At 38.2% G+C, this 121,896-nt stretch overlaps 1 protein-coding gene across 3 annotated transcripts; it reads right to left on the bottom strand.

Annotated features, from left to right (window-relative positions):
* Positions 1-1,857: 1,857 nt before the first annotated feature.
* Tnfrsf19 (TNF receptor superfamily member 19) lies at positions 1,858-93,362 on the bottom strand. Of its 3 annotated transcripts, none has more exons than XM_076872305.2 (10): positions 92,880-93,362; positions 76,012-76,114; positions 73,697-73,807; positions 58,197-58,375; positions 47,518-47,603; positions 14,681-14,845; positions 13,728-13,853; positions 9,099-9,201; positions 8,141-8,546; positions 1,858-4,115 (listed from the first exon to the last, which is right to left on the bottom strand). In XM_076872305.2, exons 2-10 carry the CDS (start codon positions 76,078-76,080, stop codon positions 4,107-4,109), a joined length of 1,254 nt encoding a protein of 417 aa, XP_076728420.1. In that variant the 5' UTR covers positions 76,081-76,114; positions 92,880-93,362; the 3' UTR covers positions 1,858-4,106. The 3 variants fall into 3 exon arrangements, with proteins under 3 accessions (XP_076728420.1, XP_076728422.1, XP_076728421.1); XM_076872307.2 differs by having other exon boundaries at positions 8,141-8,492; XM_076872306.2 differs by lacking the exon at positions 92,880-93,362 and adding an exon at positions 85,273-85,345.
* Between the last annotated feature and the right edge of the window lie 28,534 nt (positions 93,363-121,896).

Below are 121,896 nucleotides of genomic sequence, written 5' to 3'. Positions count from 1 at the left end.
AGATAAAGAAAGAGAAAGAACCCTTTGTCTTTATTGACTTAGAATTGAAACCTCAGAAGACCACCCATGGATCTAGAGAAAGTGTTTTTGCTGCAAAGTTTTTAAAATTCCAGATTTCTGGAAAGACTAATTTGAAAGCAGGTATAAATCACTCCGACTTAAATGCTACTGGTAGTTCACAAAATGACCCAAACTGGGTCTGCTCCATCTTTGGAGTAAAAGGCTTGTGATCCTCCTTTGGCTGAACTGTGAGAGAATGAAAATTACTGTGAACCATCTCCTTTATTCAACATAATTATATCTATATACTCACATAGCAAGTTTTATTGATATTTGTTAGATAGGATAGAAGGTTTTGGAAATTCTCAAGACACCACTTAGTTTGAAAATGATTGACTTGATAAATTTAAACTTTACTTTCATAACTTTACTGGTTATGATACTTGATTTAAATTTTTTATTTGTGCCATTTTGATTCTTTACTACCTTCTCAAGTTATAATGGAACAAACTCATAATAGCAAGTAGCCAACAGCAAAGACCTTAATAATGGGAAACAAATGTCCTTTCCACATGGAACCCAGTACCACTTAACACAAGAGACTTGCCAATTGGGACATCAGGGTATCACTTTAAAATAAGAACATAACACTTTTTTTCAGGAAGTGTAAACTCTTCTCTCAAAATTTAGTAACGGTCTTACGAGCTCTGCTGAGGGGAAGGAAGAGATCGAGAAAGAAGGAAAGTCGAGCCATGAAGGAAAAAGAGTCTCCTGCAGTGACCACTGTGGCTCTGTGGACATTCTTTCCTTCCTTCAGTTTACTCTTTGGCTGGTAGACACCCAACTGACCTACAAAATGAAGGACCACAAAACTTTTTAAAAAGTTTTTCTCCCGCTGTTTTGTGTCATAAAATGAAGAGAAAAAAATAAGATCATGGGCTGGGGATGTGGCTCAAGCGGTAGCGCGCTCGCCTGGCATGCGTGCGGCCCGGGTTCGATCCTCAGCACCACATACTAACAAAGATGTTATGTCCACCGAAAACTAAGAAAAATAAATATTAAAATTCTCTCTCTCCCTCTCTCTCTCTCTCTTTAAAAAAAAAAAAAAAGATCATGATAAAATAAAATCTTGGAAAAAAACTTCTCAAAGTAATTCTGGGAATCTTTCAGTAGCTTGACATACCTGAGAAATATAACAAGGTAACTTACTAAGGATTTTGTGACATCCACCCTCTTAAAGTTTGGGGGACCAAAGAGGGTTTTCTCTGAAGGAACAGGACTTTGCACAACCCTCAAGTGGACTTCTGGTAAGAAATTTTAAAATATACCTGTATCCAAAAAACCAATAATTTTCTTACTGGACACATACATAAGAACAACAAGTATTGATTTTATTCACAAATAAAAAAGTCTTACAAAACTATTTGTATAGGAAAATGATAATTTACAAATTTATAAATTCTAGTTTGCAAAACAGTAATGCAATCTAAATTTATTCAAACTATCTTAAAGCAATGATGGTTTTTTCTTTTTCTTAGGTTATAGCAACACCTGATCTAAAGTAGAATATTTAAAAAATATATTCCATATACACAAAACTAGAAAACCCATGACTTGACTTGGTTGTGCTTGAAACCCTTGTCTCATTCTTGTCATGAGCTTCCACAGCATGGAAAACAGCGATGATGCCTGCTGGATCATATTTCTCCACGTAGATTTCCTGACTCCAGCAGCTGAGCTTATTGAAAGTTGTAGGATATTCCAACACTGTCAGATACAAATAGAATTTTTTCCTCAATTGTTTACAAAGAGTGTAAAATATAACATAATATGTTTCTAGAGTAAGTGGTGTCAGATGTCCTCATCTTGATAAAAATAACCCAGGACTTTTCAAATGTAGAATCAAATGAAATCCATTTTCAGCCCTAAGCATCTCTCTCTACTGATCAAAAGTGATGTTTTGGGATTTGGGGCCAAAGTCTCTTTCTCATCCGTCTGGCTTTCTTCAGCAAGCATCTGTCTTTAAAGTTAATCAGGACTCTCCATATGGAAAATATATTCAGGTTACACAAAGGAACACAACCCTGCCTACTTTGATCATCCATGTCATAACAGAGATGATCGGATTGCAAACAATGGCATACTTGTGTGAAATACATGAAGCCACTCAAGGAAAACTGGACTTGCATTTTCGTAGATGTCTTGTGGCCAAATCCTAAATATTTTATTAGAATTTCCTAAGGGCAATTTTCATAAGAGTTGGTGATTACCAAAGTTTAAGAATGACTAGCTTACACTAAAACAGGAAACAAAAAAAGAAAGTCCATTGGTTATGACCAGGCACTACGTAAACATGAATAAATCTGAGTTATCATGAGACATTGTGATTTTCTATTTCGGAGAAAAGAACTGAAGTCATGAGCAGAAACAGACACAGACAGCTAATATACCCATGTCAGAACGTAAAACTATGAATACAGAAATGGCCACAAGGAAGAGGGCTTGTTAAATTTTACTAATGTCTTACAAAGAAAGAAAATGTTGGGGTAATAAAAATGACCTAGAAAAGACAGATTAATTTTAATGTTCAATTTAAATGTTAGGTAAACGACACTTAATATGAGCCCAAACAAATATTTTAACGCCCTCTAACACACTGATGTTCAAAAGTCTATTTATTGTTTAAGTGTAAATGTGACAGCTAATAGGAAGGAGCAGTTAAAAGACAAAGGCCAGATCTGATCATGAATCTTTCAAGAGGGGGAAAAAAAAATCCTGCTCAATTAAATCCCTTTCTACTTAAGATTAAGAGCAAATGAGCTATCCCCTGCTTCATGACTGAACTGGTTTCATTTCTTTCTTAGTCCTGGAGACAATGATCGTTTGTAAATACTAAGGTGATAGAAGATGGAGCACCTTGACAGAAGCACCAGACTTCTAAATTCCATATCATCTGGCTAAAACAGGAGATTATGTGCTGTGTAATTCATAAGTAATATTAGAGGGACAACCGCAGAGTTCTGGTCAAACCACACTGGGCCTCTTACAGACTTTTCTACTTTTTCTTCTACTATGTAGTGTAGCATATTCTCATGGAAGATTACTTCAGTAGCAGGGGGAACCTGATATGCTGAGATCCCCAAAACCTTTAGTATAAGATACAATACAAATAAGAGATCACCATGTTTATAAATATCTCCTTTTTATAAAAGAAATCCTGTACCGTCTCAGCTCAGGCATAGAGACAGATGTGACAAGTGCTTCCATATCAACTAATTGAACATGAACATTAATGAATTTAACTTGCGCATCCAAGTATCTAGGATATGCACGTCAAGTGGTTTTGATGCCAGGGTGATGGGCCACCCTCTGCTGCCCACAGTAACTCAGGTTCCATCTCCTACCAGCACCAGAAGGTGTCGATGTGATAGAGGCTGAGGTTAGAAGTGAGATTCTGGAAAAGGGGTGTTCTCCGATTCCTGGTCAGTTAACTGCCTTTAATAAAACCAAGATTCAGACAGGTGGGACAAAGTCGATTTAACCACCTAAGCCAGTCAGTTTGGGATGATGAAAAAGTTACCTTATTCAACAGAAACACTAAATTTCAAACCCATTCTACATAAAAACTAATATTAAGAATCTGACATGTACTTTTAGCAGTACTTTTAGACTAAATGAGACTATTCCTGGAAAGAAAATGTCAGTGACAATGGATACTCCGGGTCTCCAGCCTTGTTAGACCACATTCACCATGAAAATGAGCATGAACACCTGGCTGTATCTTGCTATGTGTCCATCATCTCATAGGCTACCCTCAACCCACCAGTCTTTGAAGTTGTTCTTGAAGACTCGAAACTTCTGGTTTCGGAAATATGCAAATAGTCTGCCTAGAGTATCTCCTTGCTTCTCACTGAGCTTTCGGCTTACAGCTGGTCTGGCTCAGAAGCAACTAGTTGAAAGGCTTAAAATGCCATCAGTTTGGTTCAGATTTATTTTTTCTCCAGAAGCTGTGCAGGGTCCAGACTGCTCAGTCCATGAGCCTAACAGAGCGGTGCCCTTTGGGTTCCAGACACACACTTCCACTGCAGGAAGAAGAACAACGGCCTTTAGGCTTCCTAAAACAGTGAGAGAAGAAGAGCTTTAAAAACAATCCCTTCAAGCTGCTAAACTATAATAAAAGATGACTATGCATGGTTTTTACTAGTATTACCATGAATTTAATAATGCATGGACAAGAAATTCATTCAATCGTATTGTAATATCCAGGAACCCATATACTCCTGATAATAAAATTGAGGTTTCCATAACAACTCACAGTCACTCAATCTTTGCCAAGATTACTTAAAAGATGTTAATGTGACCCACAGTGATCACAGTGAATAAACAAAGTTTTTGCTGATTTCCAACCTCATCCAATCATTGAAATTATGTTTCTTCAGTGCTGGCTCCTTAAGAGCATTTATAGGTAAAGATTTTAGGTTCTTCATGCCTTTGTTTCAAAGAACAAAAATGATCAATGAATAGTACCATTCTTTATCTGTCAACTTAGTCTTTGAGTTCAAGACTTCCACCCCACTTTAGGAGAATGCACAGAAATAGGGAATGAAATTTTTCTTATCACGATCTTCCTGGAATGTCACAATCATCATAGGACAAACATCCTCAGTGAAGGGGAGCCATTTAATTTGTCCTTATCAGGAAAGGCACTGACCTCACTTCTGGAAGGGAGGAGGCCTCAGCCATCTGAAGGAGACCAAAAGGGAGTGGAACCCTCATCTCGCTTATTGACCCTTCACTGACTTATTTACCAGTAATTAGCATCAGTGACCTACATAAGTTTGTAGAAAAGTTTTTTTAGATCTTAAGAGATACAACTAGAATAAAAGCTCCAGATGTTCTTTTGAATACTAAGAGGTCATTTAATCAAATGTGTTGGTTAACAGACCTCATCATAATAACCACATTAACTCTATTGCAAAAGGCAAATTATCCTCAGTTTGCCTATGTGGAAAAAGTAGATTTCAGTAGACTGAAGGACTAGAATCCTAGTGTTCTCAAATCTTTTCTAAACTTCTTTTTGTTCCTTTAGGCTCACATTTAAAATGAAGTTTAAAAATTAACATCAAGAAAAGCTTTGCCTGTAAGTTAACAGACTGGCTTCATTCTCCCAAATATCTCAGCAAATAATGTGCTATATGCCTCAGTTCTGTTCCCCTCTGGGGGAGAAATTTATAAGGAAACTTGATTAAAATTGAGTCATATAGACTAAAGAAGGCTCTCACACCTATTTGCTTTATCCTGAACCATAACTATCATAATCAAATTCTGAGTGGTCTTAAACCACCCACAAGAAAATTACCCTGTAAAAATACAGTTTTTGGAAACAAACCTATCTTGCACTAGAAATCACAGACTCACACACAGAAATACATTGCCTTCCAGAATTCTGAATGAGCCCATATTATAAATATGACCTAACTTAAAATGAACCAAGGAATGGGTAGAATTAACTAGAAACCCTGTGTGTTCCTAGTAATAAGCTGCTGAAATTAAATACTTTATGAAATGTGTCCTCTGTCTTGGAAAATTGAACCTATTAGGAGAAATGTGATTGCTTTTTAAAATTTTGTATTTTAGAAAACAAAACAACAACAAGAAAAACTAATTGAGTTAAACACCTTACTGACCCCTAAAGTAAAGAGGCCTAGCTTCTGAAGGTTTACAGCTGTTGCTGCCTCTATTTTCCTTGGAAGATTAGGGTTCGTTCAGTATACTTCATGGATTCAGTAAATGCAACTAAATGGAAAATGCTTTTTAGAATCTGGAAAAGATTATCTCTTAAAACGGGCTCAGGGCTGGAGGTATAGCTCAGTGGGTTTCATTCCCAGAATCCCCTTACACACATAAATAAAGTGGACTTGAACTATTATTTACTGTTTTTTATTGTAGGGGGGAAATCAAAAAGGTTTACATTTTAATAATTCTTTTCTAAATTCAGAATGTCAAACTTAGGTTTACCTATGTGATCTAATAATTGTAAGGTAACACATCTTGAAAAATTATTAACAGCTTTTAAAATAAATCATGTTATGCAATAGAATAGTAACATTTTCTCAGCAGGTTCATTTTAGATGTGATTACAGCTTTCTTTTCAATTCATAATAATTGGAGTTGAAAGTATCTTTACTGACAATTTCTTGGACTTTTCTGAAAGGGAATTAATGTCACCTGTGCCAATCTTATGTATTAAAATGTGTTTCTCAAATTCACATTCATAAAGCTGTGGTAGCAGTGCTTACAAGCCATAGCCCCAATCCTCCAACACCACAAACAGAAGAAGGTGGACAATGAGTTGGTTCAGATAAGACTTAGGGTTTGTTTTATTCCCCCCCTTAGCAATTTACATCATGAACCAGGGGACAAACTACAAGATTGACGATGATGCTAACTAATTCTCTTTACTGACAAGACTCTGCAAAACCCTGGTTAGTCAGTTGGGAGCTGATAATCCTCCTTACTCAGACTTTTTCCATGACAATGGACACACAGAGGGTGCAACAGGCCTGGGGGAAGGTAACTCACTGGGGTAGCTGGCAGGGCAGCCAGGGCCTTGTTGCTCAAGGGTGGGACTCGCCTCCACCTGTTTTGCTGCACCCTCCCTTCCCTTACACGAGGCCTGGGTGGTAGGACTTGTTACCTGCTGGAGGCTGCTGGGCCTTCTCAGCCCCTAAGTTTTGTGGGGCACAATCCATTCTAAATTCTTCACCCTTTTCTTATTTATCATCATGAAAGCTATATGAATTATGGGGTGACTCAAAAAAACAGGATCAGTAAGTAACCTTCCCTAGCTACAAGTAGAGTTCAGATGAATGTAGTTTACATTTTTAAATTGGCCAATCTGTTTTTTCTTTGTTTATTTACCTCTTCTCCATTTTCCACGTTTTGAGACTAAGAACAACAGTGTTTTCTCTTCAAAGCTAAAAAATGTTTGCTGCATAGAATTCTCTAGCAAATTTCCTTGTAGTTTAAAAAAAAAAGAAAAGTTGTTATCTATGTAGTGATCATAAAAAGGAACACATCTACATCACGTTGCCTTTGGGCTAAGTTTTTGATATAAGTGGACAAGGATATGAAGTCTCCCGGAAGTGGAGGCCACACTCCGCAGCATGTGCAGCATGTTTTTTATTGCTTGCTCAGGCCTGAAGCCCTGGACTTGGTGCAGCAAGGACCAAACAGTGAGAGCAACAAGGCTGCGGTGCAGGGCAAGGTATTTTAGGCCCTGAGAGCTGATGGCACAGCTGTGACTAGCTCTTTCTACTCAAGGCTGACCTCATTCCAAAACTTATGCTGATAATGCAGGCACTTCCATTTAAGGAAACATACAGAAGCATCAAGTCAAATTCAGCAAAGTCCCTATCACCTGGAGGAGAAAGCAGAGGTGGTGCCAGTTCTACCAGAATCCTTCCTGCTCCAGCACTGCAGGGTACCAATCCCCATCTATCTGCACTGGCCACCACCACCCCTCTTGCCCCTAAATCTGATTTTAAAATGTTCTACATGGAAGAATCTTATGATGCATTTGCCTCTAGATCACAACCACCAATCAATATTCAACCAAATCGATAAATTGGCCAAAGTTGAACAATCCAGTAAACGATAGGAAAGAAGGGAAGAGGGGAGGAGTAGTTTTAGAACTAAATTTTTATCACCCTGACAATGAGTGAAGTGCACTGAAGATTGGGCACAATATATTTAGAAAATGAAGGTCAGGAATTGTTTGCGAGCTGCTCTGGTAACTAACCTGTCTCTTCAGTCAGTAAAGGAGACTGTACTAAGTAATCAGATTTATAAAGAAGAATTAAAAAAAAAATGCAGCTGCCCTTTATGGTCTTATAGAATAGCTCTATTAGTTAAAAAAAAAAAAAAAGACTATTGAAATTTATTTTAAAACATATCTACAATGTACATGAAATTATGAAAAATGGAGAAACCTTATCAGGATTCCCCCTGGGAATGGAGGCAAGTGTCCTTCCATTGAGCTATAGGCTAGCCCACGTTCACTGCAGGGAGTTCGGTTCCCCTCCCTCTGGTCTGCCCCAAGTCAACACTGCACTCATGCTGACTTTGGACACTGCCTTACCTGGAGGGATGTGGGAGTGGTGGGGTGCACAGTATCTCCACCCTCCGGATCTAGCTGGCTTTCAGTACTTAGTGCTTCCTGAGTTAGTGTTGATTCTGCCACTGTCTCCTTATATCTAGAAAAATCAGCAGTTTCTGTGAAGTTTCCAGAATGAGCTTGAATTGAAACAGCTCCACCAACCAGATCTTGACAACTGTTTGAATCCAAAGATGTTGAGCTTTTGTTTTCTGGATTGAGAGAATCAATTTCTTCTCCATTGAGTTCAGGATAGGAATCACAAAAAGAGATGTTGTCGCCACCCATGGGATTCTGCATCAGAGGCCAGGCATCGGAAAACTCGCCACACATGGACCTTGAAAGGGACCCGAAGAAAGTTGGCATGGTCTCCCCCACTGGAACTGCGTTTCTGAACACATGTTCAAAGGATCTTTAAATTTCATGGTGAGAAAGAACACTACTACAAAGCAGCATTTCAGCTACGATTTTAAGTCTTCTAAATGAAATAGCAGTTTCTTAAGTCAGGATTCTACTGCTTCTTATTGTTATAAAGTTGCATCGATACAGGGACCCAAAGTACTCCATTTACTTTAAGCCTGATTTCCTATACATATTTTTAATTAATATTCTTAAGCTAATATATGAGATATGCCATTTCCTATAGGAAATGAATATGCTAAACGAATATATAGTAAGTACATGGAAGTTACAGATGACAGAGGTGTCATAATATAGGACAAAAATAAACTTTGTGGAGAGAAAAGTACAAAGAATATTACATTGTCTATTAGCACCTTGAGAGACCTCCTTAATTTTTGCCAAAGAACTATCTCCCTCCAATATCCAGAATGTCATTAATAATATTTAAAAAGCAATGTTTCTATAGTTCCACATGAAAATTAGTAAGTTAAAAGAATGTATTATGTACAAGGGAATGTGAAAACATTGAAATGACTGTTACCTCTCTGGAAGGGTGGCCCTGGAATGCACCCCACAACCAAGCGCTGGCCGGTCAGTGCCGCAGGCCTCATCACAGCACAAGGACGGGATCAAGTGGACAGGCCCTGGGGAAGCCAGCAGAGGCATGAGGCATAGTGCTTTTCTCTGGAACTTTCTCTTTAATACCAATTCAGCATGGTTCTAGGAAATTTAGCTATTCCCCTTCGTTAACTTGAAGTTAACTTTTTCCTTATCTTAAAAAAAAATGATGAACCACTTCTATGAGATACCTAGAATAGTCAAACCCACAGGGACATAGGTAGACATGGGGCTTCCAGGAGCTGTGGGGATGGAATTGTACAGTAGGTTTTTTGTTTTTTTTTTTAATTAAAAAATTTTTTTTTTTTTTAGTTGTTGATAGTCCTTTATTTATTTTATGTGGTGCTGAGAATTGAACCCAATGCCTCACACATGCCAGGCAAGTGCGCTACGGCTGAGCCCCAGCCCCAGCCCTGTACACTAGGTTTTTTTTTTTCGATGTGGAATAAGCTTGTAATGCTGCTCATTTCCTTAGAATATTTTGAATTGTTCTTTCTTTGACTTGAAAATTTTTTAAATATTTATTTATTTATTACTAGGCTTCATTTTTTTCCCTACATTATTTTACTGGTGCATTGTAGTTGTACAGAATGCTGGGTTTGGTTCCTACATTACACTAGTGTTTAATGGAGACAGCTTCAGCTTGGGAAGTTCTGAGAGTTCTGGAGGTGGTTGGTGCTGATGGTTGCACAGCAATGTGAATGTACTTATGCCACTGAACTGTTCACTTAGAAATGGTTAAGATGGTCAGTGTTGTGTTCTGTGTATTTACCACAATAAAAAAATGATAAAAGGCTATGGGAAAGCATGTGAAATGAGACTCTCACACACTGCTGATGACAGGAGAAACAGTATAACTCCTCTGCTGAATGTGTAGTAATACAGACAAGAACCTAAAAATGTTCCAAGTCCTTAACTCAATGAACACATATGCCTATTTTTAATTGCTGACAATGTAAGTTAAAGCATAAGCAGATGTGTGCCCTCAGCTTCACAAACCATATGTTCACTGAAGAAGGAAAAAATTAAAAAATATATAGATTTTTTTTTTAGATAAGCATAATCTTTCCCAATCCTATAAAATGGAAATATTAATTTGGCCAACATTTTAGTGAGTGGCCTTCTAGACTTCTTGCTCTCTATGCACATTTAAGTATAATTTTGATTTTTATGAAACTATTAAGTTACCAAAGCACACAAGTACAAAGACATGTGTACATAGTTAAAAAAACTTGAAGAAATTATATATATTTACACATATTTATATTTGTTTTTGTGTGTTCCAAATTTTTCCATGGGGAATATCTATTTTTATAAATGGGAAATATTATGAAATTGATATTTATTTCCCTCTCAAAAAATTACTTTCATATATTGAGATACAACTGCAAACCATTGTTGACGGGAAGGACATCCAGGTAGACTTTATCTAAATCTCTCTCAAAGCAAGACCTCTGTATGGTACATTGGAACATACCATGGTGACTGGGAACTGTGACTGCCGGGACCTGCTCTGGTTCTACCACTAAGTAACCCAACAAATGTGTCATGCTCACTATGGGACATAATTTCAAATTATTTAAAAGCAAAAGGCACTACCATTCCTGGTAGAAATGGCTGATTTCAGAGAAAGTACAAGACGAACCTGGAATTCTTTTTGTGCCAGAAAGTAATAATGTGCTAGAAATATAAAGGGGACATGTCACAATAGCATATGAGCCAGTCTGAGGGAACGTCTACTGACCACATCTAGAAGAATTTGAACATCAAAATTACAAATGATTCCAAAGAATTTGTAACCACTGATTAAGGTTCACAAGTCTGGAGTCTAGACTAACTGAAGTAAATAAATAAGTGGGGAAGAAGGGAAAGTTCCTTCTTTTCATAGGAAGCCAAGTTGTAAATGTAGAAAGAATGATGGAATTAGAAGCCATTAGTAATACAAGTGTAATTCCACATCATGTACAACCACAAAATGGGAAGTTACACTCCATATATGTATGACATGTCGAAGTACATTCTACTGACATGTAAAACTAAAAAGAACAAATACAAAATTTAAAAAAAGAAACTATTATTAATGACTGGCTTAGGTAAAAATCATCAGGGATGCTAATCTCCTGGGTCAAAGTCGGAGTAGGAACAGGATAATTTACAAGTCTCAAAGTATCTTTCCCTATACTAATTAAAGATAGCAATAACTTTACAGTGGAGAAACCTGGCAGATACCCTTTAACTAAGTGGCCAAAGTCAACCTGCCAAGACATGTGACAGAGGGACACTGGTGCCTCCTGATCCAGTGTACTGAGAAGGATGTGGTGTGTTCCCTCTGCAATATTTCTGAATCTAATCCTGAGAAGAGTAGACAAACCCAAACTGAAGGTCACCCTGCAAAACTACTGACTGGCCTGTACTTTTCAAAAACATCAATGCCATGAAACACAAAGAAAGACTCAGGAAAAACTTCAGCTTAAAAGAGACCAAAGAAATTTGACAACTGAATGCAGCAGTGGTATCTGGTTTTCTTTGCCATGAAGGACATTATTGGATAGATAAGAAAACCGAATATGCTCTGTAGATTGTGAAACAGCATCGCATTAGTGCTAATTTCCTGATTTTAATACTTGTGCTATTCCATAAGAGAATGGTCTTGTTCATAGGAAATAAACACTGAAATATTAAGGGGAAAATGCACACATCTACACAATTGATATTTAAATGGCAAATAAAAATATGTACATATATACATGTATATATGAGGGGATGAAGCAAATCAGATAAAATATTAATATTTTTGAAATATGGGTAAAAGATAAGTAGAAATTCTTTGTCCTATCCTTTCTTTCTTTTTTTTTTTTTTAAAGAGAGAGAGAGAGAGGGAATTTTAATATTTATTTTTTAGTTTTCGGGGGACACAACATCTTTGTTTTATGTGGTGCTGAGGATCGAACCCGGGACGCACACATGCCAGGCGATCGCGCTACCGCTTGAGCCACATCCCCAGCCCTGTCCTATCCTTTCAATGTTTATATGTCAGAACTTAAGTCAGAATAAAATGTTAAAAGAAAAAAGGGTGCTGTCATGAGGAGGAAATGCTTATAATGACAAGCTACACTGAACTTGGACATTGGTATAAGGAATCTTCTGTGTTCTGTTTAGAGTTTGTATAAACCAGGCCACCTGTAGGTTTAATCTTTTGTATTACAGATTAATCTTTTGAATTAAAATTAGAGTTCATCTCTTAAGAAATTATTCCTACTTACTCTGATTCTAGTAGCAGTGTCCATGAAATATTGAAGAGGACACAATGATTGGGTGTGCTTGGGGATCACAAAGTTACTGTCAATAGCTAAGAGCCCGTTATCTATAGGCAAAGGCAAAACTGGATCCACACCCATCACAGAAAGTCTTATATTTTGCTTTTTAACCCATTTCTAAAATAAAAGATAGTAATGATCAGTAGAAAAAAAAAATCAGTTATGAGATTGAAACACTTCAGTCTGCAACTTTTTGAAAAGCAAGATTGGATAGTATCAGGAGGACAAGTCAACCTCACGGGGATATATTTAACTTAAAGCAAATAAAATGTGCTTAGGAGAGACTCGACATGGTGTAATTTAGCCTGGCATTTGTGGGTGCTAACAGAAATGCAGTTAGGGAGAGAAGGGAAGCTAGGATAAACTCAGGGAGGGCTGTTGGTCACATGCAATTTTAATTTGTAGAGTAGTGAGATCATTTAGTGGGGACTGGAATGGGACATGTAAGGTGCAAAAACCTCGTGCTGATGAAGACATGTAAACAGCAAAGGAAGTCAGTTTCACCTTTGCTCCCATTTGCCCAAGTGAGAAACCAATTTCCATTTAAATCACTTTCCTAAACTGTCATGTCTGTCAATAATCTGAGAAGCATTTATGGTTTGAGGAAAACTCTGACATGGACCTCTTTGCTCCTTTTAAGACATCACAAAAGACATTAAAATGGAAACATTAGGGTTGGGCATGGAGTTCAGTGGTTTGACTTGAAGGTTTCGTTTGAATTCACAAGATAAAGGATTAAAAACTTCTACTCTACATCAGGTCAACATGATTTCAAGTCAACCTGACTCAAAAAAGGAAAGGCAAACTTGCCTAGAAAGTTGCTGAAAAATGTTAGGTTTGAATGAGACGCTGTCTTTCTTGGCTTGCTTATGTACTCAGGGAGATTAAACCCATAGGCATTCTATCACTGAGAACACCCCCAGCCTTTTTTAATTTCATAGGCTCTTGTTAAATTGCTGACTCTGGCCTCAAAATTACAATCTTCCTGCCTCAGCCTCTGGAGTCTCTGAGATTACAGGTATCTGCCACTGTCCCCGGCTTTATTTTCTTTTTAATTGTGAAGAGATCTGACACTCCAACCAACAAAAGACAGTGGAGAATGATTTAACAAGATTAACTATAACTAGAAAACTGAGCCCAGCCACCTCACGGTGAGACCCATATGGACAATTCTTTGCAGTTTCAAACTCTGCCTTCCATTGGCTGTCTGACAGGCCCTTTGTGGTTGAACTTACCGTAGGTCTGGGCAGAATCCTGGTGGCACTGGCAACATGCTCTGTGAGCATATTCGCTGAGCTGAGGTCTGTCAAAGCACGACAGTTCAGAGCCATTGTACTGAATATCCTGTGATCTCAGAGACCCTAAAAACAGGAATGACAATTCTATCAGTGAATAGTATTTCCTCTATAAGGGAGTTCCATTAACACCATAATGCAGACTGGAACCATTCTAGCTTTTGTATTTTTAGAGAAAAAGTCTGCTATCACTGCAATTTTTGATTACAGATCCTGCTCGACTTTGCATGGGACCTGTAGTGATAGAAACATTTTGCTGATGAATTCAAGTGACAGAGAAAGTTGGTATCACCTTTGCCCACATTTGCCCAAGTAAGAAACCAATTTTCACCTGAAAACCCCATTGCAAGTTGAAGATGTTTAAATGCATTTAATACAACTAACTTACTAAACATTACAGCATGCCTAGCCTACTTGAAATGTGCTCAGAACACTTCCAGCAGCCTACAGTTTGACAGAATCATCTAGCACAAAGCGTATGGATAGTAAAGTGTTGAATATCCCATATAATTTAGAATGCTGTGCTGAACGTAGCTCTTGTGTGGGCATGCTTTCATGACACTGTACAGTCAAAAATCTGTTAAGTTGAATCAGGTAAGTCGAGGACTATTTCTTCTTATACACAAATATGAACTAATTGATTAAGAAAGCTCAGAATTTAGGGTATTTATGTTGCCAAATCTCAGGACAATTTTAATATTTGCCTTGTGGCACAGGGACATCCCAGCCTTGTCAGTGTTGTTATAAAGTCGTGTCATCCCTGGTGAGGTCCATTTTCATGTGCTCACTATCCTTCAGCAACTACTGATGCTTGCCTTTGCCACTGCTCTTGTCACACACTTGGATGACAATGATAATTAATAATAAGGAAATATAAAGAGTTAGAAACTTACAACTGGGTTTCTTCTCCATGAACTGTCTCTTACAGTAGATGACACACAGAATGAGGAGGGCCAGCAGCACAGTGGCCAGAGCACTACAGATGACCGCAGCCAGGGCTGTGTCCCGAGGGCTGGAAGCCGTGGACGCGATCTTCACAAGGTTGACCTTGCTGGTACCTAAAAATCACAGGAATGGGTTAGCGTGTTCTCAGCAAAGTACTGACACCATAGTTGGTGGGCACCTTTAGCAATGGCCTTCATACGGCAAAAGTAAGAGCTAAGAAAATCAGTGTGAGAGATTTTAAGATGAATCAAGTGCTCTCCTCTTGGAAAATTTTTTTAAAATTCTACATCTCCACCTTTTACCCCTAAATTTGTTGGATGTGCCTCCTCTTTGTTCCTTCACCACTGCAGACCCACAGTCCTAATACACCGTCTTTGGTCCACTAGAACAGAAAGCTGGCATCTGTAATCTGTCATCTTGACCTCTGGATCTCCACTACTTGGCACACAGCAGTGGTGGGGTAAAGGGAAATTTCCTCTCCTTGCTCTGAAGGTTCACTGATGTGAATGTTAATAGGCAGGTGAAACGGAGAAAAAGCAACACACGTTTCCATTTCCAGGCACATGGGCTCTCTAGGAGGGTAAATGCCAATAACACAAGGGGTTCAGAAGCCCTTCTTCACAGGGCAGAGGAGATAGAAATGTACACCATTTTTGAGGGGTAGTAAATGACTGTTGGGAAGAAGGAATGGGCCCTGAGACCAGACAGGGATTTGTGAACGATGCTTTGCAAACTGAATGAGATCAAAGAGCAGACAATAGCTTGCAAGAAGTCTGCCCAGGTGTGATGACCTTCCTCGCCTCCTTTCCTGCAACATGAATTTAACTTTCTCTGTTTGATGAAATTTCAGGGAGTGGACCTAACTCAATTGTGTTCACCTTAGGCAGCTCAGGTCTCTAGGTAGAAAAGGGAGTATCCGAGAAAAGCATTTTTCCAGCATCTGCTGATTCCCAAGTGTCTTTAATTCAAAATAATCCACATGCTAGTGTCTTATATTTGGAGGGAATATTCTCTGGACTCCTTCATTAGGTAATTAATTGGAATTAGGCCATTTATATTTTCAGGAATACTGGCCTAAAATATACTTTTTTGAGCAACTATAAGGTAAAACAAAGAGTTGGATCATCCACAAACTAATTGTAGGCCTCCCATTTCTGATAGAGTAAACATTTTGAGTTCTTTTAGATTTAAATTATCAATTATTATAATTAATATACTTATATAATATAATATAACTACTTTTATTAAATTAAAACCTCTATGTTTAGCAGAAAGGACTCATGCTATTGTATACAGAGGCAGGTATAGTAATGCACTATGAAAGCCAAGACAAGATGTTGTGTACTGCTTCATGGTCAAGGGTAGATTTGGGGACCGATGGTCTAAGTCAGTGTTTACTTGTATCACCTTGAGCCACTGACTTGGTCTCTCTGAGTCCAAGTTGACATCTGTTCAAATGGAATAAGTCATCCAGCTATTGACTTTTTAAAGGATTAAATGAAGTATTATGGAAAGTACTTTGGAGGGGCCTAAGTGCACCTAGTGCTACAGAATCATAAGCTATTGTGGTGATGATGATCATAGCTAGCATTTCTATTATCCTTAAGTTACCCAGCTGAGCACACACACACATAAATCAGAAATCTATATACAATGGGATCACATAAGATGATATTTAACTCAGCCCAAATGAATCAGAGAAAAATGAATTTGAGAGAGGAATAGCATCTACATGGAGGGGAAATTACAATTTTTCTACCCTTGAATAAATAGATCTCAAGTGAGCTCACTGGGGTGGGCCTCATTCTGCTTCTGCTTTGGGTCCTCAGTGCTCCATGTTGTTCCCCGGTGCTGTCCAAAGAAGCACAATGCATGCCTCACATGTAACTTTAATTGTCTAGAGGCCACATTTTTAAAAAGTCAAAAAACAAAACAAAACAAAACTTTAATCTACTTTACTTAACCAGAAGCTCTTAAAATATTTTAACATGTATTCAATATAAAAATTTTGCATTTTTTATTTTGTACAAAAATCTCAAAATTCACTGTGATTTTACAGAGACAGCTCATCTCAGTTCAGACTGTCCACATTTCAAGTGCTCAGTAGCTACATGTAGCCAATAGCTGATGACCATCCTAAAGGACATAAAAACTCCAGAGAATGAAGGTTTTTATCTATATTTGTATTTTACGGCACCTAAATGCAGGACAACTTGTCTTCTGGTGTCTTGGTGTCTTTCTTTTCAGCTCTGGCTACACATTCCCCAACCCCAATAAGATTGTTCTCCATAGTATGGCACTTGAGCCTGGAGCCAGAGAGAAACATTTGGGTTAATATTACTAAATCATGAAAACAGGATACCAGGAACAATTATATTGGAGCATGAGTCCTAGTATTTCTTGTCTCAATGATTTGGACCACAAAGATCAAAGTTTCTTCACCATCCATCTGTACCTTGGGCTTGGATGAATAGGGGCCCAAATTGTGTGTTTTAAAGGCCATTTATTTGTAAATATGTTTAATATTCACAAAATATTTAAATCACATAACTATATGGAAATGCTATAATAATCAAATAGAACATATTAAATGTTGACTATACAGTGATTTAAACAAATTACATTCATAGCCTGATAGAGATTAAATCTAAATCTGAAACAGCCTCAATCAGTGGACAGAATCACAAAAGGATGTATGAACACAGGCCCAGCTGTACAAACACAGGCAGATAAATAACTGAGTAGGAGCTTATGTTCCCGGCAAGTTAAAATAGCAGTCCACACGGAAGGGGAAGTGTCTTAGAAGCATAAGCATTATCTATTTGTGCCAAAGGGTAAAGCTGTGGGAAACTGTCATCCCACTTATATTTGTTCACTTCAGAGTGAAAACAGTTTCCTTAGCTAAACTCTGGATCACATAATCCAGCCCTGCTTAATACCCGGCTTTAGCAAAAGATGTCATCCAAAATAAGGCATAATACATTGATGTAAGCTGAAGATCTCAAAGTTTCCATGTTGTAACTTTTAAGTTAAGGTCATCAATTTATATAGAACTGGATATTCAGGAAAACTGTCATAAGAATAGGAATTTCAGGTTAAAGTAGAATTGCTGTAGAGTTCTCTAAATTGTCAATGTTTAAAATCCTTTCAAATTGTATTGGTCAACTTATTTGCCTTAAAATAAAAGGAACTGTCTCTAACTTATAAATGGATTTATAAGTTATACATGGAGTGAGGATTTATTTTTAACTTGGTATTTTGTAACCTTGGAATTATTTTCTCTAAACATAACAGTCTCGATAATATACACATTTCTAAGACAGAAAACTAACACTGTAATTTCTTTTTTTCTTGAATTGTTCTTTTTAGTTATATATGACAATAGAACGTATTATGATACACATACACATGGAGTGTAACTTCCCGTTATTGTGGTTGTACATGATGTGGAGTTATACTGATCATGTATTCATAATGAACATAAGAAAGTTATATAATTTCATTCTCCTGTCTTTCCCATTCCATCCCTTCTTATTTGACCCTACAGCCCCAACCAATCCTGTGAACCTCCCCTCCTCTCCCTCCCTTGCCTACTAATATGGTAATTTCAATGACATCAAGTTGCCATAATAATATCAGTTTTGAAGACAAGTACACCCATTGTGTCCATTCTCTATTCACTTTCCTATGCAATAACACGTAATGACAAACAAGAAAAATCCACAAGTTTTATCTCCCAATTTTTGACATTTATATAAGAAAAGCCATCCTGTTAATTCTTAAACCCTTAGTTCTCAAAGTAAATAGGTAAGAAGTAAGTAGAACTGCCTTCTTGCTTACATGTGCAAGTTTGTGACAACACTTAAGCAAACCATGATATTTACAGAAAATGGGATCATCATTTCTGGTTCATCATCTTTAGTTCTGTCACATCCAGCAAGGTCGATATAAATAAGGTAGCTGTGGAGATCGGAATGAATATCATCTGAGCTCCAAAAACTCATTCACATTGTGCTTTGTTTTAAAAGGCCTACTTTTGTATAATTTTTTTTTTATTTGAACAGTAAAAACAAATTGTTGAGGGGAAAAAGGGAGTTTTGTACTAGCTATAAAATGACTTCTATTAAGTTGTGGTTAATTGAGATGCTACTGAGAATTTCCCAGAAAACAACTTATCTACTCCAAACTAAAAAGTATTGTTTTGTTGATCTGTGGATACTTCAATGATGCTAACATTAAAGATTAATTCCACCCACATGCCTGGACCAAATACTTTGTCCATAGTTCACTAAGCATATTAAATGTCTGCAAGGAATTTTTCCTATACCTTATTAGGATTCTGACAATACTTCTGAAGAACTGGGAATAGGAACAGCCACATTGTTTTGGAAACAACTTTATCTAGAAAACAAAGGCATGCTTACCCTAACCAATTAAATTATTAAATTACTTTGCGTTTTTTTATAGCCACGTGCCTTGCTCACACCCCTAGAGGGATTTCATGGTTGTACTTAGGTAGAGTGGGGAAAGTTCACTGAGACCCCTTTGCCCTCCAGGTGGGGAAGACCTTGTGCTCCCTGCTCAGGGTTCAGAGCAAAGGGACCTTGGGCTGGAATCCGGGTCTTCTGATCCCATCCGGGAGATTGTACTGCTCCATGGATGTAGTGCCTAGTCCCTTCTTCCATGGCAAGAAGGAGAGGATGTTTTATGGGGGTGATGGAGTCTGGAAAGGCCACACGCAGAGAGAGAAATGGAACAAGGACATGCAAAGACAGACCCTGGAAGCACCGGACATTAAAGCATCTGGACCTGCCTGCGCTTTCCAGAGCCACAGCTTTGCTTTCTATTGATTGTCCTCCTTGTGTACCTTGGACTTCCTAGTACCTGATGTTTAGAAATCTGCTAAACAAAAGATCCTTTTTTTTTTTTTTTTCAGAGAACATTCCTGACAAAGGGCCCTGTTCAGGCAGGGCTGGCTGGAGAAGAACTGAGGTTCAAAATCCGGCTCTTGCCACTTCCCACCAGGACTGTGGACAAGAGTTTTCACTGGAGTCTTAGTTTCCTCCCAGGGAAGATGAGACAGTTCCACGATCCTTTGTGAGGCTGAGGCACTGAGCACTCCTCTTAGGACGGAGGAGCTGGTGCAGAATCAGTTGCAATGCGCTCCTGGAAACGCTGGCTGTCAGGGAAGTGCAGCCTCCACCCTGTGGCCTGGTGGCTTCTCTCTGTAGAAAGGAGTGTGGCCCTTACATCAAAGATTGAGATCAAGTAGGAGACTTTCACTGCTCTGCAATTTACACAGTAATATTCCACTGTGTATATATACCACAGTTTCTTTATCCATTCATCTATTGAAGGGCATCTAGGTTGGGTCTACAGTTTAGCTATTGTGAATTATGCTGCTATAACCATTGATGTGGCTGTGTCACTGTAGTATGCTGTTCTTAAGTCCTTTGGGTATAGACCGAGAAGTGGGATAGCTGGGTCAAATGGTGGCTACATTCCAAGTTTGAAATAGCTTTTGTTGGAAGAAGTGACTGAAAACTGCAGAAAGGAGTATGGCCCTTATATCAGAGATTGAGATCAAGTAGGAGACTTTCACTGCTCTGCAATTTACACTCCCTGTCTCAGCTGCTGTCCTGAGCTCCAGATTCATGCCTCCAATAAACTACTGACCATCTCCACTCAGATGAGGGAGCACTCTAAACTCAACAGCCAAAGAATGAGTTCGTCATTACAACCATGACCACCTCCCCTGATAAAACTCCCTGTTCCTCTCCCAAATCGTTCTCACCTGTCATTGCCGCTTTCTGTAATGCTCTCCCTCAGTGTGTGGGTCCTTCCTCAAATTCACCTACTCGGTGAGGTTTCCCCACCAAACTAAAATTGCAATCTCACCCCACTGCTTCCTACCAGCTTGCCTGCTTTCTTTCCTTCTATAGCACTTACTGCCACCTGACATTTTATATATTTGACCTGTTTGGTTCATTGTCATTTCCCCCGAGGTGGGAGTTATGGAACCCATCTGGCTTGTGCAAACACCCAGCTGTCTGTGGCTAGGCTGGCCCAGCATGCGGCCAAGCTTTCCAGCCTCTTTCACAGCCACGGGAGATAATGACCAAGGTAGAGTCACTGGGAAGGTGGGGTGGGCAGAAGAGGTGTGTGCGGCCTGTGGATCATTTCAACTTAGGGACAAATTGCTTGCCCTGGTATTTCTCTTCACAGAGAGCTGGAAGCTGAGTACAGCAACAACCTAGCTGTGATTGGAGGGATGAGGCAGGTAGATAGATATATAGAGGTTACACAGCAGCAGGGTGGGCAGCTGGCCTCTGAATTCATCCAGCACAGCTGTCTGCCTGGTGGGACTGGCTGGACTGTTACATAAGAGAGAGAGAAACTTCCATCACACTTAGGCCAAAATCCTTTTAGGCCTCTTCATTACCACAGCTTAGCCTTTAGCCTAACCAAGTATTTACTCCATACAGTTTCCCAAGGTCAGGGGTTTTTGTCAGTTTTGTTCACTACTGCATTTACAATATTTCTAAGGGATCTTGGCACATAGCTGGTTCCGGATAAATATTTGTTAAATAACAGAATGAATGAATGTTTATAAAAGAAATGAAACACTCTGAGAATTCCAAAAAGTTTATTTAATGGGGACTTGCCCCATCAATAAAATGAGATTATGGCAATGACATGTTTATTGGGTATCTCCTATCCTTGGCAATGTAGCTGGTGACAATGCAGATGGAAACAGCCTGGAGCAAAGACAGTTGTGTTTGCATGGACTGACTTGATGGAATATTAGTTTGACTGTGGATGAAAAAGCAAGGGCTATTCAGACTGATCAATACACAAACCTGAAGGTTAGGAGCTGTCTCTTCAGAATGAATACCAAACAAAAACAGCCTTCGCTAGACAATTTTGATTAGCACTCTAGGGAGACATCACAAAAGGGACCTTACTTTAGTTACTAGATGCCAAATATAATTTTAATTAATAATACATTTTAAATGATGCTGATTTATAATGGATGCCCAAAAGAAGTCAGAAAATTCAAAAGACCTTTTGGGAGAGGAACAGGGAGTTTTATTAGGGGAGATGGTCATGGTTGTAATGAGGAACTCATTCTTTGGCTGTTGAGTTTAGAGTGCTCCCCCATCTGAGTGGAGATGGTCAGTAGTTTATTGGAGGCATGAATCTGGAGCTCAGGACAGCAGCTGAGACAGGGAGCGTAAATTGCAGAGCAGTGAAAGTCTCCTACTTGATCTCAATCTCTGATATAAGGGCCATACTCCTTTCTGCAGTTTTCAGTCACTTCTTCCAACAAAAGCTATTTCAAACTTGGAATGCAGCCACCATTTGACCCAGCTATCCCACTTCTCGGTCTATACCCAAAGGACTTAAGAACAGCATACTACAGTGACACAGCCACATCAATGGTTATAGCAGCATAATTCACAATAGCTAAACTGTAGACCCAACCTAGATGCCCTTCAATAGATGAATGGATAAAGAAACTGTGGTATATATACACAGTGGAATATTACTCAGCATTAAAAGAGAATAAAATCATGGCATTTGCAGGTAAATGGATGGAGTTGGAGAATATCATGCTAAGTGAAGTAAGCCAATCCCAAAAAACTAAAGGCTTATTTTTTTCTCTCTCTCTGATAAGTAGATGCTGATCCATAATGGGTGAGGGTGATGGGGGGGACATGGGAGGAATGGAGGAACTTTGGATAGGGCAAAGGAGAGGGAAGATAAGGAGGGAGCATGGGGGTAGGAAAGATGGTGGAATGAGATGGATATCATTACCCTAGGTACATGTATGATTGCACGAATGGTGTGGCCCTACTTTGTGTATAACCAGAGAAGTGAAAATTGTGCTCCATTTGTATACAATGAATCAAAGAGCATTCTGCTGTCATGTATAACTGATTAGAATAAATAAATAAATAAATAAATAAAAATTTTTAAAAAGCTATTTCAAGCCAATTTAGAAACTACTAGGAGGATAGGATAAAGGAAACAATGGAATCTTCACATCATTTTTATCAAATTCTGCATATGAATCTTACACTTCTACTTACTCCCAACCTTCAAAACTATGCAGAGGCAGCATAAGATTGCCTGGAGCTGCTAACAAGAGCATCATTTCTCTTTTGTAGACAGTTCTCTAAGTCATTACCCACCCTATCATAGCTCCCACGTGCCCAACATCCCAGGGCCAGCCCTTTGCTTACTAACTTCCTAGGAATCATAATGATGCTTTACAGTAAGGGCTTTATACTTGAAAAAAGCCATACATATCCAGGAATATTTTTTTTTCATGTCAAACCACTAGTAAGTGGTTGGATCTAAATTTGAGCTTAGGTTTGTCTGACTCTAAAACTTATGCTCTCTCTCTCTCTTTTTAAAGTTATACTATATTCTTTACAACCATCTGGAGTAAAGAAAAATATTGTCATATGAAGGATTATTGCCTTCATATTATTTGTATAGGGGAATAAATTCTAGTTAATCAGTTAATACATACAATATGGTTTGACCTAATTAGAAACACAAATATGGCCTCACAAATTCAACCTGTTTTATCCCTAAGATTAAAGAGGCTACTGCATTTTATTAAAGGGAAAAGCAACATATGACCTTTAAACTTTATTTTTTCAACATTATTTTTATAGTCTATATGGTATAATTAGGTGAATACTGAATAAATATAGTAGGGAAGAACAAGTTGTAAATGAACTAATTATGTTTTCTGTCTGGGCTAATATCTTGTGTTTTCATCAAAGAGTTTAGCATATGAAATGACACATCTGGTTTCCTGCTCTATGATATATCTCTGGAAACTCCAACATAATCAGAAATGTGAGCATTTTTATTTGTTGATGACTACATTTTGGCACACGCAGTTCAATTAACAGCTAATTCTGGAATATAAACATACAAGTTAGACTTTTTAAAAATATTTCTCACTAAAATATTTTCTCTTGGACTTTTATATTTGTTTCAAGTAAACTACAATTCAATCTATTGCTTTCTGTGCTGTTCCACTGTTACCAGCAAAACTCTCAAACCAAATAAAGGTGTAACAAACTAAAACCTGAAGATGAATCTATTTCTAGCCTTGCCCTTTAATTAAAAAAAAAAAAAGATTTTTAACAATAAACTCTTTGCAATCTTAACTGAGGCAAGCTTTATCTTGTTAATCTAAACTGGTCAGACAAAAATATATATGGTAACATTTAACATATGAATTCCAGATGTAATATAAAAGTTGGCCAATAAACAAAATGGTTGAATTTTTTATCCATTTTATACCAAGCCCTCTGATAACTGGATAAATATAAAAGTGAAACTTCATCATTTATGTTTCCTTCATTGTAGATTTTAATTTTTTCAATAATTGATAAAATATCATTCCAAAAAGAGATTTTTCTATTTGTTTTTTCATCCATATCCATACCTATTTCTTAAAAATGTGACTGATTTTTCTTATCAGGGTAAAATATCCATAGGATTTACCTTAATGTTGTGCAACTATACCAATATCAACCACTCATTTCAGAACACTTTCAACATCCCCAAAGAAAACCTAGAAACCAAGTAGTCACTCCATTTCCCTCATGTCTCAGCCCCTGGCAAGCATTAATCTGCTTTCTGTCTATGTATTTGCCTATTCTGCATCTTTCATGTCATATAATATTATATATACTTTTGTATCTGGCTTCTATCATTTAGCATAATGTTTCCAAGGCTCATCCAAAGTTTAGAATGTATCAGAATTTCATTTCTGTTTATGGTAGAATGATATTCCATTGCATGAATATGCCATGTATTTGTTTATCCATTGGTCAGATTATAGATTTTTTTTAACACCTTTTGGCTTTTGTGAATAATGCTGTATGATTGTACAAGCTTTTCCTATATATGTTAAAACTTTATACAAAGACATTATAATTGTTCTACATACTATCAAAAGATTATTTATATGACATTAATGCTTAAGTTAATTTATAAGTCAGTTAAAAATATTTCCTGAGAAAGAACTAGAAGAGTTGAAAGAGATGATACCAGATGAGCTGAGTAGGGGCAGTTAAAATAGGAATTTGCAAACTACAATGAGGAGTTGAATTCTATTATAATAAAAATAGGAAGTACTCAATAACATCAGAATAAACATCTTCTGAAATGTATAGGGAACATTCTCCAGAATAGATTATATGTAAGGTAATAAAACAAGATTCAACAAGTCTGAAAAGATTGAAATTATACAAAATATTTTTTTGAATCACAATGGAATAAAACTAGAAATCAATAAAGGAAAGAAAATTCACAAATTTTCACAAATATTTGGAAATTAAACAACACACTCTTTAATAACCACTGAGTCAAAGAAGAAAGCACAAAGAAAATTAGAAAATATTTTCATATGAATGAAAACGTAACATGCCAAAACTTTTGGGATATATAGCAGTGCCTAAAAGGAAATTTATAGCAGTAAATGTCTACATTAAAAAAAGAAAAATCTAAAGTCAATAACCTAACCTACTTTGAAACATTAGAAAGTAAAAAAAGAACCAAAAATATGAAATGGAATAATATAAAAAGGATCATAGCCAAGATCAATGAAATAAGAAGAGAAAAAAATAATAATCAATAAAATAAAAAATTGCTTATTTGAAAACATAAGAAAAACCAACAAAACTTTAGATTGACTAAAAAAGGAGAGAATACTCAAACTACTAAAATCAAAAAGAAAAAGAGAACATCACTATTGACTATGCAGAAATAAAGTAGATCATATGAGAATTTATAAGAGATTTTATGTCAACATATGAGACAACTTAGATGAAATGGACATATTCCTATAAACACATGAATGAACAAAAATGACAAGAAGAAATAGAAAATATGAATAGACATATAATAATTAAGGAGTCCAAATTGGTAACCAAATACCTCACAGTAAAGAAAAACTCAGGACCAGAGGCCTTTTGATGAATTTTACTCCATATTTAAAGAATTAAATCCAGTCCTTCCTAACTCTTTCCAAAAATCTAAAAAAGAAAAGAATACTACCTAACTCATTCTATAAGGTCCACATTACCCTGTACCAAAGCCAGATAAAAGCTCTACAAAGGAAGAAAACTGCAAATCAAGATTCCTTGTAAATATATAGGCATAAACTGTAAGCAAATCAAACTAAGAAGCATAATCAAGGACTGCACATCATGACCAAAAGGGATTTGTTCCAGACAACGATGACTAATCATATAAAAATCAATCAATTTCTTATGAAATAGTGAAATGAAAGGGGAAAAAAATCCACAGTATCATCTCAGTTATGCTAAAAAATCATTTGACAAAATCTGTTACTCTCTCATGATAAAAGCACTCAATTAGGAAGTAAAGAGAACTTCCTCAATATGATAGAGGTCAGATATGAAAAACATCATATTTAGCAGTGAAAGATGAATGCTTTTTCCTAAAATAAAGAAGATGAAGATGCCCACCTTCCATTTCTACCTAACTAATACTAGAACTCCTAAACTAGAGTAAGCAGCCAAAAAAAGGGGGGGGGGGAAGGTATCCAAACTGGAAAGGAAGTAAAACTATCTCTATTTGCAGATGACATGATCTTACAAATAGAAAATCCTAAGGAATTAAAAAAAAAAAAAAAAAGAAAGAACTATTGGAACTAACAAGGATTCAATGAAATTGAAGCATAGAAATCAATATCCAAAATCATTATATTTTTATATAATAGCAATGAATCAAAAATTAAGAAATTCTGTTTATAAAATCATCAAAAAGACTAAAATACTTGAGAATAAATTTTACTAAGAAGGTACCATGTTTATACAGTGAAAATTTAAAAAAACAGTGTTAAAAAAGCTAAAAGACTAAAATAAATAGAAAGACATCCAATGTTCATAAATTGGAAGACTTAATATTTTTCAGATGACAGTAGTCTACCCCAAAGTAATATGTAGATTTGAAGCAATGCCTATCAAAATTTAACAGAGCTCTTTGCAGAAATGAAAAAAAAAAAAAATCATCCTAAAATACAAATGGCATTTCAAGGAACCCTGAAATAGGAAAAAAAAAAAAAAAAAAAAAAAAAAAACCTTGAAGAAGAAAAAATTTAGAGGACCCCTTCTTCCTTTTGATGACAACAAATATAGTAACAAAAAAAGAAAAAAATTGTGGTACTGGGATAGACATAGAACAATGGAACAGAATGGATAGCCCAGAAATAAAGTCCTACATTCATGACCAAATGATTTTTGGCAACACCATTCAATGGGAAGAGAAAGAGTCTCGTTAAACATGGTGCTCAGAAAACGATCTTTTTGCAGCTGGAAAACCTACAAAAGAATGAAGTTGGGTACTACCTCATATCACATTTACAAGTTAACTAAAAATGGATCAAAGATCTAAATTGAAGAGCCAAAACTAAAATACTTAAAGACACAGGGGAAAATCTCCATGATTTGGGGTTTGGAATGGTTTCTTATATATACAATGGAAGTATAGGAAAGAAAAGAAAAATAAATACATAAGGCTTTCTAAAAATGAAAATTTTTGTGCTTCATAGGCCATCAACAACAACATGAAATTATAACCCACAGAATGGGAAAAATCATTTATGAATTACATACTTGTAAAGGTTTAATATTCAGAATATATAAAGAATTCTTACAACTTGACAAGAAAAAGATACAAATGACCCAATTAAAAAATGGGCAAACACTCCCGTAGACAGAGAATTGGGTTTCCTAGAACAAATTGCTTTAAGACAGAATTATAATCCATGAAAAAAATGGACAAAGTACTCAAAATAGACATTTCTTCAAAGAAGATACATAAATGATGAATATCTGCAGGGAAAGATGTTCAGTCAACACTCAGCTAACCAAGGTGTTAGTGATGTCTAGTGTTTCAACTTGAGCAATATTTGTTGTCTGAGCAATTGGTATATTGATCGATTATGAGTCAGGTAAAGGAATGATAGAGTCAAGAATGGTACTTAGGTTTTGGAGTAAACCACCAGGTAAATTATGGTGCCATCTATTAATTTACAGAGATGGTACAAGTTTTATTTGGAAATGTTAAGTTTGAGGTATCTATTATCTATCCATATAGATGTATGAACTGGAGCAGAAAAGAGATAGTAGCTGCAGATATAAATTTGAAAATCATAAATATATAAGCAAGTAACATCCATAGCCAGGGGACTGATAAAACACCAACATGTATAGTATAGATAAAAGAATCCAGGGCAGAACCAGGTATGTGGTGAAATCAGATAGAACAGGATCCAGCATCTGAGATAAGGAGAAAATAAACAGGTATACTTTCAAGGAAGCCTGAAGAAGGATAAATTTCCAGAAAGAAGTTAAATCAAGCTTAACTGGGTGAATTCTTCTGATTCTTAAATAACTGGGCTACATTAAAATATTTTATTTTGGGAATTAAGTAGAGAAAGCAAATTTCAACATTTTGGAGAACAGTCTGATAGTTTGTGATTTTACAAAAATTATTGACTCTGCCAATCTGGAAATAAATTGATTATTGAGTGAATATGAACTAAAATGAAACCAAAATGTGATTTGGAAATATAATGCCACGAAATAGAAGAAGAGAAGCACAGTTCAGTGCAAATTTATAATACATAGTAAGTAGAATCCTTTATATAAGCAAGATTATTTAAATTAATATCACTTAAGAAAATATCACTTTACAAATGAGTGATAATAGAAGGACTATACAAAAATTTGCATCTTTTTCTTAAGAAATTATAGGTCTCTTTTGAAGCTTCTCCTAAATGTGTGTGTGTGTGTGTGTGTGTGTGTGTGTGTATATATAAATAAATTTTTTATTTATTTTTTTTGCTTGATTTCTCTCCTTGCCAGCATCTGGAACTGGTAAGACCAGCCCAGCCATCTTCTAACATCTGTATCTAGGTTAGCCAGTGTGTGCATGAAGTGGAGGTAAAGTGTATTATGTTAGACCACAGCCTTTGACTTGTGGCTAAGTTTCTAACTCAGTGTCAGATACTGTTTTAATTGATTTTTGGTTTTGAACTAGGAGCACATCAAAAACAGTGCAGCTATGTAAGCTGCAAGCTGTGTTGAGCAATGTTGTAGCATTTGTTTATAGATACAGAACTGAGCTTGATACTCCTTTTAAGTTCCCTTGGTAGGCACTGCCCTAATTACCAGCCCTTTCATGCTTTAAAATGCAAGTGAATCAAGGCAGAACCCCATGGTGCCCCAAGCTGTCTTTGTTATAATACTCATTCTGATGATTCATCAGTATGCTCTTATTATGAGCAGAACCCACCCCTAAGAAGTACAGTTCTGTGTCTTTATTTCCCTCTTGGATTACTGTGTCTAAGTTGTATCTAAGAGCAGAGTACCTGGTAAAAGCTGCCAGGATATTGCTGGAACAGAAGGACTCCATCCTATATTGGGTTGGCACTGACCTGCCCTCGACTGTGCCATTATGGGATGTGGGTGATTTTATTTAATTTTATTATTAATTAATTAATTTATTTTAAACTAATAGATTAAAAACAAAAATTGTCCTTATTAACAGGGTGCCATGTGATGTTTGATACTTGTATACATTGTGTGATGTTTAATTCAGGTTAAACATGTATCTCCTCAAACATTTATCATTTATTTATGGTGAAAACTTTCAAAATCCATTCTTCTGGCTTTTTGAAATGTGTTGAGTAAATTACTGTTATCTGTGGTCATCCTACTGTGCACTCCATAGCAGAACTTCCTGCTCTTGTCTGACTAAAGCGCTGCACCATTGAACAGTCTTTCCTCACCCCTCTCTCCACTCTCCTCAGCCTCCAGTAGCCACCATTCTACTCTCTACTTACAGGAGAGCAACATTTTGAGATTCTACATGTAAGTGAGATCGTGTGATATTGTCTTTCTGTGCTTGGCTTATTATAATGATCCCCGGTTCCATCATGGTTGCCATAAATGATAGGACTTCATTCTTTTTATGGCTAAATAATATTCTATTATGCATATGTACCACTTATTTTATCTTTAATCGACAAAAAGTAGTGTACAGGTTTATGGGGTCCAAGTTGATGTTTTGATACATGTATATATTGTATAATGATGAAATTAACTAGCATATCTATCACCTCAAGCATTTATCATTTCTTTGTAGTAAGAACATTAAAAATCATCTCTTCTGTATAGTTTATAAACTAAAAATAGAATTACCACATGACCCGAACATTCCACTAGTGGGTACTTATTTATTTATCCAAAGGAAATGAAGTCAGTATATGGAAAAAATGCCTGTGCTCCCATGTTCATTGCAACATTATTGACAACAGCCAAGATATGGAATCACCCTAAGTATCCATTAAAATTTGAATGAATTAAAAAAATGTGGAATTATATGCACAATTGAATACGATTAGGCCTTATAGATAAGGAAATCCTGTCATTTGTGAAAACATGGATGAAACTTAGAAGACATTGTGGAAAGTGAAATAAGCCAGGCACAGAAAGGAAACACTGCATGATCTCATACACGGAATTTAAAAATATTGATCTCAAAGAAGTTGACAGTTGAATGGTGGTTACCAGAGGGAGGGGTGGAGAGGGAAAGGGGAGACCATCCATGGGTACAATGTTCAGCTAGGAGGAATAAGTTCTGGCATTCTGCTGCATAGTAGGGTAACTACAGCTATTACTAATATAGGTAGTTATTTAGAACTCTACAGAGCAGAGCACAGACCTGAGATGCCCTGGGAAGGATCTCTGGGCCTCTCTCTTTCCATTAATCCTAGTACATCCATTTCTGTTTTCCTCTGTCCATCACTGTTTTATCACCATCAATCAGTTGCCTTAAATGTTGAAAGGTTACTTTAAATGTTGAAATAAAACCCATTTTTTTTTTCTTAAAACTGGGGGGAAGAGGGTACTGATATCTGTTCTTAGGTTTAAAACACTTAATGATTCACATTTACTCTCAAATTCTTATGAGTCATTTAAAAAATAGTTTCCTTTAGATTATTAATAAAACATTACTTTCAGCCACAAGACACTTAAAAAGATAGCCAACGTTCTAAGATGGTTTCCATTATCACATTTTTAACTTTTGAATTATAGAAGGAGAGGTCCAAATCTTGCAGTTATATGAATCAAAGCCATCCGTTGTATTCTGGAAAGCTTTCATCAAAATATGTTACTGATTTTTTTTTAACAAAAGAGGTATGTTATTAGAAAAATAGAAACTTCTTTAAATAACAACTTCTTACTCTATCAGTTCTTAGCTGCTACTTTATCTCTGCTCTTGAAAAATCTTAACTAAAGGCAGAGGAGCAGCTTTAGATCACTTTTCAGAGAGAGAAATAAGGTATGTGATTGACTGCTCATCGTTTGGTGCAGACAGAACATTACTCCAAACCAAAGAGTTAACATAAGAATGCAATATTAAGAACAGTTGCTTTTAATTAGACCTACAGATGAAGCAGAAAATGAGAGAGATGATAGCCCAGATAAATTAATAAACATAATAGTAACAGACGGAAATAGTAGACTCAGTGCAATAAACAGTTCACATATTAAAGCTGTATGTGCACAAACCTGATTTTACTAAGTGAGAAGTAAACTAGCAAACACACACTCGGAAGAACTGACTTGAAGTTTTGGTGAGGCTTCTGGTGGAGGCAGATCCTGAAATGGTGCTTAATTGATCAATTTAAGCACTTTGTTTTTGAGGGATCACAGATGGAATTTTTGAAAGGATTCAGATGGCTCAAAGTACATGCAAATCAAATCACCACATCGTATCTCACAAATATGTACAATTAACAGCAATTTAAAAAAAATAACAAGCAGGATTTAGATGGAAGCCTCCCTCGCTGTGGGCTGCATGCAGATGAGCAGATCATCATTCCCTTCTCTCTTCTCCTGGCTTTAAAACTTATCAGAAGGTGCTGCACACTCTAATGTGTAAACAGTTTTGCAGTCAACAATCGGGGTTCAAATCCTGGGTTTGCCATTTACAAGCAAATGTTAACCTCTTGTCTCAGTTTCTTTATTTGTAAAACCAGAAGTGACAGTACCTGCCTTAATAGGATTTTTGTGAGAACAAATTGCATGGTATGTGGCACATAGTCAAACTTTCCTAAGAGTAGGCCATGCATCTCCTGTTATTATTTGGAATCAGATATTATGCTATGTCAGGATCTAGATTGTCTCTTAACTGAAGCCATTTATACAGTAGGTGGGTGGCTGAGCAAATTGATGGAATAAATTATTTACAACTGATTGTTCCTGCATGTGTCCTCACATCTCTAGAGCATGGGAAAGTTAAAAAGGAAAGATAATGATAAAAACAAACCCAAATAGTTTGCTCTGGAAGTTTACATTTGTTTTTTACAAAGACTTAGATGCTACTATTTTTACCTAAAAATCTCAAAGGGCATTACCACAATGATCTGTTAATTGGTAACATTTAGCAACAGTTAGCAAACACAAAACAATCCTCAAAGAATATTGTGAATAAAATGGTAAAGCCAGTACTAATAAAACCCTTTAGAAGAAAAAAATTGGGGGTAGGCAAGTAAGAGAATTTTAAATATTATTTATCAGTTACAGAGATAGCTCTTGCAATGCTGTGCTGAGGCAAACCCTGACAAATCCTTAAAGGAATGCGTATGGTTAAGGTTCTCACTCTAGAGTTGAAGAAGACCAGCTATATCACCTGCACCTACTTTTCCTTATACACTTCTTCAGAATCTGCATGATTGAGATGCACACTGATAGTATTTTGACTTAGTATTATGACTAAGTATTATGACTTATTATTATGACTTCTGTGGTAATTTCAAAATATATTCCAAAGGTTTTTATTGAGTATTGTTGGTGTAAGGATTTACACAGACTGATTCTTTCTTCCCTAGCTGCTTGAGCACTGAGACCATGGCTTTGTTAAGTCTGGTCTGAAGCTACCCATCTACATATCTTAAGTTTGGCCTAAAGGTCTCCTCATACACAGTGAATTGCTCCCTAACTTGAGATGTAAAAGACTGTAACCTACTCTTGTAACAGGTTAATCTCAGCTAATCAAAAGACACTAAGACAGACGTTTAGACAAGACAGGCAGGAGCTAAAACCTCTTTCATTTTCTGGACCTCATTTCCTTTTCTGTGGCTATAAATATAACTTGCCCATGTGGCTGGGCAGAGCCATCTAAACCATTTTTGGTAGTGACTGCTGTCAGATTCTCGAATCGCAAATAAAACCAATTAAGATCATAACAATTAAATTTGTTATAATTTTGTTTTTTAATGGTTTAGATTTAACTATAAAGGATAGAAACGAAAACCAACATTAAGCAAAAATATCACTACATATTTAAATCACACGACAAAAGGGGACATGGAAGGAAAAGGGATTGATAGAAATGAGCCTGAAAGGGAAAGAGAAAAAAAATCTACATTTTCTTCCATAGGTACATGTTTGTCCAGGTCTGCTGTCAGTATTCAAAGGGTCTCCTGTTACTAACAAGGGTGGCAGTAGAGAAGTTCCAGGAGCACATGCTGATTTTCTTTGAGGACAAGTCAGTTGGACTTAGTTCAGTCACAAGAGGGGATTGGTGACACTCAGATGAACATCGTGGCATTCTGAATGACCAACATGGAGAGAGAGATTCTTACACTAGAGAGGAAGAGGATGAAGGGGAGAAGGAAGACCAGAAGACCACCTGGCTCTCCATAGCATTTCTAGCCCCAGATATAAACCGACCCATGAAAAGCACATCCAATGTTGGTGATATTCCAGCCAATTCTACCTTCACTCCTTGCCTTTATCTTTTAATTTTATCCCTCAAAGCTGGATACACTTAGTAGTCAAGAAAGTTGGTGATAGCATTTATTTGTCAATAAGCTGGCAGTATGAGGTAGAAATGTGGGTTTCTAATTATTCTGATGAAAATAACTGGCTATGTTTTCTGACTTGTATTACTAATCTGCTTGGTTACTAATACTGGTGTGAAAACTAAGCCAGAAGGGTCCAGGGCTCTACTTGGTGTGGGCTTGGTTCCTTGTTCAATGGAGATGGTCTTTTCCATGCAAACCTCCTCCAACCACATAAACAGCCTCCATGTGTTTTAACAGTCCCTCGGGCAGCCAAACTCCTTTATTTTTTTGGTAGCATCACACAGAACTCTCCTCACTGCTCCATTCCTCAGCACCCAAGTGTGTTAGTCAAATGAAAACATCATCTAAAACTGTGAAGTAAATTGATGGTACTCAACAACATAAGCACAAATCACTGAGCTTGTGCCAATATAGTTTTTTTTTTTTTTTTGGCTGCTGTTGTTCCTAAGCTGAAAACCACACTATCATAATTCATTCTGACTGCAATAATAAGTCCTTTGTATTTTGATTTCTGAAAAACTAAGATGTTAGCATAACCACTAAACCCTGTAGTATATACTTCTTTAGAAATTGTTTTTCCAATCCCCTTCCTAGAGGTTGCTTCTCCTTCCTCCCACAGCTGCCTTAGTTCTCATTTCCCTTTTCCCCTCTCAAATGCACGGTCTCCTACCTGACCTGTGTCCTGCCAGCTCAGGGCACACAGATCACTTCCCTTCTAGCCAGACTGGCCACAGAAGCCTGCTTGGCTCACACCACACTTTCACGGCTGGGAAGCCACCTAAGAAACAAGCAGAAAGCAGGGATTCTGAGTTGTCATCCTTCATGGTTTCCTCCCAACACGGGTGGGAGACACCAGGACCAAAGGGGTGGCACCTGGGAGAAGAAGGAGTATGATCTGCGCAAGCGTCCCAGCAACACCTCTCATGACTAGTTACTGAGTCACTGTTTGCTTTATTATCAACAATAAGTGGTAAATATGTTTAAATTTTTCTTTAAATTTGACTGGATTTTATTTATTAGTATAAAATGTGAATGTTTCTGTCCAGAAAATGAAAAGCAATGGTCCTTGTAAGGGATTGAGCTGAACAGATCTGTTTTCTTCTTAACAAGAAAAAAGAACATTATAGATGGACGAGATAAAAATAGAGTTTTCCAGTCTTTGAGATGCAGACAGTATCTAACACTAGCAGAAATGCGGTCATGAGACTGCAATAAAACTAAAGGAAAATAGCATGAAGGGATCCTCAGCAGCCCAGGGACAGGAGAGGGCAAGTGTGAAGAAGGAAGGGCTGAGAGTGTGGCTCAGTGGCAGAGCACTTGCCTAGCGCACACATGGCCCTGGGTTCAATCCCTAGCATTGAAAAAAAAAAAAGTCAGAACGAGAGGTCCTTGGTGGATGCATGGAGGATGTGGCTGGCAAGTGGCAGCATTCTGAAGTTTAACCATGAAACAGAGATGCATTACCACAAGGGGAGAAAAATCTAAGGTAGGGACTTGGCTGCTGGAAGACTGAAGTTCGTAGTAATGGAGACCTAGTAAATAATTTAATAAAATTTAGTTCCTACAATTTTCAATCTTGCTTCCAGATTATTTAGCCTAGAGATCTGTTTCCCACTGGGGTTGTATAGGTCCAATATTATCATGCATGTCTTTGAAGTGGGAAAGGAAGAAAAAAGGAAAGATAGAAAAAGCAGTTACCACAGGAGAGTGGCTGGTCAGGCAGGGAAATGAACTGTGGGCCATTATCGCCCACAGTTCTGACTCCATGATTGATTGAAGACATTTACCACCATGCCCTGTTCAAAGAAAGTCTGTTATGCCAAGAGTGAGTTCATTACTTGAGATTCTTCTTTGGCACTTGGTGGATTCTAAGTATAACTGTTTTGTACTTTAATTACTATAAATGCCATAATTAACACTGAAAAAAAAAAGTATAAGCCACAAAATGGCAACAGATTGTCTACAGTCTTTCTCTGCAAAGACAATAAAGTTAAAAGAAATTTTCCTGCTTTCAAGAATGTTTTTCTTCTTTTTATTATCTCACCAACCTATAAGGTCTTGTTGTGTTTATCTGACTGATGAAACAATGAAGCTTTTAAACTTCTACACCAAGAAACAGAAAAGACACCATAAAAGAAACACATTATTATGGCCTTGAACATCTGTGCTGAGGGCTAGCAGGCTCAAAAATAGTTGTGCTTCAATTGGGACTAAGACAGGATTGCCATCTGGGAATTGGAACAAAGACACAAAACTTGGGTCTCTGCCCTCCCTGTTCAGAGCAAGGAATCTCCTTAACTCTTTGAGTGCCAGACTCCATATGAAACCCTGACTCCATGTCCCTATGAAAGTATGGCCTTGTCTATGTTACCTCATCTGTGGAGAAGGCCTGGTTGAGACGGGCATGCTGTAGCCTAAGGACCCTGCATCCTGCAATCTCAGGTTCCCTGTCATTAGTAAAGTGGATAATTCTTATTTACCTTACTGCAGTATTTAAAGAAGTAATCTCCTGTGAAATTATTCTCAAATGATGAAACTCAAATTATTTCTACTCATTAACTTCCAACTAAGAAAAACTGTGTATATGTGCACAATTTAACTGGACTGATTTGGTCTAGTTTGTGAAAAGAGAAATGTAGATTAGACAGTATTTCCTGCTAACTCCAATTCCAGCAAAATTGTTACTGCTTATTGATTGATAATTTTACAACTAACAGGACTTAAAGGAAAGAGCAAAAGACTCTGGGTTAGACCAGACAGACTACACTTAAGATTTGGAACGTGAAACTGATTTAGGAATTCAACCCATCTTTTGTTGCCTCTTACAATTATTAGAGTCTTCTGGTACATGAAGAAAGAGAGACACAAAAATTAAATTATTTATCTGAAAATTCAGTGTTAGGACCAGGGCTCAAAATCAAGTTTTCTTCACAGTGAAGATTAAATGAGCCAATCCATGAAAGACATCAAACACATACCAGTTTGCATTAGTCTTCAGATGATCAAATGTGGTCATTATGCAAAACTACCAATTTTAGTTCCAATTAGGGTTAGAGATTAGTGAGAACACCCCCTGATTTAATTTTAGATTTAGACCTTTATCTGCGTCCCTGGGGCCTAAAATAATAGATAGCACTTATGATGATGCAAAATCTTATGGTATGATGTAAAATCTTGTTAATCTCTTCCAAATGTGTTTCTTGCCTTGGTTTAGGAAAAAAAAAAAATCAACCAAATGTTATTCCATGATTTTCACTGACCTCACAAGAAGCCAAAAAACCCCACAATTGTCCCTTGGTATCTTTGGGGGATCGATCTCCGATATCCCCTCTTCACTTGGATTCCAGAGTCCAAGGATGCTCAAGTCCCTTATAAAGATGGTTTTCATATATAACCTGCACCCTTGTATACTGAAATCATTTTAGATATCTCAATATCTAATAAAATATAAATAGTTGAGTATTGTTTAGGGAATGATGACAAGAAAGATGTATTCAGTGCAGATGTATTTCTTCTAATATTTTCATCGTTTGTTGAATCTGCAAATGTGAACTCTTAGATATGGAAAGCCAACTGTATAACCAATATGTTATTTAAAAATAACGTAGTTAAAGCAATCAAATAGAATATATTTAAACTAAATTAAATAAATTGCAATGATTAAATTAATTAAACTAATAATCAACTCTTGAGAAAGGGGTGGAAAACCTGTTCCTCAAAGTGCATGCATTCATCATACCTGCTGTAAATATTCTGCTTAACTCGAATATTAAGTTTCTGCTTTCTCTCTCATTCCCTGGAAACCTATTCTCAATGGCAGCCATTCCTGTAGTGAACATCTCCCAGCTCACAAGAGTCTCTTGGAGGGTCTACCTGATCTACACCCGACTCCATCCACTACACACACTGGGCTCCAGCCTGTTGAGTGGGCCATTCCCCTGCCCCTCCTTTAGGCCCTGACCAAAGCCCACCTTAGTTAGGCCTTTCCTCAACACCTTATCATAAATCACATCTCTTCTCTGGATCCTTTCAACTCCCTGAGGACAAGAAATTTAGTGTGTGGTTTTCACCTGGGATTCCTAGTGCCTTCATCTGTGCTTGGGATATTATCACTGAAGGACAGGGCAGCTGAGCTACCCAACACAGGGGAGATGTCTTTACGAAGCACTTTGCATTCCTGCATTCAAAAGGTATTCCTTGACGTGCTTCCTGAGTTGAACAGTCAAATAGTAAGAATTTTAAAATAATTTTTTTCTCGTTTTAAGACAAGCAAGTCTTCTAGCAAGCTCTTCAGGAATTATTAATTTTCAATGATATTTTCAAAAGTTCAATACTGGAGATTTTGCAGAAAGTCATGTAAAGACAAAATGTTATACCATAACCCTTGGGTCTCTTGATGGAAACATGAGACATGGTTAGAACATGATAATACATACATGCATGAATTTTAAAATAATGTGAGAATAAAAAGATGTCTAAACAACATCCTGAAGATGGTTCATAAAGAAAACCTCTCTGAGGCCACTCCAGGAAAGATAATGCTTAAAAGGCATCACTTTCCTTTTGGAGTTGACAGAAGTATCCCGTGTCTTCATCAGGAACAATCATTAGCAAAATGTATAACACATCTGTCAAAACTCTATGTCTCAGAAAACTTACGTTGAAAGAGTTTTAAAAAAAAAATCACTTCCTCCCTTTTTAAATGATAATTGTATGAGCCCACAGGGGACAGAGTTGTCTCCTGCACATGCCACCTCACAGAATTAAGTGCCCCAGAACTGATCTCTGAGCTTAATCTTTGGAGTATTTCCACTGCAGGGTTGGCATCAAGTGTTAGACTGTTTTTCTCCATAATCTCACATTTATTTATTTTTAGCATTTACTGGGTACACACACAAGTCACTGGTCCATTTGTAAAAGTCCACAACTTAGTGAAAGAGGCCTGCTGGACTTTATATTTTTTTAGATAAACTGCACTTAATCTAAAATTCACTTAATTTAGCGATACCCTTTAACAAACCACAACCTGTTTCTTCATGTGTAAATATTTAAACCAGCTCACCAGCTTTAAATGCCTAAAAAAGACCGAGGATAAGAGCTAAAGAAGTTAGATTTATTGGAGACTGGGTAATAGGCAACTGGGACAATTCTCAGAGGGCCTGATCAAAGTCTTCTGTCTCCTGAGCCTTTGGGCCTCCCAGACAGACTCAGGCAAACAGGGACCCTCAGCACTAGCTCCTGCCAGGTTCAAGGGGTGCTGTGAATTTAGTCACATTATTTATTTTTTCTCTTTTTTTTTTTTTTTCCACTGATAACAGACAAAGTTAATGGCTTACGGATATTTGGCAGTTTTATACTGGAAGAAAAGAATAAATGCAGAGCACATAAGTTTAAGAAACTTTAAAAAAGAATTTTCTGTTTTGTTGTAACTTTAATGAAACTGGAGCTTGGGAAAGACATTTGGAAGATATGTGTTGGAAATAGCCAAATAATCATACAAAGCAATTATGTTGACGATGCACTTTTTCTCTGAAGAGGTCAGGATGTGTAAACTGCCCAGCCAGTGTTTTCAACATCCCAGAAAATGAGAAGCATACTTTAACAAATTTTCAGCATATTTTTAACAACAATTGTTTTCCATGACAAGCAGATAAACTTTAAAAAAAAAAGATTGATCATTTTCAAGAGATATCATTCTGAAATGAATTGCAACAGCCTTTAGCTGGGAGGGGGCAGATAGCTCAGTGGTGGAGCACTTTCCTAGGATCCCCAGCCCCCTAGAGGGAAAAAAAAATCTTCCACAAATGTAATATGATCATCCTCTCTGCCCTTTTTTGGGGTCCAGGATAATAATGAGAACTATAATTATCATACTGAGAGGCATTAGAGAGAAACCTCAGGGGTCAGTCATTAGGATAAGGAGGTCTGTTTGTTCTACACTAAATGTCACAAAATTACAGAGTGTTTTGGGTTCTTGTGGCTGCTTTTTTAGTAAAAACTGACTCCTCCCTACTTGACTGCAGGCTGCCCTTACATTTCCTCTTGCATCCATCTCTCTGCCTCTAGGAGTTTCTTCCCCTCTTACAGTTCCCTCCACCATGGCTGGTTTGGTACAGCAATGCTTGCAATAAACAAACAAACAAACAAATAAAATGGATTCTAAGGGAGGGCTTGCAAGGTGTGTTTTCTCAACACAGAGCCAAAGTGCTGGGACTTCACAGGGACAACTGGTTGATGTTTGTGTTGTCAGCTGGGTTTCCGCATAAGCAACCTTTACCAGTGTTTCAAACTGTTTTCAATAAAATAATGAAATCACACAATAACACCAAACAAGAAAGAGACATGTTAAAGAAAAGCACTTCACTACAGAAAGTGGAAAGAAAGGCAGAAACAGCAATCCTATTTAAAGCCACCAATGAACGGATGAGTACAGGAAGGAATCCCTGCTTCAAATGTCAGAGGGCATGGCTGGCTTTCTAATCTGTATTCCACATGCTAGGGGCTGTTTTGTCTGTGCTAAATTTCCTTTGATCTCATTGTTCTATCTTTCTTATCCTACACGTTCTGGTTAGCAGGATTGCAGTAGGTAGATATCTGTTTAAAATGGGCAGGAGCACTCATGGTTTCTGAAGCAACCCCCACAGCCAGGTACCACAAGCAGCATGCCTGCCAGCAATCCCCTGGCTGGACATTCAGGAGTCTTGGTCTGAGGACCATAAACTACTTCAAAACCCTCAGTAAACTGAGCCCTTCATTAGGACTCTGTGGACCCATAATGCAGAGACTCCAGTAAGCGCTCTGGAAAATTAGGCCATCAAGTATTAGCAAACTCATCAGAAAAACTGATGCAGAAACAAAAGTAAAATCATACCTACACATAATAAAAATCACATGCTGTTTCCAGAAAGTGATTTTTGGATCCTATATACTCCCTTCTGTATCCCATTATATAGTCATTTTCTCTGATCAGATTCAAGAGTTTTTAGTCCCCAGGGATGATGAGTACTAGGTGCTGGGAGGGTACCAGGAACTGGTTTCTTAACCTCAGGGTTAGGAAGTAAAATATTCAGGAGAAAGCTGAAGTCAGCTTGGAATTTGCCACAAGGAACTTGCTGCTTCTCCTCTTCCCATGCCTCTGCCTCCCCTCCCTTCTCAAGAAAACCTGAAACCCATATTGGCATTGATTTCAAAAGACTCACACTTCATGTCCTCTTAAATTTGTTTTTGTTTTCTTTAAAAGAGGTGTTTGCCAGGCATTCTTACTACAAATATCTAGGGATTGCATTTAAGAAATTAAAAATAGTAGTGTCTTTGGACATTAATAGACTTGTGGGCATCAATCTGTCAGTTCATAAATGACTGCCTCATCCTGCCTGCATCCTGCCCTCACTGCTGAATGGCAATGTGTGTACTGGAGACAGCCTTAAAAGTCAGCTCAGTGCAAATACCTCTATGACACATTATTCAATACAGCCTTTAAAATAATGCTTATGAGTAATACGTGAAAAACTATAACCAAAGTGGGAAAAAGGTAAAAATAGCATATTTATATTTATGCTAGGATTGAACCCAAGGCCTCACAAATGCTATGCAGGTGTTCTACCATTAAGCCCTTAAATCTACATTTAAAAAATTAATTTAGAAAGAAAAACCTCAAAATGGTGTATGTTTTTTTGCTGTATTTTGTTAACACTGAGAATGTTTAGTTTAGGGGAATATTGCTGTTCCCCACCCTTTTTTCTATTAAATAGGGCTGGGGTTGTAGCTCAGTAGTAGAGCGCTTGCCTAGCAAGGGTAAGGCCCTAGCTTTGATCTTCAGTACCACATAAAATCAAATAAATAAAATAAAGTTTAAATTTAAAAAAAAACTTTTAAAAAGTTATCTTTAATGAGCAAATATTTCTTTAGAAAGTTCATTTAAAAGTTCACTTTGAAATTACTTGTATTTGTTATATAAGAAGACACTTCAAATTTCCTTTGGAAAATAATCATCTTTTAATAATGTGATTTATTACCTAATGGTACAAGGAACTGTTTTCTGTGTACCGAGCCACGTAAAATTCCTAAACAGTTACAGGTCAACATAGCTCCTGCTTTTTTTTTTTTTTTTTTTCTCCCATGCAGTGATTTATCTGATCTCTATCTCTTTGGAATCACGTGGCTTGTTTTACAAAGCCCCTGAGAACAAAGCAAACATCTAGGTTAAATACACTTAAATAAAGTTGTCCTCTGGTGAAAACCACTTTGAATTTTTTTCAAAACCATTTGTTCCAACCACAGTATTTGCTCCAAATTAAGTAAACATTGCTCAAAGAAATCGAACAAAATCTGCATTTCTTCCTTATCAGACCCAAGGCAGGATATAGTTCTAAAATTTCACGTGTGTTTTTCTCTATTTCTCCTGAATGTTCCAAATGGGTGCACACTGTTAGGATCAGAAGATTCAGTAAGAGCAAAGCCTGCAGTTGTTATTTCTATATCCAGTGTGCCTTTCATTGATCTCCAAGTTACAGTAATGCCACACGAATCACCCCTGTGCTCCCTGCCCACAGTCATCATTACCAACTGATGCTATTAGTGACCTGATGAAGGGGTTATGGGTGGACTGACTGATTACCATCACTAATCCATCATTATTTCAGGAGCAGGGGCTTCGTGCTCATCGGTGAGTAGTGGGGCTTGGAGCCTCGGGAATGGGCTACAAAGGCAAGAAACCAGCTGAAGGTAGGTGTCCTCAGCCAGTCTAGCCATGAGAGCTTTCTAAATGCCAAACTCCATGGTGGCCCCTTTAAGTATCATTCCCTGGTTACCCACCAGCAGAGGTGAAGTACCAGCAAGGCAAACATCAAAGCCTATGCACCATGGGATCCTCGCAGGAGGGGACACCAACCAGGCACCCTCCAAACAGCACACCTGGTGGGGCAGGCTCCGGGGGAGGGAGGGCAGGTGAGTTCACTGTGGAACAAGGCAGGCCAGCATGTAGACAGGCCCAGCTGCTCTTCTGGCTGGTATTATGTTACTGGATACTAGTTCACCTAGTTCTATCCCAAATTTATAGACCTGGCATTATCATCTCCATTTTCTAGGGAGCAAACAGAAATTCCAAGAAGGGAGAGGGTCTGCCTGAGCCTATGCGACAGTACAATACAGAGCCAAGATGCGAATCTGAACCCTGGGCCTCAGCCTCCAGAGTAGCGGGGACTCCAGGAACCTGCCGTTGCTCCTGATTGTAGATATTCTCAATTGCACATTTAAGCTGTAGAGAACATATCTGTGATCTGACGGCTGAATTCTCCTCAACTTACCATCATACCATTTCCTCTTGAGTGGCGTTGTAGCCAGGCAATGCCAGTCTCGCTGCTTCTCTTTGAACCACTGCCTCTGCTAAACACCACATCTCCTGGACAGTCCCGGGCTTCTTCATCAAGATAGCAGCTTCTCCAAACACCAAGAGAGAAGAGCTAAGCAGTCATTAAGAGCCCAAAGGAACAAGCCATTTTTTGAAGTCAACCCTGCCAGAGCCAGACACTGTTCAAGGCAGTCACATGATCTCACTTAGCACTTACCTTAACAGGTATCACTCCATTTAACAGGGGAAGAAATCTACCCCTAGGGGAATTTTGTCATTTCCCCAAATTATACCAGCCATCAACAGGTATGGAATCAGGGAGGCCCTTGGACAGGTGACAGAAACTTGGGAAGTTTTCAGCCTTGCATTTTCTATTGTTACTTAGTTCGTCTCAGATATTGCATAAATATAAGAAAATGTACTTACGTTCATTTAAAGTTACATTCGTGTTATTAGATGGCCATCCTCTTTAAAGAGGCTTTGATGTCTTGGGGCAAATTCAGACAACCTCATGGCAGAGGCCCCTAGAAATGTCTTAGGAGAAGCAAACTAATGCCACACTTTAACCACAGTCTCTAGTGGGACTTTTGACACTCTATTGAGAAAACCACAATTTTACTGAGCCAACAACTCCTCCCTAACTCTGTGCTGAGAACCTCCACCACCTGTGCTCTTCCAGCTTCGGAGTTCCTTGGCTCCTGCCTCACTCCTGCCTCACAGAGACAGAACCCTCCACACTCCTGCCATGGAATGAAGAAGCCCATCATGGTGGCTTGGCCAACCCACCTTCTGTGCTTGGATCCTCCTCCATCCACCTGGTCACACTCTAATTGTCTCATAGGAAATCCTCAATTTCAAAAGAAAGAAAGAAATCCTCAATTGTCAAATAAAACTTTCCCTCCAATCTTCAAACACACAGATGTGTCTCTTGCCTAAAAACTGAGACAGTTGTGCACAACATAACAATATTTTGGTCAATGACATAATGTGATGGCAGTGATCTCACAAGATGATATCATCTACTGACAACACAGGGTCTGAGTTCGTGTAAGCATACCCTATGATATCCACACAGCAATGGAATCCCCTAATGATTTGTCTCTCGGAACAAGTCCCATTGTTAAGCGACATAAAACTGCGAAATTAAAAAGCCCGGCATCACCCACACAGCTCTTTCACCCATCACCCTGTTTGCTTCTTCACAGGCAAACATCTGGAATGGGTGGTCTACGGTGGCCAACTCCATTCCATTCCTGATGTTAGCTTCTAATTTCATCATGATATTGCTCTGTTTCCACAACTCACTGCAGGGCTCTTATTGATGACATCAAAGACCTCAGGGCTTCCAAGTCCAGAGGACATTTCTAGTGTCCACTGACTTCTCTATCCAAAGCGTCAGGGCATGCTCCACTCTTGCTTTTGGTCCTTCTGTTTAGTCTCCTATTGTGTTTCCTCTCCTCAGGATGATCCTTTCAATCATGACTCAAAGGCCACTGTTCAGGAAAGCCACGCCTACCGCATCACACCATTGCTCATTATCCAGACATTCTTAGAGCACTGTGCACGGTGCCAGGAAGGGGACCCATCATTGTCACGTTTCGCACCTGCATGTGGGGTTTGTGTATACTGTTTGATTCAGAGTCAGGATTTATTTAACTACTCCCCCACTAGACTGTAAGCTCTGCAAAGAGAAAGGGCTCCGCTCCGCCTGTTCCCTACGTGTGGCTGGAAGTCAGCAGCCATTCAAGTGCAGTCAGCTATTGCTTAATGACAGGGATATATTCTAAGAATGCTTTATTAGGGGCCAGGTGTGGTGGCACTGTTATCCCAGCAGCTCTGGAGGCTGAGGCAGGAGGATTGTGAGTTCAAAGCCAGCCTCAGCAACATATTGAGGTCCTGAGCAACTCAGTGAGACCTTGTCTCCAAATCAAATATAAAAAGGGCTGGGGGATGTGGCTCAGTGGGTAAGCACCCCAGATCAATCCTCAGTACCAAAAAAAAAAAAAAAAAGCTTTATTAGGCAATTGTGTCACTGTGTGAAAAACATAGAGTAAGTTATACACTTACACAAACCTAGAGTTACAGCCTTCTACACACCAGGGCTATATGGTGTAGCCTATTGCTTCTCGCCTACAACTGTACAGTGTGTTACTGTACTAAATACTGCAGGTGACTGTAACACATGGTATTTGTGTATCTAAACATAGAAAATGTACAGCAAAAATATGAGGCAACAGAAAATTTTCAGCTCTGCTATAATCCTCTAGGACCACTGCAGGGTCCATCACGGAGTCACGAGGTCCATCACTGAGTCCATCACTGAGTGTAACATTAGGTGGCGCATGACCATTCTACAGGTCACCAAGAAAGGTGCCTCACAGGATGATGAAACGTGAACAGGCAAGTACAGAGCAAAGTGGGCTGTTAGAAGCATGAGGAAGAACTAGAGGACATAAGTGGTTGTGCTGACGACAGGGCCCCACACAGCATGCAGAACCTCCAATTGTAGGGGAGCTATGACCCTCAGGCTCCAGGGCTGCCTGGGACTGACTCCTGGGTTCCAGGAAGGCCCAGCTTCTTCATTACCCCATGCATCCCTGAAAAAAATTCCCATTCCTTGGGAAAGCATGGGAATCATCCCTTTCCTACAGCCAGGAGTCTCAACGATACAGGAACTCCTCAGGGGAAATCACGAAGAAGCAGCCTTTGTGGATGAGTTGAAAAGCCCGAAGTAGAAGAAATAAAAACATAAGGCGCCTTGCACAATTTCCTCCAAAGACTTCAAGATGTCCTTTGAGGAGATTATTTGCATTCTGGAATCATTCCCAAGAACAGAGCCAAAGGCAGCAAGCTTTCTTTTCCAGAGATAAGAATTACCGTACTAAAGAGGACCAGACTGTCTTACTTTGTGGTTTGAAAGGTCCTTCGCTGTGCACACTATATTTTTTACTTTGACAAATGATTTATTTTTCTTTACTTTCTAAAGAATTTCACACAAGGAGAATATCTATCTATCTATCTATCTATCTATCTATCTATCTATCTTTCTATGTTAAACTAATTTTCTTTTCAGAATTATACCTTTTAAGGGCTTCATAAGACATGAAAAGATGCATGTGGCCCATGTTCAAAGGCTAATTTGTGACATCTAAGCTTAGCCAAAGCCTCAAAGGCAAAATGTTCCAAAGTTTCAAACTTTTTACTAGATTATATTACATTTAAACCAAATACCATAAAGGGGGGGGGTGTGAAAAAACCTTTAATACTAACTAACTCTAAGCTGGGCAATACTGATTACTTCTCTGAGTGTCTGCATGACGGTTTGGGTTGAACTTGCTTCTTAACTTAAATCACAGCTGATTGAGCCCTGGATATGGCCAACTTGCTGAGTTTTAACTGGCAAAAGGACATGTCCTTTATGGGCTGTGCAACTGCATAAAGAACATCTCTCAGGATCCCTATATAACGGATTTCTAGAGGTTTTGTTAACTGGCAAACATTAAAGCAAACAACATAAGAAAAGTCAACATGCAGGACAGGTCATATAGTTTGATGTTTTTTTTGTAGGGAGACACAGAGCCTGGTAGAAAGAGCCCAATATTTGGTGTTAAGCATAGTTGGGTTGGAATACTGTCTCTGCCATGTACCAGCCAACATGGAAAGGTATTAACATCTCTGGATCCATATTCTCACTGACAAATTGGGGCTGATGATAGAATTTATTGAGAAGAGTAAGTCAAACAAATAAGCAAAGCACCTGTACTGTGACTGACAACTAACAGGCATTCAGTACTGCATTTGTTCAACTGCAGTTGAACTAAGAGGAGTGACCTGTTACCCTTCTTCCTATTCCAAATCAATATGGTTGATAACTTGTAACAAATACTTTTTATAGCTAAGGAAATATAGGGCCAAAAAGATTAACTCGTGAAGAGGAAAATGTACCATTGTCTCATTAATGGTTATATCCCTGGCAGAGAGTAAGACCTCTCTTCTCATTTATTTGTTAAGTTAGGGAATAAACCAAGTGAACTAGGAGTCCACCTAATGATACGCTAATGAGGGCAGGGGATTCACAGACAGGACTGTCTTTGGAAAGGCAGACACCACCACAGGATCATGTCTGGGGACTAAGAAAGGAGAACCCAGGAATGCATGGGGCCACAGCACAAAGACATTTAGCATTAGGGTCTGGACCACCTAGTTAATTGGAGTTGCCTGCATTATGTATCTAAATGAAAGATAAGAATTGAATGGAGCACAGCAGCAGCAAAATGTCTGCATCTCACTTTGAGATTCAAATCAATGGCAGTTTAAAGACTGAGACACACAACAAAGACGCTTTATGTCCTGCTAGGAGTGGGATAAAAGAATCCTATGAGCCCCATGGTAGAGATAGATTTGGCTCCTTTTGCCAAATGAAGAAAGGTTTAAGAAATAAAAACTTTGTAAAAGGCCCACTGCCCCTGCCTTGGCTTGACTTGACCGTGTTCACTCACAGTGTGGTTCGTAGGGAGGAGGGGGATCTCCACAAGGCACGCACTCCATGTCTTGAAAGCCAACAAGTTTAGTCTTCCTATAAAATCTGGAAGAGAAAGGAAAATAATCCTTGTTAGCACTGTCATCTATGCCCACATTTGCAGCCAACAAAATTTACATCATACCTGTGCTGCAGTCTCCATTACCAGTTCTGTGGTTAAAAGAAAAAAGTATGCAAAGCCTTCGTACAACAGTGTGTTAGAGAAGCACATCTACAGCCTTCCTGGGCAGGCAGCTGACACTCAATAATTACCTACTCCATTATATTACAGATTCGTCTCAGTCCACTCCCTTCCTATATTGGGGTTAGAGTACTAGTGAGGGAATATGAAGTTAGTGCTCTTTGGCATTTCTATTGTAAATTGAACTACAAAACTTTATAAATAAAGTGCTGCTTTTTTTTTTGTTTTTTTTTTTTTTTTTGAGAGAGAGAGAGAGAGAGAGAGAGAGAGAGAGAGAGAGAGAGAATTTTAATATTTATTTTTTAGTTCTCGGTGGACACAACATCTTTGTTTGTATGTGGTGCTGAGGATCGAACCCGGGCTGCGCGCATGCCAGGCGAGCACGCTACCGCCTGAGCCACATCCCCAGCCCTAAAGTGCTGGTTTTTAACATTTGATATGAAAGGACCAAAATGCCATGCAAAGCTTAAGAACAATGGAAAAATGTAGAGAGATACTTATACATCTTGATGTGGGATTTTCTAGGCACGATAAGAAACCAAAGTGGAAGAGATTGACAGCTTTGAATAAAAGATAAACAAATGAAATAAAGTAAAATAAAATCAAACAAAAACTTTTTTCTCTAAATTTTTATTTTATTTATTTATTTATTTATTTTAAACTGGGAATTGAACCCAGGGGCGCTTTACCACAGAGCTATATCCCCTCAATAAAAACTTGAAGCTGGGCATAGAGGCACATGCTTATAATCCCAATGGCTTTAGGCTGAGGCAAGAGGATCATGAGTTCAACGCTAGCCTCAGCAAAAGCAAGATGCTAGGCAACTCAGCGAGACTCTGTCTCTAAATAAAATTCAAAACAGGACTGGGGATGTGGCTCAATGTTTGAGTGCCCCTGAGTTCAATCCCTGGTACCTACCCCCTACAAGAAAAAAAAAAAAAAAACCCACAAAACTTGAAGACATCTGAAGGTCGAAAATAAAGCATCATCAACATAGATACCAGGTAACAAAGTTGAAAATTATCCTAATTATAGTATTATCCGTAACTTAAGTCTGAAAGGGAAAACTTAATCATTAGAGTAAAAGTGACACTACAATTGAAAAACAGGCAAAGAACATTCATCCCAAAAGAACATAAACTTAACAAGGTTAAGATTTTGTAAATAAAATAATCCCAGCAATTTAAGTAGCTGAGACAGAAGGATGACAATTCAAAGGCCAGTCTCAGCAACTTAGTGAGATCATGTCTCAAAATAAAAAATAAAAAAGGACTGGGATGTAGCTTGGCGGTAAAGCAACCCTGGGTTCAATCCACAGTAACAACGACAATGACAAAAACCCTAAAAAGCTCTATGCAATTAAAAAAATTTTAAATCCAATATTTAAATGCTTAAATTCATTATTAATCAAGGAAATGTGAGCTGAAGGGAAAATATAACATTTTTACTTAAAAACTGGTGCAGTGTTGGTATAATCAAAGGCAAATAGGTACACTTCAAGGGGCAATGTAAATTGTGACTTTTAAGAGGGAAATTTAGAAATATATCATCAAACTCAATAAAAGAGTTTACCTAGTATTCTCATTCTTAGAAATATATTTTAAAAAGATAATCAACTGGGCAAAGGTGTATGTGCACCAATAGAATCACCACAGCATTGTTTACGGGGATGGGAGTCAACTAAGCACAATCCAATGCCTACCAGTGCAAATAACCCACCAAGGTAGATCCAAGGCAATGGAGTAGAAAGTTGCCTTTAGAAATGATAGTGTGGATTTGATATACACGTTTTTTTAAATTCACAGAGTACCATTAAGTAAAAAGAAGAGAAGGGCACATAATTTTATTTTGTATAAATATGTACTTTCAGTAAATCCACTCAGATTATTAACCAATGCATGTGAAAATAAAAAATTTGTGTACACATTTGCGTTTTAAAAACGTTTAAAAGGGTGTAATACGCTAAACCGTAATAGTAGCTATTTTTAGATGGTAGAAGTTCATGTGACTTTTCTTTTTTTCTAGACATATAACTTCCAACTTTTCTATGGACAAAAATAGTGATATGGATCAAGTCTAAAAAGAACAGGTCAGATGCAATTATTTTGTGAAATTTTATAATTAGTAACACATCTGTATAATTTAAGGTTGAAGCAAAATTTGCCCTTGAAACTAGGTAAATCATTTCAAATTTTCAGATAACACTCAATAATTGCTCATCCTTCCATTTTCATTTGACTATGAAATGATAGTCCAAATGATATCTAATATAGTGACTTCCCATCTGATTTTAATGAAATTATTCATTTTGGAATTTATCAAGTAAAAATAAAAAGGAACAAAGTCGGAGGACTCACATTTCCTGCTCTTAAAACATATCACAAAGCTAAAATAGTCAAAACAGTGTGGTGCTAACATAAAGACAGATTGACAGATGGGTGGAATAAAAAGGAAAGCCCAGAAATAAACCCTTGCATATGGTCCATGGATCTTGACAAGGATGCCAAGACTGCTCAGGGAGGAGAGGAGAGTCCCTGCAAGAAATGGTGCTGGGAAAGTGGACAAAAGAATGAACCTGAACTCTCAACTTACATCACATAAAAAATTAACTCAAAATGGGCTAAAAGACCCGAAAGTAAGACTTAAACTATAAAACTCTGAATATCCTCTACTGTCATGTACAGCCAAAAAGAACAAATTTAAAAATCTTAAAAACCTACAAAACTCGGAGAAGAAAACAGGGGCAGCTTCATGCCATTTGATTAGGCAATACTTGTTTTGCATGACCCCAAAAGCACAGGGAGCAAAAACTGACAACCACATCAAACTTAAAACCTCTGCACACCAAAGGACCTGCCAAAGGGGTGAAGACGACCTGTGGAATGGGAGAAAATATTTGCAAATCCTGTATCTGTTAAGAGGTTGATATCCAAAATAGATAAAGACGGCAACTTTACGGCAACCAAAATCAAATAACCTGATTTTAAAAAGTGAGCTAAGGACTTTCTGCAAAGATGATATATGCCTGATCAACAAGCCCAGGAAAAGATGCTCACATCACTAGTCATCCGGGAACTGCGAATCAAAACCACACTGAGTTATCACTTCACACTCATTAGGATGACTGCTATCAAAAACAAAACAAAACAACAATAAGAAAATAACAAGTATTGGAGAGGGTGGAGAAATTGGAAGCCTCTGAACTGTTGGTAGGACTGTAAAAATGGTGCAGCCACTATGGAAAACACTATGGCAATTCCTCAAAATATTAAAAATAGAACTACCATATAACCCAGTAGGCCAATTTCAGGGTATAAGCCTCAAAAAATTCAAAGCCAAGTCTTAAATATTTGCACACATGTGTTCATCGGACCATTATTCTCAATAGCCAAGCGGTGGAAGAAATTCGAACATCCATTAACAAAGAAGTAGGTAAACAAAACATGCTATATGCTACAAAGGAATATTATTAACCTGTAAAAAGGAAGTGGATCCTATCACATGCTATTCAAGGGATGAAACCTGAAGACCTTATGCTAAGTGAAACAGGCCACAGTCTCTTGCATGCTAAGCTCATACAAGCTCTGTGCCTGAGCTACACCCCTGGCCCCTTACTTTCTCTTTATTTTGTGGAGGGTGCCATGGTTTGGGAACAGAGAAACATCTGCAACTTCATTTACTGGCCAAGGGACACAGGACACAATTTTTAAAAATGAAATGAAATGAAAGGAAACAGAGATATTATACAAGACATCTGTTTAAACTGGTTTCTAAAGCTCAACATTAACTCTTACTCTTGGCTTTAAGGGTGATAATGCCAAAAGGCAAAAGAAAACCACATTGGATTTCACCTAATCACTGTTTGATGAAAAGTGGCATATAAATGTATTTGTAAGCTGACAGTGAATGCGAAGAGAAATTTTAATTGATCTGAATCCAAATAATACTGGTTAACCTAGTGAATACTGAGTTTGAAAACTGCTATTTTTAAGAAAACCTATTGTAGACCATCAATTTTGCAACCAATGAACAGATTTCTGCATGGAGATGATGTAATTCCCAGCTCTGGTTTTATTTATTTTTATTTATTTTTTCATTAATTTTTTAATTTATATATGACAGCAGAATGCATTATAATTCTTATTACACACATAGAGCACAATTTTTCATATCTCTGGTTGTACACAAAGTATATTCACATAAATTTGTGTCTTCATACATGTACTTTGGATAATAATGTCCATCACATTCCACCACCATTTCTAACCCCATGCCCCCTCTCTTCCCCTCCCACCCCTCTGCCATATCTAGAGTTCCTCTGTTCCTATAATGGCCTTTCTTAACTCCAGGTCATATGCAGTTACTGTCCTGTAAATTATAATCAAGTCAAGGTAGAATTTTCTGAAGTACAGAAGTCAGATGCTGAAGAAGACTGTTCTCTCCTACAGCCTTAGCTTCATACTGTGGCTAAATGACAACACAACTTGTTCGGATAGGAGCCCAGACCTCACACAGTGTCATGGTCCCTGGAGACCCACCTGGTAACAGCAGTGGGATCTGAGCAAGAGGATGCAAAATGGCCCAAGGGGATTCCAGCAGCTTTCAGGGCAGATGGGGCGGGGCGGGTAGGTGAGGGTTCTAGGGCAGAGTGGATGCAGGGCACAGAATGAACAGAGACAGTAATTGTGATGAACCATGACCCCTTGTAAGACCTCCCAGTGAAATTGGACTTGGGCTTAATTAAACATGGGGCTCAGTAGTGTAGGTGAACCCCAGTCCCTCCAGTGACACGCTGCGTGACTTTGGGCAAGTCATTTGTCCACTCTCAGCATCAGTTTCCTCCCTTTTAAAAAGGGGATGTTATTAACTCCTACTTTACAGAGTGGTTTTGGTGATTAAATAAACTGCTTAGCACAAAGTAAGTGCTCAATAAATGTTTGCTGTCAAGTTACTGGAAGAAGGGAAGAGCTGGCAGGTATTACTTCAGGACTGGGTTCCAGTTTCCCTCAGAAGGGGTACAGGTCATGAGAGGCCCCTTGGCTACACTCCAAAAAAACAACTTCACAATGCCTTTGTTGGCCTCCAAGTCACAACTGGGCCATCATGTCCAGTATTTATTTAGTGCTTACTACCGACCAGGAGCTCTGTTAGGCACTTTACATGCATTATCTTTTTAATCCTCCCACCAATGCATCGGGTTGTTCTGAATATCAGGTGACAATTTTACTGGGGAGAAGAATGGATGTTGGAGAAGTTAAGTAGCTAGCTGGTCTGAAACTATTGAACAGCCAGGGAACAAGAGGACTGGCTTTCTCTTAACACTCCGAGGGCATTGAGGAGAGGCAATTTTCATAACAGCAGGTGTCCCGCAGGGCTGGAGCCTCTGGGCAGCAGCAGTTCTTTATTACAGTGAGGCTGAGGCTGCAGAGGGCAAATGGCACTAGAGATAACAATGCCCCCTATGTGTGACCTTGACATCACTTTTCTGGAAGCAATAGGCATTTTACTTGTTTTCTATTTGCCTAAGTTTTCCTGTTGGAAAAAACGGGTTTCAACTATTTGCCTTCTTCACATAAATATAGTCAACTAGAAGAGTACTTTAAAAATGATCTAAAAATAGCTGGGTGTGCTGGTGCCCAGCAAGTCAGGAGACTGAGGAAGGAGGTTTACAAGTTCAAGGCTAGGTGGGGCAACGTGGCGAGACCCTGTCTCAAAACAATAAATAAATAGATAGATAGATAGATAGATAAATAAATAAATAAATAAGGCTGAAGCTAGAGCTCAGGGGTAGAACAACCCTCAGTTCCATACCCAGTACCACAAATAACAATAACTAAATAGATAAATAAATAAAATGTTCTGAAAAGACCAGGTACAAGTTGCTATATAATTATCACCTACTTCACACATTAATGCTGGCTTAGAAAGGATGTAATTTTAAACTAATCATATAAACAAACTGAAACATCATTCAAGCATTTATTCATTTATAACTTTCCCTCATTTAAGTATTTACTTAAGAATGAGCCAACACTATAAAAACTAAAGCCATGGGCTCAGATGACAATGAAGGGGCAGAAGCAGGAGGAGCCATGTTTGGAGGGAGGTCCTGCGAGGGAGACCTGCTCTCCTGCTGCGTAGCGCATACACTCTGGTTCTGGTGTAAAGACTGAGGAGCTGGCTTTTATGAACCAAGTCCTTGGGTCCTGCCTTTTTAGTCACTGTCTCTGGGCACTGCCTACACCAGCTCATATATCCCCTGGGGAAGTCCTCTTCTCCCCCTCCCCTGGATAAAGAGCACAGACATGCGCAGACATACTTTCATCAGAAAACTGTAGGAGACGGACAACAGATAGGTCAGATGTTAAGTCATGTTCCTCAACTAGGTTCGCACAAGACCAAAATCCCGGGTAATGATATCCACAGACATCATTATAGATCTCGGATTAGACGGTTACTTCCTTTTAAATGACAGATTTATTGAGATATAATTCACATACAATATGACTCACACCTTTGAAAGTGCACCCTCAGTGGTTTTCAGTACACTCATAGAGGTGTGTAACCACCACCATGACCGATTCTAGAACGTTTTTCATCACCTCAACATGCAAGCTTTTAGCCTATAACATTCACCCCCATTTTCCCCAACCCACTCCCTCCCGAGTCCCCAGCAATCCTAATTGACTTTCCATCTCTACAGATTCGCCTATCCTGGACATTTCATGCAAATGGACTCATGTAATATGTGGTCTTTTGTGACTAGCTTCTTTCATTTAGCATAATGTTTTCCAGGTTCATCTGTCAAAATGTGTCAGCATTTCCTTTCCTCTCATTGCTGAATAGTGTCCCATTGTTCACACACACCCATGTTGTTTATCCATTCATCTGTTGATGGATTCCCAGCTCACAGCTCTGGAGGCTGGGAAGGCCAAAGCCAAGGAGCAGCATCTGGGGAGCCACACGGTGGCCTCACATGGCAGAAGGCAGAGGGCAGAAAGGAATGTGCTCTGTCAATGCCCTCCGTAATATAAGGACACCTGATTTGGGGAGGAGACACATTCGAAACACAGCAGGGTTGATTCAGATTTGGGGTTGTTATATATCATGCCACTATGAACATCAGTATATAAGTTCTTGTGTGGATGTAGGTTTTCAACAGAAGTGCTGGGTCTCATGGTAACTGTATGTTTAACATTTTCAAGAAATATCAGACTGTTTTCCAAGGTGGCCATACCACTTTATAGTTGCACCAAGAGTTCCAGAGACTCAAACAGGTATCTACATCCTGGCCAACAAATGTTATTGTCCATTTTTTTTTTTTTGTGAGAGCCATTTTAGTGGATGTAAAATAATACCTGTTGTGGTATTGATTTGTATTTCCCTGATGGCTACTGATGTTGGGCATCTTTTTGTGTGCCTATTGGCCATTTGTTTCATATTTTATTTTGAGGAATGTCTATTCAGACCCCGTGTCTTTATTTTAATTAGATTATTTGTTTTTCTTAAAAATTACTGAGTTGTGCTGGACGTAGTGGCACACTCCTGTAATCCCAGAGACTTAGGAGGATGAGGCAGGAGGATTGCAAGTTCAAGGTCAGCCTCAGCAACTTAGGGAGACCCTGTCTCAAAAAATAAAAAATAAAAAGGGCTGGGGATGTTGCTCAGTAGTAAACACCTCTAGGTTTAATCACCAATACCAAAAAAAAAAAAAAAAAAGAAAAAATCACTGAGTTGCAAGACTTCCTCATATATTCTAAACAGACAATCCCTTGTGAGACATGATTTGCAAATATTTTCTCCCTTTCTGTGGGGTGTCTTTTTGCTTTCCTGATAGTGTCCTTTATAGCACAAAGTTTTTAATTTTGATGAAGTCCAGCACAGCTATTGTTTTGTCTTGTTGCATATGTTTTTGGTATCAGATCCCTTCTTTTTTGTAACTCATTAGGGGTGGGGTCCCTGTATAAGGTCATTCTTGACTCACAAAGCCATTTCCTACCCATTTTCCACTCTCCAAGACCAAAGTTTTTTCTCTCCCTTGACCTCAACAGAAGAGCCCTCAAGACATCTGGTAAGAAGCATCCTGATCTGTGGAGTCCGGCCAGTCTTTTGACTATTGTGGACATGACTTCAAACTTCACGATAAACAAGCAAAGAAATCTTGCCTGAATCACCTTAAACCCTAAAGAAGACTTGGTTTCTTAATTTTGAAACATTATGAAAACCACAGAAAGTAATTCATGTAAAGTCACATTATAAGAAGAAATGTGTTATGGTTTGGATATGTGGTAGCCCCTAAAAGCTCCTGTGTTCATGCATGAGTGTTCAGAGGTGAGATTTTTGGACTGTGAGCGCTGTAACCTAAGCAGTCCATCCCAGTTTGAATGGACTGAGAGGTAACTAGGGGCAGATGGGGTATGGCTGGAGGAGGTGGGTCACTGGAGTGTGCCCTGGGAGGGTTCATCTTCCCTGTGGCCCCTTTCTACTTTTCTCTTTCTCTCCTTCTCTGCTTCCTGGCCACCTTGAGCTGAATAGTATTCTTGGCCATGCCCTCTCCCTCAGCTTGGACCCAGAGCCATGGAGTCTGACCAGGGACTGAACCTTTGAAACTACAAGTCCCCCCAAATATTTCCTCCTTTAGGTTGGTCTTGTCTGGTATTTTGGTCAGAGCAATGAAAAGCTAACAAAAAATGTTTGCTACTCTTATAACATTGCTGTTTCTGGTTGTTTCTGTCTTTTCTTTTTCTTTTTGCAATAAACCTGGTTTCTGCAGCTCCAGTTTCTGTTGTTGCCTCTTCTGTCTTTGCTCAGGAACTCTGGCTCCACTCAATGTGCCTTGAGTTATTGTGATATCCTGTTTTGTGTCTTTCCCTTCTCACCTAGTATAGCAATTCTCCCCACTCCTTTACATATTGACACCCTCACCTCTGAGTCTAGCCCTTCATTCAGATTCTACCCTCCAAATGTGTTTTATCTGGCCTGTCTCGTCCCATGGGCACTAGGAAACATTCTCCTCCCGGGCTTTGCCCCAGGTATGGTCCCTATCCCTGCCACAGTTCCCTCCAAATGGGGTAGAAAATAGCCGAGTGGGTTAAGTATAATCTTCTGCAGAGACCCAATACCTAAGGAACTTCAAAATGCAGGCATATAACACCAAAACATACTCAACAAAAGAAAAAACAGCTATTTTGGATTTTATCAAATTAAAAACTTGGTTTCAGTCCCCAGTATCACCCTCCAACACACACACACAAAGAAAATTAAAAACTTTTGTGCTGTAAAGGACTCCATCAAGACATTAAAAATTAACCTACAGGGCTGGGGATGTGGCTCAAGTGGTAGCGCGCTCGCCTGGCATGCGTGTGGCCCGGGTCCGATTCTCAGCACCACATACAAACAAAGATGTTGTGTTCGCCAATAACTAAAAAATAAATATTAAAAATAATTCTCTCTCTCTCTTTTTAAAAAAATTAACCTACAGATTGGGAGGAAATGTCAACAAATCATCTATCTTATAAAAGACTATCTTTTCTAGAATACATGAAGAACTCATATAAGTTTTCAGCATGCCTACTTAAGGTTTTTACCACTTATACCTGCTTATCTCTCCTTCTTGTCTATCTTCCCTTCTCCTGCCACTCTCTTGGACTTTCTGCAGTTTCTTAAATATACCAGATGCTCACATTGGGGCCTCTCGTCGATGTTCCCTCTTTCTGTACTCTTCTTCCCCTACATACCTGCTTGGCTAATTGCTTCAACTACTTCAAGTCTCTGCTTAGACCCCCCCTTTGCAATCAAGCTACTCTCATTCCCCAATTGAAAACTGTAACTTGCTGTAACCTATCCCCCTAATTGCCTTTATCTGCTTCAAATTCTTTTTTTCCATAGCAATTATCATCTACTATCTCTCTGCACACTTTTCTTCTTTATTTTTAAGTATTTTTAAAAACCCTATTAGGATATAAGCTCCATATGGGCGGGGATCTTTGCCATGTTATCTGTTAGTATATACCAAGGATCTAGAGCCACGCCTCTGAGCTGCTTGGCTGATATCTACTGAAACAGTGGTGGGTGATTTGCATCTCTGTGATTGCTAAGGAGGATGAGCTTTTCTTGTGATTACTAGCTATATGTTTCCTCTTTTGTGTTCCCTGCTCACTCCTTTGTCCATTTGTCCAAATTTTCTTTGTGATTCGTTTGTAGGAATTCCAGAGAATTTCATGCCACTGCTGCTTTGTCAGTATGCCTCTTCATTTGATTTGTAAGCAATCCATGCACAGCATGTGGTAGGCACTGAGAATCCAGTGGTGAATGTTGAGACCAGGAGTCACATGCACTCTGCAAATGTCTGTGGGCCAGTATCAGTGTGCATTCACGTTTAGAAGGGAACAAGAGAAATGTCTTTGAAAACAGGATTTAATTAAATAATTATGAGAATAAGAAGTTGCCAGACTCACCCTGGCAAGCAGTCCCCGCAGATGGCATCGCTGGTGACTGAACAATTGGCCTTCTGAAAGCGGTTCACCAGTGCACAGTCCAGACAAGGCTTGCATTTCTGGAAGCCCCAGTCTTCCTTGAACCTGTGCGGCCGGCATGTCACACACTGTGCATCCTCCCCATAGCCGAAGCCACATTCCTGCAGGGATTAACAGGCAATAGAAAGCTATTCAGACTTTGCAAGCGTGAAAAAGCAAAGACCGCTGGGATAAAATGAAGACCTGGTCTAATAATTACCAAGTGTCGCCCTTCCTCTATACAAAAGCAGCCCTTTCAGCAAGTTCAAATGTGTCTTCCACTGCTAATAATCTCTCTTACTGCGGTAAGTATACTTAGTCATCCACTTTATTCAAGAAGCCATGAGCAAGTGAATAAGAAAAGGTCTCCCAGACTCCTACTGTGGCATTATTGTTAGCTTATGGCAGAATTATGGCACTTTCTTCTTTTCTAATTAAACCAGTCATGTGAATGTCCAGAAGCTGAAGCCAGTGAAATGTTCAGACACTTACTCACTTATCAAGGCAGAAAGTAAGTGCATCAAAATCAAGGGTGATATTTTAGAAAATGAAGACAACTGCCTGAAAGATTTCAAAAGCTTAGGAGCCTAGAAAGTTATCCAGCAGAAACCTCTTTGAAATGCTTAGCAGCTTTTAATATTTTCTGAAAGTTGAAAGATTTTTACACATTTGTTAAAACAACATGAAATTTCTGTTCAGACAAAACTCTGTGGGACTAAAGGTCTCAAGCTTCTCCAGATGTGGACATCAGAACACAGAGCTGTTTCCCAAGGATAGCAAAACAAATGTCTCTCTGACCCACAGATGATCATTTCCACAGGTTCAAGAGTGAAATAAATTATAGTATGGCATAAGACATGATTACACAGCAGTCATAAAAACAATGCAGATGTGTTTAAAAAATGTTATAACATGGAATTAGAAGTATGATCCCATTGACTACAAACACAATAACCCGACTCCCATGTTTCTTTTGTAGAATTGTTTCCTAAAGAAAACCACTCCTTGACTGTTGCCCTGTCAGGTTTATGTGCACTCTGTAACCTCTGGGGTCATGGCAATCCAATATTCCTAACAATTATGCTAATGTGCTATGAAAGGTGGGAAATTTGAGGATGCAGTGCAGATGATATTAAGTTGGGAATTGGTTGGACTCATGTCTCAGTTTATTAACTATCCCAAGATACTGGTCCTTGATCATCTCCTAAGGAAAATTCACCACCAAATTTGAACCTGGAAAGTCACTGGAACTGTTGAAAAAGGAATCGTATTTCATAGCTTTCTAGATTTTTAGTAGTCACATTAAGAATTGCATGCAAATTAAAATGTCTGTTTATTGATTCTCAGTCCAACTCACAAAATCTCAATTATGAGAAAAAAATAACTCCTGGCATTTAATCAGTGTTCACTCCAGGCCAAGAACTTTATACATGCTATCTCAATAAGCAGCCATGATGACAGTCATGAGGGACACTGTCATTATGCCCATTGCACTGAGAGAGAGATGCAGGTTTGCAGAAGTGACATACCTTAAGTAAGGTATCGGGACCAGGATTGGAACCTACACAATTCAATGCCAGTCAGGCTTCATAACTGCTGCACTCTGAGGGCTGCTGGGTACTTTACGTATAGACATTACATATACATAGGAAGATGTCTGAAAGGTGACATTCTTGTACTTTGTGATGTGCATTAAATGAAAATAGGTATCAGCTTGACAGCTGCATGAAGAGCGCCTTTGCAGAGAGGGGCTGGGTCAGGCCATGAATATTAGCTACATGAAACAGAGGGAGCAGGGCTCAGACGAAATCGCTAAGAGACTCAGTTTCCTCATTCATAAACCCTGGATGCTCAAATGTAAGTTCCAACTAGTTCAAAATACCTATTCTTCTATAGAATTTATATATTTTTTAATTTCTCCATTCATTTGTGTTTGTATGCAAACCAATTAAGCAATACTAGCTGATCAAAAATTAAAATCAAAATCAACTAAGGGGATAGTACTGCTTGTAATCAGTAAACTACTCAGTAAAGGATACTGAGTATTCACTTCAGTCTAGGGTTTTTCACTACTTAACTCATTCACATTTTGGAAGAGCGATATCTTTTCTCCTCCTCTCAGTTACCCTGCCTGTCTTTCAAAGAAATACACATCTCGACCATATACTATAAAGAGTCGGGGAGGAAAACAAGTGAAGGGTCTCTTAATCCTAGTGCTCCAGCTACACAAAGTTTTAAAGCAAAGGCACAGACAGGAGAAAGAGAGAAAGCAACATGATTTGAAGAACTAACCCACAAATCAGAATTTCTTTAAAATTGTTCAGAGTTTATCGCTGTTGGCCATAGGTGGAATTATAATTTTTCATCATTCTGTAATAATTCATTGTTTGCAAAAAACATGCACCATTCTTGAAATGAAGAAAATGATAAAGAGGTATTTATTCAAAAAGAATTTCTCTGGACCTGTGCTAGGCCTTTGCAGGGAGGTCATTGTGAACGGCTTTGGTGCTTTGCACTGGGCATTGTGGCTCTGTGCTGGGACAGATGTGTGTTTTTGCTGAGCACTTTTGTTGCTGAGAGAGCTGTGAGCATGCGAAGGCTTTCTGTAAGTATAGAAGACAGCCTCCCACACACAGTCTCTGGGATCAAAGCACAGTGCACGTGACATGTGGGGGGGCGCGCATTGTTCACATGCTAGGCATCCCCATGGCAGAGGCTCTGGCAAGAGCAGAGGGTTTCAAAATCATGCTTTGATCCTGGCAACCTGGATGGCAACACACTCATGTACAGATTACAGCACAACAAAGAAGGAAACGCAAAAAGGAAGGGAAGTAGAAGAAGAGGAAATAAAGAGAAAGAGAAAAGAGATCTCAGAAAAAGAGATACATTCACAAAGTATGAATTTTTTTTTTTTTAAGGTCAGGTTGATATAGGAGAAAAAAACTATGTTTCCTACATTAGATCCAAAGATTTATGAGTTTGCATGCAACTGCCGCTGCTGGCTAAGTTACTCTGAGAACTCTCTGATCCTCAGGTTCTTCATGGAACCTGTGAGATGGAGATAATACCTGCCCCGTGGGGTTGTTTTGAAAAATGAACGGGAAAACATATAAACTCTACATCAAGCACAGAGTGGGCATCATTAAATAAATTATACCTATGGCTATTATTATTTTGGATTTTCTACAAACCAATAAAGCAACTTTACTGATTCAAGTATAATAAAGCTTCATTAGGGAACCCGGGGAACTTCTGACCTCTTTTTTTTTTTTTTGGTGGGGGTACTTGAAACATACCACTTTCCATCTAAAATACTTTAATTGAATAAAAATAATTCTAAAATGAGTTGCAATTTCCTTTTCTTTCTCTCTCTTTCCCTCCCTCCCTCCCTCCCTCCCTCCCTCCCTCCCTCCCTCCCTTCCTTCCTTCCTTCCTTCCTTCCTTCCTTCTTTCTTTCTTTCCCAGTACTGCATATGAAACCCAGGGTCTTACTCAGTAGAAAAGTGGTCAACCACTGAGCTACCTCCCCAGCCTTTTATTTTTTATTTTGAGACAGGATCTCACTAAGTTGCCCAGGCTGGCCTTGAATTTGCAATCCTCCTGCCTCAACAAATCCAAAATTTTTAATTAAAACAATATGAATGGTACACAAAATATAGCTGCACTTGGCCTCACTATGTCACCTGCTGTACTGTGCTGTCACACAAAAGACATGGCACCCTGTGTCTACACAGACACTTCTGCCTGCTTAATCCCTGCCAGGCAGTGCACTTTCACTCTTGGCTCCTACTGAGTGACCATCTCCAACAATGCACTTTTTCGCTTCATGAGGAACTAGAGAAGTGATCCAACTAGACACGAATTGAAAACAAATATCAATAGGAGTTTTGATGGTCTCATTTTTTGGTGGAACAGAAATGAAAAACAACAAAAGTTTTATTGTAGGGGAAGCCTTTGTGTTTATTTTTGGATCCCTGAATATATCCTAGAATTTTATTGTATATAAGGAACGCTTGCACCCTTGTGTTTTTGTTATACAATGTTCTGTGTCAATCACATGTCATTATATTTGGTAGAATGAACATCTTGTGAAATTTTTTCGCCCATTCTACACTGGACTAGATCATATATAGAAATCAAAGTCAGGCTCCACACATTTCATATTTTTGCTTTCATTATCTGGATATCAACTTACTATGTCTATTTAGAGTTTATGTGTTTTTCTGTCAACAGTAGTAAATTTCACTGGGGTGGGTTTAGATAAGGAGTTGAGATAAAACTGGCATCCAGTACTAGATGCAAAATACAAACATTGATTGAGCATATATCATGCACTTTCCTGAATGCTTATATGGAGATGGCTTATTTGAGAGAATTTTATTTAAAATATTTTTCCCTGAAGTATTTGCCATTTCCAAAAAGATAATATTAGAAAATCAGAATCTTCTTATTTTTAAACTTATAGAACTAGCTTACAGTTAGTTCCTGATAGTCTAAGAAATAAATGAAGAGACCATGCTACTGGAAAGCTTGAATCGAGTAGAAATTCAGAGAAGCTGTTTCCAAGGAATTAAAGTATAGTACAGTGTCCATAGCAGCAATCACTTTTTGAGTTGACTGTCATAATTCTAAAGCACCATAAACAGAGACTCTGTAATTATTTGTAATCCAGGCTATAAAGTAAACAGCATATAAATATTAAATTACCCTCAATATAAACGTCTGCTTTGATGTTTTTATTTCAGTCCGTAAAACCAGGTGGTTAAAATGCCTTGAAATCTTCCACAGTAAGTCCAATAAATAACCAAGGGAAAAAAGAAGTACAGCAGCTGAAAGGGAAACTCAGCAGCCTCCGCCGATCCACCACAATCACGGCTGGCACAGGCTGACTGTGCCTTTGCAAACTTGAGTCGTCTCCCTGGCTGGAGATCATTCCTTTTCTTTTTTATTACTTTGTATATTAAAAAGCACCACATGTACTGAGATTTTAAAAAAATCAAACAGTCACCCCTCTTCCCATCCCTAGTTTCTAACTTCCTACCCACTCCACACAGGCAAACACTGGCACCAGTTTGGGGGTAGCCTGCAGAAATCTCCTATGTGTGCACACACGTGCACATCTACCACACTGTTTTGCAGCTCATTTGTTTTTCCCACTCAAGGCATCTTGGAGAGATTTCCCTCTCAGCAAATGGAGAGAGTATTCCAGTATATGAATGTAGCTGAATTTATTTGCCTAGAATGGAGCTGGGACAGAGGAATCCATGTTTGACCAATTGTGTTGGCACTGATCAGAGGACCTAATTGTGCATCTAATGAAAACAATTACATTTTTTTTTTGTCTTTCCCCCATAACTTACATATAGACAGGGGTAATTTCTATAAATATATTACTTAATGCAGTAGGCAAATAAGTCAATCAGTAAGTAAATAAGTACGGGAATGAGCTAGGTTTAACCAAGATTCTCCTTGATCAAACTCCAGCCAAGCTCCTCTGAGCCAGTTTTTCATGAGACCTTGTCCTCAAGAGCCCAGTTACCCAAGAATCTTGTCAAGTCAGTTTAGCCAGAACTCCCCCTCCTCCATATCTGGTCAGGTCCCTTATCCTCCACCATCCCCCAGGTGATGTCTGTTCTGGTCACCCAGGCCTGTCTTAGTAAGAATCCTGTTCGGTCAGTTTTGCCAAAATCCCTGCTGACCCCTGATGCTTTCTCGGTAATTTTCCATCCGCTGAGCCCTAACCTGTCCCTTGGCTACAGATCCCCAGTTGCCCATGCTGCATTCAGAGTTGAGCCCAGTCCTATACTGTGGTCTTTCTCTGTATGTCAATAGTCCTGAGTCAAATCTATTTTGCCACATTATTTCCTATTTCTGGGTTTTTTTTGGACTTCTCCAGATTGCACTGGAGTTCTTTTCTCTTCATTTCATAAGAAGAGATGGGAGGGGACAGGTAAGGGAATGGAAGAGAAAAGAAGGTAGAGGAAAGATAAGTCCATCACTGGTCTAGGCTTTAGAATTAGATATATCGTTTCATTTTTATGGAGCATGGTCTACCATTAAAATCAATGGTAGGAATACATCTTAGCTTTAAAATATCATGGTCTTTATTTTTGAGATTATGACATGGTATCTAAAGGGCTTGAAGGAAATACCTAGCACTACCCCAAATCCCTAAGAAGACTTTTTGGTGAATAAACTTTCAGGTTAGAACACTATACACATATGTAAAATAATAATGCAATGAAAAAAAGTGTTCCTACTTCCTAAAATCAGAAGAGTGCGATCTTTGGTGTCTGATGCTACACCCGCTATTCCTTCCCCGCAAAGCCTGTCACTGTCCCTGACTCATAACAGGCCAGTGAGTGAGAAGTAAGTGCTGGTGAGTAAACAAATGGATGTACAAATATTGTTGAAGGCAGCTTTTCCTACAGACTGACTTTGTTTTTTTTAATTCCAGGGAGCAAAAGCATGTGAAGGCCACAGGAGTGGTTCCTGCTCGGTCAGGCCAGACAGACCTCCTGTGCTGCAGGTCAGTAGGGTGGAGGGGGGTAGGAAGGGGTGCTGGGTGGGGGTGGGGTGAGCAGGCTTCCTTATCTTGGTTCTGGATCCAGCTGGGCTGCTACCACCCACCCCAGCTGGCGGCAGCAGTAGCTCTGTCACTATGCCCAAGATTTTGAAGCCACATTTGGTGGCTGTCCAATAGCAAAATGACTCAAAGAAAACAGTCTCCCCAAATCCCCTTTTCTCTCTTGGTAAATGCAGCACTTAACAGAAACAAAAGTGAGTCCCTCCTCCATGGTGGAGGTACACTTTTCTCACACCATGGGGGAGAACCTCATGACACCCCCTGCTCCCCCCCCCCCGTGCCCCCCCCCCCCCCGCAGTATTCAGGAATCTTATTCTGGGACCTCAGGTCAAATGCACTATTTATTTGTACAGCCAATATGTTATTAACTTTGGTTCTCTGAACTTTAAAAGTTAAACGTTAAATACCACATTTGGATAGGAAAGAAATTATTTGTGGAGAAAATCTAGGACACGCAAATGGAAATGACAAATTAGATTTATGTGGCCAGTGCTTAGAAATCAACTTTTTAATTTCCTTTAATAAAACAACACCAAAGAGATATTTCCCCCCAACTTAAGAAAATCTCTAGTGGAGTTTTTTTTTTAAGAAAAATTACAAATGAGAGCTTGTTATTATCTGCCAAACATCCCTGGGCTTGATCAAGTGTCATGAAACATAAACAAAGTGAGCAATGTTGTCATTAAATGGCAGAAATAAATCTTTTTTTTTTTTTAATGGTTGCAAATTATGTGGGCTTTTGGTGACCTTCCTCATATGAGTAAAAACTGTTTTCAAAAATTAGACATCTTTAAAAACATGAAGTTGGATGCGCACCCTGTAGAGGAAAGTATGTTGTTGTTTACAAGAGTTAATTTTTTCACATTAACTAAAGTCATCCCAATAATTGGTTAGAAAAGCTTACTTTGAAAATCATGCCAGAGGCTTGAAGCCTGTTTCAAGTGGTTCATGCAAAAACTCGTTTCCTGATTTACTGCTGTGAGGCGATCATGTTAAAAGCACACTGTTGGCATTAACACCGCGAGGAGGAGGGGTGGCGGCTTGGCGCATTCTAGGCAGTAAGAATTAAAAGGCTAATGTGGTTACTTTGGGAAAACAAAAATCATCCTCTCCCACATATCCCAAAGCTAGGTTTATTTTCAAGAGCCGAAAAGATGCCCAATGGCCAAGTAATGCTCTGGGGCACAATAATGGTTCAAAATACCCACCAGGTGGTACACATGGAGCAAGGTGGATGATGTTTGTCATTTTTGACTCTGAAATGGGGAAACTATTCTCTATCATCTTTATTATAAACTTTCAAAAATGAAATTCTGTAATGGAAGAGAAATAAAGTAAATATGGCTCAATGGGACAAAAATCCTCCAAACAGACTCCAAATGGCTCAGTGACCTGTCATATATTTTCCCAAAAATACTATAAAGCTAACCATTTATTAAGCTGAATGACTAAAACGAACCTAAATGAGAGAGAGAGAGGATATTTGGGGCTTTAAGGGAAAGAGACTGGGAACCAAATAAGCTGGTGAGATGAGACTGTTCAAAATGCCACAGAGGGAGGGACATCATCTGGTGCGAGCAGTGTGGAGGAATGGAAACAGATGGGTGTTAGTGTCCAGGAACTGGTCACGAGGACAAGGGCACTTGGGGAGAGGAAGGAGAGGAAGAAAGTGTCCAAAAAGGCAGCTCCACGTGTGTTGTTAGGTCATCATGATTTGTATATGTCTCTGTTTTAGAAGCTGGTTCTAAGCCAGAATTTCTGGAAGAAGTTTCATCATTCTAAAGCTCCACTATCTAATTCACTACCTAACCTCATGGGGGACTTTCCTTAAATTTCATCAATCAAAATGAAATACAGTTAAATATCTAGTTTCTCAGTGAAACTGACTAGTCAACATTTCAAGTGTCCAAAGGCCACGATGGCTAATAAATCCCACATTGGATGGCAAAGACATAGACCATCATGGCAGACAGTTCTAGTGAACAGTAACATACTAGAGAAGCATCAAAACCAGAAAGACCATTACTCTCAAGTGATCCCCACCACTCCCCAAGCCTGGCACTATTATTAGCAGTGCCAATGCACACATCAATTAATTCCTTGGTGTCTGTTTCCCCCATCTATAAAATGGGAGTAATTATAATACCTATTTAAGATGTGTGGTGTAAGGATTTCAATTATTTAATATACAAAGATCACACAGATAGTGCTTGGCCAATACCATCTCTTTTGGATGCATGATACATATTGCAGTTGAATGATACCTATGATGACATAACAACGAAATACATATTTGAGAGAAAGTCCATTTTGTCATGTTAAGAGATGTTCATCTTTTATTTATTTATTATTATTTTTTTAAAGAGAGAGGGTAGAGAGAGAGAGAGAGGGAGAATTCTTTAATATTTATTTTTTAGTTTTCATCGGACACAACATCTTTTTTTGTATGTGGTGCTGAGGATCGAACCCGGGCCACACGCATGCCAGGCGAGTGCACTAGCGCTTGAGCCACATCCCCAGCCCAATGTTCATCTTTTAGATGAACCTAATCCAAATGTCCAGGTTTCGTGAAAGGTTCAAATAATAAAGGTTCAAATAAGTAATCTGTAAAAAGTAGCCAATGTAGGGCAGAGCATCAATGCACATAACCAATGTATGGCCAGGGCTGGAGCTGCTGTGCAGACTTCTCCTTGTCTAATAATTAGAAGGAACTGAAAAGAGGCCAGAGATCCACTGACCACACAACGGTAGGTGTGCCAAGGACACTCTGTCTCCAGGAACACAATTCCAATGCCCCAACAACATGTTTTAGATGGTAAAACCTAACTAACAATGGATAAGGTAGCCCAGACATTTCGAGAAAAAATAGAATTGAATGCCTTCCAAAGAAAATAATAATTAGGAGTAATAAAACCACAGATGGAAAGTGTAACTAGGCCTGCTTACCCAAAGCATTTCCAAGCTTTAGTTTTAAGACACAGATACATGTTTGCATCTGAAAGAACCTGATGACCTAGATGTATGCTCTTATAGACCTAGACACTGGGTATTAGGAAGCAGACAAACAGTTTAGTTATGCTTAATAGAGTGAAACAAGTAAAATAAGGATGTCAGCATGAAAGTTATTTGAAGGCTCTTTTGTCTGGTGAAAACGCCCTTTTTCCCCCCTAAACATAAAGAAAACTTTAGTTGTGGATATCAATAATTTGATCCAGCTTTTCTACTTTTTATAACCAACTTTAGAATGTTTTCTGTTTACTGTGTCTTCAAAATTTCAAACACCACAAGTAACCAAAATTGTAAGCCTCGGTTAAACATGCAAGGACTCTCAGACGCATTGCTTCATTACAAATTAAAAGGTAGCCCTCCAAATTATATGTTTAACATTCCAAATTAAGAAATATACATGTGTGTATGTATGTGTGTGTGTATATATATATATATATATATATATATACTTTATAAATAGAGTTGTCTAAAAATATCTTAGTCCTAGTCAAAAGAATAAATTTTCCCTCAATATCTAAAGCTTGGAAGTGATACTTAGCTCATAGGATTTATTTGTTAATTTAAGTGATTATCTGATTTTAACATACTGCTAGCTTTTATTTTGACTGAAAGATATATGCTATTGTTAAAGACTTAAATGTACCTTGGAAAGAAGATAGCAATTTAATGAATGGACTATGTAGAGCTTTCTAATTCCTAAGTAATTGCTTACAAAAACTCAAGCTCTCTGCCTTGATCAGTTAACTGAGAAATAAAAATGTTAATATTATTTCTATGCTGCATCTTAGAGCATGAGCCAGGTTCAATTACTAATTTTATTTACTATGAGCTAAAAAATCAAGATTAAAGACTTTGCAAAACTCATTATTCATGCTATACACAAATTCATTAGTTTTTATATTACCAGATTTAAGTGTTACTCTCCTCGCCCCTGAAAAATAACCTGAGGTTGATTGATTCGTTCACTCCTAGGGTAAAAAGTACCATGTGTCTGTCAGGAGCTGGGCATTCTTAGTATGAGAATGAGGATGAGAAGCTGGGTGATCTGTGTTGCTGCCCTCAAGGCAGACATTACTAACACGATGTATCAGAGTTGCACCAGCAGAATGGTGAGGGCTGCCACCTTTTCATCGATGCCAACGAAATAGGATTGAATCACTGTTTCAATATTGGAGGAAAGCTGCTAACCAGGGAAAAATATTTCTTCTGGATATCCATGGAAATATGAAATAGAGAAACTATTATGATGTTCTTAGAAGATAGATTTCTAAAAATACTATAAAAACTTTGTTTCTTTTTGAGACAGTGCCTCATTAAGTTATCCAGGCTGGCCTCCAACTCACAATCCTCTTGTCTCAGACTCCTAAAGAGCTGGAATTACAGGCCCATGCTACTGTGCCCACCTAAGACTTCATTTTTTTAGAGCAGTTTTAGGTTCACAGAAAGAGGAAGGCACAGAGACACTGTATGTATTTGTTGCCCTGCTCCTCCTCCCACGTACATAGCTCCATTCATTATCAACATCCTGTACTAGAAAGGTGTATTTGTTTAGATTGTTTTAGATTTCACTTAGTCCTATGTACTTAAGGTTACTCCATGTCTTCTCATGGCTTGGCAGCATACATTTTTTTTTTTTGTTATATATTTCTGTTTTATTCTGCTATGATCTAAGAACAGGCATTATATGATTTCTAGTCTTTTCAATTTGTTAAGGAGTATTTAATGATAAAAATGCAGTCTAGTTTGATGAAATTTCCATGTGAGCTCGAGAGATATGTGTATTTTGCTGGCGTCAGATGAAGTTGTCTGTAGATGTCAATTATATCCAGTTGACTGATGGTGCTGCTAACTTCAGCTATGTCCTTAAGTGACAATCTGCCTGTAGAAGTTGTCCATTTCTAACAGAGGGGAGGTGAAGTCCCCATCTATAATAGTGGATTCATCTTTACACTTCCATCAGTCTTTATTTCTGCTTCATTTTTAAAGGATAATTGCATGGGGTACAGAATGGTTATTTTCTCTCAACACTTCAGATAGTTCCCTCTCCTCCTCCTGCTCCCTCTACTTTCCTCCTGCTTGCATGCTCTCTGAGAAGTCAGATGTCACTCTCATCTCTGCTCCTCTGTAGGTAAGGTCTTTGTTCCTCTAGCTTCTTCAGGACTTTTCCTTTAATTTTTGTTTTTCCTATAGTTTGAAAATGGTATGCCCATGTACAGGTTTTTTGGATATTTATTTTTCTGGGTGTTCTCTGACCTTCCTGGATCTGTGGTTTGGTGTCTGATGTTGATTTGTAGAAATTCTAAGTCATATTGTTCTAAATATGTCTTCTGGTCCTTTCTCTCTTTCTGGTTTTCTCATTATGCATGTTCATGCCTTTTATAGCTGTACTATAATTCTTGGATATTTTGTTCTTTCTTTTTCAATCTTTTTATTTATTTATTTTTTTTATTGTTGGTTGTTCAAAACATTACATGGTTCTTGATATATCATATTTCACACTTTGATTCAAGTGGGTTATGAACTCCCATTTTTACCCCGCATACAGATTGCAAAATCGCATCAGTTACACATCCATTGATTTATATATTGCCATACTAATGTCTGTTGTATTCTGCTGCCTTTCCTATCCTTTACTATCCCCCCTCCCCTCCCCTCCCCTCCCCTCCCCTCCCCTCTTCTCTCTCTACCCCCTCTACTGCAGTTCATATCTCCCCCTTGTATTATTTTTCCCTTTCCCCTCGCTTCCTCTTGTATGTAATTTTGTATAACCCTGAGGGTCTCCTTCCATTTCCATGCAATTTCCCTTCTCCCTCCCTTTCCCTCCCACCTCTCATCCCTGTTTAATGTTAATCTTCTTCTCATGCTCTTCGTCCCTACTCTGTTCTTAGTTACTCTCCTTATATCAAAGAAGACATTTGGCATTTGTTTTTTAGGGATTGGCTGGCTTCACTTAGCATAATCTGCTCTAATGCCATTCATTTCCCTCCAAATTCTATGATTTTGTCATTTTTTAATGCAGAGTAATACTCCATTGCGTATAAATGCCACATTTTTTTTATCCATTCATCTATTGAAGAGCATCTAGGTTGGTTCCACAGTCTTGCTATTGTGAATTGTGCTGCTATGAACATCGATGTAGCAGTGTCCCTGTAGCATGCTCTATTTAGGTCTTTAGGGAATAGACCGAGAAGGGGAATAGCTGGGTCAAATGGTGGTTCCATTCCCAGCTTTCCAAGAAATCTCCATACTGCTTTCCAGATTGGCTGCACCAATTTGCAGTCCCACCAACAATGAACAAGTGTACCCTTTTCCCCACATCCTCGCCAGCACTTCTTTTTCAATCTTTTAATTTTTATTTTTTGAGATTTCTATGGATAAATATTCAAGCTCAGAGATTTTTTTGGTTAGCAAGGACCAGTTTACTTATAAGCCCATCAAAGGCCTTCTTCGTATCTGTTAGAGTCTTGGATCTCTAACATTTTTTTTATTCTTTCTAAGGATGTCCTTGTCTCTGCTTACACTGTCCATCTATGCTTGCATAATATCTATTTTATCCATTATGGCATATTAATCATAGTTGTTTTGAATCTGCTGCATTTGATTCTGATGCTTTCCCTCTTGCTTCAAATTGTGCTTTTTTTGCCTTTTAGTATGCCTTGTAGTTTTTTTGTTAAAATCGATGTCTGATGTACAGGGTAAAAAGAATGGCTATAAATAGGGCTCAGGTGATGTGCAGATAAGGCAGGAGGGGAGGGGAGGCATTCTATATTTCTGTGATTAGGCCTCAGTTTTTTGGTGGGCCTGTGCCCCTGGACTACAGAGTTCACAAGTATTTCAAGTTCCTCACACTCCACCTTATCGTGGGGAGTATTTAATGATAAATAAATATCATTAATTTTTTAGGGCTGGAGTTGAGTGTCTCCTTTTCCCCAGGGCAGTTAGGCTCTAGTAAAACCCCAGAAAGTTACTCTCTGGTAAACTGGTTTCTTTCCAGGACAGACCTTCTTAAGAACAGGGTGCTCTGGTATGTTTTCCGAACTGTTCCTTTTCTTCTCTCCCTGCCGGAAGAATGAAGTGGGTTTTCGGATATTTACTGTGAGAGTCTGATTATGTTGGAGGTAAAACAAAAGCATGTAAGACACTCTATGACTGGCTTCCTCTGGAGTTTTGAACTCTCGGAATTTTCTATACCTAGGCTCTGGCAATTTGTTAGTGCAAGTTCAGGTTTTCCTGCTCTAGTACTCTATCTAGAGTGCCCAAGGAGGTTTCTGCTGCAGTGTATTGTGATTCTCTGCCCAAATAGGGACAGTAGTTTTTCCTGTGGCCCTACTTCTCTTACAGATCTGAGAAGAACTGTTTTTAAGAACTAATTTCCAGCTTGTTCAGTTTTTATACAAGCTCCTAACATGTAGGACTATAAATCAGAGAAATAATTTTGTTTTTCATTTAAAAAATCAGGGCTGGTTGGATCATCATCTTCTGGTCTAATTATTTTAAGGTTATATTCTCCACATTCAAAGGATAAAGAGAAGAGAACAACTTCTTAGAAATAATTTACTCACCTCTTAGACTTTGGAAGGTTTCATTTGGACTTTCATAGAGATTTAGGAAAAGAAGGCCTTTTCAGGGATAGAAACATCCTCAACTATTTTCCTCTTGGTCCTATGGCATTTTTAACTACTCAGTTCACTGATCCTAGGTAAGTAGGTCTGCTACAAATGAATCTTTCCCCATCCAACCTGGTAAAACCCATGTCTCAAAATGCAAGTTACTACAATCAGTAGAGATTGAAAAGTATCTATTGAGATACTATAATTAACTAGACGTCAGAGAGCTTGAAGGTCAGTCAGTTTCAATCCAAATATAAAAGCTCAAGACACTGAAAGCCACCGCTCATGTAACACAACAACCATAGAGAAAAGCCATCTACCACGAACTACTTGTGGAATGCATGTTTCTTTGTTTCCTGTTGTTTATAGGTCATTGATCAAAAATCTACGAAAGACAAGACTCAACTTTAAATAATGGTAGTCTTAGAGGAAAAGAACTTCTCCTTTAAAAGTCACTTCAAATAAAAAGAAAAACCTATTGTCCCCTTTCTAACAGGAAGGTTTTGATGTTTCACTTAGAACAAAATATTACACCAATTCTTCACTACCAGTAACATCTTCCAAAGATCAAAAAATAAAGCAAATTAATGCACAGTTCTGAATAAGCAAGACTGTGAAATATAATAAGCCCTGCTATAACTCACTATTTCTTAATAAATATCAGTTTAAATGAACATATTTAAAGTACTCCTGGAAGTAACATATCCTCAGAGTAGTAAGACTAATAATATTTGAGTTGTCTAAGCAATGTTCAAAATGCTAGTTTGGAAAGGAACTGCTACCTTGGCGCATCTTTATTTAGGCCAATGCTGGACTGTCTCCTGACTAGCAAAGGTAAATTCAGTTAAAAAAAAAAAAAAAAAGCCCCAGTAAATGGTAACATCACCATTTTCTGTTATGAATGCTTTAAGTTTTCAGAAGAACATTGATTTTTTAAAAATTAAACCCCAAAGCCCTTGAAAATGTAATTCTTTCAATGAAACACTATAAACACTTAATTATGTAAACCAATAACATTTGTTGAATTTCAGTTTTTAGATCCTATCTATCTTGGCAAGGCACATGAATCAGAGGTATTAAAATGGGAATTGTATAATATATGACTAAATGACACAATGAAACAAGAATTCTGTCAATAGTATCCAAAGCTTCACTAATAATTAACTAAAAGAATTTAGTTCAAAAGAATGCATTTTACAAACACAGATATACAACTTTACCACATATCCAGAATGTACCTTAGACAACTCCATGCCTGGCCCACACTGTTTGCAGAGAATGCAATTTCCAGACCGGTCCCGGAATTCCTGTTGTCTGCAGTCTCCGGTTTCGCAAATGACTTTACATGACTGAGAATAAAATGTTTCACAAACATTATCTTAAAGTACTTTCATTATATTGTTTGCAAGAAAGGAATAATATCTTCACCATTAGTCACATAATCGCTGAGAGTAAATATCAACTTAGAGTGAGGTCAATTTAATTTTCACTTTAAAAAGAAAAACCACTTTCTGAGGAGTCAGTGGAACAAGTAAAATCAATAAACCTAATAATTATTTTCTGTATTCCAAAGAATACAGAATATTCATTCACTCTTTATAGAATGGCGTCCCCTTTTCTTGGAATTAACTACTTCCTCTAATATTCTTCTGAGGACTCAGGATAAAAATTATCTAGGGGATGATGTTTTTTCTAAGACGACATATTAAAGAACAGCCCTGCAGAGACCTAAGGTCCTTTTGCTACCTAAAAAAATCTGAATTAAATAACCAGATTTTTTGATCTTTAAGAAATATAAACATACTTAAGTATAATAAATTGAATAAGTAGATGGAATATATGCATATAGCCACAAGAACTTGCAATTATCCTTGAGATATATCTGCCATTTGGTTTTGATGGAGAATTTTCAACTTTTCCAGCTGTACTCCAGTAACTTAGAGATCATAAAAAAATATTATCTGGCAATCATGAGACCAGTAAAATGCTTGACGATGGTAGTTATGGTGGTGTAGATGATAAGAGTGGCCAAACTCTCTGAATTCTTCAAAGCAAAAGTGCTACCTATACATGAACTTACATCCTTACTGATTATACAAAGTCATTTCCTGGGATCTAGTAATATACTTGGTTCATAGAATATGTCTTAAATGAAATAACCACCCTTTGGCAAAAGCAAAGGATGTGGGTCATTTTCCAAAATAAGATTTTTTCCTCTTATTTTACCAAAAAATAAGTTCACTTTATTTCTATCATCCTTCAAAAATGTGCTTACCTGCTTCTTAACAGATAATATATTAAAAGTGTTGGACTTAATAGTATCACAGGATTGGTCAAGACATTCAGTTTTGTTTTCCTAAATGAAAATGAAAACCTTAGGGAGTACTGTGCAAACAGACACTGTTGTGTCTAATGCCTATCACACATAGGTGCACAGAAAATTGTTTTTGATGCTTATAATAAGGAGCAATCATTCTCTAAAAACACCCTTACCAAGTAGGAATATCTGTAATGATATTTACCAGCCTCCTTAAATAAAGTCAAAGTCTGAATCTCCATGTCCAGTGGGAGGGAAAGTGCAAGGTAAGGGTTGGGACTAGAAAATTCTTGGGAGTTAAAGGTCTAATAATCTTGTCTTACCTCTTTTAACTCCACCTAACTACCATATTGGTGGACTGATTTTACTTAGAGAGTAGGAATTTCCTTTTGAGAGTAGGAATTTCTCTTTGAGAAAGAAAATCTACAACCTCCCTCCTAGGCCATTTCTGCAATGTTTAACAACTTTAAGGAACAGAAAGGAAGTTTTCCTTACATCTACATAGATTCCAGACTCCAATTTGATTCCATTTCCTCTTAAATTGTCTTCCAAGATTTTAGGTACTGTGTTCAGTGCAAATAATTCTCTCTATATTTGTACATCCTTGTTAAATCTCAACATTAAATAAATTGAATACCTTCACAGATCTTTTGTCACACATTCAAACATTAAAATTTCCTTTAATACTTTTGTAAAAAAAAAACAAAAAAAACAAAAAAAAAAACCTTTATTTTATTTATTTATTTTTATGTGGTGCTGAGGATTGAACCCAGGTCCTCACATGTGCTAGGCGAGCAGTCTACTGCTGAGCGACCCCAGCCCATGCTTTTAATACTTTCTGTGACCAAGATGGATATAAATACCTACATCAAAATAATAACTTTAAAAATCCATTTTAAAGTATTCATAAACTCTAAGTCAATGACTCCAAGTCAGAATTTATGATCTTGTTGGAGTCTAGGATGTGTTAGAGACAGGTGTCTATAAATCCAAGATAATGTCATTATCCTACTGTTATAAATAACATAGCAACTTTATGACTTCACGTAAGTTTAAATAAAATAATTTCAATACTTGTTAAAAATTTCACACTTAGCAGCACTCTTTCACTTGATAATCAATTGCAAAAATGATCAAATGCAATTTGAAAGAAAGGAAAATTGTATGGGATCAGAAATAGAAAATAATCTTATATGAATCTTTTACCACATTCTTAAGAAAGGAAAGTTTACTTACCAAACAGCCTAGTAAAAGCATAATGGTGAAGAATGTTTTCTCTTGGTCTAGTGGTACTTTTAAAGCCATTGCTCTTATCAAATGTAGTTATCCCTGAAGAGTTCTAAATCAAAGATAAGAAAGATAACAGTTAACACCAAAAGCTCTAGTGACTAGACTCTGTATTTGCCCTATAATTTCTACCATTTTCTATATGCATGAACTACTAAATATTAGCTGGGTTTTAAAAGGAACCACTTTTTAAAAAGATACAATAGACAATATGTAATTCTTTAAAATTTAAAATTTAGATGATGAGAATGGTACTGTGCTTACATATTACACACATAACTACTGACTCTGAATTCTTAGGTTATACCTGCCATTATTTTCTATTCAGGTCTTTACAGTGCCCAGTCTTTTTCATATAGAAGAGAATTACATTCAAACAGTGATTTATAAACCTTCCATTTATATGAGTTCAGGCAGTGCCAACAGGATAATAACAGTGATAAAATAACAACACTTGCTAAGCACTGTGAGCCAGGTACTATTTTTAGCATGCTAGCTTATTTAATCCTTGCAACTACTCTAGAAAGTCAATACTATAATTCTTTCCATTTTAGAAATGGGAAAACTGAGACAGCAAGAGGGCTAGATAACCTGCTAAGATTACTCTGCTAGTAAGAAGTAGAAGTGGATGCAAACCTGAGCAGGGTGGCTCTTGGGTCCCTGTTCTACTGGGTCACATACACCCTGCAATACAATGGACTCTATTGAATAAAATCACTATACTTGGATCTTGGATGCTTCATCTCCACCATGGAGCAGACAGTTAAGATTGAGCATTTGTAAATTCTTCCCTAAAGCAGCACTGTGCAAATTATGTATTGGCAGAAAAATCAACATTCATGTTATTGAAACATGCAGAAGTCATTTCTAAGTGATGCAATGGGAGGCACTGATCAACATTTCAATAAAAAATAAACCCAGCCTTTTAATTTTCATCAGCAGTGATCCAAAAAAGAAATAAATCTGGATTCGTTCACAAATATATGCCAATTCAAAAGAAGACAATAAAAATAAATAAGGAAAGCGTCATCTGGTGGCCCCATTTATCAGGTAGAAAAACAATGGTTTGGTTTCTTCTAAAGTGGAATCTTCCTAAACTTATGAGAGGCCCCAGCAATCATTTGATTCCTTAGAAAGAAATGAGAGCAGAGAACCAAAAAACCAGAATGATGGGCCAAAGAGTTCAAGGAAAACAGTACAAAAACAACAACAGAGGAATCCATGCTGGGCAGGCTGCTGTCAGCTGCTGGTGGCAAAGCCACTGGGGGCTGAGCCTGCAGAGTGCCAAACCCAGAGGTATCATTTCAGCTGCCTTAGCAGGTCACATTGCCAGGGCAAGGAGAATCACTTTACATTAGTTGAATGAATGGTCCATTTTGAGCGAATCTAAACTTTTTCAGCTTCTTGGTGGTAGCTTTGTCTCTCCTGACATATTTCAAGGTCTTTTGGCAACTATCCAACCTTGCACCTTACTGCTTGTGTAGACAAAGGGTCGGGGTGGGGGAGCTGATCAAAAGATACAATCACATTCTATGAAACATATATTTAAGGTTATCCCTTTATGGATATTGAAAAATGTCATTTCTAAAAGTTAAATGCTTCTAATTTATGTAAGATTAAAATTAATATGAAAAAAAGGGTACAAGGATTGATTATCCCTTATATGAAATGTTTAAGACCAGAAGTGTTTCAGACTTCAGATTTTTTTGGATTTTGGAATATCTGCATATATGCAATGAGATATTTGGGGTATGGGGCCCCAGTCTCTATAATAAATTCATTTGTTTCATGTATACTTTATACATATAGCCTAACGGTGATTTTTTACAGTATTTTTAATAATTTTGCACATGAAAGAAAGTTTCAGCATGGAATTTTCCACTTTTGGTGTCATATTGGCACTCATAAAAGGTTCAGATTTGGGAGGTCTGTGAATTTTGGGTTAGAGGTTTTCAACCTGCAATGCCAAAGCATTTACACCAATAAGAGAAAAAGAGCTCAATAGACTGAATCCCTACATGCAGAAGACAAATAGTGAAGTGTTTCTTAGCAAGATTACACTAAGACTACACGTTTATAAAGAGATAAAAATAGAATCTGTCTCATAGGGTGTAGTGAGAATTAACTGGGAGAATACACAAAAAGTGCTAACCCAATGGCTAGAACAGAATAAATCTTTTTTTAATTTATTTTTTAGTTTTAGTGGATACGATATCTTTATTTTATTTTTATGTGGTGAGGATGGAACCCAGTGCCGCACACATGGTAGGCGAGGACTCTACCATTTGAGCCACAGCCCCAGGCCCCAGAATAAATCTTAATTAGTGATGGTTGCTGATGTTTGTGTTGCTGTTGTTATTGGGAGCATCACTAATTATCTGCATGAATCTGAATGAGCCACTTCACCTGGGGTCTCAGTTCCTCACCTCTCCATTGGGCAGAGTGATAGTACCCACCTCCTGAGACTCTATGAAGAGTGAATGAGTTTACCAGTCATAAAGCAATTAACCGAGAGTTAACTTTCTGGATCATTTTCAGTGCTATTGAAGTGTTAGCAACTATTGTCCTTCATGCTGTGATATTATTCTTGAGGATCAAACAAGCCAATATATATGACAGTCCTTGAAGACTGCAACCTGTGAGACCAATAAGAGACACTTGATGGCCACTAACAAGTGGCAGGCTACTTTTAGAATTCTAGAACTATAGGCCTGCAGAAAGCATAGGAAAACTAAGAATTCAAAGTGTGAACAAAGCATTTATGATGTTAAATACTATACTAAGGCTTTATAAAAAGCCTAACTTTTTCTCCTTAATACCATACTTTCAAGAATATATTTACCCCCATATGATGGGAGAAAAAACTGAAGGTGAAAAGACACAAATACTAGAACTGGTAAAACTCAAAATAAATTCATGCCTGGTGATTCCAAAAAGGGCTTCAAGTCAGGAGGATTGTATACTACTGACACCTTCCATTAGGGACAGTAGAATTTCATCAACAAAAACTGATGATAGATATAAGACAAATAATACATTTAACGATTTATCTATTTATTCAACCAACTTTGGATAAGCAGTTATCAGGAGCCTGAAAGAAGACAGCATTAGGTTAAGGAGGATACCACAAAGATTGTACTTATAGGCAGTTCACAGCTTAGCTGGGGTGGTGGTCTCCTAAATGGCTTTGAACGTAGCGTGGCCAACGAGCATTTTAGAAATAAACAATTTAGCTGGTGGGGTGTTATGAGTGTGACCTTGAATTTCCTGGAATAAAATGAAATTCCTGATGAAGTTCTTTGGCTCTCATAAAAGAAGGAAAATTTAATAAAATAACAGTGTTTAAGTAATGATATTTAAAATAAAAATAAGGTAATAAAAAGGTTATTTGTTGAAATTGCTTTTAAATTCAGAATCTGGCCCAAAGATAGAAAAATGCTTCTATATGTTTAAGAGTTCTATTTATTTGGGGCTGGCATGAATCATGCAAATGATTGTATGTAAAATGGGTCTGTCCTTTGGAGTTTTTACAGTCTACCAAAATATCCAGACCAGACAACATCTACTAACCATCTAGCATCTACTTTTGCAGAACATGTGTAGATACACTGGCCCTGGCTAAGCACTTAAAGGCTAATAATGCCTGCCTTACTCTAAGCTAGTAGCATAGAATTTCTGCAGCACTGTCTGCCATTCAGCAATACTAAGCAGGCTGGCAGTATCTGGAGAACCAGGCAAGCATTAAAGAACGGACATGAACCTAAAGCACAGAGCTGGCAAACATCCTGTTCAGCTGCACCAAAAGTGGCTCCTTATCAAATAAAGCTGTTCATTCTGCTCATTTGAGTGAATGATTACTAATGCAAATGTGTCCTAATTGGCCTCTGTTAAAAGAGACAGAAATCCAACAGGTGCTATAAATGCACACCTCTTGCACTTTCTGGACTAAAATCACAAATATCTGTGCTGGTGTGTCCACAGGCAAAGGGGCAAGGTCTCAGAGGCTGCAATTTATGGGAGTGTTACTGGGGAGAAGAAACTCCACGTTTCATTTCTTACTGGCTGGGCAGATGACTAGATCTGTCTGCAATGCCTGTCCTGCCAAATTGTCTGTCTAAGGTCTCTGGCATCTCCTTAAATCTAGCTAGGGATACCCTGGACTTAATCTCACTGTCTCATCTAGTTACTTCTCTTTTTAGCTTTAGTGTTGCATCTAACTGGCATTTATGTTCTTTAGCTATGGCAGCATGTGATTTTTAAAATCTATTTTTGATGTTAAAAATGAAGAACTTTCATGAAGCAGACAACCTGGCCACCACAAGTCCACATGGAGGTAACATGAGCAGAAACTGAGCATCAGGTGCCCTTCTGGGGAAGCCCACACACTTTCTAGTGCGCCCATTCCCACAATGCTCTGCTGTCCTACTAGACTCCCTTAACTGATTTTAGCACCTATCCAGCCATTCAAGTTTGCTACCAATCAGGGTCTGGGGACTTCATGACAAGGAAACTGATTTCACTCCAGATGGTAACTTATCCAAAGTATGTGCCCAATACATGTTAATGAAGAAATTTACCAATTAAGAATAATATTTTATCTCTTAGAGCTATAAGTGAGGAAACAATATATGAGAAAAATATGAGCAAACATAACTAAATATTGAAATAAAAGTTACTGTGGTACAACCAAATCCAGGTCAGGATCCCATTTCTTGACTGTATTCTATACTCAAGGCTGGGCATCTTTTATCCAAAATGCTTGGGACCAAAAGGGTTTCAGATTTTTGATTTCTTCAGATGTTGGAACATATACATAGTGAGGGATCTTGGGGATGGGACCCAAGTCTAAACATGAAATTTATTTATGTTTCATATATACCTTATCCACATACCCTGAAGGTAATTTTGCACAGCATATTAAATAATTTTGTGCATGAAAGGAAATTTCATGCTGTGGAATTTTCCACTTGTGGAGGTGTTTGGTCATTCAAAAAGGTTCAGATTTTGGAGAATTTCAGATTAGGGATGCTCAGCTTGTACTGACAAATATCACTTTGTCGAAGAAGGTCTGGTATTTATCAATCTAATTTTAACAATAAACAATAAGTAACCAGTCTTTTTTCTTTTCTATTATGATTCTAGGGATTGAGCCCAGGGCCTCAAACATGGTAGGCAAGCACTCTACCACTGAGCTACATCTTCGGCCCTTTTTACTTTGAGACTGTTTTTGTTAAGTGGTCCAGGCTGGCCTCAACTTTGTGATCTTCCTAACACAGTCTCCCTAGTAGGTGGGATTACAGTTATGTGCCACCATGCCAAACTAACAATACATAATTTTTCTGAGAACTATCTTTATATCTGATATTGCAAGTGACCCATATGAAGCTTGGAATAATTTGAATAATCTGGATACCTTTTTCAGAATTATTTAATTTTCTTTATTTTCCATTTCTTAAAAGGTATTTATTATTCAACACATGTGGTTCTCATGCAATAGGTAACAGTTTTCATCTAGTAACGGTATATTAACATTATGTAATGAAGCTCCATTCATCCCACACATTTTTAAATATGTAACAAGCTGAACCATTAAAGAAATATATCAACACTAAAGCAAACTGGCAGGCTTACAATTTATAAAATCAGCATTGAAACGAAGCCAATGCTATAAATACAGAATTTTACATTTTAATGGTGGAACATAAACTTTGGCTTAGAAATATTGTCAATCCCACATGTTGAAAGAATGAAAAATTAATTAGAAATTTAGGATACTGCTGTTTCCAAAAAGGACAATAACTCCAAGCCTCTAGCTATTCTGCAACTTACCCTTTAATGTCACTATATTCAAAAAATCATTCTATATGGTAGAGTTGGCAGCCCTTCTGCAGCCTAGAGAGCTCACAAAGGTGTGCTGTAATAAGAATATACATATTTCTGTTGGCTGAGGAAGGAGAATGGTTTCCCTTTCTCAAATCATGAACTGTTTTCTACTAAAAACTCTATAAGCTTTAAAACTTACAGTTGCAAAATATAGTATTTCCAGTTCCTCCAAAGTTCAAAAACATTTATTTATTTGTTTTTAATAGAACTTAACCTAGGGTGTGGTTTTCTAAGACTAATTGATTTTCTCTGAGTTGTAGGCTCTACCATCTTTGCTCCAGAGCAAACATTGTCAGAATTTGTAAAATATTCAATCAACAAGCACATAGTAAGTAAGGTACTTTTTCCAAAATTCATTAAATGTTTCTCTATTCTAAGGTACAAATAGAACAACTGTATCATCAATGATGAAGGGAGCCTCAAATATCTACACAGTTGATCTTAAGAAAACTGTGTACAATCATCTCTAAAACACAGCTGTCTAAATTTTTATTTTAGAAGGAAATCTGGATAGAATCCAAAACCAGTCTTTTCACCATTCAGAGTGTTCTTCTCTAGTATAAGTAGGCTCCATTCTTTTAGAATTTCCTCATATTAGACCCATCCAAGCTGACTGAAGAGGGGCTAAATAATAATCTTCAGAGATACAAGTTCCTTTGTTCCAAGTAATTGCTGATGGATGGTCATTCTCTTTCTAAATCCCAGGTTTTAAAACTTTGGTTTAAAAGGTACAGGCTTTGTGATGTGTGGACTGGACGATAACCCAATTCTGTTTAAACATCTTAGTTTTAAATGTAAATATTTTTGACAGATAAAATATGATGAATGAATGTACCGTTCAACTAGTAAATCATGGAAAGAAATTCTGCTCATACTGCTTTACCTTTCTTTATCTTCAGCTAGAAGTTTTCTTCACAAAGTCTATGAACATTTAATAATCAGCTGCCATGGGACAAAAGTATTGACTGTTCAGTGACTCTCTTCTCACACAGGCAGCTGTTGATTTATTTATTTGGAACATATACTTATTTAAGGTGGGCATTATTACTCATCCTGTAGTCAACACAGTTAAAATATGCTGGTCTTCTCCAGAATTTTAAATGCTTGATTTTAAATATTAATTTATCAGATTTAAAAAAAAACTTGTTTTTTTTCTTTTAGCATTAATGATGAATGGATTTTTTTTTTTTTTTTTGGTTGTGTCATGTTAATTTTTAAGGCTGGATCTGGTCCAGGGAGATTGAGGTAAGCTAGGTGCTGGTCAGAGATTTAAATAAGAGGAAAGGGAAACTGAAATTCTCTTCATCAGTGTCAGTAGAATTCCTTACTTAGGTTTTTAAGTCCCCAACATGTTCTAAATTTGTATAACAGAGCTATACCTAGTAAATTAAACCAATATATTAAATACAGCATGTGACATTAGCTGTCTCAACTCATTTATATTCTAAAATATACATAAATTAAAATGCAGAATCAACTCATTTATATTCTAAAATATACATAAATTAAAATTCAGAATCATCTGTTTAATCATCTGATTTATCTTCTATTCTTTGGAACAGCTTCTTTTATAGCTATTTAAATGTTAGCAATGGCCCATATTCAAGTCTTTTGATAGGAAAGGCATTTTACACTGTAGTGAATAAGGGTCTTTTATGCATCTTTAACTTCAAATTCAAGATCCAGCCCAGCCTGAACTGTCAAGACACTCTAGGAAAGAAAAAAAATCCAAATAAAAAATAGATAAAACATAAAGAAAAGAAAGAAAGAAACAGCTTCCATGATTGTACAGGGAAATACTAATACAATACCCCAGTTAACATCTATTGTAAAAAAAAAAAAATTCTAAAGTCTACAAAATCACGTGGCCTTGGCCTTGGTAATAAAGTGGATGTAATAAGACATTTTCATTAATTAAAAAGTAAAGAACTTAGAGAGCTCATGATAACACTTCATGTAATGATGTCAATGCAATATTTTGAAAATGCATGTCTATATTTTGTATTGTCTTCAGAACAACCCAATAAATAATACACAAAGAAAAATTCTTTTTAGTTACCTGCATCTCTGAATACATAAGAAACAGTTTTCTACCTTAGGACTCAATTCTCCCCTTTTCATTACATATATTTAAATTAGATAATAAGCAGTGCTTGAAATAAAAATATTTTTTTTGAAAGCAGCTTTGGCAAAAATGCCTGAGGTGAAATTCTTCCATAGACAACATACTTAGTAAATCCTGAACTAATGCAATGTAATCCTCACTTTCGAATCTAAGTATCTGATCATGAAATAACAACACTAAAATAAAATCTTCTGTTTACATAAGTCATGTTTAACAATACCCTTTTCCTGTTTATATAAAGAAATTATCTTGTAGTCAAAGAAAACTTATTGGAATAAAAAGAATGCCTTCATAAAATATTGAGTTAAACTGTTTAAAGAAATGCTGAGCAATGCTTATGATTTTGTTTGAAAACTGAGTCCCGTTATTAAAACGCAAAAAAAAAAAAAAAAGTGACATGATTTTTTTCACAATGATAGATGCAGGCTTGATGATTAGTTTACTGTTACCAAAACAGATCCCAGAATTTTGATCCCACCAAACTTTAATCTCTAAGAACATACTAGCTAAATTTCTATTCCATGAAATTACTTACAAACATTAACAAGGGCTGTGAGAACTGACTTCTTTTCTATCTAAATCGGTTACATGCTCTGCTCCTCAATGTACCAGTAAATACTGCTGACATTTAAGAATTTTTTCTTTTTCCATGGAAGGAATATGATAGAATCAAAAGTCCTTTTATTACCTCCTAGGCTGCAGTTCTGCAGTGGGGCCTGCAGATGAGTGCTCCAGAGACCCACCTTTCTAGCACGCGCCAGTTGGGGCGCTGGGGAGTACCTCTCGCAGGGACGCGGGGCAAACGTGTAAGGTCCGGGATAAGGACGATGCATATTTATTTACATACTCACATATATCTGCTCTACAAGCAGATTCTCTATTCGCAAGAACTCTAGTTAAAAAGTGTAAGTGTCCTCATCCCCAATGCCGAAGGAGACCAGCAAGCGTTGTCAAGGTCTGGACCCTGCACTGCGTCCCAGTGCCTCCTCAGCTGCCCCTGGCAGTCACTCCTCCCTGGGGTCTTGTGGTACAACTCAGTCTGCTCGCTCCCCTCTTCTACGTGTGAGCTGTCCCTGACTGCTCCCTCCCTCCGTGAGGCAGCCGCCTCTTCTCGAGGCTCCTATCTAGAAAGGATCCACCCGAGGCGAGGGCTGGGGTCCCTGCGCAGCGCAGCTTAGTCCTGGGAGGAGCGGGGCACTTACCTTCCCAGTCACCTGCAAGGCTCCGTCCGCTGGCGCGCCTCGTCGTGCCCTGCAGGTCGGGGCTGAAGCCAGGGATCGGGGGGAGCGCAGAACCGTTCTGGGTGCGGGCGCAGGGCACAGGGTACTGGGTGCAGGGCGCGGAGCTGGAGAGGGGGTCTTTTCTAGGCGCGCAAGCGGAGCACCTCCCAGCGCCGCTGGCTCGGCGCTCTGCGGTAGCCCGGCAACGGCTGCCGCCTCCCGGCGCCCCGCCCACCGGCTTTCGCCCCGCCCCCTGCTGACTTCAACTGGGCTCCTCCTGGCTTTCCCAGTCTCCCGCGCTGGGTGAGCAGACCCCAGCGCCGGCAGGAGCTGGTGAATGCGGGACACGGGTAGGGGAGAACCACGGAAGGGGATGGGGTAGCCAAGACCATGAACAGCTTGAACTTTCTTCGGAGAAAGGATGGAGCCTTCCTTCCCACCCCGGGTGTATTTCCCTAAGACCTTGGTGCCTTTCCCGTGCGGATCACATCCTAGGCAGAGCCAGCTTCTGCCTAAGAGGAAAGGCTCCAGAAAATGATGGCCAGATCTGTGAGCGTGGCACTGTAGCTTGGGTAGGTCAAGATCGTGATGACCCAGCTAACAGCAACCTCACTGATTAACGTGCAGTTTTTCAACAGATACTCTCCCGGGGCTCACTCGCTGGACAGGATCCTCTATAGGACAGGGGTACGTTCTAGCCAGTGCCAACCCAGTCCAGCAGCTAGAGTCATCCAAAGAACCTGAATATTCTGACCCCGAGGAACTGGAGAACAGGGTCTGGGCTCTGTGGCTTTACTAGAACTTTGTGTCAGGCTATTTACATAACCTCAGCTTGAGTTCATGCATTTAGGAAGCAGATCTAACAATGCCTACTTTGCTGTTGCGTTAAAAAGGGTGAGTAGATATTCATTGGGTGAATGGATGAATTGTTATCAGTAATTGCACATCCCATGATCACATATTTCAAACAATATAGTGTAACAGGTACCTGTGAAAAATACTTAAAAATGTTATCATTCTTAAGTATCACACCTCGATGTTTTATGCTTTAAATATTACATGTCTGGAACATAAATCACAACAGTGACTTATTTGTAGATAATTTACAAATGATGTGCATTTCCTTACTTGAACCTCAAGGTACCTGTCATTCCCCTAGCCTATATGACTGCCCTCATCTAGTGTCCCTAGAGCCCCATGAGCACCACCCATGTACCCTTCCAGCACTATGTTGAAGAAATGTCTCTATTGTGTTCCTTTCCCCAATTAGATTTTAATCCCTTTAGAATGAATTTTATTTTTTTAATATTCCATAACCTATAACACAGAGGATACTGAGTTTATCTTTAGTAAACTGAATTGTTGCTTCTTTCTTTGCAAGGTCTCAGGCATTCCTGCATCTCTTTCTCTTCAGACCAACACCTCCACCACAGTCCAGGTCCTCCCAGTCCCTCACCAGAATATTGCTACTGCCTGGGTCCTATTGCCTGCCTTTCAGGTTGCCACTGTTCAGTGAAGATTTACAGGCGGTTCTACCTTGTAAAGAATAGCTTCCACACTTCTTTGATTAGCATTCAAAGATTTCCCACTTGGGCTACACCCACCTTTCCAGCCTTATCTTTCTCTCTTCTAAACCTCCACTTTATATTCTGACCAAACTGGTCTGCTTGCCTTGCTGCACATTCGCCCTGAAGTTGCCCTTCCTTGGCAACAGTCTCCTCTTAATGCTCACATGTCTCCCTTACTTCTCTGACTTCTTTCTCCTATGTCAGGCAGCTCAAAAGCCACGACTCACATGAATTTTCCCCTAATTATGACCTATAATTCCTCTCAACAAAGTTTGGGATACTTTAGCACTTGCCACATCCTGCCTTGTGTCATGAATATCTGTGGTCTTAGTTTTCTGTCCCAAGGACTTAAAATGCTTCCAAAGAAGGAGGCTATTTTGTTCTAACTTGTATCTCTGATAGTATCAGTCATTCAAACAAATGTTCAATGAACTTTTTCTGAGTAGAATTCAATCTGCCAACCCAGGAACAACTTTCTCTGACTTCAGCCAAGTGCTCTTTTCCTCCCTGACCTCCTTTTGTATTTAGAGACAGTAGCACATTATTTAGTTCATTAAATCTTGAATCATTTCATGTGTCTTTGATTGATCTTCTCAGTTAGCCTGTTAGCTCACTATGGAAAGAGACTCCATTGTGAATGCACATGGGCTTTGGCACCAGACAATCTGGTCTTGCTGCCAACTTGGCATTCACTAGTTGTATAACCTTGGAGAAGTTAGTTAACTTCCCTAAGTTTCCTGTTCTTCATCTGTAACACGAGTTGCTTCCTTCATGGTTGTTAAATACCCTAAGGTATTTAGAGCACTTGACTAATATTTCACACATAGTAAGTGCTCACTAAATGGTACCATTTTCCATGGCACTATATTGCTTTTGTAGGGCATAGGACACTTAGCATCAATCAATAAGTTACACCTGAAATAATAATTGACAGTGGGGGGAAAGAATACTGAACCTCTGAACTCTAGACTGAGCATCTCATTCTTTAGAGAAGAGCCCATTAAGTTAAATAAATATTCTACACTTTGCTTTGAGTGTTTATATGATCTGAAAACAGTATCTGCGAAGAAACTCAGGCCCACAAATGAGCATCAATGGCAGTTCCAAAAGAATATGATCCTAGCCTCCTTCAGAATGAAAATGATGCTTAGAATCAGAACTGGAAACATTTTTCTCCCCTTAAAAGATTGCATATAATGCGTGTATTGAAATTTTTACTGGAAAAGTCAAATTGCTATGAGGATCTTGATGGAGGTTTGTTTTTAATATTTTATGTAAGGTTCATTTTCTGAAGCTAGTTTCATCAATATCTGAGCTGGCAAAAAATGTGTTTGGATAAGATATTTTCCCTACAAAGTTGAACTAGCAAAGTAACATATTTCTTAAACAAAAATGGTTTCAGTGATAAACTGGCTCACTGAAATCTCAAGGGGCAAATTGCCTGACTCCTAGTAATTTGTACTGTAAATCACTATTCCTTGGGAAAATGGAATAGAATGCAAGTTATGTGAAAATATGGAATTTAATTGGTTTAGTTCACAATGCTTGGCATATAGTAGGTATTCATTTAAAATTTGCTCAATGAATTAATTATTGGGAATGAGACTCTGAAAGGGAAATAGTTTGCCAATATATAGTTAGGAAAATAAGATGGAAAAAACCCCCAAGATTCAGCTATTTAAGTCATTCCCAGCACCCTCTGATATCAATTATAGACTATCAGTGGAGGGTTGGAGAGGACTGTGAGGCCAGAGGCTGAGTGATAGGCTCAAGGTCATGCCAAAAGTTACTGATAAAACTGAGATCAAAATGTGGTCTCCCTGAATCCTTACGTAATCTTCACTATACCAGTAGTGCATAAACCAATATACACAAAGATCAGGAGGCTGTTTTGTTTAAATAATGTCAAATTCGTGACATTTGTAGAGCAAAGTCGATATAAGTGTGCATGTGCACTCATCTTTGTGAGTTCATGACATGTTGGACCCAACCATCCCCATGGGCTAGACTCTTTTCATGGATTTAATGAGAAAAGAGATAACGATCATCTCTCCTTCCCCATAAATGTGGCGGACTCCTCCACAGAGGGCTAGGTTAAGGAACAGGCTGAATGGACCACAGCCTATGGTGCAAGACTATGGGTCTGTTAAAGAATTGGGGATATGGAATAGGATGAAGAAAACTGTACTTATCAGAATGCCTCTCAAAGAGAGTGGTTTATGTTGGAAGGAATGGTTTATAGCATCACTTGGCCCCCCACCTGCCCTTTCCTCTGACTCACTTCTCATCAAAGAGCAACTCAGGATGGATGGTGTACTGCTACCTGCTCAATCTAGAATGTGAGTGACCTCTAGGAGGAAACTGAATGCATACTGAGTAGCTTGCGACAGTAGAGGGGACATGAAGCACAGCCACCAGGGAGCTTCTCTCTGCCTACCTTTATCATTCTCACCCATTCCTCTAAAATAGTTTCACAAAAAATTAAAGAATCACTCTTTAAAGGGTCACCAAATTTTGTTAGCTTTTCCAGAGTGGCTTGGACTGATGTTATCCTCACAGGGAGAGATTTTGACCAACCAATGGCTGGTACTTGAGTTCAATTCTGTCTTAAAGCAGAGGATGAATGGATTACGGCTTGAGGTTATAGGTCAGCTGAAGCTAAACTCTACTAAAAATGTTTAGTGGCTTTTATAAAATACATCAAAAGAAGGAAATAAAGGGAGGGGGAAGGGAAGAAAGGGAAGGAAGGAAGGAAGCAAGGAAGCAAGCAAGCAAAGTGGAACCCATTACTTTGGGCAAAATTTTGGCTATAATGTTTGCTGACAATCAAGTTCAACTGTATGTAATAGGAAGAATCAACAGGCTAGCGCTAGGACAAAAGAATCTAAGATATTGTGAGGTCTTGAAAGCAGCATATAAGCATAAAATTTCATCAGTAACTAAATTAATTTTTATCCCAAGAAATATTTTTTTCCAAGAAAGAAAAAAAGAGTTAATAAAAATGCATTCAAGGATTCATAACATAATCAAATATGGTATGTAACCCATATCATGTATGAAACCATGTTGAATTTGACCATTGAAATTTCACAAAACTCCACTGTAGATCTATCTACCTTGAGGAATAATAGATTTAAATCAACTATTAAACTTTTCATGAGGGCTGGGGCTGTGGCTCAGCAGTGGAGCACTGGCCTAGCACATGCGAGGCGTTGGGTTCAATCCTCAGTGCCACATAAAAGTAAATAAATAAAATAAAGATATTTAAAAAAAAAAAAACTTTTCATGGATCCCACTGGCATCTCCTAAGAAGATATCAATTTTTTTTGGAAAACACTTAACAAGATGTGCTTATATAATGTGTGTATATATATATATATATATATATATATATATATATATATATAGAGAGAGAGAGAGAGAGAGAGAGAGAGAGAGAGAGAGATATTTAATTTTTTGTAAAAATTATTTTAGAAGTATGGTAAATTATGTGTTGTAATAATTGTGCTTATACAGCTTAGAAATATGAAGAAAAGGAACTGTTGGAAATTAACTGGGCAAATTCATTTGAGTGACAGTTCTATCATGGAAACAAACAAAAAAAAAAAGGACTGCAATAGGAAGTGGCTATCTTTATCTTTCAAAATAACATTGTTTTCTGACCAGCTCCACAGTGCATATGTTTTAGCAGTTGTTGGAAAAGAGCCCACACATGGTAGACAGGAAAGAACCCTGGGCCAGCCCTCAGAAAATTAGCTGTGTGACCTTAGCTAATGCTGCAGAGTTACTTTTCTATCATCTCAGTTTCCTCATCTGTACAATGGCCATAAAAATTCCAGTCATGCTTATTTCATGAAAATGATCTGATCAACCCCCTCACTTCACACACGAGAAAGCTGAGTAGTGAAGTGACTCTCTAAGGCCACATAGCTAATCAGTGACAGAATCAAGAAATAAAAGTCTTTTGAAGAGATGGCCTTTCTGCACTAACAAAGCTGCCATTGAAGCAATGGTTAGGAAAGTGCTTTGAAAAAATGTAATATACGCATTCCGTTCCATAGAAGTATGGGATATATCTACTCAATCACCATCAAGGTCATCTTGTGGCAATTAATTAAGAAATGCCTTTTAAGACTCTAACTATACCTTCAGCAATAGCCATTTTTCTTTTAAAAAATCAAATGCACTTTGTTTCATATCTCTTCAAAGACACAAGAAGTAAACAATTAACTGAATTAATTTAGACACTGAAGTGGGTTTTTCAAGGACTTGACTTGCCCAAGCTAGTTTTCTACAAAGCCTAAATTAATCAGATAATTGCTAATTCTCTCCTTTGTTTTGTGTTAAGAAAAGTCTGCGTTTGTTAAAACGAAGCTAGTAGCCAAAGAAATGCTCATTTAAAAAAAAAAAAAGTTTTAAACTCCAAATCTGAACCAAGTGAGCAAGTTCCTAAGCACACTAGTTCTTTAGGCATCACTTGTAGGCACCAATTTAAAAACTAACTTTTCTTCTCTGGATGTGAACATTAATACTGAACTTTAAGATAAATTTTTTAAAATCAGGATTTATCAAGATGACTTGTTGCATTATTGGTGGAAAAAAATTTTAAATGATCTCATGAGTAAAAATAAGAGTTAATTCTTTCTCATTGAGTTCTTATTGACAGACTTTAAAAAACATTGTCTGTTTAGAATGGTTCTAAATAATATCTACCTAACAACCATCAAGGTTTTAAAATTAAGCAAACAATGCTAATTAACCTCCTAATAGGAGGAAAATTTAGAAAGTCATTTAATTAATTGGCTTTGAAAAATTAATTATATATGAAAGGAGACTCATTAAGACCTTTCCTGTTTCATCAGAATTTCAGAGTCAAGAATAACTGGTTTATGGCTTATAATTTCTTTGTGGCTCAGCTAGCATAAAATAGGCAATTGTGATGATAATTAAATATTTTGCCCAAATAAACTTAGGTCTAGAATATTAAAACAAACTAGTGTGCACGTGGAGAGATCACTTTCCACTCTATTGAGTTCTTGCATTTCAGCCCAAAGATTTTACTTTAGGGAGGGGAGAATATTATTGAACTGATAAAGATATAACAATTAACTTTCAAATTCAGTGCAGCAACATAATTTGGTTTTGTAGAGCATTAACTAAAATGAAAATGTGACTAAAATACCTTATGTAACATAATAACTGTTGATTACTCAGATAGTTTTCATAAACAGTTGGCAAATTGCAACCTACAACAGCTGTCACTATAAATTTAAAGTAAATGTTAATTTAGGAATATTAACCTTGTGAACATTTCTGTAAACAAGGCTTGTGCTATTTCCAAAGGTTACAGAAAATCGCTAGTTTTTTTAGCCAAAACCTAGTGCCACTTTTCCCCCCACTGTTTTTAAATTCTTCAGTTTTACACATAAAAGGCTTTAATCACACTCCAATGCCTTTTCAGCAATTCCCTTGTGATTACAAACTGCATAAGGAAATGTATTTGATAGATTTACATCTTGAAGGTGAAAGAGTAAATAAACTAAAGAAATAGGATTACCAGAGGTGCATTTTTCTTTTCTTTTCTTTTTTTTTTTTTTTAAATAGAAACAACAAGGAATGCATTTTCAATAAACAAAGTTCCACTGCCTGTTTACTAACTAAAGTAACCTATAAATACTTAAAGCAGTTACAGTGCACAGGTCTCAGGGGCTGCAGCAGAGGTTGCATGCTAAAGTTAGCACCATTCTGTTTTGTCCTGTTTGCACAACTTATTTCCAAGTAAAATTTACATGACAGATTGCAAACCTTCTTGTACAAACTCCTAAAAAACTGCATCAAATTTACCCTGATACACACATACAGCAGAGTGTAGTATTCGGCTACAGATATGTTCGTTCTTAACTGATCAAAACCATCTTTTTTTCTTTCTTAGAACACATGTGGAAAAATGCAGTGGAAGCAACAACAACAAAAAAAATAAAACCCAGTACCTGCAACTGCTGAGATCTTTCCAGTACTCACCCTTTCAGCAGCCTGGTTTCTCCTTGGCAGCACTTCTATGCCAAATGCTTCTACCTTCCCAAAAATGTGTGTCAGCACAAGCCCGGACGAAACTTCAAATCCAGGAAAATGAAATTAACCATGCAGATCAAAGGCAGAGGAGCAGGGAGATGAAATGCCTGTAATCTGATCAGTGATCAGTTGCTGAACATCAAAGGCAGGGCTGAGCTTATATATATATGCATGGATATCAAGAAAGTTCGCTTTCAGCAGGTAGGTAGTTACCCTCCCGCCTCCTGTCCACACACTCTTTTGTTAACCACGGATCACGTTGCTTTCCTCCTCTTTTTTGCAAGGAGGCAATGCCGGTGGTTCCCCCATGCTTGGGTTGAGTGGCTGGATCCGGAGCTCTCTGGGTTCCCAAGCTGTGTGGTGGATTGTGTGTTGGAAGCTTTTCCTCCTGCCAGCGGGCTCCGCTTTATCCCTTTCATCTCGCTGAACTGCAGATCCCATGACATCATTCTGCGCCCTGGGACTGGTAGGAGAGCTATAATTCAGCCTGTGGGGGAGTTGGGCTCAAAGAGAAGCCAGAGTTTGCCTGATTTCTAATCACCTTCCTCCATTGTGCCTCACGTGGGACAGATTCTGTTATCTGCCTCCCAGCTGGAAGGGAGGGCAAGTGTCCCTGGTGAATGGAGGCTCCAAATGACAGCATTTAATTGCCTTTTGGTTGATAAAGATCACCATTTCCTACAAAGACTGTGTGTCAAATATTCAGAATAATTACACAGCAGCATCTAATTCTCAGACATTCCCCCCAAACACTTAGGTCACACTGATGGAGGGGCAGGATAACATTTAAAAATTTTGTTTTTGTTTTTTCAATGCGACAAGCCTTTAAGGATTTTAAGGAAACTGTCTTTCCTTGAAAAGTAAATTATTAGGATTTGACGATCAATCAAATGGTTTTCATGAAAGCAGTTAAGGAGGAGAAAACTGATAATGAATTCATCAGCAGACTAAGATCTGTCACCCTCCCACTTAACACCTTGGGCAGAGGCTTAATTTTAGTCTTGTTCTCTCAATTTATGGCTCTGAAAATTTGAATTTAAAATGTGTAGTTCTTAGGCATGATTCATTAATACTTTTTGAGCATTTTAAAATTTCACAAGAGAATTATGCAGAGGAAAGCACTTACCCTGTGATTACCCTAAGGCTGTGTTCCCTTGTCTTTTAGGACTTTCTCTAAACATGCAGTTTGGATTCTTCAGTAAAAATCACCACCTTAGTCTAATTTTCCATATTTTAAAATTAAATCTATTTTGCATTACTTAGAATTTTATTACTATTTTCCCTTAACAATGGCAGATTCAATACAGTAAAAGCATCTTATTTTCAGTATTTAATGAAATATAAAAGAAGAAGAAATTTTATCTTCATATAATCTGGGATAGGGTGCATTTCTGAATTCTAGATCTTTCATGGAATGAAGGAAAATTATTTTATTTTCTTTTATTTATTTATACCACTTAGTTATATCCCCAGCACCCAAAAATTATAATGGAAACTGATCAACTTTTAGAAGGTCAGTGAGGAATATTTTTGGAAAACCTAAAGAACCGTAGAATTTAATCTTTCTTTCTGTAAAATCCTTCTCTAATTGGATTCATCTAATTTTCCTTGACGCAATATTTGAAGATATAGTTTGTGATGTGTTTATCTCCAAACTTGTATGATTCTTGAACAAATTTTAATAGCAATAATATCACAGTGCATGAGTTGAGTATAACACTTAAACAGTTCCATTTATTTTTCAATATTTCTTTCTGTTGTCCTTTTCAAGGGCGGTGCTGGGGATAGAACCCTGGTCCTCATGCATGCACTGTATCTCAGAGGTATACCCTGGCCTCAATTTTTCTTTCATAATTTTTGTAACTGATACATCATTTCTCAAAGGTACCTCAGATGATATTTGAACCAGACATCATGATGCTTTATGGCTTCACTAAAGCAGATGGAGCAGTGGCACCTAGACTCCACACAACATTTCCTGGGCTCCTTGAACTCATAAACACAAAGAAAATATTAATGAGGACAAAATGTATCCAAGATGCTCATTTCTATTTTTTCCCCATCTTTAGATAATTTTTAAAATTTGTTGCTCATTTCTTTTCTGAGGTAGTTTAACTTTTCCTCTAGCATGGAATCTATATTATATCAACCTGGGATAAAGTTTACTATATAGTAATGATCAGCATATTGACATATTATTAACTAGATGCTCTGTAAGCAAGGTTATTCAGATAAGCAAGTGGATCCTGTCTTTATAGATTTCAACACTAATAGAAATGGGTGAGGAACTGGACTCAGATTCTTATACTTCTACTGAAAGCTTACAGAGGTATTTGAAAACTAGTTCTATTGAAAGCAAGGACTCACATGATCTCACTATTCAAGTTATCCTCAATTTATTCAAACCTCACCAAGCGCGATGGGTTGTTGAAGATACATCTAGTGATGCAATATCACCATCATATCACCAAGTCACTGACAATAACCTTGAATGTGTCCTTTTGTGGTCAAGAACCTCCCACGTATGAGATAAAAGGTTAGGGCCCAGTCTGTGCCCAGATGCAGAGTGTGGCTAAAGGCTGGCCTCCAATGAGGAGTGACCTCTTGACCCACAGATCATTAGCACTGCACTCAATTAACGGAGCTCCCTTCATCCTGAGAAGGGCCTGGACTACTGTTGTTTCTGAACAACACTGTGAAGGAGAGTACTGAGACACTTTTCTAACACCAAGAAACCTAGATTAGTGAAATTAAATCTGATGCTCCAGCAATGAGAGATTTACCATTACACGCTATAGACAGTCACATGTCACTGATGGCAGCGATTTTTTTTTTTTTTTTCTGGGAAACGTGTTGTTGAGTGAACATCACGGAGTGACTATACCATCTGACACAAACCCAGATGGTATAGTCTACGACACACCTTGGCCACCTGGTGCATGTGTATTATCGTCTACTGCTCTTAGGGCCACAGTGAAAAAAACGCATAAGATTAGATCAAGCACAAGAGAAAAATGGAACAATCAAGTGATGATGTGAACATGAGACGTATCAGACTGCTGGCAGAATAACGGGACATACTGTCTCACAGTAACCTTTTGTTTTTGTAAGTAGAATGATTATACCCTAAAATAATAACAAAAGTGTAATCAAATACATAAATGAATAACACAGAAATTGATTATTAAGAATAATTTACTGTACCAAATTTTATATGCTATACTTTTACGCATGTAGCAGCATGTGTTTATAACAGCATCAAAACACACACACAAACACACACAAGAGTAATGCTTTGCTATGACACCATCAGGTGTCAGAAAATTTTCAGGTCATTACACTCTTATGGGACCATCCTCATATGTAGTCTGTCATTGATCAAAGCATCATTATGTAGGCATGACTGTGCTCACCTATTCTAATAATACTGAGTTTTAGTATTTTACCCATGACTCCCAGTGCCATGTCACAGTACATATAACCTATCTTATTCTATTTGCCAAGTTGCATTTCAGCCACGTGGCTGTATAATGGGACTGGGGCAGTCACCCGATCCGCAGTGGAGAGCTCGGTGCTGCAGCTCACAGCTTTATGACTGAGACAACCTCAGCTGCCCAGAAGCAAGTGGGAGGGGACTTCCTGAGATTCTCAAGGGGCAGGGGCCTGAGTCTCCCGAGTTGCCAATGTGTCCTGTTTTTCTACCATCACCTGAAACACACTTTCTTTGTTTCATTACCTTGATAGTAGATCATGTAAATTTCTATAATTTTAAGATGTCTACTTAGGTAATGAGCTTTTTTCCCCCATCAAGATTCACAGTTTGGGGAGTTAGTTATTAAAAAAAAAAAAAAAAAAAAAACTCTAGAAAAGGGTCAACTTTAAAAACTCTGTTCAGAGGATATACCCTGGATTATATGATGTAAATATAACTTCATTACGTGTGTGTGTGTGTGTGTGTGTGTGTGTGTGTGTGTGTGTGAACAGTTTCAGATTGATAGAAAGACTGAGTGGTCAGGACAGAGATTTCTTATCTACCCCCTGTGCTCACACAGTTTCCCCTATAATTAGCATCTTGCATTACCATGGTATACTTGTGATAATTAATGAATTGGTATTGATATATTAACCAATATCCATAGCTTATACTATGAATACAGTTCTATGGATTTTGAAAAATGTATGATGTCATGTGTCTTCCATTATAGAGTCATACAGAAGAGTTTCACTGTCTTAAACATCCCCTTTGCATCACCTATTTATTCTTTCCCCAGAATAAGGCATAATATAGTGGTTCAGAACAACAACAGTTAATAACAAGCTGATTTATTATTAGTCCATTTTATGTTGCTATAACAAAATACCTAAGGATGAATACTTTATAAAGAAAAAAGGTTTATTTGGAACACATTTCTATTTAGGAGCATGCCACTGGTTTCTGCTTAGCTCTTATGAGGACCTCATGGTGAAACTGGTGTGAAAAATACCATATGGAAAGACTAGAAGCCAGAGAGATTCAGGGCCTGCAATTCAGGGCCTGAAATCTAATCTTATGCATTTTGTTCATTGTAGCCCTAGGAGCAGTAGGTGATAACACACACACACACCAGGTGGCCGAGGTGTGTCAGATGGTATAGTCACTCTGTGATGTTCACTCAATTTAAATTAACTTTAAGGGATTATTCTGTAGTCCCCTCCCTCTTGCTTGTGGGCAGCTGAGGTTGTCTCAGTCATAAAGCTGTGAACTGCAGCACGGAGCTCTCCACTGTGGATCGGGTGACTGCCCCAGTCCCATTATACAGGAGGTTGAGGTAGGAGGGCTGCAAGTTTGAGACCAGTTGCAACTTAGTGAGGCCTGAAGCAACTTGGTGTGTCCCAGTCAAAAAAATAAAAAGAAAGAAAGAAAAAGAAAAGTATCAGGAAAGCACAAAATGTATTTTAGGGGAAAGAATAGATTAGAATATCCCTGCTAAGTAAAACTGAACTGCCAAAGAAGGTGGTAGAGACGAGTCATTACTTTCAGACAATGAGAAATAGGCTAAGAAAATGCTTAGACATCAGCTTTCACTATATTTTTAAAGCAAAATTTTTAAGGCCAGATTAGATTTTTTTTTCTGTTCTACTACTTAAAACAGAAAATAAAGACAGTTTAACTCTGTGAGAAATCCTAGATGGCACAGCCATGATCTTTATCATAAAATCACCTCTGAGAAAATAAAACTCTAGTTTTGAGATAATTTTATACTTACAGAAGAATTGCAAAAAATAGTACAGAGAGTTCTCATAATCCCATACCCAGCTTTTTCATATGTGAACATCTTAAAAAACTATAGAACAACTGTCAAAATTAAAATATTAATCTTGGGGCTGGGGATGTGGCTCAAGCGGTAGCGTGCTCGCCTGGCATGCGTGTGGCCCGGGTTCGATCCTCAGCACCACATACAAACAAAGATGTTGTGTCCGCCGGGAACTGAAAAATGAAAATATTAAAAAAATTCTCTCTCTTAAAAAAAAAAATAAAATAAAATAAAATATTGATCTTGTTTCCAATCGAACTACAGAATTTATTCAGAAATTTTTCTCTACAGCATACAGTTGTACAGGTTCTGACAAATTCTTAGATTCGGGTATCCACTGCCACCGTTGCTACAGAACAGCCCCATCACAGGTCAATCTCATACTGCCCCTGTATGCCCTTACTCCTGGCAACCATAGATCTCTTTTCTCTCCCAGTCATTCTGCTCTTCCTTTGTGGGATTGCGAAGTCATTCGTATGGAAGATAGGTTTAATTTACAGGAATCTTCCAAACTGTTTTCCAAAGTGGCTGTCCCACCTTGCGTTACTTCCAACCACGTACGACTCTATTTATTCCCTAAATATAAAATCACCTTTCTACAAAACATCTTCCATGGCACAAGTGCTACTTCTCACTGGTAGACATTAACTCCCCTACAGAACACTTTATCACAGCGGCAGCCCACCTTGTGTTGGCCTCAGAGTTTAATTTCTATTCATTTTCCAGTTTTACAGATAACTGAAAAGCAAGTAAGAGATACATAGTTGGAAGTAGATATAAGGAATTTTGTGAAAGGAAACTATTCTAGTCAGCTTTCCACTTTTTAAAGTCCTAATTAGAGCCATGCTGCTTTGGTGGACGGCCGGGCTCTCATATCTGGCTGCTTTGGCTGGAAATCCAAGGCTTCTATGTGAACTTCTGAGGGTGAATAAGGCACTTTTAGCTTTAGCTGCATTATTTCTGAAATGGGGACAATAAGAGTATGTTAGTCAGCTTTCCATTGCTGTGACAAATACCTGAGATAAATCAACTTTAAGGGAAGAAAGGTTTATTTTGGCTCACAGGGTTTGAGACCATGGTTGCTTGGCGCTATTGCTTGGGCCTGTAGTGGCCTGTTACATCATGGCTGGAGCACATGTGGGAGCACATGTAGTGACATGTTACATGATGGCTGGAGCACTGTTCACTTTATGGTGGCCCGGAAACAAAGACAGCCAGAAGAGGCCATGTCTCAGTGTCTCCTTTGAGAGCACACCCCCAATGTCTCAACTTCCTCTAACCAGGCCCCACCTCCTAACGGTCCCCTCACCTCTCATAGCACCACAGGCTGAGGACCAAGCCTTCAACATATGAGCCCTTGGGAGAGAACCAAGGTCCAGAACATGACAAAGAGTAGCTACCTTGTAGGGTTCTTGGAACCTTTGAATTGCACCATGGCATATAGTAATTATGGAACCCACACTGACTTTCAGCTACTTAAAACATTGCTAAGGGGCTGGTGGTATTTACCTAGCATATGTGAGGCCCTGGGTTTAATTCCCAGCACTTGAAAAACATGCTTTAAAACAATAACTACTTCATTTTAGATTGTAGCAGGTAAGAAAAAAAATTATTTCCCTTTGCAAGAAAAAGTCCCTGTATTCTGCTTTTTCTAAGCATTTCTCACATTGAAGCCAAAAGCTACTTTGCATTTTGGCACAAACAACTTGTTTTATAGCAATTTGAAAGTGAAATTTCACTTTCCAATCAATACTTTGATTTTTTTTTTTAAATAAAAGTGGAAATTTTGATTTTTAAAAGATTGCTACTATGATGTTACAGTAATATTCAGTTGAAAAATCCAAAGAATATTATGACATTTTCCAGAAGGGGTATTTCATTCATGTTAGAATTCAAGCTTAAGTATGTACCATTCTTTAAATGAACATATGGCATTATAAATGAGATTCTTTCAAAATATGTGCATGCGCGCACGTGCGTGCGTGCGTGTGTGTGTGTGTGTGTGGGTGTGTGTGTGTAAATTTCAGGCTGACGGGGACTCTTATATGCATATGTTCAGCAAGATGGTGAGCTGAGCAAGTCTTCCACTATCAGAGAGGCAGAGAGCCCCACAAGAGAGAAGGATGTTTGGTCCTTCAAAAATACCCAAACTAGGGCTGGGGCTGTGGCTCAGAGGTAGAACTCTTGCCTGGCATGCGTGAGGCACTGGGTTCAATCCTCAGCACCACATAAAGTAAAATAAAGACATTGTGTCTACCTACAACTATAACTATAATCTATCTATCTATCTATCTATCTATCTATCTATCTATCTATCTATCTATCTCTCCCCCCAAACTAAAGGTATGGCAAAGAGCAGGAGTTTCCATGGGGACCAGCAAGCGCCTTTGCAGCACAACAGAGGTGGCCTGTGTAGGTGAGGTGGAAGGATTGTTGCAGAGAGCAGCATTTGTGACTCTTCTATTCTGGACTGGTGTGGGCTTCCTAAAAAGAGGGCAGAGACCCGAGGTTCCTGGGAGGAAACAGGTCTTCTTGTGCTTACGTCAAGAGTGTGTTTGCAGAGGGCTGCCTGGGAGGCATGATAACAGTCCCAACCTGTAAAAGAAGTCCAACTGGGAAGAAGTCAGGAGAGTGATCAGAGAAGGAAGGCCTTGAGGCTGACCATACATGGGGTGCTGGGAGAAGCAGTGGTGGGGATGTGTCCAGCCCTCCCTAGCATGCCCTGAGCACCTGGCAGCTCATTTGGTGTTTCCAAGAGGTTGAGAACACTGTGGAACTCTTCTTCTTCTTTATTTTTTGGTGGTGCATGAGGATTGAACTCAAGGCCTCGCACATGCTAGGCAAGTGCTCTGTCACTGAGTTACATCCCAATTCCTCAACTCCTCAACCCTCAGACCCCTTGTTGGTCTGAATCAACTTCTCAGTTCACAGGCCAGGAAACTGGAGGTTGGAAAGGCTAAGTCTCTTCCAAGGTCATGTGGCTAAAATCCATCCCAGGAACCTGTAACTATGAAGTTCATTCTGTTTCACTATTGTCTTTTTGGGGTGGGGGTGGAGGGAGGAGTACCAGGGATTGAATCCAGGGGCACTTAACCACTGAGACACATCCCCAGCCCTTTTACTTTCTTTCTTTCTTTCTTTTTTATTTTTTTAAATTTTGAGACAGGATCTTATTATGTTGCTTAGGGACTCACAAAGTGGCTTAGAGCCTCACTAAGTTGCTGAGGCTGGCTTTGAACTTGCAATCCTCCTGCTTCAGCCTCCTGAGCCTCTGGGATTTCACTATTGTCTTGTGGATTAAATATCTTTCTAAAATAGTTTCAATTTTCACAAATAGGTAGCTCTGCCAACTTAAGCATTCATATCTTCTGTAAATTAACCTAGGCTCCTTGGACCATAGTAATCCCCGACTGGAGCCTAACCCTTCTTTTTTAAAATGTTAAGTTTCTACCTATGTATTTCTGTGGTATATTGTTTGCCACTTATGTTATTCTCTTCATAAATGATGATGATTTTTCCAGTGTTGATAAAATTTCTTTTATAACATCATTTTGAGTTTTTGTTAACTTGCCCCTTAATCTGCAATACATTTTGCTAGTCCTTTATTTTCAGCATTTGTAGTTTTTCCATTTTTCCCTTTAAAAAGTAATGCCTTGAAGAATATTTATATTGCCAAAAGTGTTAAAATTCAAATTTTACTTTTCTCTGGTAACAAACACAGCATATATAGAAAAATGGATAAGTATAGAAAAATGAAGAAGTAAAAAAAAAAAGTCACCCATATTACCTGTAATTCGAACTTATTCTTCTTTTAAAAAATGATATAGATGTAAAGGATCAAAGCAAGAAGCAAGAGCCTCATTCTGCCCCAGAGGTAACCCCTGTCAGCGGTCATTTCACACCCTTCCAGACAGACAGTCCTTTGATTTGAGACCACAAACAGCTCAGCCACTTTTGTTGCTTCCTCTCTTCCCTTTTGGCCAATTCTGAATAGAGAAGGTAGCTCCACACTGTGATTGCTGTCAAGAGTGTTTTCCTCTCCTGTTTACTTAACCTTCTCGTTGGGGTCTCGAGTACTCCTTCAGTGGGATATTTAATACCTGAAATGTGTTGCTGCTGCTTTATTGGCTTCATCTCACCATTGCATTTATGGCAAAGCTTTAGGAAACAAATGCCCCCTGACAATCACTCCCTTTACTAGGAACATCTCTGACACTTGCGGAGAGATTGCAAAATAAGACGCTGCCCTCAAACGAGATTTCTGGAAGAAAGGTTTCTTGTGTTGGAATTAGGAAAGAAATTGCACCGCTTCCTCTCTGAAGGTCTAGCGTGAAAAGAGGAACTTGACTGAGATCAGAACATCAGAACAAGTGTCTTAAAGGACATGTGCATGCTGAACATGAGCACCTCCCTCCGCTCTCCACGCTGGTCTCATCACACACACCGACTCTGCCCAACTGCAGGGCAGCTTCCTCTGCAGGTGGTACATATGCCTCACAAAGACAACACAAGACACATTACATACTAAACACACACATACACAGCACAACCCTCACACAAATACACCACACACAGGCACAGATACACACACACACCCCCCATATGCCTCACACACATATATACTAGACACGCATCTTATATGACATGCCTTATACACACACATCACACATTCCACCCCATCCACCTCACACACACCTCCCACAGACACACACTACACACACCTCCCACACATATAAATATTACACATGTACGTACCCACTACATACACCTATACCTACACATCACACATACCTCATACACATAACACCACCCACACATACACCACACATAGATCTCACAGCAAACCTTGCACACACCACACACACCCTGCCCACCACACTATCTTACATCCACACAACATCTAATTTCACATACCTCCCACATATATACACACCACCACCACATGCACACATACACACCATACACACCAGGTACACAGACCTCATACAAAGACACACAGTATGCACAATGTACCACATACACAAGCCCCCCACACCTCATAGAAATACACATACAGAGGCTCATGCACCACACATAAACCTATGTTTCATACACCCATGCAACCACATAGACACACTATTTTTTTACACAAAAGGTGATTATGCTATACTCTGCTATATTGTTTTACAAGTATTTTTTGTATATTAAATATAGTAAAGAAATTTATTTCCAGCTGTTGTGTGTATATATATGTATAAAACACAATCAACTGAACTGTTAGCTCAGGGCGTAGTATTGTCTGCACAGACTCTTTCAGCTTGGTTTTGCTGTTGTATTTTACTCTATTTTACTTTACAAGTTTCCTTTCTAGCCTCATTTCTAATGTCATTTTCTATTCCCTTCCCTTCGTATCCATTCTTGTTATGATTTGGTTCTAGAAATGTTTCCCCCAAAGCTCACATTTTGAAAGCGTGATCCCCAGTGAAATTTAGGCATTTTTAACTTCTGAATCCTCATCGGTGGATTAATCCATCTGATGGAATAGTAATTTGAGTGGACTACTGAACAGTATCTATAAGCAATTGGGCATGGTTGGAGTAAGTGGGTCACTTGGGGGCATGCCCTTGGGAAATCTGTTTTGTTCCTATCTCCTCATTCTCTCTCTCTCTCTCTCTCTCTCTCTCTCTCTCTCTCTCTCTCTCTCTCTCTCCTTCATGGCTGCCATGAGCTGGGCAGCTTTCTTTCCACCATGCTTTTCTGACATGATGTTCTGCTTCACTCAGGACCAGAGTAATGAGTTGGCCGATCATGGATGAAACTGTGAGCCTTAAACAAATTTTTTAATTCTCTAATTTGGTCTTATTAGGTATTTTGGTCACAGCAATGAAAAATTAATTAGTACAACTCCTGTCCATTAATGAAAGTGAAAAAATTTCACATTTCCTCCTTTCCTTGATTCCTGAATTTCAGGTTATAATTAAGAAAACTCGAGCTCCCCGAACTGTTGACCTAGTTTTGTCCCAGCCTCCAAATCCCCTCTCCATGTATGAAGAGCTGCTCATTTATAGGGAAATGAGTGTTTGCCACACACAGATGGTGGAATTATACATTCATGCAGGATGATATAGCTGCATTTACTCAATTTGCCCTCTTGTGTCCAAGGAGAGTCGACAAGAATGTCTATGTCAACATCATTTACATGGCAGGAGGACAGCTTTGTCTCTGTTCTCAGTTGGAGACTCTTAGAAACCAGACGAGAAGTTATTGTGGTTCCATTTGTCCTGGTGGCTCATGCGGAGGGATTCTTGGCTAACCTGGAGATCTCAGGAATAGAAATAAGGCCAGAAGAGGTTGGTTTGCTTTTGACATAGTGGAGCCAAGGTCATTATTTTTTAAGGAATAGGATCTGAGTCAAGATTGTGGGAGTCCTAGGCTTGATTACAAGTTCCTCATGTAGAGTAGTGGTTAATTTTGTTTTCTTAAAGTATTTGAAATTAGTCTGCCTCAGCTTTCATGGTGAGAGAAATCAGGTGAACATTTGTGTCCATCCTCCTTCCAAGGGACAAGGGCTTATCCATTTTCCAGAGAAGCAAACATAACACGGCACCCCTAAAGTGTGGGGAAAGCTCTCCTGAGATAGGGGTGGGGACAGGAGATAGGAGGATTGGAAGATAAGAAAAGGTCAGGGGACACAATCCAGAATGTCTTCTAAAGGACTAGAGAGACACTGCCCACCTGTGTGGAACAAGATGGGATTCCATGAACCAACAGACAACCCATCTCCTTTGACTTCTCCCCAGCTCTGGCTTGTATATTTGGTAGAAGGTATCTAAACCTCTCTGGTAAGAGTGGGCCATCTCAAGCTTGCTTCTGTTTCTTAAAATTCTATGATTTTAAACTATGCACTCCTAGATGAACAGAGATGCTACATATGGAATCCATCTAGTGATAGCGACTATTCAAATACTTTTCTATGTACATATATCTATATATATATTGATATCTGAATCACATTCTGCCAAAATGTAATATAATAATTGGCTTGATGTTACTACAATGGAATACCTGAGATATCTAACTTATGAAGGAAAAAGATTTCTTTATTTGTTTGTTTGATTTTTATTTGTATATGACAGTGGAATGCATTACAATTCTTGTTACCCATATAGAGCACAATTTTTCATATCTCTGGTTGTATACCTAGTATATACACACCAATTTGTGTCTTCATACCTGTACTTTGGATAACAATATTCCTCACATTCCACCATCATTAATAACCCCATGCCCCTTCCCTTTCCCTCTCACCCCTCTGCCCTATCTAGAGTCTATTCCTCCCATGCTCCTTCTCCCTATCCCACTATGAATCAGCTTCCTTATATCAAAGAAAACATTCAGTATTTTTTTTTGGGGGGGGGGAATTGGCTAACTTCACTTATCATTATCTTATCTAACTCCATCCATTTACCTGCAAATGCCATGATTTTATTCTCATTTATTGCTGAGTAATATTCCATTGTTTATATATGCCACATTTTTTTATCCATTCATCTATTGAAAGACATCTAGATTGGTTCCACCGTTTATCTATTGTGAATTGTGCTGCTATAAACATTGATGTGGCTGTGTCCCTGTAGTATGCTATTTTTAAGTTCTTTGGGTATAGACCAAGGAGAGGGATAGCTGGGTCAAATGGTGGTTCCATTCCCAATTTTCCAAGAAATCTATATACTGCTCTCCAGATTGGCTGCACCAATTTGCAGTTCCACCAGCAGCATATGAGTGTACCTTTTCCCCCACATCCTCGCCAACACTTATTATGTTTGTCTTCATAATAGCTGCCATTCTGACTGGAGTGAGATAAAATCTTAGAGTGGTTTTGATTTGCATTTCTCTAATTGCTAGTGATGATAAAAATTTTTTCAAATATTTGTTGGTTGATTGTATATCATCTTCTGAGAAGTGTATGTTCAGGTCCTTGGCCCATTTATTGATTGGGTTATTTGTTTTTTTGGTTCTTTATATACCCTAGAGATTAGTGCTCTATCTGATGTGTGAGGGGTAAAGATTTGATCCCAAGATGTAGATTCTCTATTCACCTCACAGACTGTTTCTTTTCCTGAGAAGAAACTTTTTAGTTTGAATCCATTCCATTTATTGATTCTTGATTTTAATTCTTGTGCCAAAGAAGTCTTATTAAGGAAGTTGGGGCCTAATCCCACATGATGGAGATTAGGGCCTACTTTTTCTTCTGTTAGATGCAGGGTCTCTGGTTTTATTCCTAAATCTTTGATCCATTTTGAGTTGAGTTTTGTGCATGGTAAGAGATAGAGGTTAATTTCATTTTGTTGCACATGGATTCCAGTTTTTCCAGCATCATTTGTTGAAGAGGATATCTGGAAAAAGGTTTTTATTTAGATCATAGTTTTGGAGGGTCAAATTTCATGACTGGGCAGCCCCATTGATTCAGCTTCTGATGAGGGTGGTGCATGACCTTACACCATGTTGGGAGAATATATAGGGACATGTTGTCACATCTCAAATCATGAAACAGAGAGAGAGAGAGATGGGGCTAAGAATAACTCTTTTATAACAACCCTCCCATGAAAAGTAACTCAGATTCCCTTATTCACCTTAGAGAACATACCCCTAATGACCCACTGGGCCCCATTTCTTAAAGGTTCCACAATACCTCCTAATCCCTCCACACTGGGGATCAATCTTCAACACCTGGATCCTTTGGGAGACACTCAAATTATGTCCTAACTATGGCAAATAGGTACAATATCACTGGTAAGACCCAAATGACATTTAAAAAGTTGGGGTATTAGGTAGAAGGAGGTGGGTTAGTAAGTAGTAAATGATGGGCAAGAAAGACCATGAGCCATATAAATTTGTTAATGAGGGAAATTATTCATTAGTTTCTGCTACAGCTGTAGTGGATCTAATGCTTCACTTTATGTAATTTTGCAAAAAAAACTCCTTATCATTTGTTAGAAATATTTCCTGATCTGGCCACATTGTTCTCTCTTTAGTTTTACCTTTAAGTTTCATATTATGTCACCTCCAAGCAGGCAAAATAAGAACTCACCTTCCTTAGTGTTAACACTTTTAAATATTTGGAGACTCTTATCAAGTACCCATGTATCCCCTCTCCACCATTACCTGGGCCTAACTGCCAGGTCTTTTAATCTTAATGTGCAGGTCACTCCTTTGATCATTTTGGTGCTTTGCTCTGGAACCTCTCAATGATATCAACTTACTTCTCTTAACAAATATTGCTCTTGAGAATTCCAACTGTAGTCTTTGGAAAAAACAGATCACAGAATATTCCTTTACTGTTCCATGATGTAAATCCCTGGAGTATCAAACCCAACTCAAATCTTTCTTTCTGACTATAATTGAAGTTCTTTCAAGATTAATGTTAAGTGCCAGCTACTCAGGAGTTTGAGGCAGGAGGATCGTTTAAACCCAGGAGACCAGCCTAAGCAACAAAATGAGACCTTGTCTTTAAAAAAAAAAAAAAAGAAAGAAAAGAAAAAGAAAAACGTTACAGTTCAGTAGCCCTTCAAGTCTTTATCAACAATAAAATGTGTGGTAGCTTTAATTGTGGGATAACAGAAAAAGCCCTTTCAGCATTATCTGCTGATAAATTTGTCTCCACCTTCTTCTGGTTTGCTTAACTGGAGCTAGCTCAGTATTTTAATTGAAATAGATGTTACATATTATGAATACTAGTGAAAGAATGTTAAGGACTGAATGTTTGCATTCCCCAAAATCCATATATTGACATCTTATTCCCCAATGTGATGTATATTTGGGGATGGGTTTTTGAGAGTAGCAAGGTTTAGATAAGGTCATGGGGTGGGGCCCTCAGGATGGGATTAGTCACCAGAGAGCTTGCTTCCTTTCTCTCTGTGAGAGCACAAAGAGGTGCTTATAACACACAGCAATATGGCAGCTGCCTGCAAACCAAGGAACGTGGCCCTCACCAGGAACCAAATCTGCTGGCACCTTGCTCTTGGACTTGTCATCCTCCTGGACTGTGAGAAATTAACTTCTGTTGTTTAAACCTCCTAGTCTATAATATTTCATGATACTATAGGCTAACCAATATAGAGAGGATACATTGATTTAAATTCTCATTAAGCTATAATCATATTAACTATATATATACAATTCCTGAAACAAGTGTTTAATTGTAGTGTCTGGAATTAGAAAATGAATCACAGAGAGGAAAATGGCTGGGAGAAGGTTGCAAAATGAGTATGACACTGGAGAAAAGGCAGCCTTTTAAGCAAATGGTGCTGGGAAAACTGGATATCCATATGTAGAAGAATGAAACTAGATCCCTCTCTCTCACCCTGCACAAAAGTCAAATCAAACTGGATCAAAGACCTAGGAATTAGACCAGAGACTTTGCAACTGCTGGAAGAAAACATAGGCTTAACATACTGCCGCAAGCACTGACTTTCTTAACAAGATCTCTAAAACTCAAGAAAAAAAAATCAATAAGCAGGACAACATCGAATTAAAAATCTTCTGGACAGCGGAGGAAAAATTAGGAGCATAAAGAGAGAGCCCATAGAATTGGAGAAAATCATAGCTAGCAACTCCTCCAATGGGAATAACTGGAAGAATATATAAAGCGCTCAAAGAGCTAAATAAAAAACAACAATGGCAACAATAAATAACCCAATCAATAAATAGGAAAAAAAAACTAAACAGGGCTGAGGTTGTGGTTCAGGGGTAGAGCGCTCGCCTAGCACATGCGAGGCCCTGGGTTCGATCCTCAGCACCATATAAAAGTAATCAAATAAAATAAAGGTATTTTGTCCAATTACAAGTAAAAAATATTTTTTAAAAGAACTAAACAGACATTTCTCAAAAGAAAAAATACAAATGACCAACAAATACATGGAAATATGTTCAACATCCTTAGTAATTAGGGAAATACAAATCAATACTACATTGGGATTTCATCTCACTCTAGTTAGAATGGCAATCCTCAAGAGTAGATATGATATGGTGAGGATATGAAGGAAAGGTACAGTCTTACACTGTTGGTGGGACAGCACATTAATGCAACCACATTGGAAAGCAGTATGGAGATTCCTTAGGAAGACTAGGAATAGAACTACCATATGACTCAGCTATCCCAACTCCTTGGAATTTATCCTAAAGAACTAAAATCTGCATACTATAGTGATACAAGCATATCAATGTTTATAGCAGCACAATTCACAATAGCCAAGTCATGGGACCAGCCCAGATGCCTGTCAACGATGGATGGATTAAGTAAATGTGGTATAAATACACAAATGAGTTTTACTTGTCCATAAAAAAGAATGAAATATAGCATTTGCTAGTAGATGAAAATGAAGAGCATCATGCTAAGTAAAATAAGCCAGACTCAGAAAATCAAGGGTCAAATGTTTTCCTTCATATGTAGAACCTAGACCAAAATAAGGGAAAAAAGCAGGATGTCAGGAATCCCATGAAAATAGAAGGGCCATCAGCAGATTAGAGGAAGGGGAAGAGAGAGATAGGGGAGGGGAGGGAAAAGAAAGTACTGGGAACTGAAGTGGAGCAAACTATATTCCATGCATGTTTGATTATGTCAAAATATATGTATCACTAATAATGTACTGATAAAAACAAAAAATAAATAAAAATTTAGAAATGAGTATGAAAATGAAAGACAAATACTGTATATCCCACCATTTGACTTAGGAATTAGATAAATGCCTTATATAAATTAACATTCATTCTCTACATTTTTTTTTTAAGAGAGAGTGAGAGAGGGAGAGAGAGAGAGAGAGAGAATTTTCTTAATATTTATTTTTTAGTATTCGGCAGACACAACATCTCTGTTTGTATGTGGTGCTGAGGATCGAACCCGGGCCGCACGCATGGCAGGCGAGTGCGCTACCGCTTGAGCCACATCCCCAGCCCCTCATTCTCTACATTTCATATGAGGGATGGCACAGTATGGGTTCACAAAAAAAGTGGTTAAATAAATAAATTTTGTTAGGGAATGATCCATTTCTCAAATTTGATCCATTGCCTCTGTTGGATTAACATGTATTCATTTTTTCTAAGATATACTTTATTTTGTTATATACAAACTTTCCCCCCTCAATACATTATTTGCAAAAACATACATTGGAGGAAAGACAGTCTTTTTAAGAAATGGTGCTGGGAAAACTGGTTATCCATATGTAAAAAAATGAAACTGGACGTTTATATCTCACTGTGCATAAAAATCAACTCAAAATGGATCAAAGAGCTCAGAATTAGACCAGAAACTATGCAGCCCCTAGAAGAAAACGTAGAGTCAACATTCCAGCATATAGGTACAGACAATGACTTTCTCAATAGGACCCTGAGAGCTCAGGAATCATGCCAAGAGTTAATAAATAGGACAGCATTAAATTAAAATGCTTCTGCACAGCAAAGGAAACAATTAGGATTATGAAGAAAAAACGCAGGCAATGGGAGAAAATCTTTGCTAGGTACTTTTCTGACAGAGGATTAATGTCTAGAACATAGAAAGAGCTCAAAAAACTACACCAAAAAATCAGATAACCCAATTAATAAATGGGCAAATGAAACTAAACATGCTTCTCCAAAGAAGAAACACAAATGGCAACAAATACATAAAAAAATGCTCAACATCTTCAGCAATTAGGGAAATGCAAATCAAAACTACACTGAGATTTCACCTCGTACCTATCAGAATGGCAGTTATTAAGAATACAGATAATAATAAGTGCTGGAGAGAATGTGGAGAAAAAGGAACACTTTTACACTGTTGGTGGGACTGGAAATTAGTACAATCACTATCAGTATGGAGGCTCCAAAAAGATTAGGCATGGAACCACCACGTCCCAGCTATACCACTTCTCTGTAATTAACCTGAAGAACATGCTTATAGCAGCACAATTCACAATAGTTAAACCAAGCAACCATCCTAGGTGTCCATCAATGGATTTAAAAAAATGAAGAAAATGTGGTATATATATATACAATGGAACCTTATTCAGCCATAAAGAAAAATGAAATTATAGCATCTGCAGGAAAATGGATGGAACTTGAGACCATCATGTTGAGTGAAATAAGTCAAACTCAGAAGGGTAAGGATAGGGTCCTATGTTTTCTCTCATATGCAGAAGCTAGAAAGCAAAAAGGAAAACAAAGGCAGGGCCAATCTCCTAAAAATCAAATATGATAAGTAGAGGAAAGGGACCAAAGGGTGGATGTCTGGGAGGGAGTGGGGAAATGCTAGGGAGTGATATTGGTCAAATTAAGGTTTTATGTTATGTACATGTATGAATGAGTACCAAATCCCGTCAATATGAACAACTATAATGCACCAATAAAAATGTGGAAAAAAAATAAATTATTTGGCATTTTTCTCCAACCTATTTTTTTTTTTTTCATAGTGTTTCTCAGTTTCATGTGAAAATTTTTCTACTCTACCCAGTTTTGGTTTCCAGCATTTAAAAAAGACAGATGGATATTATTAAAAACTGTGCTTGCTTAATCTAACGTGAGTTAATACATAGGACATTATTAGTACTTAGGCGATTATTTTCTTCAGTACTAAATTTCATACTCCCTGGAGCTCAGATGGTTTGCCTCATAAGCAGTAACAGCATAGCATCTAATGGCTGTGAAAAATATTCAAAGGAGAGAGGAGATCTCTAAGGAATTTTTAGACAATAGACAGAAGAGCTTTGTAGATTAAATCAACCCCTTTTGAGTCACCTTCAGAAGTGAAATAGAACCTTCTGTTACAGACTGGAGAATCAGACTAATGCATATCTAACTTCTCAAAGTAGACATTGCTACTTAAGGACACTATTGAAGTTTGTGCATGAGATGCAGAGAAATCCCAGAAGGACTTTTCTGACTGGCAATTGCAACAAAGTAGATTTCTGTGATGGCATCTACCATTTGAGTTTTAAAGGATTCACTCTTTTGTAAAAAGTTTTGAAGTTAGAGATCTATTTTTCTCTCCTACTATATTTATTTTGCAAAATCATGTGTTGTATCTGAAAAGGGAGGCGTTTTCAGCTGAATTTGGTTCTTAGAATGGTAAGAAAATAAGATAAAGCATATCCAAAGATGTTTAGGAAAAGACTTTCATTTTGGTATGCCAGGTGATCACAACTTGAGTAAAGAAAAATATTCATTAAGTAGTTCTTAGAAAAATACTATGATTGACCCATCAGAAAAACACAGATCTGATCTGACCTTGAAGAAACTTATACCTAGGGACAAGGACAGATGTGTACACAAATAACATATATCTCTCTATAGAGAGCTGGAAAATATAGAGTTAGTGGAAAATATGCAAATGAGACTCTGTAAGAAGTTAGGCTTCAAATTCTAAATTGAAATGTGAAGCTTAAGTCTATCCAGAGGTGGATTCTGCAGGGAGTGTAGGCACTGTTTTCCTGTTAGAAGATGTTTTCTCCAAACTCAAAAAGTAAACTTGAATTCCCATCTCCTCTTTCTGTTGCCCAGGCAATTATGTGGGTTATAAATCTGAGGGGATGCGAAGCCCATTAAGTTCATCCAGCAGAACGCTCATTTCCTCCTCCTGCCTTCCGTGTGTGCGGTTGCCCTCTCAGCACACTGATCAAACGCGAGGTCTGTGGACTCCCGTGGCTCTGCCTGAAGCCCAGGAGGCAAAGACCAAGACTTAATTTCGTCCCAAGCAGAACCTGCACATTCCAGAATGTGAGTGTTTCTGGGTCCGTCCTGCATCGCCAGCTCGTTTTCTTTCAGCGTTTGTCTGGGTGAACATTTCCCAAAGTGATGAAACAGGAGCCTCAGAAACCTTTGCAGCTGCTCAGGGCCTGCAGTTCACGCTTTTCTGCACCGCAGCACTCACCCTGTGACTGGTACCGAGGCCACGTGGGCAGCGGCAGCGCTAGGCCCTTCACCCCAGTCTCTTTCACTGGGTGCTGTGGGTCCTGGAGGTCCTGGGACCGCAGACCGGGGAGGCGATACCAGGAATGCTAGTACGACAGACAGACAGACAAGGGGACCACGCAGAGCCGGGAGCATTGCTGGAGTGGATCCTGTTTAGAAATCACCCTCCAGGTTGATCTTTCAGTTAGAAGTTACTGTAATAATATAAAGGGGGGAGGAAGAAGGACAGAGGGGAGGGAGACAAGAAAAGGGAAATGGAAGGGAGGGAAGGGAAAGGAAAAAAGATCAGGAAGGAAGGAGAAGAAAGAGAAGAAGGAGGAGGAAGTGAGTAGGGAAGGAAACATATTCTAAGAGAAAAAGGGAAAGATCTTTCATATTCTTCTTAAAGTGTTTTAATTAAAAGTATTTCATATATCTAAATGCATTCAGGTGGACTTCATCAAAATCTTAAATTTCTATTCAACAAAAAACACCATCCGGAAACTGAAATGCAAACCACAAGACTATGAGAAGATATTCACAAATAAGTACGCCAGACACAAACTTCTTCAGAATAAATGAAAACTTCTTACAGAGAAAGAGGAAAGGAAAATGATCTGAGTTTTTCAACTAAGCATTTCACCAAAAAGGATCTCTAAATACTACACAAGTGAATGCAGGTGTTGTGGTTTAGATATGAAGTGTCCCCCGCAGACTCATGTGCTGAAGGCTTGGTGCCCAATGCAATAGGGTCCAGAAAGGGGTATTTGGGGAAGTGACTAGATTAGGAGGACTCTGACTTTGTCAATGGATTAACCCATTGAACAACTCATATTTGATGGCATTATTAGGAGGATATGGAAACTATAGGCTGTGGGACCTGATTGGGTCACTGGAAACATGCCATAAAAGGACATATTTTTCCTCTGGCCCCTTCCTTTCTTTCTCTCTTTCGGCTTTCTGCAGCCATGAGGTGAACAGCTTTCTTCCCCCACACCCTTCTGCCATGATGTTCAGCCCAAAGCAATGGAGCTAGCCAATCATGGACTGCAACTTCTGAAACTGTGAGCCAAAATAAATCTCTCCTCCTCTAAGTTGTTTCTCTCAGGTAATTTGTCCCAGTGGCAACAAGTTAACTAACACAGCAGATGTCAAGCACTATTATTCATAAGGAAAATACAAATTAAAATCACAGTGAGATACCACCAGACACTCACCCAAATAGCCAAAATTGAAAATGACTGACAGTAACATGTGTTCGTAAGGTTTGCAGTAACTGAAATTCTTATCTATCACTGATGCTAAAAGTGCTTTAGCAAACTATTTTTACAGTTCTTATTAAGTTTAAGTATACAACTACTCTAAGATTTAGCAATTCAAGTTCTAGGACATATTCAAGAGAGATGAAGACGTATGATCACAAACAAAAATATCCAAAAAGTTACAGACACTTCATGCATAATGGCCAAACCTGGGGAAAAAGTAAAATATCCACAATAGAGTACTTGATAAATAATTGTGTGGTATTCATACAGTGAAATACTTTGCAACAATACAACACTATTGGAACTACTGGTACATACAAAACCAGCTATGAATCTCAAGGATGTTGAGTTTTAAAATAGCAGACAGATTTATTATATTAATTCGTTCATATGAATTTTAAGAAATGGCACAATTGATAAATGACTGAAGTCAGAATTGTGACTTCAAGGGTGGTATAAACTAGGAAAGAAAACAGGTAAATCTTACAGGGTCATGAATATGTTCTCTATACTATTTTAGGTGGCAGTGACTTGGGTATATACATACATAAAAAATTCATCAAGCAACACCCTTAAGATTCATATCCTTTATCTATAGCATTATTCAAAATTTTAAAGTAAGAACATGAGGAACAACAGAGAACAATGCTAACGAGTTTTGTGTAGTGCCAGCATTTTGTTATACTTGTTTTTCATGTTTTTATTAAAACATGAAACAGTGCATACTAGATGTGAGCCATCCCCACATTCCATGCCCCTTCCTTGGTCCCCAGAGGCCATGGCTATCCTGAAGCAAGTTTGCATCCTGATCACTATGCCTTTCTGTTTCTTTCTGAGCCTTCCCCAGGCCAGGCACTGTACTAGTTGCTGGGAATTCAGCAATGAATAAAATAGATAGCGTCATTGTCCCCAGAAAGGTGACATTTGAAAGGTTGTCAGGACAATGAGCAAAATACTAAGTAAAATATATGTTTTGTTGGATGCTAAGATGTACTTTGGAGAAAAGGAGAAAAATAAGCAGGAAAGGAGAATAGGGCGGGCATTGAAGTTTGGATCGGCTTGTCAGAGAACAACTTACTGGAAAGATGACATTACAGGAAAACCCTAAAAATGTGAAGGAACAAGGCACAAACATATCTGGGGACTGGAACCAGGCAGAGGAGGTAGATGAGGTGGCAGATGATAGTTGCCCAATGGGTTCCAGAAACAGTAGAAAGGTTAGTGGGCTACGGAGGAATGAACAAGGTGCAGCTGAGCTCAGGGAGGGCTGCTGGGGTGGACTAGCCATCCTTTGTAAGCAGTTTTCCAGGGGCAAGCCATGGAAGGGTTTTCAGCAAAGGAGTGACATGATTGGATATGTTAACCAGAGTATTCTGGCACTTGTGCTGAGAATAGATTACAGGCAGGAAATGGGCAGAACCCCAGAGGCCATGGCTATCCTGAAGCAAGTTTGCATCCTAAGAGCAGCACAGTAAGCCCAAAGCCAAGATACTATGAATTGTCCCCACTGGTAGCATGAATGTATGGAGGAGTGGGTGAATTTCAGGTGTATTTTGAAGATGTGTACAGTATCTTTATATGGATCAACAATATATGACAACAATATATGACATTGTTTAATGCCCTTTGAAAATTTACATGTGTAGAATCATACTGTCAGTTCTTTTGCACATAGATTGTTTTATGTGCAGTGTGGTATAACGTCATATATACTTACTAGAATTCATCTTTTTTTTTTAGAGAGAGAGAGAGAATTTTTTTAATATTTATTTTTTAGTTTTTGGCGGACACAACATCTTTATATTTATGTGGTGCTGAGGATCGAACCCAGCGCCCCGTGCATGCCAGTCAAGCGAGTTACCGCTTGAGCCACATCCCCAGCCCCTAGAATTCATCTTTTTGGTGAGTTGAAAAAAGTGTTTTCTTTTTCTGTCTTGTTTAAATAATATTTCCCTATTTCAAGGTCAGAAAGGTATTCTCCAATATTTTCTTCTAGCTTTCAATGTTATGCTTTTTGCACATAGATAAATATCTATGATTTGGATTTTTTTTTTTTATTTTTAACTAAATACATTTCTATTTCACCCTTCGGACAACAAGTTGTCCCACCATATACTGTATAACTATTTGTACACACTAGGAATGTATCTGAAATATTAGTATGAGGTAAGGTATTTAAGCATTTTGATTTTTATTAAAGTATTTCAGATACTTTATTGAAGGTTGCTTAGAATTTGTTAGTTGCTATGAAAAAAAAAACAACAGTCAGATGCCTTTCATGTAGTAAAAGAAGCACAATTTTTTAATAGGCCATGCTTTTCTAATTGATTTGTTATGCTATCTGTGTAGTATTGTATATGTATAATATGTAAAAAAAAAAACAACTCTGCTCCTTGGTTTCATTTTGTTCTACAGGTTTATTTAATGTCACATTTTGGTGCAACATTTTTTTTCTCAAGTTAAGAAAAATTCCTTGTATGTCTAGTTGGCTCAATTTGTTACAAAGCATGAATTTGTTTAAAAGTAAATGTCAAAATCTTCTAAGATGATCAGAACATCTTTCTTTCATTTGTTAATGAGGTGAATCACATCACTATATTTTTCTTAGATTCACTTTCTTGGGATAAACCCAAGTTGCTCAATTACAAACTGATCTAAGTAAACTTGGCTGTGAATAACTTTTAGCTACTTTTTGGTGGAAACCAGTAACCTCTGCAAAGTTTGAAGTGGGTGGTTAGCTACTACCACATAATCTCACTAGGAAGAATAACAAAAGCAAGTCTCAGTCCAAGTTCTGCTACACACAGCAACATTTACTAAACAAATATTAGTTAGAAGGCAGGCATAAACTTATTCATGCAGTCTTTAATCTAGATGAAATTCTAGCTCTCTGTTTATTTGGGTGCTTTGACTAGCACTTTGCATAAAAGCCTTGACAACATTCCACAGTTGGTGTCAGGCAAGCAAGAATTGGCAAGAGACAAGACTGGTAGGGTTTAGGCTCATAGAATTCTTGTGTTCCATGCACTATAAGAATGGGAAATATCTCTAAAATATTTTAGCTGATATTCATTGTGGAGAGTGGTAATTTGAATCATGGCCTGAATCTCTTGTGGGCTGGGTTGCACTGGGAACTGCCTGTGCAAAGGTGCAGGTCAAGATGGCCTTTTTGTTATGGTGACACTGGCCTGAGGAAACTCTGTGCAAAGGCTCAGAGTTATCAGTCAAGGCCTTGAGTTCAGGCACCAACTCCCTGGAATAGAGAATTCTGAGTAAAACAAGATGACCCCAAATATCTCACCAGTCCTGCATCCTTCAGATTTCCTGCTTTGCTGAAACTTTCCCACAGATAACCTTTTGATGACAAAACCTATATAGTAAATAGGCTGAGCTAGCTCTGAGTCACTGCTTCTCCATCAGAGAGCAGTGCCCACCTGGCCCCACCTTTTACTCTCTATGTGTGTCTGTTTGTCTTTTCTTCATTCCCCATCACCCTTGACCAGTTTCTAAATTAATAGCCTCAGCTGAGAGATGATAGGGCCGTGGCGGTTGGCACCTGAACAGAAACATGAGAGGCCCAGGCAGTCCATATCCTGAATATTTAAGAATGAAGGCTGAGATGGTTTCCAAGAGGAATCCTGTAAGATGGAAATGTGTCTTCTGGCATTTGTGTTCATGGGTATTGAGGAAAGCAAAGAGAACCCAATCTCAAGGCAATAAGGTCTGTACAGGACCCACAGAGCATGAGGACTTGAAGGCAGGCACTAAATGATGGGAAAGATCCAGGTGAGAGGAGGAATGTGGGAGGTACGGTGCTTCCAAGAGAGTCACTCTGTGCTTCCTTAACAGACCGAGGTCTATGAAGTCTAGGAGTATTTCAGAAATAGAACTGCTTTAAAATGCATGAGTAGACATGAATATGAAATATATTTGATTTGATAATAATAATGTCTAACTTTTATTGAATGCTTATTAGGTACCCTGCACTGTGTTACAGGGTCTACACAGCTTAACTCTATGGGCTTCAAACTTTTGCATGCATCAGAAGTATCTGAGGACTTCTGATTTGGTGGGTCTGGTGGGGCCAGGAAATGTGCATTTCTAATAAGTTTCCAGGTGATGATGTTGTTGCTGGTTTGAGGACTCCACTTTGAGCATCACTTATTTAATTCTGAAAAGTTAATTGGCTTATTTAGTTCTGAAAAATGTCTGTAAGAAAGATACTATTATTATCACCATTTTACACACAAGGGAACTGAAACTGGCAAAAATGAGTAACTTGGCAATACATTCCTTGTCACCCTCATGCCAAGTAGGTGTGAGGCTGGATCTGAACCTAGGCAATCAGACTCTAGGGTCTGGATTTTATTTTATTTTTATTTTTTAAAGAGAGAGTGAGAGAGGGAGGGAGAGAGAGAATCTTTTTTTTAATATTTATTTTTTAGTTATCGACAGACACAACATCCCTGCTTGTATGTGGTGCTGAGGATCGAACCCGGGCCGCACGCATGCCAGGCGAGCGCGCTACCGCTTGAGCCACATCCCCAGCCCTAGGGTCTGGATTTTAAATGCTATACCATACAGTGTCACATGTAACTAGTCCAAAAGAAATCTCATTCACTAAAGATAGCATCCTGGCAGATGTATTGCCATAAAAAATATTTTTAAAGATATTATCCCAAAGATAGATAATATTTGACAGTGAATAAAATAAACTGTGCATATTTATGCAAAATCTTGTGAGATTAATAATTGTGATAATTGCCTTTCACAGAGATTGTTAGATACTAAAAAGGTAGAAGTTAACATAATGGTTGGCTAAACTTATAAAATCTTCAAATCTTTACAGCATTTCAAAGATATATCTTGAATTTGGACTACTGTTTGCAGTGAATTTAGATGCTTTTAAAATATATTTGCAGTTTCTTTCTTCCTACTGGACCGAGCATGCCAAAGTGTGTTATATAAGATCAACAGAAAACGTTTTCAAATTATTTTATTATGTCATTGTAGAGTCTATAATTCAAGGCATAATAGGCATATTAAACCCATCACGTATCTAATGACAACTATGGTTATTAACTGAGATGACATATAATATACTCTAAATAACTATCATTGCTTTCAGGTGTTAAGGCCAGAGTAAAGATAGCACTAATCCATGGTCAAGTCAGTTCAGAAAATAAAGAGGAAAAGAGAAGCCAGATCTGAATGTTTAAAACTAGATTAGTCTTCAGTGAACCCTCCATGCATCTGCTTGCTCCAAACTCTGGTCCATAAGAAAGATCATCTCTGCAGGGATTCATGCAGGTACAATCATAGATTAAAGGCGTTTGTGATAATTTCACAGCTTCAGTCACTGGGGATCATCATCACCTATGGATCCCATCTGTTTTTCCTTTATCAAAAAATTGGGGACATTCTGCTAACAGTGCGGGTCAGACTCTGATAAGTGGGAATCAGAAAACTAATCTTTGTGAAGCTGGGAGGTGTACCTTGGTGACAGAGCACATGCTTTGCATGTGTGAGGTCCCAATTTCCATTCCCAGAATGAAAAACAAAACAAAAGAACCTAACCTTTGGCCACAATCTAGACCAGAGCTTATCAGCCTGGCACTATCCACATCTGGGGACTGATAATTCTTTGTTGCACCAGAAGTGTCCTATGCACTGTAGGATGTTCTGCAATACCCTGGCCTCTGCCCACTACAGAAGAGAAACAGCTTCAGTATTAACAATGAAAAATGTCTCTAGACACAGAAAATGTTCCCTAGGGGGCAAAAACAGCTTCCATTGTGACAACCACTGATTCAGACCAATGAACCAGTTTTCTCTCTTTTAGATCTTTGCCACTAAGGATGAGGCCATGCTTTAAAGATTTTGGAAGTAATTATTAAGCAACCCTTTTGATATATTTTTTTTTCTCTAGATGAAACAACTTCAAATCATAATAGGTACCTTCACTTACCTGCTGGCCCCAATCCTTACATTTAGAAGGATGATTTGAGATCCTGTGCTCTAAACTCCTAATAGTTCAGATTAGGCTCATAAAACAATATATTTGAATCATTTCAAAAGAGAAGGGATAGAAAATAATGACTCAGAATGGCTTGAAAAGGGAAATAGTGAATTATAGAAGATTGCTGGTATAGTACTAATAAGGAATGGAACATTATAATTAGGCAATGCTGGAGTCCTGTGCTAACAGGAGCCCACTAATTAAACATTCACTGAAGCCCTGAACATTTGATCACATTCATACCGCCAACCCGGGAGCTCTATTGACTACCTTTTGTTTTACTGAAAGTAAATGACGGGTAGTTCGGCTATCAAAAAGAGCTTTTGATTAATTTAAAACATCAAACAATATCAGTACTTAGAAAAAAAATACACCCATACAAGTGTCCAATGAAAATAGATGGTGTTTTGCCCGGCCCTATGCTGGGTGTGGGTCTTGAAGGCTTGTAGAGAATTAATTCAGTTGCTGTAGCTGGAGGAAACTGCAGTAGTTTCAAGAACTCTTTTCTCAGGGATGGTGTTTTTGGGTGCATATGTGGCAGAGCAATATCACAGCAAGTTCTTCCTGGAACCTCAGGTATGCTGAATACCAAGTGCATTAACAATGCAAATGATTATACTCCCGTGGAGGCTTCCAGTGCAGCGGATTTAGCTTTACAGGAACTAAGTGGACAAGTTAGTTGAATTGAAAAAGAATAATTTTTAGAAAGAATAAAAATGAGTCTGATATTATTATATTTTTAGTAAATATCCCAACATCCCTGTCTTTGCTATCTCAGTTCTGGGATCCAGTGAGTTAAAATGCAGGAAAGTGCTTTACACACCGTTAAGAACTACACACACTGTACTTCATAATAATAGCATAATGAATGACACTGTAGGAGTCACTTTTTCTTTTTTAGAAGCACCTCATACACTAAGCATACTAAGTGAACTCATCTTAATTTTGATCATGAAAACTCATGTTTAGAAGAAACTGAATGGGTTTCTATTTTTTAGCACTTTAACAGCAAAGTGGCAAAACGAGAAACATGAAATTTCCCCAGGACAATCCCTACTCAGGATTCTCCAGCCCCCGTCATGCCGTCACACCCCTTACTGGAGCACCATCAGGGCAGAGGCAATTCCTTGCTTTAGAACTGGTGCATGTGAAGGTGAGAACAGGTGTCATAAGGCCAGAGAGTTTTGCTCTGAACAAATATATCAGGTCAATTTTCTTTTCAGAATATTTATATGTGGAGAACCAAAGCAGTGTATGGTCATCTGTGTCTCTCACCCATCTTCTCACCTTGGGGTGGATTTATCCAAAAGGAGACTGGTGTTCTCAGCACCACCCAAGACCAGCTCTTTGCCACCAGCAGAAGGAAAGAGGTTTTTAAAACACACAAGCCTGGAAATTAAATGAACTTGCAACTACATCCTCTCTAATGGATTTATCTTCTATTTAGTACATATTTACATCGACTCCACTATATTCCTAGATATTCC

The sequence above is a fragment of the Callospermophilus lateralis genome, chromosome 12 (genome assembly GCF_048772815.1).
Source record: "Callospermophilus lateralis isolate mCalLat2 chromosome 12, mCalLat2.hap1, whole genome shotgun sequence".
NCBI classification, from domain to species: domain Eukaryota; kingdom Metazoa; phylum Chordata; class Mammalia; order Rodentia; family Sciuridae; genus Callospermophilus; species Callospermophilus lateralis.
The sequence above is the reverse complement of the archived record's forward strand: the minus strand, read 5'-3'. Positions and strand labels throughout refer to the sequence as shown.

Bases quoted from the DNA above. Each gene is read 5' to 3' on its own strand.
- Tnfrsf19 (XM_076872305.2), bottom strand. From the start codon at position 76,080: ATGGCTTTAAAAGTACCACTAGACCAAGAGAAAACATTCTTCACCATT. The intron at 73,808-76,011 runs GTAAGTAAACTT...TTTTATTCTCAG, and splicing joins TGCTTTTACTAGGCTGTTTG to TCATGTAAAGTCATTTGCGA. The intron at 9,202-13,727 runs GTAAGTTCAACC...TGGCTTCCCCAG, and splicing joins GGATTCTGCCCAGACCTACG to GGCCTGTCCACTTGATCCCG.